The sequence below is a fragment of the Opisthocomus hoazin genome, chromosome 1, assembly GCF_030867145.1.
Source record: "Opisthocomus hoazin isolate bOpiHoa1 chromosome 1, bOpiHoa1.hap1, whole genome shotgun sequence".
NCBI classification, from domain to species: Eukaryota; Metazoa; Chordata; class Aves; order Opisthocomiformes; family Opisthocomidae; genus Opisthocomus; species Opisthocomus hoazin.
In genome coordinates, this window is record NC_134414.1 from 58,760,727 (window position 1) to 58,904,905 (window position 144,179).

The following is a 144,179-nucleotide window of genomic DNA, read 5'->3' on the forward strand; positions in this document are numbered from 1 at the left end:
ACTATGAGCTGGTCACCTCACTGAACTATTTTAATGACTTTACAGTTCAGATTTATGACTGTAGGCTTTGATTATGGAACTACTCTGCCAAAAATTGGCAGCTAAAACCATCAGCCAGGTTCAGTTTGAAAACAATGGCAAGATTTCCCATCCAAAAACATAAGAAAAATAAACCAAATTTTCTTCAATCATAACCATGAGCTGAACATCCAGAAGTTTGGTCTAAATTTCCCATGTTTTGTGTAGGAACTCCAGTGTCTTACAGAAAACAAACACAAATAAGGTGATGTAACAAGTCACTGTACAATATCTAAATGTCAAAAATACAACTACAGTTAGCTTCCTTTTCCCCAAAATGAGGTAACTTCTAGGTTAGTTGGGAACTTTGTCTTGTTGCAATAAATCAATTATAATAATTCAAAAAAACCCATCCAGTATATCAAAGCTTGATCTTAGCAAACAAATGACCTTGTGAGATCGATTGGTTCTACCGAATTGTGCCACAAATTGTTTCTTTCTGCTTCTTTCTGCTGACCATCCTTTCAAGCTTTGTCATGTTCCTTGCAATTTTTTTTTCTGCCTCTTGCTGTTTCTGTTGACAGTTCCATGCTCTGTTTTCCACTCACACAAAGAGCTGCTCATACTGCTCTCTGTTCTGGTTGACTACAGGAGCACTGCTAAGGTCCAGCATGTTGCTTACAAATGAGGTTGTCTCTAATACTGACAGTTGACTCCATCCTACAGTGAATGGGGGATTCTCAAACGGTTTCTTCGGTCTCCCAGTTGATAAAAAAATCTTAAACAGCTTCTTCTACCTCATTCCCTACACAAAGTCTACCGCCTTCTTCCTTTCCTTTCTAGGTGTTATGGTCTGGCTGTAGCCAGCAACAAAAGCACCACTTGGCCACCCCTTCCCCCACCGGGGTGCGGAGGAGAATGGGAAGAAACAGGCAGAAACTGGTGGGTCGGAATAAGGGCAGTTTAACAGAACAGCAAACAAAGGGAACAGGAACAACAACGATAAAGTTAAGGGGAATACACAAAACAAACCAGTAGAACACAGATAGCCGCTCTCCCGGACCGCCGCCGCCTCGTGCTCCCGAGCCGCAAGTGAGTTCCTGCCCCTCAGTTTCCCCCCACAGGAACCCAGCATGACAGCCCATGGTATGGAAAACCCTGCTCTGTTTGGCCAGGTGGGGTCAGCTCACCCGGCTGTGCCCCTTCCTGGATTCTGGTGAAAATTAACCCTGTCCTGGCCGAACCCAGGACACCAGGCTGTAATTTGTGCTAATCCTGGAAGCTTGAGGATTACTTTACAATGAGTACTTACCCTAGGGATGGTTATTTCTAGCTTGCTAGTCTAGAAGCTATGGTAAATTAGAAAGTTTTTCAGTTTATAACAAGATTATCTTCTAGCAAAACTGCCTCTCATACATAATAAAAAATCAGTATAATTTTTTTTATTTATTTAGTTCCCCTTGCTTCCACTTTATGTTAACAGGATACTCTCATTTCTTGGAGGTCCTTCCCCTTTGGATACCCTTGGAGAGGAGGAATCTTAGGGTTTTATTTTCACTTTATTTATTACATACCAAGTGTATGGATGCTTAATGGATCTTGTTCAGCAGGGTCCTTGATTTAAAATGTTGCAGAAAGAAAGATTACTCACAAGAATCTGTTTGGCCTGTGTGAGATGTCCGTACTCCTAACCAGGTCATATATAAGTCCCTTAAGTTTGTGTGTGCATGTAAAATATGGAGAACTTTTATGATTTATAAGATTTTGTACTTAATACTACAGGGAAAAAAAAACAACAAACCTTTGATCAGTTATGTTTCTGTGAAGAAATCTGGATTTTTTTACTCAACAGAAGAGCAATAGCATAAGATTCCCAGCTGTTCAATATAAAAATGATGTCGGTTAAATTACTTTTCCTTTTAAATTAAAAATATGTTTTAAAGATTTCCCATATCTTTTCAATAAAATATAACAAGACTCACAATGAAACAGGTCAGACAATTCCATTATGAAACTTTGAGATTTCTTGCTTTTTTTTATTTCTAAGTAGAATAGCAAATACCACTAAAATTGGAATTTTTTTGATGTATTCTTTACTTTGTATATACTTTTTTCTATTGAGAAAAAAGAACCATAGTATCACTGTGGAACAAACAGATCATACATAAGTATGTGAAGAGAGATGTGCATAAAATTTTAAAAAAGGGCTTGTAAGAAGCTACTTCACCTATGATAAAATTAAGATACATTATTTTGAAACATTTCAAATAGTAATTTCACAATGAAAATGTAAAGCATATTAATTTTCCATTTTTTATTCAGACCTTAAAAAAATTCTCCTTTGCAATTAGATTATAGCTGGCTACCACCAAGACAAAGCAATTTTTAAGGGTGAAGTCTTAAAGGCATTGAAGTAATGATTTATCAGGAAACTTGGAGGCAACCTTAATCACAGAGATCACTAATATCCATAACGATGACACTATAATATAGGAAAAATTTGCTGTCTCATATTTATTACAAAATTTTTGTTGGGGCAATGTATTTCTCTCAAGGAAATATAAAGTCGTTGCATCAGCAGCATGATTTTTCTGTAACGCTTTAGATATGAACATGTTATAAGACACTTCTAATTGAAGAAGACTTGCTTAATTATTATATATGTCAAAAATATACTTTGAAGACAACCCTTAGTATTTCCAGATAAGAATATGATCTCAAATTACTATAATCTGCTCTGAGAAGCAGGAGTTAAAACATTCACTTTCCTTGTGTAGATGGTTAAGAGATGAGTATTTGTAGACTGTGTGATGTGGTATTATAATGATATACTGGTTACAATATCTCAGTAAAGATGTATCTTGGTATCTGATATTGTTCTATTTTCTCTTCAGCTCTGCCTAACTCTTCAGTATAACATTTTTATGCTACTGCTCTTTTTTAGTGGTTATCATGCTCTTCTCTGTCAACACTATTAAAAATATTTTCTCATGTTTCTCCCATTAAGAGCAATGGTATCTCTCTCTTCACATATCCATTAATATGTACAGATTTTTTTTTTCCAGATATAGAAAGTAAATACTTAATACTAAAGGAACTCGCATTTTATCCCTTGACAAGGCTATGATTTATCTTTCTTCCACTTAGTAAGGTGATGAACACACTACAGAAGCTTATTTTCAGACATTTTGTCCTCAAAACGGTTGCAATGCCATCTCACTCACTAAAAAATTCTCTTCAAGCTTCCACACAGCAAACTGCTTTCTGAAAGTCCTCTATTTTTCCATTATTCTAGCTTCAATATTTCTGTCCCGGTGATGCTCCCTCCTCTTCTCTCCATGCCATGGTTACATATTGTCTCCTGTCAACAGGGGCAGGGCTGCCCCATGAGGAGGCCAGAGTGTGAGGTGCTGTTGAGCCCCTGAAACTTCTAGTAAGGGGCAAGCCAGGGCTACAACCTGGTTAGGGGGGGGTCCTAACAGAAGCAGCCAGAGATATGGGCAGAAATAGACCTGGAGATAGGGTCAGCAACTGAAGACAAGGCTATGGCTCACACCTGAGGCCCATCAAGGAGTCAGGGCTCACATACTGTTTCACTGACCTTTGTGTCAGCAGGGATGTTTTTCACAGTTTCTTTCCTCCCTCCTCTCTCTCTCGCAACATTTTGCCCTTTTTTAAATAAATTTTCCCCAAGCTGCCACCATCGGGGCTGAGGGAGTCAGCTGTGCCCTGCAGTGGGTCTGTTAAACCTGACTGAAACTGTGTCTGACAAGGAGCAGCCCCTGGGCTGTCCTCAGAGAGGACACCCTGCAGCCTCTCACTGCCAAAACCAAGCCTTGCCTTCTGCACCCAGTACACAAGTACACCAAAAACCTGCCTCAGGCAAGGACTGGGTGTGCAGAGTTGAGCTGAAACAGGGCTCGTGGGCCTGTGGATGGAGGGAAGCCCCATGTGAGACTAGTCAGAGTCAGTAAGACCCAGTGTTGTCCTCAGGGACCTGGCATTTCCAAGGAAGGTGCCTAGGACAGTATTTGCTCTTTGTCTGTGACTGGCCATGTCTCTGCAGGTGCTGCATAGCATTTTGATGAGACATTTGTTCAGAAGGCAGCTCACTGTACAGTATCTCCTATCTTCCTATGTGTTTTGGTTTTTTTTACAAGGATGCTTTGGGATGTAGCTAGGGCACCTGCACTGCTAAGGGATTTACAAGTAGTCTTCTCCAACAGATCTGGCAGTCTCTCTCTACCCTGGGAATCAATGCCAAGTCTAATCTTTATCACTTCTATGTTCCAAAGAATTTTATATTCCAGTTCTGCTATAACTGGAATTTTGGACTGCCTCAGGCCCTTTATCATTCACAAAAAGATCACATGTTGTCATTTAGGTTCCCATTTCATTCCTGAACCTTAGTCTTTTGACTATCTCTAATAAAGAGATGTTAGTTTATAGAGTAAGCATAAGTAAGAGGAGCATGTCTGCTCCTTTAAGGGTGTCTGGTCAAAAGAGCCACAAACCAGAACACACAGAGACAAACCTGAGAGACACATGATAAGGGAGGTCAGGATGAGAATAAATGTGGTCAGTGGCAAGAACTGGTAAGAGTATGTGGGATGTGAGAATGCTGTTTTTTCAGTTGAGAGGATAAGGAAAGGGAGGGAGACAAACAGACAGAGACAGAAAACCCGACCAATGAAAGTTAACAAACATTAACCAGAAACAAACCTGGTTAGTCCCACTAATAGATGGGCTATCAAGAAACTGCAGACAAAAAGGCACTTTGCAATGGATGAGGTTGCAAATATGGGGTTACAGGGTGTTGAAGGGGGTCAATGGGACTGTACCAAATTAAGAGGCAATGTGCATGGGGAGGAGGAGAGAAGGGCTCCATGCTGGTGATTGGAGCAGAATTATAGGTCACAGTCGGTGTGCCTGGTGCTGGTTGCAGGAGGGGTGTTAATATTTGTGTCTTCCTCAATCCCAGTATGCATGGTGCTTGTGTGTATATTTAGTAGCAAAATTCAAGATGGAGTCACCAGTGAGCAGGGGGCCTTGTGTCCAGGCAGGGGTGTCAGGCAAGAGGGCGTCTATGCTGGTATTCGGAGGGACCTGTGGGGTGCCTGTGAGATGAGCGTGTGAGTGCTGTGTGTTTGTAGCGAGCACCAAGGTAGACCAGTCGGTGAGTAGAGAACCTGTGGGGCCCATAAGAGGGGATGGGATCTGAGCAGGGGTGCCAGGTGGGCAGAGAGACTGTGCCAGTGCTCAAGGGATCCAGAGATGTACACGTGCTTGTGAATCTGGAGAGTGTTGTTTGTGTGCTGCACTGCTGACCTGCCTCTGCCAGCCCAGGAGAAGGAGGGGAGTTGGTAGCCATCTTAACATCCCTTAACATATTCTATAATGCCTTCTATCATAAGCTAGTGCACACAACATAAGCGATCACTTTCAGGCTGTAAAAACCACACTTTGGTGACTGACTGTAACATAATCTTCAAATTATTTCAGATACTTAGAACCAAAGAAAAAATAAAATAAAATAAAACAAAATAAAATAAAAAATAAAATAAAAATAATTATATCTTAGAGCTATAGGGATGCCAACGTGAGCCTAAATATTCCCAGTACCAAGTGTTAGATACATTGGACATGACCAGTCTACTGTAGCAGAATCTAGCCATAAGCATTACAGATGCAAATGGCTTTACATCTGTGGTGGGTTGACCTTGGCCCCTAGGGGCCAAAAAGTTTTCCCATGGGACTGATTAGTTTTGCAAGGAGAGATAGTCCATGAGTCTTCCATGACAAAGTTATTAATCTTCATATATTTCAATTATGTTTAAATTTCTGTTTTCTACTGCCTTTTATTGCCAGCTCTCTCTTTTCTCTTGCTAATAAGTACTAGCAATACTGCAATAAGCATCAACAACCTATGTATCAGTATTCTTTATACGTATATGTTTGTCTGCATCCAGCCATCCTAGAAGTGTTTTCCCGCTACCCTTTCGTTTTCTCTTCCTTTTTCACTATTTTGTTTCCTTATTACAGGACATAAAGTTAGCAGTTTCTGTCTCCCCTTGAATTTAACAGAGCATATCAAACCTGTTGATTCTGAAGCACAAAGAGGATAAATATCACGTCTAATATGGAAAAGTGAGAGAATGAGGAAAAAAATATTTAGGCTATTATTTCTGTCTTCCTATGTATTACTCACTGGATAGAACTACTTCTCTGTGAAATATTAATACTATCTAAAGCTTTTTTTTTTTTTTTTAAATAATTGTAAAGGCATAAGATAATGTAGTTAAACATATAACTTAAAAAAACTCAAACTTGCATTTTCAATTAATTTATTGTGAAAAAAATTGCTTTGATTTATCAACACATTATCATAGCATTAGGGCTTGACTCAATTGAAAAACATCTCATTTATATCAGTGCAATCAGTTCAGGTATCTAGGGATTAAAATGTAAACACCTGTATTTATTTTAAAATATGCTACTTGTAAAATAAGTATGAAGATAATTTTTTTTTTCTACTCTCTCAGGATGAGATTTTTGATTCAGTGTTAATTTATTTGGCTTCTTTATTTGCTCTTATTCAAAAAATTTTCTTTCAATGTATTTCAGCTATAATGTTCAGAACATTGCAGAAATCAGTGACGGGAATCAAAAGAGATGAAGGACAAATGTGCATATTTGAAGCTCGATTCACAACATCTACCTACCTTCTATTTTTCAAGATTTGCAAAAGAAAATGATTGTCACTGAGATTTCATTCTCCTAAAAAATTGTATACATGTATATACAGAGATATATGTGTTTGAAATCTGTAAAAGATTCAAAAGAGTTTGCTGTAAGATGTACACAAACATTCATCATATCAGTCTTCTTTTTTCCCATAACTTGGTACTTTAGTTTCTCTCTCTTCTACCCTAAATGTTACATTTAAGAGATTACACCAAAGTAATAATAATAATTGTGACTGTTTGAGCCTTCATACACTCTGTCCAATTTGGCTAAAATTGGCCAAATAATTCAAACTCTTATGAGAAAAAAACAAACACTCATACACTGGGATTCATATGATCTAATGCAGGTATTTACACACTAGTGGTTACTCTAAGATGCTGTGTATCTGTTTTAGTCAATGAGGACAAATACACTGGACAAATACTGTCTAACGCATTTCCTATACTGCTGTTTTCAGTGTGTCAAAAAATCACAATGAAATCCATTGCAAAATTTCCAGTAAACTTACTACAGTAATATTTTGTACACTGTGCATATTCCAGTAATCTAGCACCTGAATAATTTTCTCAGATAATTGTTTTTTCATTTGTCCATTTTGTCCTTCAAATACTATTCAGTTTAGAATGTATGTTTGCACTAAAGCAGTTTTACAACATGAAAATAACATTTGCAAAGACAAAAACCTAGCTATTTCAGTTGAATAGTGATTCTTCTGTGTATGCATATGTGTGTCTCCGAGTAGGTAAGAGACAACATCTTATATTCAAATCCAAATGCAATTTTATATATGCTCAGTGTAAATCTGAAAAAAGAAAACTTTTATGTCAGAAAAGTAGACATCTTGCTTAAGCAGCTTTGTAACGTTGATGATTATTTGTGAAGTATTTGTAGCAGGTTGGAGAAACACTACTATCCTTTGTATTTATAAATTACTTTTCTCTGTTAGATGAGGTTCCAGATTGGCTGCCTGCCTCCAGCTACTCCACTTTGATAACAAAATTAATCGTACATACGTCAGCAGATGTGGCAAATTAGCATAGTAGACAGCAGTAAAAAATCTGAACTATCTTAACAGAGACCATTATTTTTTTTCCTTTATTTCTTATATTGCTGTGTTCCATTCTCACCAGTTTCATACACAAGCTTAGAGGTAAACCTTAATTTTTTGACCAAATATTTAGATTTATAAATGCAATATTTCTGATGTAACATCCAGGAACAGTTACAATTCTGAAAATTGTATACATTTCATGACCAATTATTACCTCTAACATTTCTTATTTTGTACCTCAGCTATGCTGATATTAACGAGCTATGATATGTTGTCCTGACACATCATCTAGCAATTAATAATCCTTCTATATTGACTAGGTTTCTAGACACTACAGTCAACCAACAAGAGACAGACAGATTCACCTCAGTTGTATACATGGCTATCTCAGAATGGGAAGGAAGCACGCTATGAAGAATTTTCTTCCAATGACTGTGAAAGAAGTTTTGATACATACAAAAAATTTTTGCATACACAAATGAAATTTATCTCTAAAAATTATTTCCAGTTCTTTCCATGATCAAAAAATTTCATCTTGCACTTTAATTTACTTATCACTTTTCATATAGGCCCCTCAAATATCACATTTTCATAGGCCCCATCACTAGAAACAGGTTGGACGGGGCTTTGAGCAACCTGGTCTACTTGAAGATGTCTCTGCTCATTGTAGGAGGTTTGGGCTAGGTGACCTCTAAAGGTCCCTTGCACTCCAAAGCATTCTATGATTCTATCATTCCTTGATTCTATGATTGTATGATATCTTGCAGTGTAGCAGGATCAAGTCCACAATAGTTGAAATAACAACTTTGGTGCCTAATCAGTTAGAAGAAAAAAAGAGATACTACAATAGAAATTATTAAAAACTTGATTTTTTTTTTTCCTTAGACTACAAAACTCTTTACCAAAATGTTTGAGACTTTAAAAAGTCAAGAATAAGTATTTTCCCTCAAATCAAAATCCTACCATCTCCACCAGTGGGACAGCTACCAGCAGGACAGCTCACAAAATGAAGTGTTACTTGACTGATGATGCAGACTTCTAGACAGTCTTCAATTTTCAAATGGTGACACAGAGTAGCCCCAAACAGACTAAATTACAGGAACCTGACTACACTGGTAAAGGCAGGAATACATGAAGCAAGACCTATTTCTGAATTAAAAGTTTATAATCTCTTTAACAAGCAGAGATGAAAACAATCATTGTTTGACACAGTCACTACAAACCCCCTAAAAAAAAAGGAGGTTTACAAACAACGGTTTCAATAAAAATAACCTATTATCAAGAGTGACCTAATTTTGCATACTCAATTTTTTTTCAGCTACTGGATTAATTTGTAATTTCAATGTGTGTGTGGGGGGGGGGGGTTTCTTTCTTTTCCCTGCTGTAAAGATACAAGACTCATACTAATTGCATTCAGAGGGAATACGTGTTTGTTTTTCCTGGATATAGTTTTAGAACAAACTATTGATTGCAAAATATCTTATTCCAATAGCAAGCTGTAATAAACCAAAGAATATAAGATTTGTTCTCAAACCGGTTGGAAGGTGAAGGAGCCCCCCCCCCCCCCCCCTTCCCTCTTACCTTGGTATTTGCTGTATTGTTAATGTGCAACGCTTCCATAACCACTTCCTTAATCATTGTAAAAAGAATAAAGCAGGGATTTCTATGTACTGGGTCAACATGACCAAATAAGGAAAGGAACTGATCCACAACGCGAAGGAAGACTACGGCCTTCATCCTCACGACCACCAGAGGGACGAGAGCGACCCCCTAACAACAGCATGCGCAGCCACAGAAGGAAACCAGGATGTGCTACGTGGAACCGGAACTACAGAACTATAAAAAGGGACTCTGGGGGAGGTGGGGTGCGGATCGTTGGCGGTGCTAGATACTCCCCGGCCACCCAGCGCTGTTTTGCCTGCTTCATCACTTACTTAAAAAAATTCTATTGCTAATAAATTCACACTTGATTAATTAACAATTGGCTCCTCAATTTGGATTCGTCACGGGAGGAAAGCATCTATAACAAAGCTATCACAGCATCAGCACATCAAGACAAAATTCTCTTTTCTTATTGCTTAGTTTGTAAAATATGCTGTGCAAAACAAGGAAATTAATGAAAACAGATGTACTCTGTCAGCCAAAGGGGAAATATCCGGATAACAAGTTAACCCAAGAGAGGTTTACGTTAGCATAGAAATGCAATTGTTTATGTACATTATCACCTTTCATCACTCTGTTCTCTGCTTAATGTTTTTGCTGTCAACTTCTAAAATCCTGTGTACTGCTAGCATTGGCATGTACCATTTATAGAACATATGACACTTCAAATACTTCATGGATCATCAGAATAAGAGAGATAAGGGAACGGATATATGCTTCTAGAAGTAGATCCTTACACCAAGGATTTGCCCACCATGATGTGGACGCACATCTGGAGCAGCATATGCAGACGTAGAAGTCAGCTTTAATCTCTTGAGCAGAGTTACAAGTGAGGACAAGGCAGCTACCCAATAAATTGCTTTGGATGCTCATGTGCTGCTGGAAACAGTAAACCAAATTCAAGAGAACCACAGAGGACAACTCCATCCAGTCAGCATAGACAACTGGTGCAAATCAGGTGCCTAACATTTCAGATGCAAATATATCTCATAAAGGAAAAAATTATGGGTTTTGATATGCCATAAAGAGGTAATGATTTGTTAAACTGACCAAGAGAATGGTCATCTCAAGATGTATGGTGTGATTGACACACTGGAGAGAAGCGATTCCATCCAGAGGGACCTTGACAGGCTCAAGAGGAGGGCCTGTGCAAACCTCATGAAGTTCAACAAAGCCAAGTGCAAGGTCCTGCATCTGATTTGGGGCAATCCCAAGCCCAAATATAGGCTGAGCGGAGAACGGATTGAGAGCAGCCCTGCCGAGAAGAACTTGGGGGTACTGGTGGATGAAAAGGTGGACATGAGACAACAGTGTGCTCTCACAGACCACAAGGTCAGCTGCATCCTGGGCTACATCAAAAGAAGCATGGCCAGCAGGTAAAGGGAGGTGAATCTGTCTCTACCTTGCTCTGCTGAGACCCCACCTGGAGTCTTGCGTCCAGCTCTGGAGTCCTCAGCAAAGAAAAGACATGGACCTGTTGGAACAGGTGCAGAGGAGGGCTACAAAGATGATCATCAGGATGGAACACCTCTCCTATGAGGTAAGGCTGAGAGAGTTGGCGCTGTTCAGCCTGCAGCAGAGAAGGCTTTTGGGAGAAGTTATAGCAGCCTTGCAGTAACTGAAGGGGACATACAAGTAAGCTGGAGAGGGACTTTTTACTAGGGCATGCAGTCATACGACAAAGGGGAATGTCTTTAAGCTAAAACAGGGTAGATTTTAATCAGAGTTAAAGAAGAAATTCTTTATGAGGTTTGTGAGACACTGGAAAGTGTTGCCTAAACAAGTTGTGGATGTCCCCTCCCTGGAAGTGTTCAAGCCCATGTTGCATGGGTCTTTGAGCAACCTGGTCTAGTGGAAGATGTCCCTGTCCATGGCAGGCAAGGTGGAAATAGATGATCCAGTTTGGGGGACTTCAACCACCCTGACATCAGCTGGGAAGAGCATACAGCTAGGCAGGCGCAATCCAGGAGGTTCCTACAGAGCATCAATGATAATTTTCTGATGCAAGTGGTGGAGGAACCAACAAGGAAAGGAGCTCTGCTGGACCTTGTATTAACAAACAAGGAGGGACTGGTGGAGGATGTGAAGGTCGGAGGTAGACTCGGCTGCAGTGACCATGAAATAGTCGAGTTCAGGATCCAGCGTGGAGGCAGCAGGGTGATAAGCAGGATCAAAACCTTGGACCTCAGGAGGGCAAACTTTGGCCTCTTCAAGGAGCTACTGGCAGGAATCCCATGGGCCAAGACTCTCGAAGGCAGGGGGGTCCAAGAGTGCTGGTCGCTGTTGAAATATCACTTCCTCCGTGCTAAGGAGCAGAGCATCCCCCTGAAAAACAAATCTAGCAAAGGAGGCAGGAGACGTGCATGGTTGAACAAGGAGCTTCAAGCAGAGATCAGGTGGAAGAGAAAGGTCCATGGAATGTGGAAAGAGGGACAGGCCACTTGGGAAGAATACAGGAATGTGGCCAGAGCATGCAGGGATGCCACGAGGAAGGCCAAGGCCCACCTGGAATTGAAGCTGGCAAGGGATGTCAAAAACAACAAGAAGGACTTCTTCAACTACATCAGCAGCAAAAGGAAGGCTAGGGACCATATGGGGCCACTGCTTAATGAGGTGGGTGTCCTGGTGACAGAGTATGCAGAGAAGGCAGAGCTATTCAATGCCTTCTTTGCTTCAGTCTTCAGTGCTAAGACTGGCCCTCAGCAATCTCACGCCCTGGAGGTAAGCGAAGAAGCCTACAAAGAGGACGACTTTCCCTTTGTCGAGGAGGACTGTGTGAGGGATCGCTTAAGCAATCTGGACGTCCACAAATCCATGGGCCCTGATGGAAAGCACCCACGAGTGATGAGAGAGCTAGCGGATGTCATTGCTGAGCCACTCTCCATCATCTTTGAGAGGTCCTGGAGGACAGGAGAGGTGCCCGAGGACTGGAGAAAGGCCAATGTCACTCCAATCTTCAAAAGGGCAAGAAGGAGGACCCAGGGAACTACAGGCCGGTCAGCCTCACCTCCATCCCGGGAAAGGTGATGGAGCACCTTATCGTGGAGGTCATCAACAAGCAAGTGGAGGAAAAGAAGGTTATCAACAGTAGTCATCATGGATTCACCAAGGGGAAATCATGCCTGACCAATCTGATAGCTTTCTATGATGACATGACTGTCTGGGTAAATAAGGGGAGAGCTGTGGATGTTGTCTACCTTGACTTCAGCAAGGCTTTCGACACTGTCTGCCATAACATCCTCCTAGGGAAGCTCAGGAAGTATGGGCTGGATGAGTGGTCGGTGAGGCGGATTGAGAACTGGCTGAATGGCAGAACTCAGAGGGTTGTCGTCAGCAGCATTGCGTCTAGCTGGAGGTCGGTAACTAGTGGTGTCCCTCAGGGGTCTGTACTGGGCCCAGTCTTGTTTAACTTCTTCATCAACGACCTGGATGAAGAGTTAGAAAGTATCCTCAGCAAGTTTGCTGATGACACCTAACTGGGAGGAGTGGTAGATACACCAGAAGGCTGTGCTGCCATTCAGCGTGACCTGGATAGGCTGGAAAGTTGGGCAGAGAGGAACCTGATGAAGTTCAAGAAAGGCAAATGCAGGGTCCTGCACCTGGGGAGGAACAACCCCATGCATCAGTACAGCCTTGGGGCGGAGCTGCTTGAAAGCAGCTCTGTGGAGAGGGACCTGGGCATCCTGGTGGATGACAGGTTAACCATGCTCCAGCAGTGTGCCCTGGCTGCCAAGAAGGTCAATGGGATCCTGGGGTGCATTAAGAGGAGTGTGGCCAGCAGGTCGAGGGAGGATCTCCTCCCCCTCTACACTGCCCTAGTGAGGCCTCATCTGAAGTAGTCTGTCCAGTTCTGGGCTCCCCACTTCAAGAAATATGAGGAGCTACTGGAGAGAGTCCAGAGGATGGCTACGAGGATGATGAGGGGACTGGAACATCTCTCCTACGAGGAGAGGCTGAGGGAGCTGGGCTTGTTCAGCCTGAAGAAGAGAAGGCTGCGAGGGGACCTTATAAATGCTTATAAATTTCTGAAGGGTGGGTGTCAGGAGGATGGGGACAAAATATTTTAAGTAGTGCCCAGCTATAGGGAGATGGTGGAGTCTCGTTCTCTGGAGATATTCAAGAAGCGCCTGGACAAGTTCCTCTGCAGCCTACTGTAGGTGACCCTGCTTCGGCAGGAGGCTTGGACTAGATGACCCACAGAGTTCCCTTCCAACTCCTAAAGTTCTGTGATTCTGTGATTCTGTGATCTTTCAGGTCCCTTCTAACCCAAACCTTTCTAGGTTTTTATGGTAGTGTGATTCTCTCTCTCTCTCTCCCTCCTCCTCCCCATTACCTCTGCCTCACCCACTGCTTCTCCATTTTCCCTTCCCCCCTCCCTGGAATTATAAAATTAAGAGTTCATCTGATCAAGTGCAAAAATGAGGCTAAGACTTTCTAGACTGTAAAGGCTTTAACATAAAATTCTCTTTTCATGAGGCTGCAGAGAACAGTCAAAGCAAAATGTAATAGTTGAAGTTTAATTAAATTATTCACGTGTTTTACCATAGATGAGAAGGAAAGGGGAGGGAAAGGAAGGCGAGTGATAGAGAAAATGAAAAGGAAGCAATATTACTGAAGTTATGTGGCTCAATTTTCCTCAGGAAAGAAGCATTCCTTCTTATGAAGGAAGTGGTTGAGTGACCTGCGGTTGCTTAGCGTGGAGAAAATGAGCCTGAGAGGAGACCTTATCGCTCTCTACAGCTACCTGAAAAGAGATTGTAGTAACGTGGATGTCAGTCTCTTCTCCCAGTGAAAAAGTGATAAGACCAGAGGAAACTGCCTCAAGTTGCTCCTGGGAAGGTTTAGGCTGGATATTAGGAAAAATTTCTTCAGTGAACAATTTATCAAGAACTGGAACAGGCTGCCCAGGGAAGTGGTTGAGTCACCTCTGGAGACATTTAGAAGACATGTAGGTGTTGCACTTAGGGACACAGATTAGTGGTGGACTTGGCAGTGTTAGGTTAATGGTTGGACTTGGTGATCTTAAGGGTCGTTTCCACTCTAAATGATTCTACGAATCTATGAATTCCAAAGCAGCAAGAAATTTTCATTAAAATTGTAAAATCAAGAAGAAATGGAATTTTGAGGAAAACCTGCTCTTGAATATTTGAATCACAATATGAATAGAAGCTTAAAAAATAAGTAATTTTCTTGACTTTTTTTTCTAAAACATGTGTAATGAGAGAGAAACAGTGAGTAAAATAACAAAATTCAGTTATCTTAACTGATACTAATGAGCCCAGTGATGAGATGACAGGAACATAGTTTGATTGTAAACACAAAGCTTAGAAAGCCACAGTTCATTCAGTTTTAATTTGGTGATTTTACCTGAGACAATAATAATTTTTAAGAACAGATAGTGTTATCAATAATTTTATTTTAACAAGCTAAATTCCTGTGGTTATAAGGGATACAGTTTGTGTTGATGTCAGAACAAATCCAGTGAAAGATTACACAGAATCACAGAATCACAGAATGGCAGGGTTTGGAAGGGACCTCAGTGGATCATCTAGTCCAACACCCCTGCCAAAGCAGGGTCTCCTACAGCAGGCTGCACAGGACCTTGTCCAGGCGGGTCTTGAATATCTCCAGAGAAGGAGACTCCACAGCCTCTCTGGGCAAAATATTCCAGTGTTCCGTCACCTTCAAACTGAAGAAGTTCTTCCTCCTGTTCAGATGGAACTTCCTATGCTTCAGTTTGTGCCCGTTGCCCCTTGTCCTGTTGCTGGGCACCACTGAAAAGAGTTTAGCCCCATCCTCCTGACCCCCACCCTTCAGATATTTAGAAGCATTTATAAGGTCCCTTTTCAGCCTTCTCCAGGTTAAACAAGCCCAGCTCCCGCAGCTTCTCCTCATAGGAGAGATGCTCCTCGTAGACCTCCACTGGACTCTCTCCAGTAGCTCCTCATGACGTGCGGAAAGCAGACTCCACAATCTGTAAGACTGTAAAGTAAGTATGTTTATTCGGTGCTGGGCGGCACGGGGGGTAGTCTCACCAAAGTCGTGCGCGCCGAGCAACGTGTCTCTTCAATTTATACAATCAAATATTACATATACTTTAGATTTCCCAATACACCTATACATATGCATCTATCCTCATTGCATATCAAAATCAGTTCCGAGAAATAATTTCCATATTATAATTAGTTCCAAGAAGTAATTTCCATAGACTCCTCCCAGTTGCACTTGCGCAGTGCCTCCTAGTGGTGGTCGTCTGGGGTCCCAAGATGAAGGCCCATCCTCTTCATCATGGTGTCCGCTGATTGACCTTTGTTTCTGTGCAAACTCAGTTCTCTCCTGGCTCCCATCCATAAAGCAGGGTCGGTCTTGACCGGTTCTAGGCGACTCCCAGCCCCTATCAGGAACTAACCCCTTTGTATGGAGATGCAAGACTCTCTGCTTCAGTTAATTTAGACAATAGATAAGCACTATCAGTTTTTTAGATACACAGCAACTATTAGGTAATGCCACTTCTATTAAAATCCCTTTTAACCCCTTCCTTCACTCATCTTGCTTGAACTGGGGAACCCAGAACTGGACACAGTACTCCAGATGGGCCTCACTAGGGCAGAGTAGAGGGGAAGGAGAACCTCTCTCGACCTACTGGCCACACTCTTCTTAGTGCACCCCAGGAGACCATTGGCCTTCTTGGCAACAAGGCCACTCTGCTGGTACATGGTTAACCTGTCATCCACCAGGACACCCAGGTCCCTCTCTGCAGAGCTGCTCTCCAGCAGGTCTGCCCTAAGCCTGTACTGGTGTACGGGGTTGTTCCTCCCCAGGTGCAGGACCCTGCACTAGCCCTTTTTGAACCTTATTGAATCACGTTCCTCTGCATCCAACTCTCCATCCTGTCCAGGTCTCACTGAATGACAGCACAGCCTTCCGATGTATGCAATGAGAATTCCAAGAGAACACAGGAGTATTATCATAAAATATAATGCAAATGAAGATTTACTCTAAGCATGAAGCAGAACGTCAGGTTAAAGGTATCCTTAGCAATACAAATATTTTTTAACTGTACTTCTATACTTGTAAATGTTAAGTTGCTTAATCTTGGTATGTGAATCTGGAAAAACACCGAAAGTTCATACAACTAATTCACAAATTACAAGTGACAATCATAATAAAATACAATTGAAGTAAAACAAATGCAAATTTAAATACACTGCCAAGGAGGAATTGTTTGTGGACTAAACAGAAAGCATCATAAAGTCCTTCAGGGAATAATTTATGTAGAACTTACAAAAACATTGGAGAAACACTGAGAAATAGTTGTCTGGTTTGTTCCATTCCTATGTGAAAATGAGAGTTCTTAGAAATGCATAATGAAAGTCTGTGTGGCCAAAACTACTGAAAGAGAACAAGTGGTCTGTTGCGTAGGTTCCAACTGCAGAATTTTGAAAGAAAAACAAAATAAAATCTGTGGAGAAATTGTATTGGGTTTTCATGGCAATGTTTTGGTAGCAGGAAGGCTACAGGAGTAGCTAAAAAAAAAACAAAAACAGTTGAAGATTAAACAACAGCAATTTCAAAAAGTATACAGAGCGCATAATGGATTTTGGACTTTTTTGTGCTTCTTATGAAAGGTAACAAATAGCAAAAATTACCTTAGTTATCCATCTTAATTGGAAAATATTCCTTTACAGCAGGTTGTGGTGATTTTAAGGATCTAATTAACTGCATTTTCATTTTCTCATTTTATTGAATGTATAAGCTTATATTTTTAAGCAGCTCTGTATCAATGTTGTGATTGCTTGCTATGTGTTTTCTTTATAATAAACAGCCAAAATTTGTATTTGAATGTAAAATAGTAGTTGCTATAGGTATGCATAGGATCATCTTGTCTTAAATGCTATAGACTAATAGTCAGCTACTGTCTTGTATGTGGCTGTCTGTTTCTTCCAACATGTTTTGGAAGACATGTTAGAGGATTCACAAAGCAGATAATGCACAGTTCTTCTTCTCTTCCCATCGCCTCTTAACTGCTAACCTTGTCATAGGAGAATTGGTGGGAGACTTAACATACTAAATTATATGATTTCCCTAATATTTCAATTTCTGCCAGTATTTCCATCACCTTCTCTTCTGGTGTCCCTTCCAGGAGACTTCTTTACTCCCTCTAAAATGCCTAGTATGTCTCCACCTATGGATCCCCTACCACATTGGGATTTCCTGGTACCGTCTGTACATCCTGTCTCACAGCTATCCCTCTTCTCCAGGTACAACTGTTGTTAACCATTTTTAGCAAATGTTTCAGCCTTGACTAGTTTCCACAAATTTTTATCATATTGAGTCTTTTGCTCGTTTCAGTCCCAGTTTTGAAGCTAACACCCACAGCTTCATTCAGGTTGTGTAGATGCATCCCTTATTTGGAGAACCTGAATCAGAACTCCAGATGTTCTGGGATCTCTCTGTAATGACAGGGAAAAATGTACATATAGCCTACATGAAATGTGAATCACCTTCTGTTTTCTGATGCCTCTGCAGTGAGGGAAATGTGGCAACATTTTTATCACAATGAATGGAGATTAATGTTTTAATTTGCACGGGAAGATCAAGGTGCTTTGTACATTTTATCTGGTGATTCGATTTAGTAAATTAACAGAATTGAACTCAGGGTATTAAAGATTGATTCTTATTGTGCTTTACAAAAATAACCTTTGAAATCTGAAAGTCATGAAGACAGAATACACCCAGTGATCAACATGTAATTAAGATGATTACTTAGCCTAATACTAGAGAATTATTTCAAAGAAAGAAGTGATTGTGTGCATTTAGCTAATCTTAGCTGCAGTATGAGTTTATTAAACACTAATAAAAAACCCATCAATAGCAGTATAATTTTCTTTGTACTATTCTGCCTGATTTTTCCTCACAGAAGTCTTAATCCAATGACAATTAATTTTAGTAGAAATGTTCCTTTGACTTCAAAGGAGACTGGCGTAAAGTCAGACCGAAAAGCCAAATGAAAATTGTGTGAACAAAAGAGCATTACCTTCTCAACACGACTAGCATGAATAACAGCATGTCACGAGAAAGACACTGAATAACTTATAATTCACTGAAAGCAAGAAGAGAAGACTTTGAACTCCAGTAATTGTGTCTTGTATAAGTTTGCACTTAGCAGCTGTTAAACTTGCAATTGCTGATTTACCTTTAGGTGTTATTAGACGTGTAAATATTCACTATGCTTTAAATAACAGAAAAAATGCTGAAAGGTATTAATACATCACACTAGAATAGTTAAGTTATGCAGATTTTTCTAACACATTATACTGAAGAAGATGTGTAGAAAAGCAGTATTGTGAAATAAGTTATTGTAATTGAATGGGTGGAAAAAAAATTGCAAAAGTTACTTATAGATTTCTCAGAAGATCTTCAAGATCATAAAGGGCTAGAAATAATTTTGACCATTATACACTCCTTTTCAGTTTTTCAGTAGAGTAAAATAAGCCAAAAATGTCCTTCTGCCTTTGAAAATAAATAAATCAGGAAAAGAAAGTATGGAAAATCATATGCAAATATGGCAGATATCTGCTTTGAATGACAGAACTTTTGTTACAAGCTTAAGCTTGATATTTACATCTACTCCATTTTTTTAATCTCAATACTACTAATATAAATTATAAAGTTCTTTCCTCAGTTCTATAAATATATTTAACAATATAATATCATAACAATGCTCACATAAACTTAGACTCTTCTGGAATGTAAGACTGGTAAAATGAGATAAATATTTCTAAAAAATGAAAATGCTGTTTCTTATAAGAGTACATATTTGACTGTTTCCTTTAAAAAACATTTTTATATTCTTTTTTGGTTAAAAAAAAAGATAAAGTATCCTCTGTGCAAGCCAAGTTTTTTTTTTCTTCCATTAAAGCTACTTACCTGTATTTATAAAAAAGAAAAAAACAAAAAACAAAAAAATAAATCAAGGAAACTTTTTGCTCAAGAGACAATGAGGGTGGAATAGGAGAAGGAACAGAGAAAAAGGAAAAGAAGAAATGAAGGGGAAGTGGAAGGAAAATAAAAATACGTCTAAATTGACAGACCTCTCAGGAACATGAAGGGAGTACTTCTTTACTTCAGAGATGTTCTTACTGGAAATTTTTAATACTAAGACCTTCATCATAGACGTTTCTGTTTAGTTACCTCCTAGGTCTGGATCCCCATCAGCTCTCTAAGGTAGTAACTGTCAGCTTGGAAAACAGTCTGTTTAGAAGTTGGCATACAAATAAGCACATTTTGCTTTTTATGTGTGCAGGCCTAGGACACTTGGGTTTTCTTTTTCTGCCACACATAGTAGATGTTTTATGTACAATGTGAATCTCTGCATCATATGCCTTATGCTGTGTGTAAAATGCCCACTGGTATCACTGCTAAGAGCTCTGTATATAAAATGAATAAAGAATATTCAGCTGAGCACCTGAAAGTTGAATAGCAACATTTTTACCGCTAACTTCTAGACACACAGTTGTAATAAACACTCCCTTAAGGTAGTTATCAAAATCTGTCAAAACTTTTTTTACTCACACTCACTTCACATGTGCATTTGCTATTTTATCCCACCTTATTTCATGCTTACTTTATAACTTCTCCCTTCCATTTTGGTGTGAAATTGAAACCATTTGAATGTCTTATGGAAATTAATGAAAAAATAAATAGCTATTTTGTTTGTATATTCACAGTTGGTCAGAATACATCTATTATTGTGCTGGTCTTTTGAAATTTTAGGTAAATACAGCTTTGATGTAACAATGCTTGCAGGTGTCTGACTTTCAGACAAAACACGAAAACTGAGAATGTGTTATGTAGGTGACTCTGTCTCATAACAACTCTTATGATGAGCAGGACACAGCCTAGAAACACTGGGAAAAAAAATACTGCCTACAAACTCTGTCTTACTCTGTCAGAGGAAGAGCCAATCTCATTCAGTATCCTGTCTCCAACTGCTGTTAAAAATGATGCTGAGAGAAGAGAATAAACTTCGATAGCAAGACCTGAGTTTTGTTTTATAGAAGAGTTACTTTACTGATGATTTGAACTTTAAGGATTAGTGTCATCATGACTGGACTAGTAATAATGCATGATTAGACTTTTAAGACTTTATTTAGACTAAAAATATTTCTTAGCTTTCTATGTAAGTTGTGTCTTTGAACCAGATAAAATACATATTGTTGTAGTGTGACAAACTAATGGAGAATTTATTGCTGTGTAACTGCAACAAATTGGCGATGTGCTAAAGATGGACACTAACTGTAACAACTGTGTTCTAAACAAATAACTGCTTTTTCAGACCTAGCTGAACCTCAGTGTCTAAAGACAATGTATTACTCAGAGATCATTAGGAGACAAAGTCACACTTCTTTACAGATGGAACAGTGAAAGGAGCTGACCTTTTCACTGGACAAAGTTTAGTACCTCTCACATGCACAGACTGCTAAGGGAACTTTCAGAATAAAATGTGGGTCAGCTGTCCAAAGATTAGGTGGTTACTAGCAGAGTTACATGCAACATAGTCCTGGATTTCAGCACATGGACTCTGCTGATGTCCTGATTTAGATGCTTCAGGTGAGATTGAGAAATCTGATGAGACCTGAACAGACTTTAGATGTTCAAGTCTCAGAAAGCAATTAAGAACAAATGTCTTCTTGATGTAGCTCTTAACCCAAATTTTAATCAGAGCCTAGCTTTTGGCCTTGAATGTCTCGGGCAAGGGTAGCCAGTATTTCTCAATAAAATCCCAATCTGGGCATGCAGACACCTTTTTCCTGCTGAATCATCACTGTGATTCAGATGATGCAGAGAGGTGTCTGGACTCTATCAACAAAATTAAGACAAAATCTTACACCCAGTCATAACCCTTTTTTGCTCTGTAGGCCCCACCGTAAGTTCCCCTATGCCAAGATTTAGCTGCCTGTGCACCAGAGCCACAAGGCTCAGCTCTCATTCAGCTCTGCTGTAACTGGGGCTTGGGCTGCTGAGAAAGAGAGGTAGACAGTGTTCATGGAGATGAGGAAGATACAGAAACAATCGCTGGAGAGACTGGTGACACGAGACCCTTAGTAGCTCAGGTATTCATGAGGAAAAATGTCGGAAGAAAAGGTATAGAAGTCTAAAAGACAAAAGCCTGTCTAAAAGACAGGCAGCAGGGTCAGTCCCATTCGGGACTGGTCAGGGATCACCAGGTCAGGCTGGGCCATTGGCATCTACAGTGTTTACGAAGTTGGGGAAGATGGCAGTAAGACAACACTGAGGACTACTGCACAGAGCCATGGGGGCCACCCCATCCCCTCCTGGCTGTCACCTGCCAGCCAACAAAGGCACCTTGTTGAGGTGGTGAGCATACTGGTCCTCAGCCTGACAGCTCATAAAATTTTTGCTGTCTTTTGTGTGTGGTAGCCAATGAATGACTGCTGTGTATTTGTAAATTGTGTATATGTTACTTGCTTGCAGGTCCCTGCGCTCTGCTAAGAATGCCCAAACTGATTTACCCAAAAGAGGGACAGTAATACTGTCCAAAAAAGTGGTTAGGTATGATACAATGTAATTTTGTGGTGTTAATCTATTTCTGAACTAGCGACCCTCAAGTATATGAGATTCAGTAGAGAATAATAGACACTTCAAATAACAGAAAATCATGGAATCACAGGATGGTTGAGGTTGGAAGGCACTTCTGAAGACCTTCCAGTTCAACCCTCCTGCTAAAGCAGGGTCAGCTAGAGCAGGTCATTTTGGACCATGTCCATTCAGGTTTTAAATATTTCCAAGGAAAAAGACTTCATAACAACTCTGGGAAACCTGTTCCTCTGTTTGACCAGTCTCTCAGTAAAAGTTTTTTCTTACATGCAGGCAGAATTTCGTGTGTTTCAGTTTGTGCCCGTTGCTTCTTATCTGTCACTGGGCACCACTGAGGAAAGTCTGGCTCCATCTTCTTCATCCCCTCCCATTCCCACCTACCTCCTCACAGCTATTTGTACACTTGGGTAAGATCCCACATGAGCTTTCTCTTCTCCAGGCTGAACAGTCCCAGCTCATTTAGCTTCTCCAGGTATGTCAGGTGTTCCAACACTCTTATCATATTCAGGGCCCTCCCTTGTATTTGTCCCTGTATGCCCATGTCTCTTCTCGTACTGGGGAACACAGAGCTGGAAACAGCACTCTTGATGCAGTCTTTCTGGTGTTGGCTAATTTAAAAATGAGCTGCAGAATGAGACAAACTGTGGTGTAAAAGTGCCTATTCATGCTGCTTATAAAGAAGACTTGATTCACAAGCAGCATGATAGATACCTGAATCTTGTCCACATTCACTCATTTTTGTCATCCCTAAATAACCATCTGCAGCTATTTCCATATAAAAACAAGGGAGGTCATGTTGTCACCCACTTTTTTAGCAAGAGATGGTAGCTAAATATTTCCTAGAAGCTTGACATAACAGCTAAGATACTAAAAAATAATAAGAAAGAAGGGCAAAGTTAAGAAAGGATCAGAAATGGATGATCTCTATAATCTTGAAAATGGATCACTGTGCAACAAGGAAACGAGCAGTATTACCACAGAAAAAAAACCCAGCATGTACAAACTTGAAACTGTAACCTCGTGGCCATGTAATTTGGAAAAGACATTTTGCTGCTACAGTATTCTCAATGGTCTTTCTGATTTCTCAAATGACCATCCAGTGTGTAACACAAAAGTAGCCATGAGAGTAGTATCCCAAGCTTATGACTGCTGTCTTAAAAGTGAAATTGTAGGGTTAAGCTTTTGTTGCTTGTTTTTTCTCTTGCTCTTGTAAATCTCATATTGGCAGCATTGAGAGCAGCCTCAAAGCAAATGGCAAACCTTTCCCCTTTTAATGGTTTATGCAATTTCCGAGGAAATGAGCTGCATGAATCTGAATCCCTTCAAAGCAGCATGAAAGTTGAAGCCAGTTATCTCATTTTCTGGATGAGTGCTTTAGCCTCAGACTTCTACGTAAAAGTCAATCAATGCAATCTGTACCTTAAAAAGGGAGCCATCCTGATTTAAACATCACCTTTAAGAAGCAGACTACATATTTTATATCCTAGTGGACAGATATACTTGTACAGCTGAGGTCAGGAGCTCTGAGCTCAAGAGAAATAAAGACATTCATAGTATGTTTAGGCTTTCTGTCAGCTAGATAGAAGCTAACTATGTAGTCTAAGATTCCCTGCTTATAGATGATAACACGGAAATTTTTTTCCAAAACATCACAATATAACTACAGGACCTCAGAGCATGGCCCACTTCTCAGATTTGGACATAAGTCACAGTTACATTTTAATTTCATACTGGATTTAGATGGAGAGGAAATCAGTTTTTCCTGTCCCTAGTGTTCTGGGAAATTTGGACAGTGACTCAAAAGGAAACATGTTTGATTTAATAGACAGACTGTTAAAAATTTTATCCTCACACGAGTGGGTTACACTAGGTTTTGCTTTATTCACAACTCAGAGTTGGGCCATCACCACTGTGGGTGGCAAAGCTCAACTCGTTAGACCAGTTTATATACATTTATTAAACCAATTACATCAAGTCTAGAATTTTCATGAGTCTATAAGCAACTCAGTGAGTGGCCCAACTCCGAGTTGTGAATAAAGCAATACCTAGTGTAACCCACTCGTGTGAGGATAAAATTTTTAACACAGACAGAAGTTAATGTTACACAAGCTGATCCTATAAATACTGAGTTCAGGAAATAAACTCTCACTTTAATTTGATATTATAGCCTTTACTGCAAAAACATTTAGACTTGCAGTCAGAAACATTTCACTTCTCCCAGTGAGTTTAAGTTAAGATCATGGCTAAGCCTGTGAAAGAATGAAACTATCCAGAAATCCTGCCCACATTTCTAATGTGATTCTTGGCACAATACTTCTGCATGCACTGAAGTTCTTTCTTTTTTAATATTTGATTATATGGAAAATAATTTTGAAATAAATATACCAGCAATGCTTCCAGTTCTTCCTTTGTTAACTTGTTATTAACAGTGTTGGATAAATCTGATGTCTAAAACTCAAATCAAGGATGCAGTACTAATTTTTTTTGGAATGAAGCAAGGTGAAAATTAACAGCATGGATATTTGACATTTTTCATGTGCATAACCTCCACTGTCATTTCCTTTTCTTCCCATCTCCAGAACTTACAAAAAATACAGATTTATGTTTTGAGACATGCAGAGAAATTTTAAATTCTAGATTTAATGTTTGTGCTACTGTTATTCAGCAATGGAAAAAACAATGTTCTTGACTGCCTGGAGATATTGCACACAACTTGGAGAGTCTGGAATAACACATATGCTTGTGTCCTGTGCTGATCAAGAAGCAGGCTCATACAGATCCCTTAAGAGCATGAACACAACTGTCTTTGTCTTCTGCGGAGTAGGTAGGTAGGAAATGTATTATCAGAGTCATTGCTTTGAGACCACTTTCTCCTCACCTTCTATGATAAACTGCAAGCCTTGAAAAAGTACAATGACAGTTCTCAACATACTTTGAGTACACTAATGCAATTTAATTCACTAGTTTTTGTAAATCTACTGAAGTTTTGAGAGTCATGGAAGGGAGAGAGAATTGTCTTGTTAAAAGGCTCTAAGAGATTAAAAAGGTGGTCAGGTCAGAAAGAATGGTATTGTCTGAGATAGGGAAGTAACAGTTGAACACTGTAGAAGATTTATGTTTGACAGAATTAAGTAGACCATTATATAAATTCAACTGTATGAGACTTCAGTATTACATGCTCACTTTGGATTGAATGCGATTGAAAGTATTATGGAAATGATGTTCTACCTGTCTATTTATTTTGTCTAGTAAATGAAGAACAAATTTTCTTTCCACTATTTCACTTGCTCTATCTGGAAGTTGTTATTATAGAGAGTATTTATGAAAATGCCACACCAGTAATATAACTAACTGCCATAGCTGGAGGCAGTAAAGGGCTTATCTAATTTTCTCCTGTTACCTAACTCACCACTTAGGCTGAACTGTAAGTACTTTCAGACAATCCTTTTATATGTAATATTAGTTTACAGTTCTATGATTTAGCACATGCAAATATGTGGAAACATACTATATTAACGAAGGTCATGATGTCCTTGAGAGTTTCTGAACAAGACTAAAATAAGGACTTTATCACTTGCAACAAAGGACTTTGGCAGAACGCCTGGAGCAAGTGAAGTTACACAGTTAAGCTAGCCAATTGAATGTTTAGGATAGGCATGTGAACAATGTATGTTAACCAATAAGCATTTGGGCTGGAGTGCGTGGACAGCTTTGTAAGGGTATAAAACGCAGCTTTCTGATAAATAAAGGGTCTTCGATTTGGATATCGGAGTCCGTGTCATCAGTCTACTCAAATGGTAACCCCAACGTGATCCAGGACGAGTTCAGGACGCTATCCAGGACCCAGGGATGGATTAATGGATTGATAAAGCGCACTCCAGAGTAGCAGCGTCTGGAGGAGACGTCTCACTGAACGATCATCTTGCCAGATGGACCGAGCGGACCTAGACCCTGGGGCGATACAGTCACCTTTTCCACTAACACCGTAATCAGGATCAGGTGAGCAGCTGAGAAAAGCAATGGGAGTGAGTATGTCAGCTGAGGAGAAAGGGACTGTTAAGATGTTTAAGCAAATTTTAAGGAACAGAGGGATTAAATATGAAGAACGGACTTTAGAGCTGTTGTTAGCCTGTCTCAGAAGTAAAGGAGTACCCGCAGAATCACCGTGTGTTTTTGATGTTTTAACTTAGAAGGAAGCAGGAGAATTACTTTTTGAACATGCTTCAAGGGGAGATGAGAATGTGAGTCGTGTTTTAACAACCTGGCCTTTAGTTTATGAAGCGTTAAAAGATGCGCGAGAGGAGAAAAAAGTAGCCAGCGCCATTCAGAAAAATTTTGTTGATGCAAAAGTACCATCTGAGGAATGCTTGCCAGGGGTTGTTTATGATGATCCGCCTACACAGATATCTGTGAGAAGCGTTGTGTCAACAGGCACTCAGACAGATAATAGCGATGATGACCACAAGGAGTTGCAATCTGGTAAAGAATCTGAAGGTGAGACTGTGATTTCAGGACAAAGTAGCAAATCATTAAGATTGAGAAAGAAACATATTAAGCGCTTTTTACGAAAAATGGATAGTGATAGCAGCAGTGAATAGGAATCAATTCAAAGGGCTGGAAAAACGGGACGCAAGAAGAGGGAGTCTATTAGGAAGAGATGGAGAAAAATAAGAATGGATGGCTTAAAGAATGGAGAGAAGATAGATGTGAAGTTTCCAGTTACTTTTAGACCAAACCAGCTGCCTCAATATCAAGCTTTTGACTGGCAATTGATAAAGGAAGCAAGGAAGGCTGTTGTGCAAAATGGATTACAATGTCCATTCTCACAGGCGTTATTGGAGAATGTGCTGTGTGGACAATTATTTGCTCCATATGATTGTCAGCAATTGGCTTCATTGATTTTAACACCAACACAAAAGCTATTATGGAAAGACAAATTTGTTGAGTATTGTGAAATAAAGGCAATGGAGAACCTGGGACAAGGAAATCCCTTGTTAGGAGTTGGCGTGAATCATTATGCTGGTGCAGGACAATTTGCAGACCCTGAATTGCAATTCAGAATATTGCCGGAGGTTTTAAGAGAGTCAGCTCGGATGGTTTTACGGGCATTTTTAACCTTACCTGAAGCCGGCAAAAAACCAATGTCATTTACCTCTATCAAACAAGGGGTTTCTGAACCTTATATGACTTTTATAGACAGGCTGTGCGATGTGGTAGAAAAGCAAATTGAACATCCAGAAACCAGAGAATCATTATTAATAAAATTTGCCTTAAAAAATGCAAACGCCGATTGTAAAAAGATATTGATCACCCTACCACAAAATGCCACCTTATTAGAAATGGTAGAAGCAGCTAATCGTGTAGGAACTTTGGAACAATAAGCTACAATGTTAGCGGGAGCTTTTGCAGCCGTGATGAAGCCCTTAGAATCAAGAAGGTCTTATACCTGTGGACAGCAAGGACATTTGAGTTATCAATGTAATAAAGGTCAAGGAAGGTGGTAAAGTGGACCTCAAGGAGGTTGTATGCTAGGAATGTGCCCACGTTGCCACAAAGGACGTCATTATGCCAATCAGTGTCGAACACGCTTTGATAAAGATGGCAATCCCGTTAATTAGCAGCAGAGAGAATTCCAGCGTAAAGCTGTGCAGTCCCTCCGACACAGCACAGCCTGCAGTGCCAGCAGCCACCACACCAGACGGGTCAGCAAACCTTACACCTGGCAGGGCACACGGACCCCCCGGCAACCGGCGGTGCGTTGCAGCCTCCCCCCCCCCCCCCCCCCCCCCCCCGCTCCCAGTGCGCCGGCCCAGCCAGGACCAACATAGAAGCAGCGCAGTGAGAACCGTTTTGCTGACATTCAAGGCCTTGGCTGCAAAAAGTGTATAATTCAATTACTGCAGTAGAACTCCTGGTGGACAAACAGCTGGACTTTATTATCTTTCCAGGGTTCAGATGACCTTTCTAGATGATGTTGTTCACTCTGTTGAAAGGTGAAAATATTGGCATCACGACTGAAGAGTTGTCCCTCTATTTACATTGTTAAAAAGGACTCAGATTTGTTATTTTCCTGAAGGTTGACGCCAGAAGCAAAAACTGTCTTACGAAAAGTTTCGCATAAAATTGCAGTTGCCTGTACCTCCAGAATTAATGTCAATTTGGCAACAAATTTGTATATACTTTATGGGGTTTTATTTTATTTTTTTTCCCAGCCTTATGCTCTTTTAGTTCAGTGGTGTGTTTAACGTGCAGGAGTTGAAGACTCTGAAATGGATCTTTTTGTCTCATACACCCATGAAAACATTAACCACAAATGTAGACATGATAGTGTCCTTAATAGCACAAGATTGGAATTGTTGTTAGCCATTGACAGGACATGATCCTGATACTATTTACCTGCCCCTGTCTAAAGGTGACTTTGTGGTATTGAGTGACGCCCATCCCAGAATTTGGAAAATTAAAATATGTACGTGTATCTCTTGATATGTACTCAGTGGCGGTTTGTATGACAGCATTGAGTGGTGAAACATCTCGACATCTACGCAATCGTTTTAGACATGCTTTTGTGACGTTAGGCATCTCTGAAAAGATAAAAAAAGATAACGGCCCGGCGTATGTTTCACAACCAACGGGACAATTTTTTAGAAAATGGGGAGTACAACATGTTACTGGCATTCCACACTCTCCGACAGGCCAGGCAATTATAGAACGCATACACTAAACATTAAAACGTTATTTGCAGAAACAAAAACAGAGGGAATCTGGGGAGACACCTGTAAACAGATTAATGAAAGTACAATATGTGATGAACTTTTTACGATTGGCAGGGGAAGATGTTATTCCTCCTATCGTGAAACATATGCAAGCTATGTCAACAGGAATGTTAACGTATAAAGAGAGACTTAAAGTGCTAGTGAAAAACAAGGGAAGGAAAACGGGAAGAACCGTTTCAATTAGTAACATGGGGAAGAGGCTATGCTTGTGTCATTACAGATAGTGGACCTATGTGGATCCCAGCAAAATGGGTAAAACCGGTGGTAGAAAAGGGGACATTGTTGGATGAATCATCTTTGAAGCAGTGATCATCACGACAACAGCAGCAGGACCATGGACCATCCAAACAAGGCAAAACTTATGGGTGCCTTTTGCAAACCTAACAGGGCAAGACTCATTGTGCTTGTCATCAGCCACACCAGGAAATCCATTTAGAACGTGTCTTATTGGAAAGGCAGTGAATGATTTTAGAGATCTTACGGCGTATGAGCATGTCACTGACATTTTAAAAACTTAGAGGTAGATAAGTGGGGTGAAGCAACGAGAGTATTGGTAGCTATGTTTTCTCCACATGTAGGTGTAGGTAAAGCTTCAGTAGTATAAATAGGTTGTCATGTTGTGTGGCAAAGTAAGTGAATTTAATGTCAGCTTTAATATCGGAATTAGCGATAGATGTAGATTCAGTGAGGCACACAACATTTCAGAAAAGAGCAGTCATAGGTTTCTTATTGTTAGCTCGGGGACACGGAGGTGAGAATTTTGAAGGAATGATGATTTTGATTGTTGTTATGATATTATCTTGTTTCTTGCAGTGTATTCAGAGAACGATTCAAAGACAATATCAATGACTACATGCCTTGGTCATTGAAAAAAAAAAGGAGGAATTGTGTGAACATACTATATTAACAAAGGTCATGATGTCCTTAAGAGTTTCAGAATAAGACTAAAATAAGGACTTTATCACTTGCAACAGAAGACTTTGGCAGAACGCCTGGAGTAAACGAAGAAGAAATCATACAAAGTTCAGCTAGCCAATTGAATGTTTAGGATAGGCGCCTGAACAATGTAAGTTAACCAATAAGGATTTGGGCTGGAGCACGTGAACAGCTTTGTAAGGGTATAAAACGCAGCTTTCTGATAAAGGGTCTTCGATTTTAATATCGGAGTCCGTGTCATCAATCTCCTCACAAATATACTGTTTCTAGATATGAAACACCATTACTCTGCTGTATCTTTACAGTGTTCTCCAAAATATGTTAATTTGAAACAGAAGAAAACCTGTAAATCAAACTAAATATAGAGAAGATAGAAATTTGAATAAATGTAATAATCTTCCATCATTTTAGAGGTAAACTATATACAATTCAATATGTGCAACCACTTCAAATCTCATCTGAGGTTTTGTTGCTTTTCTTTTTATATTGCATTCAAAGCTAGATAATTTTGGCTCTTCTCAGCATGATTCAAATGAAACATACTCCTAGAAAACAAGGTAGACTTCCATTGTTTATATGGTTTATGACTCAATAAAGCAGGAGGATGCTTTTTTAACTGGAAGTCAATGGATGGGGGTAATTGGTCCAATTACTGAACAAGATAAATCACTTGATGAAAAAGAATGAGTTTAGGTACTTCTCAGGTTCTATTTCTGGACTAAGACCTTTGTTTTCCCTGTTTGAAAAAGCTCACTAGCTTGTTTCTTTCCTTGATGATGGTAGGATATATAAATTAACATCTAATTAACATTTAAGTTACTTTTACCTAACTAGGGAACTTTTCTTATAGGAAGTACCGAAAGTCTGTTAAAAGTCAACTGAGAGAACTGTGCTCTCCAAAGGCAGCAACCCATCCCCTTCAGGATCATACTAAGGACAGCTCAACAGTTTTTCTGAAACTCTGTGAAAGAATCCTTTCAGGAATATTTGAGAAAAGCAAATTAATTAAATCTAGATGAACTGCTGAGAAGAAATAGTAGAATTATTATATAAAAAAAAAAATATTACACCACCTAGTCCATTTCTATCTGATATTATTAAATACATCTAGAGACAAAAAAGGTCTGTCTGGTTTATTATGATCATTATCTTGTGATAGAAAAAGAATAATAGCAAGGCTACTTTTGTCAGGATTCTGATTTTTTAGTAAAAACACTTGGTTTAAATTGCTTTTATGAAGTTATAAAAGCATTTATATATTCAGTCCCAAATCCATTGTGTTAAATGTTATATGAACTTAGTTGATACATTCAGTCATATATAAAAATAATAGTTAAAATACCCAAACACTTGGGAAACATTGTATCTTGGACATTATTGGCATATTGTGTTCTTCAGTAAAGAAGCAATGAATAGCATACAATCATATATTAAGTAATCAAAAGCAGGAACATATATAAGATTTATAATTTAGAAACAGTCTAATTTAAATATGCTCGGATGCCAGTGGCATAGATGAAGCATGTTATTCTATCCATTTGAGACAACATCAGAACAGTCTAGTGATTGTTAACCTTTATCTTGTGGGGGTTGGCTATGCAAATAAAATGGTAATTTACTTTAAAAGGGAAGGTTCCATCTGCAATGCTTTATAGCATTTCAAGCAACTTAGCTTTACAATTTCATTAATTACCAAGAATAAGTCTTTTTCACTCTCTGTTCACCTGTTATCCTTGGAAGAGATAATTTACTGAGGCGGAAGTCAAGAAGAAAAAGCATAAATTAAGAAAAAAGGAATTAATTGGTATGCAGATAATGAATCAAGGCCCAATAATGCATTTCGTAGATAAGCGCAATAAAATAAATTGTGTCTGATAGCAGAAAACCATAATGAAAATATTGAATAAATGTCTTACTCATTTGTAAAGATTTATTTTAACCATGTAAAACAGAAACCTATGTAATTCAGCTCTGTTAAGTCTTAATTCAGATTCAGTTTTAATGTCTTTCTGCTTTATCAGCACGCAATTTAGCATGCACATCTTAATAATTCCCCTGAAGATGTTTTGAGACGAATATAGATCAAAAATCAAAGCTAAAAATTTAAGGTTTTCTTTGACATATTCTATTTATTGATTTTTATTTATTGCTTGTTGGCAATGTCATCAGCATCAGAGCTTCACTTTAAGCTGTCTTGGTATTTCTGAGAGTGATTCAGCTGACCAGTTTTTGACATCTACATTAAGATGAAAGTATTGCTTATTAAAATTATCTTTCTTACCCATACAATGGCTAACTCCTTTGTACTTAAAATTAGGCAAATATAATTAAAGCTCAGATGAGGTACTATATTAAGGGTAAATTTAATTAACTCTTATTTATTGACTTCCTTGTTTATTTTTTAAAATAATTTTCTCAGCTTAGAACAGTCTTTTAATGTCAAGAAAATATGGGTTTTAAAAGCAAAAAGAAAAAGAGGAAGCTATGAAAATGGAAGGAGAAGTAAAAAGAGTTAGAGGGATATTCACACTGTAGTGAGAGGGAAAATAAAGAGGTTATTAAAAGGGGGTTTGACTTTAAAAATACAGTAAAAGTAATCCACAAAGGACTTAACTACCTGAATTTCTATGCCCACCTGTTTATGCTCTTAATTACTTAAAGTCCTTGTTCAGATGTTGCCCTAAGAGAAAACCTTAATTGTCTACTTAATTTTCACCTAAATTCTCACCTTAATTTTCTACTTTTCTTGTCACATAAATTTTTGCCAAGTACACACTGCTTACCAACTTTATTCTGCTTTATGTCTGAGCCAGTCATTCTAGACCTCTTTATAATTGATGGAAAGAATAGATACTTCCAGAATTTAAATTTCTCATCCTAAAATTGGCAAGTAAAATAGATCAACATAATCTGGAATATGATTATAAACTAATTAAGAAGTCTACAGTAAGATGAAATAATTTCCCTGAACATTTATTTGTTTATTTTTCTTTGGCTTTACAAGGCAAGTAACATGAACAGTTCCACAATATATATAAAATAGTTAATTTTTAAATTTAGATGAGATAAATTTAACCTATATTCTTAAATGTCTGCTTTTGGAGATGCCCACAGGCATCCAAGTGTTCACAGTACTGGAGCCTACTTTGCAGATAAACTGCCGTCATTTTCCTGTCTATCTCCAGATCTAACACAGTGCTGTATTTTCCTCCTGACTGGGTTCCTATAACATACTGCCAGAGAAGGAAAAAATGAACAACAAAGAGGACCATGCAGTATCAATGAATTCATACAGTGAAGAAACACAGAAATGTAGTTTCCATTGTCCTCTGTTAGGCTGTCTTTGATGACACATCAAAGAAATATTTTTAGAGATTCTGTAGGTCAAATGGTGCAAACAACAAAAATGAGGACAAGTCCTTTTGCTAACAGTATACGTAAATATGAATAGTTAATTGAAATTTATGTAGCACATATCAATGCACAAATAACACTGCATGAATACTTGAGATTCTTATTGCTTAGGTGCAGCTGAACCTGATAGACCTTTATCTGTCTTCTTTCTCTGGCTATTAGCATGTTAGAGCTGGCTGATTTTAAAAATCCTTGAAATGCTGTCTCTTCTCTTTATACTTTCACCACAAATTTCAGCATGTTCTTTCAAACATTTGGAAGAATTAGACCTTGTTTCCTGGGGTCAGTACCACAAGGGATAAAGTCTTAGGCAGTCTAAACATACCTTCTTTTGCAGATTATTCTCAGTTACACATTCACTTTTTCACTTCATTGAAGAAACCTTATGTCAGTGAAATTCACTGAGAAAATTCCACAGTCACTGGTAATTTTTTTCTTATTGAAATTTAAACTCCTGTTACTTCTCCTATGGTCTAAGTCAATATTATTCATAATCTGACTTTAAAACTGAATGTTCAGTTTCTGTCTGTGAAGAGGAATATATCAATGTACAACAGTGAACATACAAAAAAGATGAAAAAAAAAGATAGTATAATATCCATATAATAGATCTTTTAAATATATGCTTATTCCAATTATTCATTTTTCATTTCCTAGTTCTTTTAAAGTGCTTATAGATATTATTTCTTTCCCAGGCTTAGAGCTAGTGCAGTTTATATCGTTACCAGTCCTATGGAAACAGATTCACACCTGTGATTCTTAAAGGTTCTTTTTCATCTGCTGGTGTTTATTTCTGAGAAATGTTTTCTGAAAAAGGCCTGAGACAACCTCAGCTGCTGAATGTAGCCCTGCATATTTGCTTACTTTTATATTTTGTTTTATTTAATATGACAGGTTTTCCTCACACTAAAGGCACTACTATGCAAAGCCATTATATGTTTTAGACTAGACTCAGATGACTTGAGGCAGGGTTTTGACTTGCAAAAGCCATCTAGGTCACATAGGCAAGGAAGCTGAGCACTTGCCTTCAGGGGGAACTGTGAGACCACCAAGACACACCCCCCCCAATGCCCTCTGACTCATTTTCAAGAAATTTTGGGAAGGTATGAGACAGCTATCCAAAGGGTATAAAGGGAGAGGGTACCAGCCCCTTGCTGTGTGCACCCACCATCAGAAGACCCAGACAACCAGGTGTGCACCTACCACTGGAGGATCCTGACCACCAGCTCAGAGACCGCTGCTGGTTCCAAGGGTAGTGAGAACTGTTCTTTTATTTATTCCCTTGCTTTCATCTCTTTCTCTGTCTCTGACTTTTTTGGCACATACAGGTAATGTTGGTAGAAGTTTGTCAATCTACTATATTTTGTGGTTTAGTGAAATCAGACATTGTGTTGTTGCAACCTTTGCCAAGTCAATACGCGTTTCCAACCCCATTGCACCAAAAGTGATGTTCAAAGTTGTCATCTTTTGTAATTCCACTGCCTTCCGAGTAAAGCCTCTTTGGTCATTGTTCATTGCTCACTGACTCTCAGTACTGCACAGAGACTTCAAAAGTTCACCTTCCCCTTTTCCCGCTGAACGGGACGGAACACCAAAGCAGAGCAGAGTGGCAGAATCACCTCTCTTGACCTGTTGGCCATGCTTCTTTTGATGCAGCCCAGGATACAATCGTCTTTCTGGGCTGCGAGCACAGACAGCCAGGTCGAGTTTCTCATCAACTAACACCACCAGGTCCTTCTCCTCAGGGTTGCTTTCTGTACATTCTCTGCCCAGCCTGTATTTGGGCTTGGGATTGCCCTGACCCCTGTGGAGGACCTTGCACTTGGCCTTGATGAAATTCATGAGGTTCACACAAGTCCACCTCTCTAGCCTGTCATGTTCCCTCTGAATGGCATTCCTTCTCTCCAACATGAAGACTGCACCAGCTTGGTGTTGTCAGCAGACTTGCTGAGGGTGCACTCTATCCCACTGTCCATGTCACCAACAAAGACGCTAAACAGCACCCATCCCAGTACTGACCCCTGAGGAACACCAGGAAGGTGGGAAGGAAGGAAGGAAGGAAGGAAGGAAGGAAGGAAGGAAGGAAGGAAGGAAGGAAGGAAGGAAGGAAGGAAGGAAGGAAGGAAGGAAGGAGGGAAGGAGGGAAGGAAGGAAGGAAGGAAGGAAGGAAGGAAGGAAGGAAGGAAGGAAGGAAGGAAGGAAGGAAGGAAGGAAGGAAGGAAGGAAGGAAGGAAGGAAGGAAGGAAGGAAGGAAGGAAGGAAGGAAGGAAAGAAGGAAGGGAGGAAGGGAGGAAGGGAGGAAGGGAGGAAGGAAGGAAGGAAGGAAGGAAGGAAGGAAGGAAGGAAGGAAGGAAGGAAGGAAGGAAGGAAGGAAGGAAGGAAGGAAGGAAGGAAGGAAGGAAGGAAGGAAGGAAGGAAGGAAGGAAGGAACATTACACCCCAATAACTCTATGGAGACGTTTATATCTACCAGCAAGTTCATTTCATTTTACCGCAAAGTTTTTCACCTATTTGCTTTTTGCTGAAGTAAAAGCTGTGCTTCCTTTAACACTGTAAATTTAAATTTTACATAGAATTGTAGAATCACAGAATAGCTTGGGTTTGAATGGACCTTTAAAGTTCATCTAGTCCACCCCTCCTGAAATCAGCAGGGATTTCTTCAACATGATCAGGTTCCTCAGAGCCCCGTCCAACATGATCTTGAATATTTCTAGGGATGGGGCATCTACCACCTCTCTGGGCAACTAGTTCCAGCATTCTACCACCCTCATTGTGCAAAATTTCTTCCTTATATCCAGTCTAAATCTATGTTCTAGTTTAAAAACCGTTACCCCTTGTCCTATCAAAACAGGGTCTACTAAAAAAAGTTTGTCCCCATCTTTCTTATAAGCCCCCTTTAACTACTGAAAGATTACACTAAGGTGTCCTCACAGCCTTCTCTTCTCCAGGCTGAACAACTCCAGCTCCCTCAGCCTTTCCTCCTAGGAGAGATGTTCCATCCCTTGATCATTTTTGCTGTTCTCCTCTGGACCCATTCCAATAAGTCCATGTCTTTCCTGTGCTGGTGGCCCCAGAGACAGATGCAGTAATCCAGGTGGGGTCTCACCAGAGCAGAGTAGAGTGGCAGAATCTCTTCCCTTGACCTGCTGGCTGTGTTTCTTTGATGCACCCCAGACATACATGTGTTTGCATCACACAGTTTTAGTTCATTTTTAACTAATCATTTGCATGATTTCACGAGCAGGGTCCAACTACTTTGAGAACTTCTTAGCTGTAACTTGTAAGGGTTTCAGGCTCATCTTATATCTAATTTATGAATCAGACTATTTTCAGTAAAAAGTCATAAAGTTTTCATAGCTAGTCTTTTAAGATTCTGTTGTCATTTCTTTAATCTCTCAGATGACTGCACTAATCACGCAACACTGCGAAAGCCAAATTGAGCTCTTCACAATTTCTCTTGCAGTGCTACTGTGTCTGAAAAAATTAATTATTAACTGATATAGAAATTTGGACCTGGCTCTTCTGCTTTCAATAATACAGCTTATCTACTAGTCAGGCAAAGCAAATTTTAGTTTTTCTCACTTCCTTTGACTCAATTAATCATTAAATAAAACTGAAAGTTCTTCAGGAGTTGTTGAACTTGCTATGACCATGGTGTTTAAAAAGATTGTATCATATTAATTAATATTTAAAGTACAACAGCTTCTCTTTTTCTCTTCAAGAAGGCATGATCAGCCACTGAAGCTACAAGAGATCATCGCTGGCTTCCTAACTGCTCTCCTTCACTGCTTGGAGACGGTCATATGCATACAGTCCACCAGCAATTTATAAAAAACAGGAGTAGTGTACTGCCACCTACACCCACTAATACACCCTCAGCTAACTAACTTGTATTGTCTATCTTGTAAAGCATATTACACTCTCTGTCATGGTTTAACCCAGCAGCTGGCAACTAAGCACTAGACAGCCACTCACTCACCCCTCCCCTTTCCCCCTCAGTGGGATGGGGAGGAGAAATGGACAAAAGGCAAAACTCATGGTTGAAGTAAAGACAATTTAATAAGATGACAAAATAAATACTAAAGCTACTAATAATAATTCTATTAATAATGATAGTAATGAATATGCAAAATAAATTATATACAATAAAATTTTCTCAGCACCCAATGACCAATTAGAAGACAGTCTCCAAGCAGCAATCACAGAAACCAGAAATCACGGATTTCGCAAATTTTGCGAAACTCCCGAAAGAGATGGATCTCCTGGGAAAGTCCAGACTCCTGGACAAAAGAGGATTCAGATTCATGGAAAAAAGAAGGAGAAAATTCCTGCCCCCTAGCTAACTCCACTTGATAAACTGAGCATGACACCCATGGTATGTAATATTTCCATTGACCAGCTTGGGTTAGATGCCTGGCTATGCTCCCTTCCAGCTCCTGCACACCTGCTCATTAGCTGAATATGGGAGACAGGAAAAAGTCCTTGGTTTTCTTAGAAACATCTGAAAACATCTTAGTTATCAACATTCTTCTCATACTAAATCCAAATCACAACAGCTACTGAGAGGAAAATGATCCCATTTGAAACCAGGACTTTCTTAAGGCTAGCATATAGAGTTCCTAGAGTGGGGTATGAAGGTCTGTCTTAATCTTGCATAAAAATTCTTTTTTAAACTAAATATATGCTTTCATTAAAAAACAACGAACAAACAAACATGTTGTTTTAGGAAACAACAATGTCCATTATGATCCAATCAACTGTGAACTGATATACTCTCTGAAAACTTCAGTTTCTGGGAGAAAAACATTAGGTGGAAATGAGCTGATTATATCAGAGTACTCTGCCACGACAGTAAAAATCAGTAGTACTGTTATTATAGGATGACATTCTTCCATGATTAGTTATATGTCATTTTAAGCAAAACACAAGTATTAAACATGACTGGCCGGGGTTTTGCAAACTTTAGAAGACAAATGAATAACAAAGAAAATAGCTGACAGTGGATTTCTAGAAATATCTGGGCCTTGGGTCCAGAGATAGTAAAATAATAGCTCAGTTTGATGCCCCAGCTGTCTGGGACAGTATAACACACTCACGAGCAGGTCAAATTAATGACATTTAATGAATAGTGAATGTATTTAGTGTTAATGCTTCTATATGCTCTATATATGATCTCTTTCACTTCTCAGTTATTGTTTGCTACCTCATTTGTGTTTTATCCTTTGTCAAGGTATCGTGCATATAAACTGCACAGTTATATTTTTAACATCACATTAAAACTGCTTCACAATGTATGCATAATAATTTCCTTTTATTTTCTTCAAAAAGATGTACCTTTTATCCCTCAAATTGCTAAGGGCAAGGAGAAGATACAACAGGGAATTCAACTTCTGAAAGTCCCATTAGACAGGCCAGAAGTAGACTGATCTGCAAAAGACAGCAAGGGTGGAACATAAGAAGAAATTGCACTGAATCACAGAAAATAATGAATAGCAAGAATAAAAATGAGAAAATGGGGAACTCTAAGGAGGGTTAAATGATTCTTTATTTGAAAGAAATGGAGGGGGGGGAGTGCTCTTTAAAGACAGTTATAGTAAGTTTATAATGCGTAGAACAACCTCTAAAGAGATTTTAGATTCAATTTGAAAATGAGATCCTGTTCCAGTTGATCAGTTAAGTGTATTACACCTGTCACAGTTACAAAAAGAGAAATTGTCACCTTCCTTGTTCAAAAAGGAATCGTATCAGTAATAACATTTGTGTGTCAAGTTGCTTGATTGATTTTCTATATTTACAAAAGGAATCGTATCAGTAATAACATTTGTGTGTCAAGTTGCTTGATTGATTTTCTATATTTACAAAGAGGTAATTATAAACTAAGTAAGAATTTTTTGCACAGTTCTAATGTATTTTGCATTCTTGCCACCAGGAAGACTATTTAAAAATTCCTGTTAATGAATTTTGTGTCAATGGTCAAGTTCACAAACATGAAATTAACAAAGAAATGAGACATACTTTCAAAAAATTCAATTTTGAGCCTAAAAATAGCTAACTTTAGACTTCATTCAATATAACATTTGCTACAGCTTTAAAAATTATGTGATATTTTATTTGAAATATAGTATATAACAGAGAATAATTTATCTGAAATTAAGAACCTTTATAAAACTAAACCTGCTACATAAACAAATGACAATCTGTTATGTACTAGACCCTTCAAAAGTTCTAGATGAACTGAGACTTAATGATATGTATAATTATGTTAGAATCTTTTACTTTTTTTATTAATATTACTTTTTTTTAACACTGCTTTTCTGGTCAAAAACATCACAGACTAGTGAATTTCTCCTGGGTTCAGCTGGGACAAGGTTAATTTTCACAAGATGTCAGAAAGGGACACAGTCGGGATGGCTGACCCAAACCAGCCCAACCAATGGGGTATTTGATACCATGTGATATCATGGACAGCTTTGAGTGGGGAAGCAGGCTGGTGGAGAGGTTAATCTCTGCTGAGGAGTGCACTGGGCATTGAACAGAGAGACAGAGTTCCTCTGTGTATTCCTTCTTTTTGTATATTCCTCTTATCAGTATTATTGTTGTTACTGCTCGCTTCCTTTGTGGTTCTGTTAAACTGTCCTTATTCCAACCCACAAGCTTTGCCTTTTTCTTCCCATTATCCTCCCTACCTCATCAGGGGGAGAGGTGATACAGTGGCCACGTGGTTCTTTGTTTCCGAATGGGGCTAAACCATGACAGTGTTTCCAGGCGCTCAACATGGGTCACAAAGGGTTGAGATAATGTCAGGGCTGACAGGAACATGCTAAACCAACTTAGTCATAGTTTGGTATATGTATTTATTATATTAGTTAAACAGTCACTGGTCACAATGTTGCTTTGCTTGGTCACTTGGTTGTGGTATGTAAATCCTTACTTGCTGTATGTGTTCCTGCAGTGAAGATTATCACCTCTGGCAAAGGATCAGGATTATCATTTTTCTGTACTGTATAATATTGACTTATGATATGATAGCATCGCTGGCCATGAGGTTAGGCTTCTATATGTGTGCAGCATTGCTGTCATTTCCATACCTCAGGTGCTATCTCTGAGAGTTTATTAATAATTGAAACCAATCTATGAGGAAAAAAAGAGGGGATACTTTCCCCCACTCCTTCACCCCTCCTCTCTATTTCAGGCTGGTTGTAAGAGTTTTTGAGAATTTCAAGTATTCGTGCGATGCTCAGACCAGCACGCTCCTATTGTGCTGTCTCCTGAATGGGTTTCTGATCTTGTTTAGGGTTAAACAAGCAGTTAAAAACATCGTACCGAGATCTGCCCCGAGGCTGGATAGCTATGAGTGGCAGGGTGTGTGTGGAATAGCATGGGCAAATGCCTAGGATGGTGGGCACTGCAGGTGTTTTGGAACTTCACCCCTGAACAAATGCAGAATCCTGACAAACTAGTAGAATATTTGTAAAAAGTGTGCTGCCACCCTGGGAATTCAAGGGAGACACAAATTATTGCAGTGTGCTGGGGCCTGACCCACACCTATGGAGCCCTGTTCAGCATTATTCAGTGCTCTCAAGTGGAAGGACGGGAAAACAAGCCAACAGGCACTGCGGCTGGGCCACAAAACTAACCTGTCCTGGCATCAGTCGCTCAGTAAGACAGGACGATGAACCAGGTCCATCACGAGAGCAGGAAGAAGAGGCACGGCCAGAGACAGTGACCCAATCCCTATCCCTGAGTGAGCTGCAAGAGATGCAGAAAGATTTCAGCCACCATTCAGGCAAACACATTGTCACCTGGTCGTTCCAGTGCTGGGATAATGGGGACGGTACCTTGGAATTAAAGGGCAGGGAAGCCAAGCAGCTGGGATCCCTGGCCAGGGAAGCTGGCATCGACAAGGCACCTGGAAAAAGACACAAGCTCTCAGCTTCTGGAGGCGACTTCTGTTAGGTCTGAAGGAAAGGTACCCCTTCATTGAAGGTGATGTATGTTATCCAAGCAAGTGGACCACCATGGAGAGAGGTATCCAGTACTTGAAGGAATTAGCCATGTGGGAGCTGGTTTATTCTGACCTGGAAAAAGTGCAGTTACCCAGACACTCGGATGAAGTCAAATACATATGACCCATGTGGCGGAAGTTTGTATGGAAGGCACCATCCTCATATGCCACCTCGTTGGTAGTAACGGACTGGAAAGGTGAAAAGGCACCAACAGTGGAAAAAGTGGCTGTCCGACTCCAGCAATATGAAGAAAGCCTCTCCTCCTCTGTTGTCTCAGCAGTGGAGAAATAGTCCTGGGAGGCCCAGACAATCAAAGAGAATATGTCCTGCTCCCCACCTATATGGGCCAATATCTCAGCTATTAGGAGTAATCGCTTCTCTGCTCAGGAGAGAGCATATAGAGGCTACACATCGCGGGGCACCCTGTGGTTTTACCTGCTTGACCACAGAAAGGACAAGTGGAAGTGGGATGGAAAACCTACCTCAACACCAGAGGCACGAGTGCATGAGTTGCGAGGTAAAACAAGCACAAAAGTGGATTCTGCTAGGAAAAACGCCTCTCCAGTTTCCAACAAGCAGTTCTCCAGACAGTGTAGAAAGCCTGATCTTGCTTCTGATTCTCTGGAAGAGACTTGTAAGGCATTTCTACAGCAGGTGAGTAACAAATTCTCTGACCAGGATTAGAGGGGCCCTGCCTCCAGCCAGGTGGAGGAAAGGGACAACAGCGTTTATTGAACGGTGTGGATTCAGTGGCCTGGCATGTCAGATCCATAAGAGTATAAATCCCTAGTGGACACTGGTGCACAGTGTACTTTAATGCCATCAGATTTCAAAGGGTCAGAGTCCATTTGCATTTCGGGAGTGACAGGGGGGTCCCAAGAGCTGAGTGTATTGGAGGCTGAAGTGAGCCTCATTGGGCAGGAGTGACAGAAGCACCCCATTGTGACTGGCCCCAAGGCTCCATGCATCCTTGGCATAGACTGTCTCAGGAGAGGGTATTTCAAGAACCCAAGGGGGTATCGGTGGGCTTTTGGCATAGCTGCTTTGGAGACGGAAGAAATTATACAGCTGTCCATTTTGCCTCTTGTTTCGGAGGATCCTTCTGTTATGGGGTTGCTGAGGGTTGAAGAACAACAGGTGCCATTTGCTACCACAACAGTGCTTCGATGACAATATCTTACTAACTGAGACTCCCTTATCCCCGTTCATCAGCTGATCCACCAGCTGGAGAGTCAAGGAGTGATCAGCAAAACTCACTCACCCTTTAATAGTCCCACATGCCCAGTGAGAAAGTAGTCTGGGGAGAGGAGACTAAGAGTAGACTAGCATGGCCTGAATGAAGTCACGCCACCGATGAGCGCTGCCGTGCCAGACATGTTAGAATTTCAATATCAGCTGGAGTCAAAGGCAGCCAAGTGGTATGCCACCTCTGACATTGCTGATGCATTCTTCTCCATGCCTTTGGCATCAGAGTGCAGGCCACAGTTTGCTTTCACCTGGAGGGGCATCCAGTACACCTGGAATAGACTGCCCCAGGGGTGGAATCACTATCCCATCATTTGCCATGGACTAATTCAGACTACACTGGAAAAAGGTGAAGCTCCAGAACATCTACAGTGCATCGATGACATCATTGCATGGGGTGACATAGCGGAGGAAGTTTGAGACAAAGGGAAGAACGTAGTTCAGATCCTTCTGAAAGCCGGTTTCGCCATTAAGCGAAGTAAAGTCAAGGGACCTGCTCAAGAGATCCAGTTTGTAGGAGTAAAATGGCAAGATGGGCGCCGTCAAATCCCAATGGATGTCATCAACAAAATAGCAGCTATGTCTCCACCAACCAGCAAAAAGGAAGCACAAGCCTTCCTGGGTGTTGTGGGTTTTTGGAGGATGCACATCCCAAATTACAGCCAGATTGTAAGGCCTCTGTACCACGTGACCCGGAAGAAGAATGATTTTGAATGGCGTCCTAAGCAACAACAGGCATTTGAACAAATTAAACGGGAGATAGTTCATGCCGTAGCCCTTGGTCCAGTCCGGTCAGGGCAAGATGTTAAAAACGTGCTGTACACCGCAGCCGGGGCGAATAGCCAAACCTGGAGTCTCTGGCAGAAAGCACCAGGGGAGACTAGAGGTCGACCCCTGGGGTTTTGGAGTCAGGGATACGGAGGATCTGAGGCCCGCTATACTCCCACTGAAAACGAGACTCTGGCAGCATACGAAGGCGTTCGAGCTGCTTCAGAAGTGGTCGGCACTGAAGCACAGCTCCTCCTATCACCACGACTGCCGGTCCTGGGCTGGATGTTCAAAGAGAGGGTCCCCTCTACGCATCATGCCACTGATGCTACATGGAGTAAGTGGGTCGCGCTGATCAGACAGCGGGCCTGAATGGGAAACCCCGATGACACAGGAATTCTGGAATTGATCACAGAGTGGCCAGAAGGCAAAGATTTTGGAATAGCACCAGAGGAGGAGGTGACACACGCTGAAGAGGCCCCACTGTATAATAAACAGCCAGAAGATAAGAAACAGTATGCCCTGTTCACGGATGTGTCCTGTCGCATTGTGGGGAAGCAGCAGAGATGGAAGGCTGCTGTATGGAGCTCTACACGATGACTTGCTGAAGTGCTGAAGAAGAAGGTGAGTGGAGCCAGTCTGCAGAGGCGAAAGCCATCCAGCTGGCTTTAGACATTGCCAGTCAAGAAAGTACTCTATCTTTACACCGACTCATGGATGGTGGCCAAAGCCTTGTGGGGGGTGGCTACAAGAACAGAAAAAGAGCAACTGACAGCACAGCAGCAAACTCATCTGAGCTGCCCCATTGTGGCAAGATATTGCTGCCCAGGTGAAGAAGCTGGTTGTAAGAGTGGGTCACATGGATGCCCACATCCCTAAGAGTCGGGCGACTGAGAATCATCAAAACAACCACCAGGTGGATCAGGCTGCTAAGACTGAAGTGGCTCAGGTCGATTTGGACTAGCAACATAAGGGTGAACTCTTTATAGCTTAGTGAGCCCATGACACCTCAGGCCATCAAGGAAGAGATGCAATTTATAGATGGCCTCGTGACCAAGGGGTGGACTTGACCATGGACACCATCGCACAGGTTATCCATGAATGTGAAACGTGTGCTGCAATCAAGCAAGTCAAGCAGGTAAAGCCTCAGTCGTATGGAGGATGATGTCTGAAATATAAATCATAGAATCATAGAATGCTTTGGGTTGGAGGGGACCTTTAGAGGTCATCTAACCGAACCCAACCCCCCCTCAGGTGATCAGGGACACCTTCAACTAGACCACGTTGCTCAGAACCCCATCCAATCTGGCCTTGAATGTTTCCAGGGTTGGGGCCTCCACTACTTCTCTGGGCAATCTGTTTGAGTGTTTCACCACCCTTGTCATAAAAAATTTCTTCCTCATGTTTAGTCTAAATCTATACTTCCTTAGTTTAAAACCATTATTCCTTGTCCTATCGCAACAAGCCCTGCTGAAAATATTTTCCCCATCTATAATTCAGTGACGTCACTATTCTATTTTCTACACTATAGTAGATCTTACTGTAATTTCCTAGTAACTGCAAGTGTAAATATATGTGTGAAAAAGGCAAAAAAATTTCAAAAATCAAGTTCTGGTTTCCATTAAATCGGTGATCACATGTTGAGTGATGAATACAATGATTTCAATCCGTTTGTATTACTGAAAGATGTAGTTATTTCCAAATACAAATATATTGAAATAAATAGCTAGAAGCGTTGAACAAATTCTCATATCATGGTCTATTCAATATCAGTAAGACTTCTATACTGGATTTTTTTTAATAACTGTGTACTTTTTAAACCAGTTCTGGTAGTATATCCTGATATTTGTAGACTTAGAAATGTAAATAGTTAATAATATAAAATAGAGATATCCTTGTTTATATGAAGATACTGATCTTTGTGAAGACTAGGACAGGCCATCAATATGTTGATCACCTACTCCAAATATCTTGCACCCTTCAGAAATTAATCAGAGAACTAACTTTGTAGAGTTGAAATTTGGAGACATGAGTTTCACTATAGTACAAAACCTGACACTAAAAATGTTTCAAGTGCATGTTTTCTGTTTTAATGTCTACTGGAAAGTTTCCATGGTTATTGTCAGATTTTTCTACCTATGCAGTCATCTCTCCATCTGGACAAACCCTTTGAAAAGGAGGCCTACTCTTGTATCCTCTAGAGACATTGGAGGAGAGACTAGGAAGCTGAGGTGAGTCAGCTATGGTCCTACCTTTTATTTCTCTACTTACTTTAAAAGTCATACTTCACCCAAGCTAGAGTAAGATACAATAGGAATAAAACTACCTAGTCAAAATAGCTAATTCAGACATGATTGTAAAAAACTGCATACATAAAGCGTGAAAAAAAGAAACTAGTTAGCACAAAACTTCATCAGAAATAACTCTCTGCTTTATTCAGTTAACTTTCTGTCATCTGTAGTAAGGTGGTTGACAGGTTTTTGTTTTTTTGCATCACTTATCATAGAATCGCAGAATCATAGAATCATTAAGTTTAGAAAAGACCTCTAAGATCACCAAGTCCAACCGTTAACCCATCACCACCATGCATCAGTTTACAATTATTCTAAAGAGCTTATTTGAGAGCCTCAATTAGAGAGAGTTTAACTTTGAAAGCTTATTTTAAAGAAATTTTTTATGTATAACTCTTCAAGGACACCCTTAGTGCCACCTCAGTGACATTAGTTCTCCCAATCAATTTACCTTCTGAAAACTTTGAAAGTATCCAGACACTTAAATTTTCATTCAGGAGCTCATACTTCTTCTCCTTGTTTAAGAGACAATTGAATCATTTTTAGTTAAGTATTATGTCTCTTATTTCCATGTGTAAATGAATTTTTAGACAGGATGTCAATCTCCTGTCCTAGCTTGCAAACAGCTCCTTAATGAGAAGCAGTATAAATGCCCTACTTTCTCCTTTTCTGACAAATTGCCATGTTTCAGTAAAAAACATTTCCAACTTCAGCCTGTTTTAACATTCTTGACATAAACATCTCAAAAGCCTAACTTTGTGTAGCTCATTCTTAGCTGTTGACTGAAACCAGGAAAAACAACAATAGGCAATTTTTTTGATTGACTGAAAAGCTGCTCAGTTTCTTAACTACAAAAAAAAAAAAAAAATTGATACAGTCATATGAGACACGTGTTCAGTGTATGTTTTTAATATTCATACACATTCATTATTTTAAAATACTCAGACTGAAGCAGAACAACATGTCCTGACATGTTTTTATATTAGGTATTTTTGTACTTATAAAGACAAGAACAGGATTGTGTAATTGTCGTTATTGTTGTTGCTTTTTAAGTGGGAAGGCAAAGAATTGTTCTTGTCAAGGGACTAGATATTAATCTGGTTTGTTTTTCTTTAACTAAGAAAAAAAAAATTATTTCAGACACTGAGTAATTGTTTCTTTATTGAGTCATGTATGGCTATTCAACTTTCTGTGACTTGTTTGGCAAGATTATGATTTCACTGAAGTTTATGTTTTCTGATGAGATGATTCATGTTCTATTTTTCCTTTGTCGGACAACCCAAATAATATAGATTTCCTATCCTTTTCATAGTCTCAGACTAAGTTGATGTAATAACGGCTTAGCCATGCTTCACTGAACATCAACAGTCTTCATACTTCCGTAAGAATGCATGACAGCCAGGCTAAGGAGTATGCCAGGTAAAGAGCAGGAGGGGATTCAGCCTGTTATTTTCCTTGGGCAAAATATATACACAACAAAATCCAGTATTTACTTTCAAGAAAAATAGCTTAAAAAGGGTTTAGCTTTAATGTGTGAGAGAATGAGGCATTAGAGAGTTCTGCAAGTGAAGAAATGGTCGATCAAACTGATTTGTGATAGATATCAGGAACCTTACTTTTCATAGACTCAATGCCTTCCTGATGTTCATAGACCAAAAGGAGTTTGTTTTATGAAGTACGTGTTGAAAACTAATTTGACTGGACAAAATGAATGGACTCTTAACAGATGTTGTATTAAAAAGCATTTGGTTTTCAGTAGTAATAAGAAATAGGTCTGTAATCTACATTCTTCACTACCCCAGAAACAGTGTATTTTCATTCTTTAATTCAAAAGTACTTGTGGCTACTTTTAGCAGACTTGCCTGGCACACGCTTTTCAGATTATGAATTTGGGTTGTCAGTGTTTGAGACGTGTGTTTTACAGGTCAAGGCATGAGGTCCTTGCTTAATGAAAAAAACAAGGTAAAATTTCTGGAAGACTTACGTCCTGACTGGAACATTCTCCAGAATTAGGACAAACAGTTATCCTTAGTTATTCTGTATATTGTGGAAAATATGTAACATTTTGCTGGCCCCAGTTAAGTGCCTGACACATGAGAGGTTATGAACTGTTATGCTTTTTCCAGCCATGAATGTTTAGGTGACCATTAAATCCATACCAATGCCTGATGTTCTCTTACCATGTACCCTAGCTAATTAAAGGGAATGTAAGATTAGAAAGGATGCCCTAGGACATTAAATTGCCTAGAGTTGCAAGAAGTCAAGTTTCTTTTTTTTTTTTTTTTTAATAACTGGATTCATCTCCTTTTTTTGGGGGGGGGGTGTTTTTTGGGTTTTTTTTTTCAATGTTCAATGATTTTCCCTCACTACTCTGATTGCAAGTCTACTGCTGTACCTTCATGGTCAGATGCTTAAAATCTTATGCTAATTTATAGTCTAAATGACTGAAGACCAGTTTATAAGCACTAGGTTTTGAGCCAATATTGTCTTTATTAGCTAGCTATTATCTATCTGTGCTACTTTCCACGATGTGTTTATAGAGAGGTCATGTTTCTTCTCAGTCTTCATTTTGCCAGGTTAAACCACCCAAGTTCTGTCATTCTCCCTCTTCAGACTCTTAATTGTCCAAGTAGCCCTTCTCTGTTTTTTCCCTGGTTTGATTTGATCTTATTTGAACTTTGGTGCACAGAACAGCAAATAACTTTATGAAATAGTTTTAGTATCTCCTTGCCTTTTCTAGTTATCCTGTTCTGGTAAAATTCCATTCACATTGGTGTATCGTAGTAATAACATGATTATTTAGTGTATTTATTTTCATAAAAAATTGGTCCCATATTATTGTAAGTCTCTAGATAGAATTCTGTTCAACTTTAAAACTGTTGCAAATCTGAGCCATAGAAAGTTTCATAGGTGCTGAGTACTCTATGAAAATGACATTGAGAAGACAAAATTTAATTGTGAGGTAAGCCACAATCAGCTCTACATTGCAGAACCCTTACTATTGGGGTTTTTTGTTCCCATTCCTAATCATGTCTTTTTTTCATTTATCCTATTTTCAGTAAATTGTTGTTTAGTTATTTATATATTACTGGGCAAGACTGCAGTGTTTCAAAGGAGAGACTGTCTCAAATTATTTTATTAGACAGATGGTCAAACATTCCTTATTTTAAAACATTGCACAAAAGCTCTATTTGAAGCCTTCTGAATGAAAAGTTATATTTAACCATTTTTTTGTAAAATAAATTATTTCTTGAAGAATATAACTGTACCCTAAGTTCCAATAATTTAACTGACAAGCAGAGCAATTAAGAAAAATCCCAATGCTTACTAAAAAATGTATACAAAGTAACACTAACATTGCAATTTAAAATATTTTAAGAAGTAAATCTCAATTAACTAGTCTTGAATTAGAAGAAAATTCCCCAGTAACAGTGGATAGAATATAATCCTCCAAAGAAGTGGTTCAGAAAAGTTACATGGAGCTTGTTCCAAGAAAATATTTTCACAGCATGCCCTAAAACCACAGTATTAATATTAATTTAACATTGACTGACTTGATTGATTTGACATTGATTTGACATTTATTGACTTGACATTTTATTTAATAAGAATAGCAAACTCCAGTTATTTTAAATACTTGGAGTGGAACACATTTGGCTGAGATTCTCACAGAGATGGATTTCTTATGGCCTTTTCACAGATTTCAGAACCAATTTGTTGCAGTACTTTGCAGCAGTTGATATGTTGTATTCATGCACATTTTGTTTAAGGATTTTATGATGGTACTGATGCACTTGCCACTTGCATTTATTCTGTGAAATGAAAGCTATTCAAAGAGAATCACATTTGAAGAGTTTATTCATGGGGGGGATGTCTTTGCATAATCATATCAAGGTAGATTGCATGAGCACGTAGTCTTTGAATGCTACAGATTTTTCAAACATGCAGAAGGCAAATAGTTCTGTGAAAGAAAACTGGTGTTGCATGTATTTGTGTTTATGAATCAAGCATCCTAAGCAAATGAATCACAGTTGTACGATGAGAGAACCCCATTAACTGCACAACTTGACAAGTCATCATCCACAGATATGTTTTTAAGGTAAGCACCTCAAAGAGAGAACTATTGAGGAAATAATGTGATACAGTAGAAGTCAAGCACCTCCAAGAAAAAAATACTTAAAATGCTGACTGCTTATGGTATGAGTGAACACCTGAATACCAAGTCAAAGCAGCCTGCTTTCCAATTATTTGTCTTTCTTCTCTTCTCTTCTCTTCTCTTCTCTTCTCTTCTCTTCTCTTCTCTTCTCTTCTCTTCTCTTCTCTTCTCTTCTCTTCTCTTCTCTTCTCTTCTCTTCTCTTCTCTTCTCTTCTCTTCTCTTCTCTTCTCTTCTCTTCTCTTCTCTTCTCTTCTCTTCTCTTCTCTTCTCTTCTCTTCTCTTCTCTTCTCTTCTCTTCTCTTCTCTTCTCTTCTCTTCTCTTCTCTTCTCTTCTCTTCTCTTCTCTTCTCTTCTCTTCTCCTCTCTTCTTTATAATAGGCAGGACAGAAACAGCAGCCAGCCAAGAACAAGTAATGGTATTACCTTGATGGCATATTTGTGGATCAGTTAAACTGCTAACTAAACTTACAACATAGCCCTTAGCCTCCTGGGAAATGGATTAGAGGCAAGTACTTTTCTGTGACTTGATTACTCAAGCAGGCCTTGAAAGATGACAGGTACCACAAATCATGCCTCATATAAGCTGCAATCCTGTCTCAAAATTATCTAACATTAGCCAGCACATACAATACTTCAGAATGAGGGACATAAACTGAATTATTGATGAGGGTTTTTCTTTACATCAGAATCTAAACATTGCCTTTTGATTTTGATATTCTAGCGTGCACAAGAATACTTCTCTTGCTTTTCTTTTCAGTGCACCAGAATGCTGGTGTGTTTTAGTGTCATACCAAGTCTCTTCTCGATATGAACTTGCACTGTGTTTATGCTTGATGTCTTGAGCTTGATGGGCTTGAAAATGTTTCCCTCATGGTGGAACAAAGATTGAAGTTGTGCATTAAATCACCCTCTGGAGTGACTTACTTTCAATAATGGTGTAAGGTTAACCAGTAGTTAGGTCCCTACTTACATGTGTGGTGCCCACCTAGGACTAGCAACATACAAGATATTCATTGCTGGCTGACATGTGGTGTGGACATGTGTTCCTGGGCCTGAAATGAATTGCTGCAGATTTAACTCTGATCTTTCCATTTTTGCATTAAACACCACCTTTGAGTCACATATGCAAGGATACTTAGTCTGACAGTAAGATGTCTTTATATGATAACTTCTCAGGATGGGAGTTTGAGCTGTGTATCTATTCAGCAGCTTCTGTCATGGCTTACAATCCTGTGATGATGCAATACTACAGCATTTGCTCACTACCTCATCAGTGTCTGCAACACGCAAATTGCCACAGAAAAAAGGCTGGGAGCATCAACATTAAGGTTAATTTTTATAAAGAAAATCTATTCCCAGGGACTATAGGTGAAAGTCAAAACTGAAAAGGTTACTAGATACCTTTAATAGGAATAGTTTTTTCTTTTCACACAAAGTTAGAATATTGATTAATATTTCTAAGTGAATGTTAAGTAGATTTATTCTCTTCTGTATAAACAAATGAAAACAAATTTATTTTAGAACAGAAGAAAGTGTTATGAAAATTTATAAATATATAACATGATACATTTCAGTTTCAGTGCTTTCGATTTTTAGATACAGTCACAGAATCACAGAATGGTTGAGGTTGGAAAAGACCTCTGGAGGTCATCTGTTCTAATCCCCCTGCTGAAGACGGGCCACCTTGGGCCATTTGCCCAGGACCATGTCCGGACAGCTTTTAAATATCTCCAAGGATGAGGACTCTATCATCTCTCTGAGTAACCTATTCCAGTTCTCAGTGACCCTCACAGTAAAAAAGTGTTTCCTGATGTTCAGAGGGAACATACTACGCTTCAGTTTCTGCCTATTGCCTCTTGTCCTAACACTTGGCACCACTAAAAACAGCCTGGCTCCATCCTCTTTGCAAGCTTCCTCTAAGTATTTCTATACTTAAATATACTTAAAAATACAAGGGTGATGCTTGCTTTCTTTCAGTCCTTAAGCTCTTCTCTCAGTCATCATGACTGTCAAGAATGGTCTCACAATGATATTTGCCAGCTCCCTCAGCACTCATGTGCGCATCCCATCAGGGCCCATGGACCTCTGTATGTCCTATTTGCCTAAGTATTCCGTGACCTCTTTGACCACAGCTATGTCTCACTTGCTCCAGCCTTTCTCCCTGGTCTCTGGGACCTGTGATTCCTGAAGGCCAGAACTGGTAGTAAAGACTGAGGCAAAGAAGGCAATCAGTACTTCCATTTTTTCTGTATCCTGTGTAACCAAGTCCTTTGTCTCACTGAGCAATGGACCCCCATTTTCCCTAGCAGGTCTTTCTTTTTGTAACCTATGTACTTGTAGATGCCCTTCTTGATGTTTTCAACATCCTTGGCCAAATTCAATTCCATTTGGGCTTTGGCTTTCCTGACTTCATCCCTGCATGCCTGGACAATGCTTGTGTATTTCTCCTATGTTACCCATCTTTGATTCCAACCACCATTCACTTTTTTTTTTTTGTCTGAGTTTGACTGGGAGGTCCTTGTTGATCCTCGCAGGCCTCATCGCATTTTTGCCTGGTTTCTTATTTGTTGGGGTAGAGCTTTCTTGAGCTTAGAGGAGAAGATCCTTAAACGTTAATCAGCTTTCATGGGCCCCTCATCTGCCTAGGGCTTTATCCCATGGGACTTTTCCAAGCAGATCTTTGAAGGGGTCAAAGCCTGGGGTCTGAATTCCAGCATTCTGAGCATGCTTTTCACTCTCCTCCCTGACCTCAGGATCATGAACACCATCTCATGGCCAGTGTACCCAAGGCTACCTTTGATCTTCACATCCCCAGTGAGCCCCTCCATGTTGGTGAGTATGAGGTCCAACACTACACCTTTTTTCATTGGCTCCTCTGTCACCTAGAGGAGGAAGCTATCACCAATGCACACCAGGAACCTCCTGGATTGCTGTGTTCTTCCTCTAGCCGATATCACAAATAATATTTTAACACATACCAGAAATAATATGTTTAGTTATGTGAATTTTTGCAGGCTTGCTCAAAATCTAGAAATTCATATCTGAATACTTACTGTTATCTGCAAGTAGAACACGTAGACCACATTTTTCATAGTATTTAGTGGCATGTAATAACCAATTACTTGTCCGTGTTATATTTTTAGCTGTTACAGGTTCTAAGAATCACAAGTGCTTATAAATGAATCACTTCTGAAATTTCCATTATGCCTTTTTCAGCTTCTAAAGATAACTTGTATTTGAGTACCTATTTTCACTAGTCCTCGGGTATCTGCTTTAAAGTGTTCTGAAGATTTTTAGTCACAGTCCTTTTTACTTTTTGAAGAGACTTGTGAGAGAATAATTTTCTCTGGAATAAGGAATCCCTTTAAGGATCTACAATTTCAGAAAAATTGAAATCACAAGCTAGCATTTATTACCTAACCTCCTCAACTATGACAGCATTAATATGGCATGCAGTATGAGGGTCTGGAAAAAATACTGCGTCTTCACGATGATATAAGGAATAAGAATATTTAGAACAGATACTTGGAAAAAGTGTAACTATTAATGTAATAAATTATGATACAATTCATATAAACTCTAATCTTCTGTACTTTGTTGCTTCCATTAAAAAAAAAAAAGACCTTGAGATAAAAGAAGTCTGACATTGATAAGCATACCCTTTGAAGAATAAAAAATCACAGACTCCCTGGCTTTTACAAACAACAACACATTGTTTCTGAAAGAATAATTATGATGTCATAAGCTTTTTTATGCTACAGAAACATATACCTACACCATATTTTACATGTGGAAAGAGATTGAACAGTACCAAAAATTAGGGATATTGTAAATACAGATTTCTATATGTTCCAGATAATAATGAATCTAGGTGAAAATTTTCAGTCTGCCTGAATTTCAGAAACATGGACTGTGATATAATATGGATCTTTAATATGAAATAATATTAAGAATTAGATACAAATCCTGAGATTCTTGGGGATGAACTAAGTTTATACACAATGTATATGAAAGATAACAGCCTGAAGCTCTTCTAAGATGCATTAGAGTGTTGTGGGGTTGTTTGTACTACAAGTGAATGCACAGTAGTAAGATTGCTAAAATCATTAAAAGGCAGTGGCAGTAGAGATAAAAATTTCCCTTAAGTATGTATACATATATATATACAATGTATTTCTTGCTAATGATGTAGTTTTTCTCTTTAATCTGCATGTCTAAGGTCTTGTTCTTGTCCCTCTCTTGCCCTCATCTTTCTTCCTCTAAGATGTTTTACTGAAAATTTAAACATTGATCACCACACATAAGGATGACATCCTTCTTCAAATCACATCTCATAGGTTTCTTTGTCTTTTGATGTGTGTTAACTGCTGTCCACACAATTAGCTTCTTATTTGTTGCTAAAACAGCTGGAATATACATTTACTAGCCGAAATATCATCATTAACTTCTTTACGTACTTACTAATTTTTTTTGAAGTAATGTAAATCCTGATTGTCTTTTTACTTTACTGAGCTTTGTATATATGACCCTACGAATTTCAGCAGTTATTCTTACCATTTTAAGAAGTGGGATAGAAAATGATACCTTTTGTTTGCTGTCAACAAACAAAATCATGATATTATTATTGCTCTTAATTTTGACTGCTTCTTGAATGCTGATTTTCCTATAAGCTGTTTCACTTTCAGTAAAGCACTGTTTTGTGTTAAAAATCACTCACTAGAGAACTCCAAATAAGCTTCACAGATGTCAGTTATTGTAGCTGAAACTGTCCTTCTCAATCTTAAGACCAGTATTAACTGATTTTTTTAAACAACTTTTATTTATTGAAATGGTAACAAATGCATCCGTGGAATTGTATAACTCACTTTTATTTTCTTCTGAGAATATAAACACATACGCTATTATTTAATTGCAGTGCAGAGAATGAAACAATCAAACCAGTTATGTCTGAGATACTTTAATGTGTTATTCCTGATACATGTTATGTTATTCCTCTTGGTTACTTGAATCAAAGGGGGAAGAAATTAAACAGAGAATTAAACAATCAGGAAATATGACATGAATAAGTAATTTGTTGCATTCTATGAAACCAAAATGACCTTAAATGGCATACTGCACTGCTGTCTCTAACTCTTTTCTTCCTGCTTTGTCCTTCACTATTCTTTCGGCAATTATGGAAAATTCTCACATTTGCTAATCAACAGAGTGATGATAATTTCACACTTTACCCTTGATTTTCTGATAGCTATGCTCCTATATTTTTTGAGATTCAGTAACGATATTGAAAATTCTTCTTCATATAAGAATTATATTTTGAAGATGTCCTGACAACTGAAAAATGTGCTCAAACATTCCATAATCTTGTTAACACTGAGGTGAAGTGCTGAATATGGTATGTTCATGATGTACCAAACCAAAATAAACATTTTTGCCAGGTATTCATTATATTTTCAGCCACGGGCTTTGTATCAGACTGAGACTTTCTGAAACAAATCAGGATTCAAAACTTATTAACATCATGAATTTTAGAAAGATTGTGCTTTTTTTTTTTCTTTTTCTTAACTTAAATAAGGGTATTCAAATATCACACAAGCTGAAAGTGAATATCAGTTCATGTATGTGTGTGATTATTCTCTCCTGGCCAACACATTTTTCATACTCAGCCATACTCTAGTTGCTCATCACTGCCAGTCTTGTCCCACCATACCTCGTATGTGAAATCTGAAGCACAGGTATGTCTCCACAACACCTTTCCATCCAAACGAGCTATGAAAACTCTAGGTTTTTGATTGTTTAAAGTAATCTGGCTCTTTTTTTTTGCTCTGAGAGATTAGGGACTGTTCTTATAATCAGATAACACTGTGGTTTCAGGATACATATTCAGTCAATGTTTGCTTTTTTTGGCATTTCTCCTCTTTCACCACCTGTTCGCACTTCTGTGCCATGCATGGAGTACTCTAATGATGTGTTGGCATCAGTACTTCTGATAAGTTGTGAAGCAGACAGAAGATTCAATCCAGTTATAACACACAAAAGATTTTTGTTAGTACCTTAAAATAGTTGTGCAAACCCTGTGGACTATAAAGGACAGGCGAGACTGAGAAATGAAATAACAATGGAAGAGGAAACAAGAAAAATATATTCATGTCACCTATGTAAATAAGAATTATACTATGTCATCTCATCAGAGAAAAAGAATTTTAGAGAAAATGTTAATGTAACCAGAGTACATCCTTCATCCAGTAAATACAGTGATCTTTCTGTTACAGTTCCATTGTAAATGAAAAAAACGAATTATCAAACCCAAATAATGAACAAAAATGGATGTAAATACCTAAGTAAAGCAAAAACAAAGCTTAAGAAACTGAATCTCTTCTTTCAGCTGCAAAACCCACATTAAACAATGTAGTATAAATGATATACCCTATTGTCAGTTTTACCTTTCACAGTTGCTGGTGCATTTGGTATTTATAGAGAGTTTGTGATGTTTAATAGCAAATAAAAGACTTTTTTTCAGGAACGGAATAAGGAAATCATATATATAATGTATATAAATGTGTATATATATGTATGTGTATAGATATGTATATATATGTGTATATATATATACATGTATATAATGTGTATACATAATGTATATTCCCCACATACAAAACGGAAAGAGAATAAACTTTAAGAACTGGGCTTTACATTTGATGCATGCTGAGGTATGGCAAGTGAGGCAACCAGAAATAAAAAAGTTGTGTATGTGTAAGCATAGACATTAAGTTTCACAGAATAATAGAATATCTTAAGTTGAAAGGGACCTACAAGGATCTTCGAGTCCAACTCTCTGCTCCTTGCAGGACTACCTAAAATTAAACCATATGACTAAGAGCATCTTCTGGAGCCTCCCTGGAATGTGACAGGCTTGCTGCCATGACCACTTCCGTGGGGAGCCTGTTCCAGTGACTGACCACAATCTCAGTGAAGAGCCTTTCCTTAATATCCAGTCTGAATTTCTCCTGATACAGCTTCATACCATTTCCGCGTGTCCTATCACCAGTCACCAGAGAGAGATCAGGATTTCCCCCTCCATTGCACCTCTCGAGGAAGTTGTAGACAGTGATGAGGTCACCCCTCAGCCTTCCCTTCTCCAAGCTGGACAAGCCAAGTGAGCTCAGCTGCTCCTCCTAAGTCTTGCCCTCAAGACCTTTCACCACCTTGTCTCCTCTGGAGTCACTCAAATAGTTTGATATCCTTCTTATGTTGAGGTGCCCAAAACTGCATTCAGTACTAGAGGTGGGGATGCACCAATGCACTGCGGAGTGGGACTATCACCTCTGGCTAGCTATGCTGTGCTTGATGCATCCCAAGATACAGCTGGCCCTTCTGGGTGCCAGGGCACACTGCTGACTCATATTCAACTTGCCATCAACACAAACCCCCAGATGTCTTTCCAGGAGGCTGTTGTCCAGCCTCTCATCCCCCAGTCTGTACATATAACCAGGATTGCCCCATCCCAGGTGGAGAATCTGGCACTTGCTCTTGTTAAATTTCTCTTTCACTGTATTTAAAGTTTCGTTGTATCTAAACTGAAACAGGCTTTCAGGTCTGCTGACCAGATGCTAAGGGGCTATCTAAGGAAAAACAAGAAAGAAAAAAAAAATTGAAAGGATATATGGCAGACCTTGGTCCATTTCTTTTCTGCTAATGTCTTGGAACCGCTGTGAATGTTGTTCTCTCTCTTTTCTTGATACCTCTTTGCTAATTTCCTGCATACACCTGCAACATCATATATCTATCTTATCTTTCTCATTAGCAACTAAGTCAGTAGATTAATTGGAGTCTCATAACCAGGAATTTTTTTTTTCCTTTTACAGCTCTGTGTCTCTTTTGCGCTCTATTCCATTTCCCAATAAATATTCATTCAATAATCGAAATATATAATTAAAATATGTTCAGACTGTGTTTTGCTTGAAATTTTTAAGAACATGGCAACCATTTTATGAATAATACTCCTGTTAGGATTAAGATTTGTATTCAGACGTATAAACCTAGGTGTCAGTGACAGAGGTATCTAACCTATGTCACAGGTTAGATTCTAGTTTAGGATCCAGTTTTCATCAAAGGACATGTGGTCGGTATTATAAGTTCAGTCTAGAGAACTGCGCTGCTGACTGTTACATTGTTGTCGAAAAATACGTTTAAAACAAAATGGTCTGTGTTGACTAATGGCTGCGTTCAGCTTGCCTGCAGAAAGCCTATAGCCATTTGAGGTGACTAAGTGTCAGTGAAGAGGGCTGGAATATCAGACAAAGGACCTGTAGGAGACTTTACCTACAGGAGGATGGTTCATCTAGCTCAGAGGTGTCACCAAGGTTAAGTTGGCCTATATCCTGAATCAAAACCGATCTATCAAGAAAAAAAGACAGGTCATTGTCATAGGAGACTCCTTTTTGAAGGGAACAGAAAGCCCAATACACAGATCAGATTCACTTCTTGGGAATTGTGCTGCCTCCCTGGGGCCCTGGTTAAAGATGTGAAGAGAAAGCTTCCTATCCAGGTATGACCCTCAGACTATTGTCCATTACTGATTTTCCAGGTAGGCAGCAGCAAAGTGGCAACTAGAAATCAGAGGGCCATCAAGAGAGGCTTCAGGGCCTTAGGGCAACTGGTTTCAGGATCAGGAGCACAGGTAGTGTTCTCCTCCATCCTTCCAGTTGCAGGGAACAACGAGGGAAGAAACAGGAAGAGCCAGCAGATCAACACCTGGCTCTGAGCCTGGTGTCACTGGTGGGATTTTGGGTTCTTTGATCATGGCTTGGTTTACACAACACCAGGCCTGCTGGCAACAGACAGGGTAAATGTGTCACAAAAGCGAAAAAGGATCCTTGTAGAGGAGTTAGCAGGGCTGGTGGAAAGAGTTTTAAACTAGATTTGAAGCGAGAAAGGGACAATAACAGGCTCACTAGAGATAAGCCTGGGGGCTGCACACCAACACGCGAGGGCCAGTGTGTTCATGAGGTCCTGCAGTGGTCTACCATCTCATTGAAGGCAGGGGATGGAGAGCCATGTGGCAGCAAAGGCGCAAGCGTCATTGAGGTGTTAGAAACCACAGAAGAGCCTGAGAATGGTCACATAGGAATTGAAGCGTCTGCCCCCACAAAGAGAACGGGATCAATAACCCAGCTGAAGTGCATCTTTATCAATGCACACAGCATGGGCAATAAACAGGAGGAACTGTAAGCCATCATGCAGCATGAAAACTATGATATAGTGGCCATCTCAGAAACATGGTGGGACGACTCGCACAACTGGAGTGCTGCAATGGATGGCTATAAACTCTTCAGAAGGGATAGGCAAGGAAGGAGAGGCAGTGGGGTAGTCCTGTATGTTGGGGAGTGTTTTGGTTGTCTAGAGCTTGATGACGGCGACCATAGGATTGAGTGTTTAGGGGTAAGAATCAGGGGGAAGCCCAACAAAGCAGATACCATGGTGAGAGTCTGTTACAGACCACCCAGCCAGGATGAAGAGATAGATGAAATATTCTATAAGCAACAAGGGGAAGTCTCACAATCGCTGACCCTTGTTCTTGTGGGGGACTTCAACTTGCCAGATGTCTGCTGGAAATACAATACAGCGGATAGGAAGCAGTCCAGGAGGTTCCTGGAATGTGTGGAAGATAACTTCCTGACACAGCTGGTGAGTGAGCCAAAGAGAGAAAGTGTGGCAGCACGCCACAATAAGTTACGGCAGTCACAAAGCAAGCAAAAGCAAGCAGAAGCAGAAGCAGCAGCAGAAGCACTTTAATGGTTAATCATAACATTTTTATATCCCCTTGTCCCCCACCCCCAGAGTCTCATTGGTGAGGGTCTTTTGGCATGCAGCTCTTTTGTTCTTCTGATTGGTCATCATGCGTCCGTTCACACTTATCAAAGTGTTGGATTTTCCCATCCTGTTTCTTCGTTCCTTTGCTCCTGTTTTTCAACCACAGGTGCACAAAATAATTAGCTCAAAGATATGGCTCTAATCCATCAAAATCATCAAGGCCGCCTGCGGCCCAGCCGATTCCGACAAGAAGGTGCCCTGCTGGACCTGTTGTTTGCAAAGAGGGAAGGACTTGTGGGTTATGTCACTGCTGGAGGCCGTCTAGGGCACAGCGAATAGGAAATCATAGAGTTTTCAATTCTCAGAGAAGTTAGGAGGAGGTTAGCAGAACTGCCATCTTGGACTTCCGGAGAGCAGACTTTGGCTTGATTAGAAGCCTGGTTAACAGATTCTCTTGAGAGGCAGTCCTGAAGGGCAAAGGAGTCCAGGAAGGCTGGGCACTCTTCAAGGAGGAAGTATTAAAGGCACAGCAGAAGGATGTCCTCATGTGCTGAAAGACAAGCCAGCGGGTAAGAAGACCGGCTGAACAAGCCCAGCTCCTCCAGCCTTTCCTCATAGGAGAGATGCTCCAGTCCCCGCATCATCCTTGTAGCCCTCCAATGGACTCTCTCCAGCAGTTCTTCATCTTTCTTGAACTGGGGAGCCCAGAACTGGACACTGGACTCCAGATGGGGCCCCACTAGGGCAGAGTAGAGGGGGAGGAGAACATTCCTCGACCCGCTGGCCACACTCTTATTAATGTACCCCAGGAGACCATTGGCCTTCTTGGCAGCCAGGGCACACTGCTGGCTCATGGTCAATCTGTCGTCCACCAGGAAACACAGGTACCTCTCTGCAGAGCTGCTCTCCATCAGACCCTCCCCTAGCCTGTAATGGTACATGGGGTTGTTCCTCCCCAGGTGCAGGACCCTGCACTTGCCGTTGTTGAACCTCATCAGGTTCCTCTCTGCCCGGTTCTCCAGCCTGTCCAGGTCTCTCTGAATGGCAGCACAGCCTTCTGGTGTATCCACCATTCCTCCCAATTTTGTGTCATCAGCAAAGTTGCTGAGAGTACACACTCTGCCCCCTCATCCAGGTTGTTGATGAGTAAGTTGAGTAAGACTAGGTCAAGTGCTGACCCCTTGGGGACACCGCTAGTTACAGGCCTCCAACTAGACTCAGCGCCGCTGATGACAACACTCTGAGCTCTGCCATTCAGCCAGTTCTTAATCTACCTCATTGACTACTCATCTAGCCCACAAGTCCTGAGCTTATCTATGAGGAAGTAATGGGAGACAGCATCTAAAGCCTTGCTTAAGTTGAGGTAGACAACATCCACTGCCCTCCCCTCATTTACCCAGACAGTCATGTCATCATAGAAAGCTATCAGATTAGTCAGGCATGATTTCCCCTTGTTGAATCCATGTTGACTACTCCTGATAACCTTCTTTTCCTTCACTTGCTTGATGATGACTTCTAGAATGAGTTGTTCCATCATTTTTCCTGGACTGGAGGTGAGGCTGACTGGCCTGTAGTTCCTCGGGTCCTCATTCTTCCCCTTTTTGAAGACTGGAGTGACATTGGCCTTTCTCCAGTCCTCAGGCACCTCTCCTGTCCTCCAGGACCTTTCAGAGATGATGGAGAGTGGCTCAGCAATGGCATTTGCCAGCTCCCTCAGCACTCATGGGTGCATTCCATCGGGGCCCATGGATTTTGTGGGCGTCCAAATTGTTTAAATGATTGCTCACACAGTCCTCTTCAACCAAGTGAAGTCTTCCTCTCTTTCCTCCAGGGCATGGGATTCCCGAGGACTGGCCTTAGCACTAAAGGCTGTAGCAAAGCAGGCACTCGGGAAATCTGACTTCTCTGCATCCTTCGTCATTGGGACACCCACCTCATTCAGCAGTGGCCCCACATTGTCCCTACTCTTCCATTTGCTGCTGATGTACTTGAAGAAGCTTTTCTTGTTGTCCTTGACATCCCTTTCCAGATTCAATTCCAGGTGGGCTTTGGCCTTCCTTGTTGCATCCCTGCATGCTTTGACAACATTCCTGTACTCCTCCCAAGTGGCCTGTCCCTCTTTCCACATTCCATAGACCTTTCTCTTCCATCTGAGTTCCACTAGGAGCTCCTTGCTCATCCATGCGGGTTCCCTGCCTCCTTTGCTAGACTTTTTTCTCAGGGGGATGGACCGATCATGAACATGGAGGAAGTGATGTTTAAACAGAGACCAGCTCTCTTGGAATGCAGGCATGTATGACATGACATGCAAATTTCCATTGACCATGACGGGAATTTAGAAACCTGGCTCTTACATATGCACCTACTTGTATACCTTTACTCGCGTGTCCAAGACCTGGTGCTGAATCCTGTCCTTGCTGATGTTGTATACAAATAAACCAATAAAACCCTTGAAGACACACAAACAAACAAACTGCAGTCAAGTCATTAAAAAACAATAAAATCCCTGAAATTGTGTGAATCATCTTTAAACCTTTTTTCTATTAATACAGCTAGAATTACCGAAGTCTTGTTACATCTTTTTTGTGACTGCAATTACAGAGCCTAAACAAAACATTTTCATGTGAGAACCACAGAAAGAGTTTCTGAGTTTCCTGATATCAATGCAGTTTCTCTTCGGTAGTGTAACTAATTTTCTCAAGAGGGTATCTGCAATTTGCTAACATACTGATTTTTTTTTTCCTAAGGGAAGGCTCCAGATTTCAGTTCTGGTAGTTTTTCACCTAGCCACTACAAGAATAACACCTATAAATTTGCTCTGAGACCTGGTAAGTCTAAGCACAGAAAAGTAACTTAGCAATCATAACTTATACTCAGAGGAGCTGCTATCTGAAAAAGTGCTACAGTTACCTCTCTAACATACCCTGCTAACGACTCTCTGTAATGGTTGCACAGCATGTGAACAAAACTGCTCCTAAATACCACATACTTGTAACAATACAATGCTGCTGAATGTCACCTGCAGTGTTTTCCCTTTTATTTTGCAGAAATCCAAAAGTTCCAGCTGGCTTGTCTCATTTCAGAGAAGAAAGAGGCCTGGGAGTTTGTGAAATTCTATCTAAGGAAATGTCACTATTGTGATGTTTGTAGTAACAGGTGCTAAAATAGAACACATCTTCTCAATATTGGTGTTCATCTCCTTCTTCACAAATTATTACCCTTTAAAAATAAAAGTAAAAACTCTGAAGTATCTGCACTGAAAGTAATTTTATGAATCTGCACTCCAAGCTGGCTTTTTTTTTTGCTGACTTTTGCTTTAAAGTAGACAGATGATGATCCTAATAATAAAAATGAAAGTTCTGTTCTTTTTAGCACTGATTGTTTCCTGATAAAATTAGCAAAATGGCAAGTGTGATGATTTCAGTTCTTTTTGGATTTCATTTGTAAGTAGGGAAGTTGATGGGAAAGGACTGAAGAAATGTATTTCTGCTTGTGGTCTGTTGACCCCAGCCAGCAGCCAAATACCCATACAAAAACTCCCTTCCTCCTTCCTTGCCACACCCCAAAAATCTGGGGGGACAAAAAAGGAAGTAAAAAAAGTGATAAAGTACATGGGTTGAGAAAAAGACGGTTTAATAGATGAAGGTAGAATCAACAAGCAAAGTGAAAGAAATTGATTATCCCCTCCCGCCAACAGACCAATGCCCAATCTCTGTCCAAATAATGCCCATCTTGGAAGATGACTCACATTCCTTGATTCTTCTTCCTTTGCTCCAGCTTTTATTGCTGATAATGATGTTGTATGGCATAAAATATCCCTTTGGTCAGCTTAAGTCAGCTGTCCCTGCTGTGTACTCTCCAGCCCCATGCCCCTCTCCGCCAGCCTTATCACTGTGAGGGTAGAGTGGGAAAAAAGATAAAGTCTTGATGCTGTGCAAGCACTGTTCAGCAACAGGTAAAACGTTGGTGTGTTATCAAGTCTATTTTAGGCACAAATCCAAAGTACAGCATGATATGAGCTGCTATGCAGAAAATGATCTCCATCCCAGCCAGACCCAGTAAGTGGCTTAGTATTTAAAATTGTCTAAAGCCACCACCACACTTACTGTTTTCACCTCATCTTGAATCCTTCCTCTCTCTTCTACGTACACCCTTCTTATTACCTCTTTAAAAAAACTATTAACAATTCACCTTTACCTAAATTCATAAACCAACCTTAACTTTCCTCATTTTCCTCCCTAAGACGTCGTCCTTTATTATTTTCAGTATTGCCTGCACCATCTTAGGGAAACATAATTAATTCACTATCTTGAGAATCCCTAAAACACATTCCAGATTTCAAAGATGTATTTTCTGGAGCAGTAGATTTCCTACTGTTTCACAGATTCATTTGAATGTTACTGCCTGCTACTGGGACAGAAAGAGCAATTCTTATTTATACAAGAGCACAATTTGACATCCCTTTTAGGCCAGAAGTCCACAAAGGCAGCTAGCAGTATTGCAGCCTCCAAATGTGGGAAATTGTACTGGAAAAGTGAAAATTATTATGAAAGAATAACGAATGGTAGACTATGTGTGTGTAAACATGAAAAAGATAAAAAAACCTGGACAGAAGGACTATAAAAGTAGAATCACAGAATCAGAGAACCAGAGGCTGGAAAAGATGTCTAAGATCATCAAGTCCAACCATCACACCAACATCACCATGCCTACTAAACCATATCCCGAAGTGCCACATCTACACATTTTCTGAACACTTCCAGGGAAGAGGACTCCACCACCTCCTGTGCAGCCTATTCCAAAGTCTGACCACTCTTTCAGTAAAGAAATTTTTCCTAATATCCAATATAAAGCTCCCCTGAAGCAACTTGAGGCTATTTCCACTCATCCTATTGATAGTTAGTTGGGAGAAGAGACCGACACCAGCCTCACTACAACCTCTTTTCAGGTAGAGAGCAATAAGGTCTCCCCTCAGCCTCCTCTTCTCCAGACTAAACAACCCCAGGTCCCTCAGCCACTCCCCATAAGAATTGTTCTCTAGACCCTTCACCAGCTTAGTTACCCTTCTCTGGACACGCTCCAGCACCTCAATGTCTTTCTTGTAGTGAGGGGCCCAAAACGGAACACAATACTCCAGGTGCGGCCTCACCGGTGCCGAGTACAGGGGCACGATCACCACCCTCCTCCTGCTAGCCACACTATTCCTGATAGAAGCCAGAATACTGTTGGCCTTCTTGGCCACCTGGGCACCACTGCTGGCTCATGTTCAGCCAGCTGTCGACCAGCACCCCTAGATCTTTATCTTCTGGGCATCTTTCCAGTCACTCCTCCTCAAGCCTGTAGCATTGCCTGGGGTTATTGTGACTGAAGTGCAGGACCTGGCATTTGGCCTTGTTGAATCTCACACGACTGACCTCAGTGCATCTATCCAGCCTGGCCAGATCCCTCTGCAGAGGCAATATTCCCTCTTACATCCAATAAGGGATTGAGACTCTTGGCCCTCTTCTTGTTGTTGATATATTTGTAAAAACTTTTTTTGTTGTTCCTTACAACAGTGGCCAGCCTGAGTTCTAGCTAGGCTTTTGCCTTTCTAATTTCCTCTCTGCACAACCTAACGAGACCCCTGTACTCCTCTTGAGTAGCCTGCCCTTTCTTTCATAGGTGGTAAACCCTCCTTTTTTTCCTGAGTCCCAGCAAGATCTCCCTTTTCAGCTAGGCTAGTCATCTTCCCCGCTGGTTCTTCTTGTGGCACATGGGGACAGCCTGTTCCTGTGCCTTTAAGGCTTCCTTATTAAAGAATGTGCAGCCTGCCTGGATCCCTTTGCCCTTCAGGGCTCTCTCCCAGGGAACCTTCTCAACCAGTGTTCTGAATAGGCCAATGTCTGCCCTCTGATGGTCCTTGGTGGTGGTTTTGCTGGCCCCCCTCTTTACCTCACTATGAATTGGGAAGTCTATCGTTTCATGGTAGTTAAGCCGAAGACAGCCTTCATCCACCATATCTCCCAACAGTCCTGCTCTGTTAGTAAACAGAAGGTCTAGCGAGGCACCTCCCCTGCTATGCTCACTTACCAGCTGCTTCAGGGAAGTCATCTTCCACACACTCCAGGAACCTCCTAGACTGTTTCCTCTCTGCTGTGTTGTATTTCCAGCAGATGTCCAGTAAGTTAAAGTCCCCCATGAAAACAAGGGCTAGCAATTGTGAGACTTCTGCCAGCGTCTTGTAGCAAACTTCATCTGCCTCTTCATCCTGGTTGGGTGGTCTATAACAGACTCCCAGCAGGATGTCTGTCTTGTTGGCATTCCGCATCATCTTTACCCATAAGCATTTGACCTTGTCATCACAATCGTCGACCTCTATACAATCGAAGCAGTCCCTAAAATACAGAGCCACCCTACTGTCTCTCCTTCCTCACTTATCCCTTCTGAAGAGCTTATGGCCATTCATTGCAGCGTTCCAGTCATGACAGTCATCCCACCGTGTTTCTGTGATGGCAACCAAGTCATAGCTGTCTCTTCTGGGTTTGGCCAGGACAGGGTTAATTTTCACCGGAATCCAGAAAGGGACACAGCCCGGCAGGCTGACCCCACCTGGCCAAACAGAGCAGGGTATTCCATACCATGTGCCGTCATGCTGGTTTCTGGTTGGGGGGAGCTGGGGAGTGGGAACTCATTCGCGGCTGGGGAGCGCGCAGCAGCGGTGGTTGGTGAGAGTTGCTCTCTGCATTCTGCTGTTTGTGTTCTGTATTCTCTTTATCTGTGTCGTTGTTGTTATTGTTCCCTTTGTTTGCTGTTCTGTTAAACTGCCCTTATCCCGACCCACCAGTTTCTGCCTGTTTCTTTCCATTCTCCTCTGCACACCAGCGGGGGGAGGGGCAGACGAGTGGCACTTTTGTTGCCGGCTGCAGCTAAACTATAGCACTGTCCTGCTGTACAATGACTTCCAGCTCTTCCTGTTTATTGCCCATGCTGCGTGCATTGGTGTAGATGCATTTGAGCTAGGCTATCCATCTCACGCCCAACCTCAGCGGCATGCCACACCTGGGCTCATCTCTAGTAAGCCTGGTTATATTCCCTTCCCCCTCTGAACTTAATTTAAAGACCTCTTTATGAGCCCTGCCAGCTCGATGGAAAGAATTCTTTTTCTCCTTTGAGACAGCTGGAGTCCATCTGTCACCAGCACGCCTGGTGCTATGTAAACCTCCCCATAATTCCACCAAAATTCCACCGATGGCACCAGTCTCTGTGCCACCTGTTAATCATATGAGTTTTCCTGTCCCTTTTGGTGTTCTTCCCTTCCACTGATGGGATAGAGGAAAACACCACCTGTGCAAGTAGGACATGTTTTGATTCCCTGTGTAGCATGTCATCCAGATCACAGCATTTACCCATGTGCAACTTCTCAGAACACACAGACTGAATGATGAAGGACAGTAAGTAAATCTTGATGGCTCACAAAAGTGAGTCAGGGTGGAGGGACTGATTACTATCAGCTCCTGAAAGCTACAAAAAGCGATATTCACAATCTGTATATTGTCACCATGTTGGTGTCTGCTTCTCACTGTACCAATGCAAAAAAATCCTGGACAAGGGTGCACAGATGCAGATGTCCTCTCATCTGCAAGCTGGACAAGTCACCTCAATCAGTGGGTCTTGGGGTTAACAGATATGTGAGTATGTGTGAAACTGTGTGTGAATGTTGTGAAATAAAATCTTCTTCCCCTCCTATACCTCTTACACTCAGCTTTGCTACACTTTTGCAAAATTATATCCTACCCAGAGACTGGAAACGCTTTAGACAAAATTACAGTGTTCAACATCAATGGATCCTGGTCTCCAAAATTGCATGCATAGAACTAGGCAGGGTCGGAAATACTCTGTTGCAAAAGGTTTCCAAAATAGCCGTCCTTTTTATGAAACTGATAACCTGTGTAAGTCATCAGATTAAAAATATGGAACAGATATTATTCTATATCTCAAGATCAAAAAGTAATTAAAATATTTATAATATTCCCCAAATTATCCTGGGAGTGCCAAAGTGACACTTGTCCATTGTCTTCACCTTCATAACAAGTATCATTTTGATGCTTCTCTCTTGGGCAGAAGGTGAAATTGCATTTGCAGAATTCCTGTTCAAGAAACCAGGCAGTTATTCCACAAGGGATTTTCTCCTTCTTGTAAAACGAACATCTTCAATTTTTGTCCAAACCTGTGGAGTAAAGATTATTTCCAATAACATTATTTTCAATAAGTAAACGTTTAGTTTTTTCATTTTAGCTCTAATCACAATGTTGTCAGCAGGGCTGAATAGCAATGGTTCCAAAGTCACCTGTGCCTTCAGCTGCTTGTACGAATACAACCGTAATAAATGTAACCAAAACAGTTTCTCCCAGTCAGTTCCTAGACTGTTCAGAAAACAAATGTTTATCCACACTCAGTGGAAGTCTGGAAGAATTACTTCACATTTTGAAAATCAGCAAGAGAAGACGGACTGACATGATCAGAGCTGGAAAAGAATCCTGAGGTTATGAAATTTCTGCTTTGATACTGTAGAAGACCGCTACAAACTGGTTTTGTCTCGACATTGCTATTGCCATCTCTTGCTGGCCTCTGGAAGGAAGCCGCCACAACGACCTGCAGGAAAGCGCTTGCGCACAGAGTAGCCCGTGGATGGGCAAAAACGGACTTGTCTAAGCGGGCAGCACGCATGGCAGGAACTGCACTTATGCAGACATGATCTGCGCATGCGCAAATGTCCCTATAAAACGGCAGCACATGCTCCTCGCCGCTCTCTTGCTCTCCTCCTCACTGCCCTCTTGCTCTCCTCCTCACCGCCTGGCTGCTGGGCTCTACTCTCGCTGGGGCTCCACGCCTGCACAGAGACTGAGCCGACAGGACATTGCTGGACATCGTGGAATCCGTGTTGGTGGCAACTGATCCTCTCCCCCCGCACTTCTTTTCCTCGTCCGTTGGGGTTTTTCCGACTTTACCCTTTTTTTTTTCCTGTCTCGTCTTCTGCTCCCCCCCCCCCCACTGCCGTCCCCACCAGACTTCCGATTCCCGGTCCACCGAAAATAAAGTTTACAAGGTTGCACGGCATATGACTGTGTTTGCATCTTAATCTCTTCTCCTGGGATCTCATCGAAACCTCCCCGATATCGGATCGGGACAGATACAAATGTTCTATGTCCTAGCAGAAGTAGTAGATATAAATTCTTGGTGTAGCATTTATGCAACTCAAAAAAAACACTTGAAGTAAAAGAATGTAAAAATTATTCACCGTGGTCCTGTAGAACTTTCAGTTGTTGAATTTACTCCCAAAGTTTTCTGTATGGCCACTATAGAGTGATACATGGTGCTAAAAGGTACACCAGAAAGCTCATGCAGTGTCTAGAGCTACAAAAAGCTATGCAGTAAAAAACACTGAGCATGAGATTGTGTTAGTGCAAGTAACTCTGAAGTGTAACTCTCTACACAAAAAGAAAAGGATTCAGTTATAGAGTCCAAACAATTCTGTTAAGTATTTAAATAGCTGTGTGTGCATAATAGATGTCACTGTTTAGAGGAGGGCAGCAATAAACTGAGTGGCAGGTGCTCTCTATTAACCCCCGCCCTTCCCATGACGGGAAGGGAAAGAGGAGGAAAAGGGAGAGAGAGTTACAAGTTGAATATTAAAACGGCTTTACTACTAATAATAGTAATGTTAATAATAAGAGAAATAAAACAAAATATGCAAAATCGACACTGAGTTTCCCGGAGTTGGGTGCCAGGGTGCTGCCACGCAGCACCAGGAAGTCCCAGACTGGCCTCGGCAGTAGACAGGAATTGGACTCAGGAATGCAGGGATCAGAATCTGGATCAGGATTGCAGGCAGGACGAGGAGAAGGGTCCTCTTCAGAAGCTGGCCATGGACAAAGACAGCAAGACTCTTGTGATTCCCCAGCTTTAAACTGACTATGACATGTATGGTGTGGAATACCTCGCTGGTCAGTATTGCATCACCTGTTCTGTATGCCCTTCCCTGAAAGTACAACCCTTTATGACTCCTCATTCGCAGGATTTAAAAGGTCTACCAGTGACCTTGCATGCTATAGTAATAATTATAAATAGGGGCATTTTTCTGCATTCCGTTACTACCATTAGCTCAGTGTAACTATAAACTTTAGGTGTTATCAGCTTTGGAGTGGACAGTGTCTGCAAACATATGCAGCCAGCTTCAGAAGAATGCAGTTGATTAGAAGAACTTCGCTGTAAGGAAGATTCACTAAAAGCGAATCAGTTCTGCATTAACCCAAACCAGGATGCTAGGTGGGGCTCAGTTTTAACACACAGATATTTAGTGCCATTTGAGGTGCCATAGTGTATCCATCCTGATCTCTGACAGATGTTACAGAGGAGTATGTGTTTTCTTTAGGTGCTGTGTCTTATCTTTTAATCCCATACACATCTTACACATATTACATATGTTTTAACTGTTACTAGACATTAATGCATGCAATTGAGCTCTGTAAGTTTAAGCTTTTCTTATAGATAGTGAAGACCTACTCAACACATTTTGTGGGCTGTATATTTGTTCCCTTTTCAAACTTCACTGTTGCTCAGAAAAGTTGTGAGTCTCCTTTGAGTTCTCTGATGTACGTGCTGATTTAAAGAGAATAGTCTGAACACTTACAATCACAGAATCACAGAATAGTAGTGGTTGGAAGGGTTTTCTGGGGATCATGTAGTCCAACCCCTCTGACACGCAGATACACCGAGAGCACGCTGCACAAGACCTCGTCCAGGTGGGTTTTGGATATTTCCAGAGAAGGAGATTCTACAACCTATCCGGGCAGGCTGTTCCAGTGCTCAGTCACCCTCAGAGTGAAGAAATTCTTCCTCACGTTCAGGTGTAACTTCCTGTGTTTCATTTTGTACCCCTTGTCCCTTGTCCTGTTGCTGGGCACCACTGACAAGAGTCTGGCCCCATCCTTTTGACACCCACCCTTCAGATATTTGTAAGCATTTATAAGATCCCCTCTCAGTGTTCTCCTCTTCAGGCTAAACAAGCACAGCTCCTCCAGCCTTTCCTCATAGGAGAGATACTCCAGTCCCTAAACATCTTCGTAACCCTCTGCTGGACTCCAGTAGTTCCTCTCTTTTCTTGAACAGGGGAGACAAGAAATGAACACAGTACTCTACAGGGGGCCCCACTAGAGCAGAGTAGAGGGGAAGGAGAACATCCCTCGACCTGCTGGCCACACTCCTCCTAATGCACCCCAGGATCCCATTGGCCTTCTTGGCAGCCAGGGCACACTGCTGGCTCATGGTCAAACTGTCCTCCACTAGGAAACCCAGGTACCTCTCTGCAGAGCTGCTGTCCAGCAGGTCCGCCCCAAGGCTGTACTGGTGCATGGGGTTATTTCTCCCCACGTGCAGGACCCTGCACTTGCCTTTGTTGAATTTCATCAGGTTCCTCTCTGCCCGGTTCTCCAGCCTGTCCAGGACTCGCTGAATGGCAGCACAGCCTTCTGGTGTATCCACCACTCCTCTCAGTTTTGTGTCATCAGCAAACTTGCTGAGGGTACACTCTATCTCTTCATCCAGGTTTCTGATGAGTAAGTTGAGTAAGACTGGGTCAAGTACTGACCCCTTGGGGACACCACTAGTTACAGACCTCTAACTAGACTCAGTGCCGCTGATGACAACCCTCTGAGCTCTGCCATTCAGCCAGTTCTCAATCCACCTCACCGACCACTGATCCAGCCCACACTTCCTCAGCTTCCCTAGGAGGATGTTATGGCAGACAGTGTTGAAAGCCTTGCTTAAGTAGAGGTAGACAACATCCACTGCTCTCCCCTCATCTACTCAGCCACTCATGCCATTGTAGAAAGCTATCAGATTGGTCAAGCATGATTACCCCTTGTTGAATCCATGTTGACTACTCCTGATAACCTTCTTTTCCTCCACTTGTTTAATGACATCCAGAATGAGCTGTTCCATCACCTTTCCTGGGATGGATGTGAGGCTGACCGGTCTGTAGTTCCCTGGGTCTTTATTCTTGTCCTTTTTGAAGACTGGAGTGACACTGGCTTTTCTCCAGTTCTCAGGCACCTCTTCTGTCCTCCAGGAGCTTTCAAAGAAGATGGAGAGTGGCTCAGCAATGGCATTTGCCAGCTCCCTCAGCACTCGTGAGTCAATTCCATTTGGCCCCATGGGTTTGTGCGTGTCCAGTTTGCTGAAATGATCCCTCACACAATCCTCCTCGGCCAAGAGAAGGTCATCCTTTCTCTAGGCTTCCTCTCTTACCTCCAGGGACTGAGATGTCTGACAGCCAGCCTGAGCAGTGAAGAATGAGGCAAAGAAGGCATTCAGTATTTCAGCCTTCTCTATATCTTCTGTCCTTCTAGGTATGTTGTATAGCTAGAAGTTAAGAAAGGATATACTGAGATGCTTACAACAGAGATAGGCTTCTATTTTTAGTTATATATCTGACTCAACACTGTGTTGAGCTGAAACTCACTGCAGATATTTTCATTCACTCATGATCCTCAGCATTAGTCTTCTCTTGAATTCAAGTACTTACCTGAACAGAATTTACTGACACACCAGAAGGACAGGATGCAATCCAGCGGGACCTGGACAAGGTGGAGAGGTGGACCTGTATGAACCTCATGAGGTTCAAAAAGGCCAAGTGCAAGGTACTGCATCTTGTTCGGGGCAATCTCTGCTATCAATACAGGCTGGGGGATGAAGGGGTTGAGAGCAGCCCTGCCAAGAAGGACTTGGGGGTACTGATGGATGAAAAACTGGACTTGAGCCACCAGTGTGCGCTCACAGCCCAGAAGGCCAACCATTTCCTGGGCTGCATCAAAAACAGCATGGCCAGCAGGTCGAGGAAGGTAATTCTGCCCCTCTGCTCTGCTCTGCTGTGACCCCACCTGGAGTCCTGCATCCAGCTCTGGAGCCCTCTGCACAAGAAGGACATGAACTTGTTGCAGTGGATCCAGAGGAGGGCCACGAAGATGAATTGAGTGTTGGAGCACCTCTCCTACATGTAAAGGCTGAGAGAGTTTGGGCTGTTCAGCTCAGAGAAGAGAAAGCTGCAGCGAGGCCTTAGTGAGGCCTTTCATTACGCAAAAGGGGCTATAGGAAAGATGGCGACAATCCTTTTAGCAAGGCCTGCTGTGACAGAACAAGGAGCAATGGCTTTAAACTAAAGGAGGGTAGACTTAGACTGAATATAAGCAAGAAATTTTTTACAGTGAGGGTGCTGAAACACTGGAATGGGTTTCCCAGACACATAGTGGAGGCCCTATCCTCAGACACATTTAAGGTCAGGTTGGACAGGGCTCTAAGCAACCTAGTCTAATTGAAGGTGTTCCTACTTACTGCAGGGGGTTTGGACTAGATGACCTCTAAATGACCCTTCCAGCCCACAGCAGTTTACGATTCTATCGTTTGATGATTCTACACTAAGATTATGCCTAGACGGAGAAATCTACTTTCCTTGCAGTATAATGTATTGGTGCTGATGACACTTACCAAGGAAACTGAAAATGTGAACTTAAGTTCTGTTTCATTGTGAGGAAATCCAGAGTGTACTTTGCCGTAGAGAGCTTTAACAGCTAGGTCATGAAACAGTTCAGGTATCACAAAACTACAGAATCACAGATTGTTAGGAGTTGGAAGGGACTTCTGTGGGTTATCTAATCCAACCCTCCTGACAAAGCAGGGTCACCTACAGCAGGCCGCAGAGGAACTTGTCCAGGCGGGTCTTGAATATCTCCAGAGAAGGAGACTCCGCAACCTCCCTGGGTAGTCTCTTCCAGGGCTCCGTCAGCCTCAGAGGGAAGAAGTTCTTCCTCATATTCAGACAGAAATTCCTAGGCTTCAGTTTGTGCCCGTTGCCCCTTGTCCTGTTGCTGGGCACCACTGAAAAAAGTTTGGCCCCATCCTGCTGACACCCACCCTTCAGATATTTGTAAGTATATATTAGGTCCCCTTGCAGCCTTCTCTTCTTCCGGCTGAACAAGCCCAGCTACCTCAGCTGTTCCTCGTAGGAGAGATGTTCCAGTCCCCTCATCATCCTTGTAGCCCTCCACTGGACTCTCTGCAGTAACTCCTCATCTTTCTTGAAGTGGGGAGCCCAGAACTGGACACAGTACTCCAGATGAGGCCTCACTAGGGCAGTGTAGAGGGGAAGGAGAAACTCCCTCGACCTGCTGGCCACACTCCTCCTAATGCACCCCAGGATCCCATAGACCTTCTTGGTAGCCAGGGCACACTGCTGGCTCATGGTCAAACTGTCCTCCACTAGGAAACCCAGGTCCCTCTCCTCAGAGCTGCTCTCCAGCAGGTCCACCCCAAGCCTGTACTGATGCATGGGGTTGTTCCTCCCCAGGTGCAGGACCCTGCATTTGCCTTTGTTGAACCTCTTCAGGTTCCTCTCTGCCCAACTTTCCAGCCTGTCGAGGTCACGCTGAATGGCAGCACAGCCTTCTGGTGTATCTACCACTCCTCCCAGTTAGGTGTCATCAGCAAACTTGCTGAGGGTACATTCTAACTCTTCATCCAGATCATTGATGAAGAAGTTGAACAAGACTGGGCCCAGTACTGACCCCTGGGGGACACCACTAGTTACCAGCCTTGAACTAGACTCAGCGCCGCTGACGACAACACTCTGAGCTCTGCCATTCAGCCAGTTCTCAATCCACCTCACCGACCACTCATCCAGCCCACACTTCCTCAGCTTCCCTAGGAGGATATTATGGGAGACTGTGTCGAAAGCCTTGCTTAAGTCAAGGTAGACAACATCCACTGCTCTCCCCTCATTTACCCAGACAGTCATGCCATCGTAGAAATCTATCAGATTGGTCAGGCATGATTTCCCCTTGGTGAATCCATGCTGACTACTTCTGATAACCTTCTTTTCCTCCACTTACTTGTTGATGACCTCCAGGATAAGCTGCTCCATGACATTTCCTGGGATGGAGGTGAGGCTGACCGGCCTGTAGTTCCCTGGGTCCTCCTTCTTGCCCTTTTTGAAGATTGGAGTGACATTGGCCTTTCTTCAGTCCTCGGGCACCTCTCCTGTCCTCCAGGACCTCTCAGAGATAACGGAGTCTCTCAGCAATGACATCCTCCAGCTCCCTCAGCACTCGTGGGTGCATTCCATCAGGGCCCATGGATTTGTGGGCATCCAGATCACTTAAGCAATCTCTCACACAGTCCTCCTCCACCAAGGGAAAGTCATCCTCTCTATAGATTTCTTCTCTTACCTCCGGGGCCTGGGATTCCTGAGGGCCTGCCTTGGCACTAAAGACTGAAGCAAAGGCGGCATTCAGTAGCTCTACCTTCTCTGCATCCTTCATCACCAGGACACTCACCTCATTCAGCAGCGGCCCCACATTGTCCCTAGCCTTCCTTTTTCTGCTGATGTAGTTGAAGAAGCCCTTCTTGTTGTTTTTTGACATCCCTTGCCAGCTTCAATTCCAGGTGGGCTTTGGCCTTTCTCATCACATCCCCGCACGGTCTGACCACATTCCTGTATTCTTCCCAAGTGGCCTGTCCCTCTTTCCACATTCCATGGACCTTTCTTTTCCACCTGATCTCTGCTTGAAGCTCCTTGTTCAACCATGCAGGTCTCCTGCCTCCTTTGCTCAATTTCTTTCTCAGGGGGATGTACCACTCCTGAGCATGGAGGAAGTGACGTTTAAACAGTGACCAGCACTCTTGGTCCCCCCTGCCTTCCAGAGCCCTGGCCCATGTGATTCCTCCCAGTAGCTCCTTACTGTAAAACTCCCTGTAAAACAGAAGAGGGGAATAACGAATTCATCCTGAGGAAGCTGTATGCCAGGAACGCTGAAGTCTTGGACACCTAATTCATTTTACATTAAAAAATAATGAATTGAATAATGAAAAGCTCTTTGAGAGGAAAACACTTTAGAAGGCTTCCCCTTTCTAATCTTGCACTGCAACTTACATATGCAATATTCCCCTAGTTTTCTCTCACTTCGACTTGTTTGTCTTCTGTGTCTTATGGTGTCATGTTTGTGCAAAGACAAGTATTTCTCCCGTTTACCTGTACTTCAATAGTTTTTACACTCTCCTGAAATGCATTTCTGTTTCAGAATCCTCATATGCAGAAGACAGTACTGAGCCTATATTCAGCACATCATGGATGAACACATCAACTCACGCAATATTTTCTGAAAAATATTGGAGGCACTGAAATTCTCCTTTGACCACCTATTTGAATGAAAATCATCATGGCTGCTGTGCTTTGAGCCAATTCCACGTTGACAAGCCATACTCAGAATTTAGGTAGTTCTATCTTTCATTCCTGAAAGAACATGGACCAAGTTGTACCTAACTAAATGTCCATAGAGCAAATTTAAGGTAACCTAGGATCTCTTTTAGTCTTATTTGATATTAACAAAATATTTATAAAAAATCAGATAATTAAAATATTAATTAAAATAATCATTATTTACCTGATGGTCTCTTAGGGAATACCTGGAACAGATTGGCAGACGGTTCATGAAGCATAAAGATAACACTTCAAACTGAATTCTCAAATTGAAGAAGACACCTTCTGCAAATGCCACAGTGTTTGTGATTTACCAAAGATAACTCCTCACACATATGGTAAGTTTTTTGAAGAGAGTCCACCTGTCTTATATCAGAGAGGTAGAGGGATTTCTGGTTTATGAAATATGGTGAAAATCTTTCCATAGAAATAGATAGTGCGACTATCTTCAGTTCTGGTACTTACCTTACCCTGTCTCATATCAGCCAGAAACCAGGATTTAAGGAAAATTCACCTTGCCACTCAGGACAGTAATGTGATTAGTACCCATAAGCAGGGTTCATAAGCAATTCTATCATTCATGGAAGCTATAAATTGGTACACATAATAAATTTGTAGAAAATTTGCCTATAGTGTTGACTATTTATTTTGTCTCAGGACCATCGTCCTTGTTATATTCAAAAGTTCTATGAAAACGCAAAATGACCAAAACAGAGAACACCACTTCTATGAAATCAAGAATTTGTTGTTATCCTAAATATAATATTAGCAATCTAAGCAAAATATATTTTATTATTCCTCTAGCTGCACTAACACTTCACCTCTAACTAACACAAAAAAATCACATTAATAATATGTTTAAAATGCATACACAAGAAAATGTACTAGTAGCTACATCTTTACTTCAGTCTTATTTTCACCCTTCCAGTGTCCTCTGGGTCATAAGGCTGATGGAGTCAGTGTCCTCAAGCAGAAAGGCGGTGGGTTCTGTGTGTTATCAGTGTGCTAAGTCTACAGTAGAAGGAGATTGATTTCTGGAGATGAGGGTCCCTTCAACCTCATTCTTTGAGTCTGATTGGGACTATTTTTATACATTTTCTTACTTTAGCCTGCTTGCTGGTCATTAGTTTCCAGGTAAAGTTCAAACATTGCCCAGTAGCATCCCCCATCCTCAGTTGACATCAATTGCTTGCTACACTGTGACCATTTTGCTTGGTCAGATCTTTGTTCTATGTGGTATTCACAGAATTGAAGCTGAAGCAGGGCATAAAACTGTTACTTCAGTAGTAGATAGTTGTTATAGCAAGGTAAAGTACACATTGGCCAAAGCAACCTTGGACTAGTCCTGAGACCTTTCATTGTAAAATCAATATGAAACCTATCTTCTTGTGCCAGCAATAAAAAATAATCATATTTAATGAGCTATTAAACTATGCACAATAGGATAGATATTTCTTCATTCCTGGATTCAAATCTGAAATGAGAACAGTAGTTTTCATGTCAGAGAACCCTGACCTGGAGCAGAGCACAGGTTGGCTTAGGACCTCCAATGCGCTGACTACAAGAATGCTAATCAATCTGAACTACTTGGTTTGGCGACCGTTAGTCCTTGATCCATTCAGTGTACACATTGTGTCTATGACATGAAAAGCATCTCAAAAACCATAACCCCGCTAGATTTGAGCAGATATTGTAGGAGAAGAAAAAGGTATATTTTTAACACAAAAACTGTTTCTTTTAAAAAGTCAAGTCCTTTCCTTCATTACATGTAAGAACTAAAGTAACTATAATATGGGAACATCAGAATAAACAAGCAAAAAGAGGAAACCCCATTCCTTTCAACATTAGTGCCAAAAAAGGCTAAATAATTTGGTAGACAATGATAATAATTAAAAAATATGTATTAATGTCATCATCTGGATAGGATCATAGTTAAATTCTAACAAATTTATGACCTAAACAACTGAAAAAAGAACCTTTAAATAAGGAAACTCAGAGTAATATTAAGACTCAGAAATATATGTATTTTTTCCTGGTGTTAAAGTACAAAACCTCATACTTTCTCCGTCAGAGTATATCAAGATCCTTTGATGGTTTTATGGGCTTAGATGCCTGGTATCCCTTTTTGGTAATCACTGTAACAGATGTTGGATTTGAGGAAGCAATTTGTTAAATTCTGAGTAGCAAATTACAGTCATACCGTACAGCTTGATAAATGATTAGTGTATAATCATATACTTAGGTATTTCATTTTTGGAACAGCTGAAATGTTTTGAAGGTGTATTTTAACAAGGACATTAACAAAGCTGTAACATACTATGTCATCATAATGAACAGATCAAAACTCTTTTCAAATGATTATTAATAAATTCATTTCCTGGTCAACATGATCACGCTCACATTTCAGTATTTTACAGCAAAATTACTGAAGAACAAGTATTTATTGCAGGCTTAACAAAGTTTCAAGTCCTGCACTACTAATCAGAATTTCACCAGCATATTCAGAAACAGGAGACTTTGCGAACCTTCTTTACATCACTATCTTCCCAAATTTTTGTCTTCACAGCCTGTACTGAAAGTCCACAGAGAGCTTGTGCACCTACACTATAGAAAAATTCTAAAAAACAACATCTAATTACTAGATGCAAGGTTAATTTTAAACAAAAAATTGTTTACCTCATTCTAGACTTATACTTCTCATAAGTTTATGGATAAAGCACACTCAGCTTTCACAGAAACACCGAACAAAAACTCCTTCCTAAAATCCCTTAGAATCATAGAATCATAGAAAGTTTTGGGTCAGAAGGGACCCCTAGAGGTCATCTAGTCCAACCTCCCTGCAGTGAGCAGGGACACCACTAACTAGATCAGGTTGCTCAGAGCCCTGTCCAAACTGGTCTTGAATGTTTCCAGGGATGGGGCCTCCACTACCTCTCTGGGCAAACCGTTCCAGTGTTTCACCACCCTCATTGCAAAGAATTTCTTCCTTATATCTAGCCTAAACCTACCCTGTTTTAGTTTAAAACCATTACTCCTCGTCCTGTCACTGTTGTCTCTACTAAAAAGATTGTCCCCATCTTTCCTATAGGCTCCCTTTAAGTACTGAAAGGCTGCAATCAGGTCTCCCCACAGCCTTCTCTTCTCCAGGCTGAACAAGCCCAACTCTCTCAGCCTGTCCACGTAGGTGAGGTGCTCCAACCCTCGCATCATTTTTGTAGCCCTTCTTTGGACCCGCTCCAACAGTTCCATGTCCTTCTTGTGCTGAGGGCTCCAGAGCTGAACGCAGTACTCCAGGTGAGGTCTCACCAAAGCAGAGTAGAGGGGTAGAATCACCTCTGTCGACCTGCTGGTCATGCTTCTCTTGATGCAGCCCAGGACATGGTTGGCCCTCTGGGCTGCCAGCGCACATTGCCGGCTCATGTCCAGCCTTTTGTCTATCAGTACCCCCAAGTCCCTCTCGGCAGGGCAGCTCTCGATCCTTTCATCCCCCAGCCTGTATTGATACAGGGGATTACCCCGACCCAGGTGTAGGACCTTGCACTTGGCCTTGTTGAACCTCATGAGGTTCACACAGGCCCACCTCTCCATCTTGTCCAGGTCCCTCTGGATGGCATCCCGTCCTTCTGGTGTCTCGACCGTACCACTCAGCTTGGTGTCATCTGCAAACTTGCTGAGGGTACACTTGATGTCGTTGTCCATGTCATTGATAAATATATTGAACAGCACCGGTCCCAGTAAGGACCCCTGAGGGACTCCACTCGTCACTGGTCTCCATCCGGACATTGAGCCGTTGACCACTACCCTTTGGCTGCAACCATCCAACCAATTCCTTATCCACTGAACGGTCCACCCATCAAACCCATGGCTCTCCAATTTAGAGAGATCGATGTTGCGGGGAACAGTGTCAAAGGCTTTACAAAAATCCAGATAGATGACGTCCATTGGTTTTCCCTTGTCCACTCTTGCTGTTACATCATCATAGAAAGCCACTAGGTTGGTGAGGCAGGACTTGCCCTTGGTGAAGCTATGCTGGCTGTCTCGAATCACCTCCCTGGCCTCCATGTGCCTTAGCATATCTTCTAGGAAGATCTGTTCCATGATCTTCCCAGGCACAGAGGTGAGGCTGACAGGTAGGTAGTTCCCAGGGTCTGCCTTCCTGCCCTTTCTGAAAAGGGGCACAATGTTTCCCTTTTTCCAGTCACTGGGAACTTCCCCTGACTGCCATGACTTTTCAAATATCATGGAGAGTTGCTTGACAACTACATCAGCCTGTTCCTTCAGGACTCTAGGATGCATCTCATCAGGTCCCATGGACTTCTGTACGTTTAGGTTCTTCAGGAGGTCCTGAACCTGGTCTTCACTTACAGCTGGAGGGATTTTACCCTCCTGGTCTCCTTCATGCCATCCATCGACTCGGGAGGGGTGAGGAGAGAGGTTGCCAGTGAAGACTGAGGCAAAAAGTTGTTGAGTACTTCAGCTTTCTCCTCACCTACTGTTGCCTGTTTGCGGTCTCGCTCATGAGCTGGGGTACGCTTTCTTTGACCATCTTTTTCCGGCTGTCATACCTGTAGAAGCCCTTCTTGTTATTTTTTGCATCCCTTGCCAAGTTCAGCTCCAGCTGTGCCTTGGCCTTCCTGACCCCATCCCTACACAACCGGGCAGCTTCCCTATACTTTTCCCAGGAAGCCAGTCCCTGCTTCCACTGCCTGTGCAGTTCCCTTTTCTTCCTTAGTGTGACCAGAATCTCTTGTCTCAGCCATGCCAGTCTCTTCCCTTCTCTGCTCGACTTCTTACACTGGGGATCGAGAGCTCTTGCGCTCTCTGGAATACATCCTTAAAGACCTGCCACCTCAGTTCTGTTCCCCTGTCCTGGAGGACTCTTTCCCAGGGAGTCCTTCTGACTATCTCCTTGAAGAGCTGGAAATTTGCCCTCCTAAATTTCAGGGTCCTGACTATGCTCTTCGTTATTCCCATTTCCCTTAGTAGCGTTAGTTCCACCAGCACGTGGTCACTGCAGCCCTGGTTACCTCCGGTCTTGACATCCCCAAGGAGCTCACTCGCACTGGTGACCACCAGGTCTAGTATCTCATCCCCTAGGGTAGGGGTGCTTATTACCTAGCTTAAAAAGTTGTCCTCAATGCATTCTAGGAACCTGCTGGATTGCCTACAGCTTGCTGTGTTGCTTTTCCAGCAGATGTTGGGGTGGTTGAAGTCCCCCAGTAGGACGAGAGCCTGCGAGCGTGAAGCCTCCTGGAGTTGGAGGAAGAATGCTTTGTCTATCAGCTCCTCTTCATCTGGCGGCCTGTAGTAGACACCAACCACTAGGTTCCCTTTGTTGCCTCTCTCTCTGATTCTTACCCATAAGCTTTCGACCTTCTATCATCTGTTCTAGAAACTTCTAAATTTTTCAAAATTTTTGGTTCTGTTTTGCTATTATATGTTATATAAGCAACAGATAGCTTTGTTATTATGTTTGTATTGAAACTCTCTTCTGGAAAAATGACAGGCTACACTTTGGCAGAATCAACAAATCCTTGTTTGATTCTTTTCCCAAAAGAGAAAAATCTGATTAAGGGGATTTTTACTATTGTCTTCACATCCTGAATATGTCATGATTGCCAAAGACATGTAGGCTATTTACTTTATATTTCATATTATACAGCACAAATAATTTATCCAAATGTTTAAATAAAGACTGAAGCTAAATTAGCAGGCCTGTTCTGTTACATTCAGTTAAGTCCTTAGACTGTGCTAGTGTTCTTGCAGGAGCTAATTTGCCTAAACTCATTAGACCTTTATTTCAAATTTTGTTTTTCTTTTTCTGATATTTAAACCTCACCTTCTACACTTCCTTCCATTATGAAATAATATTTTCTTTATTTCCAGAAGTCATATTTATTCTTACCTAGTTGAATACAAGCCACTATGGTGTTCAGAAATTACAAGCTTTTAAACAAGCTTAGAGAAGAGCAATAAGGGAACAGTCAATCCAGAGACAAACCATAGGAATGGAAAATACTAATACGCCATTTTTGGCATACTAATAAATCAGAAAACTGTGGGAGCTATAAAAGAGACAAAAAGAGATAATCTATCAGTAATTGTATATTTAATCTTTCTCTATGTTTATTTGAAATCTATACGTAAATGAATGTGAAAAAAAAGAGAAAAATATGTAAAAGTATTGCCAGTAATATGTAACAGTGGTTAAAAACCATCAGGAATTATCTGTATCTACTCATCAAGGAAGAATCCAAAAGCATTATACAGAAAATAGGCTCTTGTTTTTGAAAAACTCTGACTTTCTTTGGGAAAAATACTGGATTGTCAGACAAATGAACTTGCAGATGTTTTTATCTCAGTTGTTTGGAATTTTGATGATCAAATTCTCAAACTTATATGAAGTTGTAGATATGGCTTATTATGGAAAATATTTCATTCCATGACTATAACATGAAAGTCATAACAGGTGTTTTTACAAAGAGTTTATTCTTTTCAATATTTCACTTTGCTTAGGAAAATATTGAAAAGCCTTTCAAAACACAAATAAGAAAATCCACATAAAATGTACAATTATGCAAAAAGCTCTTAGACCATTGACTGAGGTGCCTCATCTCTTAGAAACGTCTCATTGACATGAACCTTATAACTAAAAGTAGTTAAAATGAACCACAATTAGTCAATATTTTCCATCTCATTTGGATGATCATGAACATATTGTGCACCACAAACAAATGTATCTATAGAGTGAATTCACCTTTGGTTTACAAAGGATTTGCCATTTTATGATCAAAACCATTAGATTTCTTTGTATTGCTGTTGATGTGTAACAAAGCTTTTTATATAACTGATAAACTACAGATAGATGAAAGGGCCACTTCCTCATTTCACTGTATGTCATCCTTTTCCTCCCCTGTCATTCTCAGTTCTCCTCATCAGATTGGCCAGCTGGCTGGCAAAGATGCTTTTGTCCCCCTTAGTCAGGTGGAGCTCATCTTTTCCAAGCAGTCCTTGATTCTCAAAGAGAGTCCCCTTGACCATAGAAACTCCAGCCCTACTGCTGGCACCAGCTGCACAAATAGTTGTTGACCCACAGGATCCTTCTTCTTAAGGCCTTTCATCTCACTGGCAGGATTGAGGAGAAAAACATCTAGTCCACCAGGATCTTGCCCCCAGACACATTCAGTCATGTGTGATAGTTTTCAGGTGTCGTCTGAAAGTATCGCTGGTGTGCACATGGTAGATCAGCAGATTTTAATAGTCTGAGGGCCAGAGACACCTCAACAATCTTTCCGTAACATAGTGGATCTGAGTGCTCATCATGCAACAAACCTCCGTAGAAACAGGTCTGGTCAGCAGATCGGGCCTTTCCGCACAGCAGGGTGTCACACACTGCTATCAGTTGCCACTTCATCCTGGTTGCTGTTGCAGCACTCAGACTCAGCCAGCTCAGATGCTTCACTGGACACAGCTCCCAAACCTTTGCCTGCAGTCAGGGTAATAAATCTCTTCAGTACTTGCAGATCTGCAAGCAGATCAAGATCTTTCCTCCTAGTGCCAGAAGCCACAAGCTTCCAGCCTTTGTAGGAGCCTCTACTTCCCACACCAAAGGGCATAGACTTTGCCTGCCCTTCCTTTGGTACAGCTATGGGTTTAGGCTCCTGAAGCTGCAGTGTCTTGCAGATGATGTGGTTATCTCTTTGTGGTGATCTCTGCTGCTGCGGAAACTGCTGACCTCCTTTTTCAGTTTTTTCTCTTGGTAACACAGACCGTCCACTCCCACCCAACTCTTGCAGGCAAGGAATCCACCCCCTGCTGTCCCAGGTTCAGCAAGTGGTTCCAGGTTTCCCAGAAGCCAAGGACCTGGACAGCTGCATTTTCCTTGGGTCTGGACTGAGGCCTCTGATATTACAAGGATAATTGCTTCAACACATGTTGGAGAGCAGTTCTGGCAGTGCACCACCACCACTGCAGAACATATGCACTGTTCTCGGCAGAGTTACTGGCCCCCTTCTCTTTGCCCTTCTCTGCAAACTTCTGTGCAAAATGCTACACCTATGGGCTCCCTCTATTATCTACACTCATATACTGGTAACATCTCAGTAAGTTTTACAAAAACCTGTTACTTTCTTATTCACCTCTATTACATTATAATATAGTACAATATGGATTAAGATATATCCGTGATAATACAAGGCAAGGTCATGAATGGTGTCCATAATTTATACATGTATTAATGTAAGAAAAAAAAATTTAAACACCTTTCTGTATTTGCTGTAATCTCAATATTAATTTCCTTCTTGTATACCTGTTAGACTTTTTTGTTAGCTCAATTTGATGAGAAGACTGGAATTGCAGATCAAGAAATTCATGTCAATTGTCAGAAATTTCCTCCTTGCTTAACAGGTTATTATTTCTTTTGCGATTAAATGTTTATAAACTTTTTTGGTATTCTTATCTATCTTCTTCTCTATGAATTCGTAGTTCAGCTCTTTTCCTTTTCCCATCATCTGTTTAAGATTTCTTCCAATTCTATATTCTCTCTCTCTCTCCATTTCCTTGCTTTGCTCCTTCTTTTGAGTTTTTAAATTCACACCTTACAGTCCAAGAAAAAAGAGGAGGGTAACATCTGAGTGCATGTCAAATGCTCTATTTAGTGGCAGTAACAGAAAGAAAAATACATGTTTCTAAAGGTGCTGCAGATCTCCACTTTATTTCCCATGCACAAAGATGCCTGTGTTTCAAGTGAATATCCTTCAGAGAACAGCAAAAGCCACAGACACTTAGTTTATACAGGTTCAGTGCAATTGTACTAATTAATGTAAAAAATCATAAAGGGTTATTGAACTCAAATTTACAATAACTGGCTCAAATGAAAAAAAAAAAGAATAGTCTCTATGACTACTGAAAATTGGGAGAATTTAAGAGATTGTATGTTGAGAAAATATTATGTGCTCCATTTTCATTTCCTTCACTTAGTTTGTACTGCCAGTTGCTCTTCAAAATAGGTTGCCAGTTGACCTAGATGCAGGGCAGTCATTCACACATTCTCAAATTGCCAGAAATGTCATGAAAATGTAACCAGTATTCCAAACTATTTGGAACAGAAGCAGCTATTTCAGTGTTCACCCTACTATGATCTTTCGGAAACCTCTTCCTTTGGCTACAAAGTAGGACTTACTGTTTCAGCTGTGAGTAAAATCTGTGGCTTATAAGAAAGTATTATATGATTAAAGCACCCACTGAATGAAAGAAGAAGGTGCTGGTACAGGGGAGATAAAAGAGATTTGGAAAAGCCATGCTAAGTTTATACTTTGTGTATTCCTTACTGTTTTTCTAAGTGATTAGGATTGACCTTGATCACCTGAAAACCTACCAGATATAATATTAATAATGCTGATCTTCTTTGCTATTAAAAGCTGCAGTTTAAAAATTCCATTTTTCAGAATATTCAAAATCTCTAAACTTACTATACTGCAAAAATTTATACAAGGAAAGAAATTTTCTGCTTATATGGTCCTCTTCATCTCTAAGAATTTAGACTCAGATATTTTGTACTGAGTTAAACATGCTATGAATTTTGTGAGGCTATTGTAATAAAATGAATATGGTTTTATAACAGAACTAAACAGAAAAATTCTTTATGGGCTTATAGAATGCTATGTGGAGAATTAAGGTCCTTTTTCTACCCAAATCACCCAGACACATGCTATTCTCAGGATACTCCTGCTTATCAGCGACCTGAAAGTTACCATCAACAACTTTAGCAGAGAGGCAGATACTACCCCTAGATAATTTGATAGTTTACTACCAAGGTAAGGATAACATTTCCCATTTCCACAGTGCAGTTCCATAACTAATCTCCCACACAGAAAAATAATACTCTCCTAGCAATCAATTTTCATGAATTTGTCCATTCAAGAAAAGGTGAGAATCCCAAGCATCAGATCTTGAAAGCGAGGCAAGATTCGTGGGGCAGCTGATATGGGCCTACCACAGCTGTTTTGGCCAGCCCAGAGCTTGACATGGACACTCATGGAAGTGACTGTTGTGTCTATTACAGAAATTACATATGCCAGCCACCATAACAGGGTTCAACTCTAGGTTTCTGCTGATTCAACAAGCTGAACAGACTCTTCTATAATGTCCTTTTTATTAGCAGTGTTATTGCTCAAGCTGGGTGCCTCCAAAGAAGAATCTTAAACAAAAAAATCCTTGGGCAATTATATCCTTACAATCTAAATTCTCCACCCCTCATGCGACAATTCAGACCAATAGTAATATTAGGGTCTGGGGTCTTCCCATTCTTCATTGGATCCTTTCTCTTTCTCTAGGTGGGCCATTTCTTCTCTGATGTCTAAGGTTGCAGCTTCTGTTAATGAATGTAGCTTCCTAATCCTCTGACTTGAACCAGCTCTGGGCCCTTCTTTTACTTGACTAGGCATAAGTTCAATGTATCTAAGTGAAAATTCACAACTTGCAGTCTAAAGCTTCAGCAAATTTAGCTACTGATGCTAAGCAAGTTATGCTAAACAAGTTCTATATAAGTAGTATACCAAATCACGCAGCACTCAATGGTGTGGTGACTGGGACAGGTCTTAGCTAAATATAACTGTGCATGTGTGTGTGCATGTGCATGTGTTCATAAAATTTTCCTTGACACAGCTTCTCACTTGCTTGGTCCACTTCATAAATTGAGTTTAGTAGTATCATGTTATTTGGTGTTCTTTTTCCCTCATGACAGCATAACCTATTACTTCTATTCCTATTGCCCTGCCTTCAGCTTCTGGGAGTTAATGTACACTATGCTGATATATAAACCAGCAATTCAGTTAATTTAATATGAAATCAGAACTCCTAGTGAAATATTGTCCTATTATTAATTTCATTTAAGGTTTAGAAACAGTTGTACACCTGCCATATAAATATGAGTTACACAAATCCTTGTGTTTCTCCGCGTAGTTTGAAGTAAGGTATATTTTCCATTATTTCAATATCATTCAAGTAAAGCTAAGAGTGAAGGCTCCATTTGTTTAGACTTCACTTTGCTGTGCAATCAGAGAAAATTAAGAGTTAACAGACATTTCCCACAGACACCTTTTGTTTTTAATATCAGATGCAAATGGAGCAGAAAACTGGACCTGATCACCCTCAGATAACAATTGTAAGTCCTCAACACTCCGTAAATGAGAAGAATATAAGTTTACACATGATAGGATCAACAGGGTGTAATCGATGGCCTTGCTGGACTTGTCAAGTCCAGCAAGACAAAAGACAAACGGACTGAGGGAGTCAAGAGCCGAAGAGCTAACAAAGGAAGTAAATAACTGGTGCTTATCTTATCAAACAAAAGTAAGGGGGGATAGCCCATCACTGTAAACTCAGTGATCTGTGGGGCGCCGCGGAGGCTGCGCAGCAAGAGATTGCTTCAGAGATTGCTTTGGACAAAGCACAGATGGCCCCCGAATACGCATACCAAGATGCCCGCTCTGAAGGCGTGTCACACTGCTGAGTCCCGCTTCCGACGACACGACATTCCATGCCAAGAGCCAGTCGATACACAATAATTGACTTAGTCCCACCTCGCAAAAAGATTTCCAAACATATAAAAATTGGCACTTGAAAACTCTCTTTGGGAGGAGGAGTCAAGCGAGAACTTCACCTGACAGACGGGTCGACGGGCCTGAACCTCTCTTCCCCCCCCAAGAAGGGACGCCTTTTTGGTAAGAGTCGCGCCTCTGACTTTGTCAGACATATCCCCGGGAACACATTGTTAGCTAAAGCGCTAAACTATTACTTTGAGCTCAACTTTTGTAGACAGTGAATTTATCAACGGCAATTCCGAATCTGTGATAACTGTCGCTTGAATAAATTACCTATTGTTTCAACTTTGCGAAACTGTTTCAGGGAAAGTCCTTGGAAGGGCTCTGGCAGGCTAGTTGAATATCAGACTCCCCTTACCCCCTCCTTTAACGCGACAGTAAAAAAATTGGCGTAGTCGGCAGGATTGCCATGGATAAACTGCTACAAAAATACAAGTGTGCACCTTCACAAGCAGGAATTGAATGGGCCCAGAAATTCTGGAAAGATGAGGATAAAGTGGTAGAACGTATAAAACAGTGTTTAAGTGAGCAAAAGAGCAAAGGCACTAAAGGCAAAAAATTTATTTGTGCTGTATTAGGGGCTTGCCTATCTTGCGCGCAGAAAGAAATTGAAGAGTCCCCACCACCTGAAAAAATTGCAGATGTAGAATATGCTGCACTAAAATCAGAAAATGAAGTGTTGAAAACTTCACTGACTTTTGAAAAGGAAAGTGGAAAGAAATTTGAGACACAAATCGACACCCTAAAAGGTGAAATCGGTTACCTTAAATCGCAATTGTTTTGGGCCAATAGGCGAGAAAAACATTTAGAAGAAAAATTAAATCTCTCATTAAACCCGATACCGTCCTCGGTCTCAGCTAAACAAGTCCGCAAATTAACACAGTATGCGGATCCCGAGACGGGGGAAGGAGACATCTGGGACAGGGATGATAATGATGAACTGGAGGAAAATTCTGATTACGATTTGGCCCCAGAACCTATACCTATTCGACCATTGATTAAAACAGAAACCACCGATGAGGGTGGAGAACAGGCTCGTACTACTGTACGAACCATTCCATGGTCTCCTGCTGAATTGGCAAAATTTCAGGAAAAATATTCCAGGCGTCCGGAGGAATCCGAGATGGAATATGTGTGTCGAGTCTCCCTTACCGGGGGAGATCGAATCCTCTTAAACGAGGAAGAAGCAGGAGGCTACTGGGGTCCTGGAGTATTTCTAACTACCACTCCAGGTAATCATAATTATTCATTAACTATGCGAGCTGCTTATTGGGCTGGTGGCATAGACCCACATGACAGAGGAGAACCTTCTGTTATAAAAACCTCAGGGTTCTCTGATTTGGTGACATCTGTGCAAAAGGCTGCCTGCATACAAGCAATGCATGAGCGGGATGTGTTAATAAGATCCCCAATGTTAGCCCCTATAGATCCGGCAAGATTAACTCCACTGATCCGAGGCCTCCCAGACAGTTAAAACATATGTGGCCAACATACAAGATCGACTTCAAGTCGCTCGCCCCAGACAAGGCCGACGCCCACGTCGAGGGCAGGATCAGGATCAGGATCAGGACCAAGCTCAAAATCAAGTAATCACTTGGAGTGAATTTGTACAAGATATAGTAAACTACGGGCGCAGGATGGGATGGATCAGATCCCCACAGTTATCTGATCCGCCACCTCGGCGACTTCACCAGATTCACAGCCCTAAGGCTAAGCCCGAATGCAAATTGAAATTTGATACGGAGCGTAACGAGCTCTGGCGTAAAGCTCGAGCTATTGGGGTGCCACGGCATCTACTGATTGGTATATTCACGACTGACCTAAAAATTCTCGTACAGTCGTTAAGCCATAAGCTTAATTCAGCAAAGACAGGTCAGCCGGCAGAAAACAAAGCCACTTTTAACACTGCACCCTCCGCCCCACAGCAGGAGCTAATTGATCTGACAGACCCTCAGGCAAAAAACACCTATCCGCAGGGAGGGCTGTGAGCCTCCTTCCTCGGCGGGTACTAGCTATACAGTGGCTCTCCGATACGCCTCCCGAACCTCTCATTGCCATCCTGGTGGGACCAAAGAAAGTTTTTGTAAATTTTCTCATTGATACTGGTGCTTAAATTTCGGTAATCACCAAGGAGACTGCAACATGCTTAAATGTAAAACCTGGTCGCCGTAAAGTAAAATTTACAGGCATCGATGGAGACATAAGGAAATGCCCTACAGCAAAAATTACCCTGTGGCTCCCGGGCGAACAAAGATTAACCCGCACTGAAGTATTGGTCGGTGTTGCTAACACTAATATTTTGGGATTTGATTTGTTGTATGGCAGAGTGAGGAAACTCCCTGATGGTTCAGTTTGGAGTTTTGCTGGGCGAGAAATTAAACAGAATGAGCCTAAAAAAAATTAATTTATTAGAAATGTCCATATCTTTACCACCATCAAAAATTACTAACACAAAAGAGTACACCTTACCAGCAGCTGCGCAATCGGGTATTGACGGGTTGGTAAAAGACTTAGAAAACCGAGGCATCATCACTCGTACACACTCACCCTATAATTCCCCTGTCTGGCCAGTAAAAAAACCAAACGGGCAGTGGACACTCACGATTGATTACAGGCGATTAAATGCCAACACTGCACCTTTAACTGCAGCTGTACCGAGCATTGCAGAATTAGTAACTCAGATACAGGGAGCATCTCACACATGGATGGCAACTTTAGATGTAAAAGATATGTTTTTTATGGTTCCACTCCAGGAACATGATAAAGCCCAATTTGCTTTTACCTGGAAAGGGATACAATACACCTTTAACAGGCTGCCTCAGGGATATAAACATTCCCCCACGATTGCTCACAATGCTTTAGCTAAAACACTGACTGGAATTCCTATTCCATCAGACGTTACTATATATCAATATATAGATGATCTTTTGATTGGAGGGGAACAATTTGACACTGTTAAACAGGCTATGGATAATGTGACATTGCAATTCCCCCATCCAAGTGTCAGGGACCCGCACAGGAAGTTAAATTCCTAGGGGTCTGGTGGATCAAAGGAGCCTTCTCTATGCCTCCTGACACACTGGAGAAAATAGAACAGGGACAGGATGCCTCTAATGTTAACTTTAGTCCCTGGATTTTCTATCATTGCTCGACCCCTTTACAATTTACTGCAAAAAAAGAAATCATGGGAGTGGACAAACACAAACATTATACTTACCCAGTACAAGCTGAATGGTGTATTGAATTTCCCTCAAACTATGGATCTAAGTGTAGTCCACAATCTAATGACGTACCTTGTATGTGGACTATTGCTGATCATAGAACTCGTTTTACACAATGGAGAGAAAAGCCTCCAATTACCATGCTGCTAGGGCCAGTCCAATTATGGAATTGTACTAACAAGATAACTTGTTCTAATATTGATGACTACCCATGGGTATGGATGGTTGTAGACCTTTACCATGCTTTAAGAAGTGTATGTTTATGTCATAATTATAGTGCTCCAATCCCTAAGACAAGGTCAGAGTGTATGATAAAAGTGGATCCCAAACAGGTTAACACATGGGCATATCGTATAGTTTCTAGCAACAATGCTGAGCCACAGGCCAAAAGATGCCGAGTTCCTTTCCAGCATTATCTAAATGGACATAATAACCTCGATGAACTTGAAAATAGTACGTGTAGCACTTTAATGCTGCCTGCACCACCTGAAACTGTATGGGTGTGTTCTAATGGACAAATATCAGACTACATTCAACCCTACTGGGATGGATTAGAATGTACTCTAGGTATTCCAAGTTTGTGTCCTACTATAGCTTTTAATTTCATTCAATCCTTAACAAAATCACGAGGACATAGAGCTAAAAGACAGTCACAAATGTGGAACTCTATGCAAGAAAATGGTAATCTTTTTGCCTGGCCAAGCTATTATACACCAGCAATGAGAATAAACTTGGGAATGAAAGCTTTTTGGGGTTATTGGACAGTAATTACCAATAACCGATTATATATAGAAAATTTGACATGGCAAGTAGAATCCCTAGCAAACTGGACAAAAACAGTAATTAATGCAGTTGACTTGTAGCTGCAAGCTACATCCAAAATGACGCTACAAAATAGGTTAGCCTTAGATATGATTTTGTTAAAAGAAAGTGGTGTTTGTGGATGGCTAAATGCCTCTTATCATGATGAAACCTGTTGTGTTTCTATCCCAAATGTATCCGTCACTTTACATCAAGCCATGGATGAAATGCATAATATTGCGGAACAGTCTCGAAAACTCCGTGAAAATATGAAGCAGAAGCCCTGGGAATGGACGGGGTGGATCTCGAAAGTTTTTAATGGACTTGGACTAAACATTAGTGGATGGATACAAAGTTTGATTCAATATGTACTGATGTTTATTGTACTCCTTATTGTTATTTGTGTGGGTTTATCATGTGTACAATCTTCATTAGCTAAAACTTTTAGTATGCATATTAGAATGCTTAAAGTTCATAACCCTGATTATGTTCCTTTAATTCCTTCTCCTATTAGGGAGGAAGATGAGCCCCTCAACCCGTCTGAACATAAATTCATCTAATATTCCTTTTTGATGAGATGTGACTAAAGTCACGGGGTGGATAATGTTATCGATGGCCTTGCTGGACTTGTCGAATGCAAGACAAAAGACAAACGGACTGAGGTTGTCAAGAGCTGAAGAGCTAACAAAGGAAGTAAATAACTGGTGCTTATCTTATCAAACAAAAGTAAGGGGGGATAGCCCATCACTGTAAACTCAGTGATCTGTGGGGCGCCGCGGAGGCTGCGCAGCCAGAGATTGCTTCAGAGATTGCTTTGGACAAAGCACAGATGGCCCCCAAATACACATACCAAGATGCCCGCTCTGAAGGCGTGTCACACTGCTGAGTCCCGCTTCTGACGACACGACATTCCATGCCAAGAGCCAATTGATACACAATAATTGACTTAGTCCCACCTCGCAAAAAGATTTCCAAGCATATAAAAATTGGCACTTGAAAACTCTCTTTGGGAGGAGGAGCCAAGCGAGAACTTCACCTGACAGACGGGTCGACGGGCCTGAACCTCTCTTCCCCCCCCAAGAAGGGACGCCTTTTTGGTAAGAGTCGCGCCTCTGACTTTGTCAGACATATCCCCGGGAACACATTGTTAACTAAAGCGCTAAACTATTACTTTGAGCTCAACTTTTGTAGACAGTGAATTTATCAACGGCAATTCCGAATCTGTGATAACTGTCGCTTGAATAAATTACCTATTGTTTCAACTTTGCGAAACTGTTTCAGGGAAAGTCCTTGGAAGGGCTCTGGCAGGCTAGTTGAATATCAGACTCCCCTTACCCCCCCCTTTAACGCGACACAGGGCACTCTTGATCAGATACTCTGACCTACTGTATGAATTAGGCCACAATATTTCTCTTAATTAATACCAGTGTCACACCTAATAACTGTGGATGAACTGCATTCTTGTCAATCATTGGAGTTACTGGTGGTCTAGGAAGATGTTTGACAATGAGAAAAGGAGACCTCATGATCATTTTCAAGGAGGGGAAGGAGGATTTGGATAACTACTGATTGGTCAGTTTCACTTAAATGAAGAGATTATTCTGGAAACTATGTCCAGACACTTCAATGACAAGCTGGTGTTTGGGAGAAGCCAACACGGGTTTGCCAAACGCAGATCATGCCAGACCAACCTGATTGCCTTCTATGATGAAATGAAAGTTTCAGTGGAGAAGGAAAGAGAAGTGGATACTGTTTACTTTGACTTTAGCCAGACTTCTGAGCTGAACATCCATCTTGCATTATCCCTGGTGCCACACCAAAGAGGTATGGCTTGGACAGGTGGATTACGGAGTGTGAAGTTGGCTGAACTTCTGAGTTGATAGAATTATGATTAGTAGTATAGAATCCTACTGATGGCCAGTTGTCAACCATCCTCAGGGGTTGATACTGGGGCCAACACTGTTTAAAATTTTTATTCATGACTCAGACAATAGAACAGAGTGCACTCTCAGCAAATTTATGGATCATGCTATAGGGTGGGAGTATTGTATATGTCACAGTCTTTACCCCTGAGGATTACCCATTCTGCGGATGTGTAAAGCTTGTGACTGTGGGTTTTCAGGATTCCATAGTACACAAGGACTTGGAAGTTGCATTTCTGTGAAATTCTTTATTACATATTACTGTTAGTAAAGCAAGTGTGTGTATACACATATATCTATATAAAGAAGTTTACTACAAAATGACCGCTAGTAAGGTAGGTGTGTGTGTATGTATATGTAGATCAAGCCAGTACAGAATTACCACCAGTAAAGTATATACTTACGATCATTCATCTATATGTATGCTTATATGTATTATGAGAGGTGTTAATAGTGCAACACTCATCAAACCACTCCCAAGAGGGGGCTACTTGAGAACAGAAGTCTGTCTTCATTGACGATCTGCATCATGGAGCCAGCGGTCAGCCAGGAGTCCCCAGCAAGGGTCTGATCTGTCCAAATTTTGTGCAGACAAGCTCCTGTGAAGAAACTAATTTTGGGTAGATAGTGAGCTATTTTTTATACCTTTTTGGTGTAGATACGTAAATGGGCACAGGATACCAGTTATCTGAATAGTAGTTACTGTTTCCTTTTTTCCTGGAAGGTCAGTTTGTTATCACAAACATGAATTTCTTAGTTCTGTGCCCATCGAGGTTTCATTGCTCGAACAGCTACACCTCATCAAGGAGCTTATCAGGGATGTCTTGGGGCTCCAGGCTAAGTAGTTATTCCTCTTTGTCAGTGTGTTTATTGGGTTGCCTTTGTGTCAGGTTTTAGGCAGAGGGTAGACAGTATGCTGAAGGGAAGGGCTGCTGTTAAATGGACTTTGACAGGGCAGGGAAAGGGTCTGACAGATACCTCATGGAGTTCCAGGGATTCCTACACATGGGCAGAAATAACCCTAGGCATCAGCACAGGCTGGGGCTGATGATTTGCTACAAAACAGCTTTGTAGAAGAGCACATAGGGATTCTGGTGGACAACAAGTTGAATATAAGCCAGCAATGCATTCTCATGTGAAGAAGGGCAACAGCCTCCCATGCTACATTAAGAAGAGTGTTGCCAGCTGGTCCAGAGAAGTGATCCTTCCCTGATATTAGCTTTCATGATGTTGCATGTGGAGCACTTCATCCACTTTTGGCCCACATATTACAAGAGAAAGATTGACAAATTTTAACGAGTTTAGCAGGAAGACACCAAGCTAGGTGGAGGCGAAGCAGAGGAAGTTGAGTTGAGGAAGTCGAGTTTCGTTTGATTTGAGGGAAGATCTTACTACTGTCTTCAACTACGTGATGGGAGGTACTCTCCCTGGAGGTGCACAGGGAATGGACTAGAAGCAACAAACTCAAGTTGCAGTAAAGGAAATTCTATTTAGATAGGAGAGGAAAAATATCATATGAAAGGTGGTCATATATTGCCCAGGGAGGCTGCAAAAATTCTTCCTCTGGAAATTCTTTCCATGAAAATCCTTTAAATTTTACCTTAATCAACCTGGTATGACTTCAAAGCCACCTCTGCTTTGATCAGAGTATCAGAGTGTTGTACCAGACGACCTGCAGACTCTTTTATTGACCTAAATTATTGTATGATTCTGTGATTTATTGTATAAAACAATTGGGGGGGGGCTAGGGTGGGAAGTTGCTTTAATATTTCAAGTATTATAAATCTACTACAATCCCTGGTAAATTACAGTACTGAAAAAACTGGCCTTTCTTGTAACTTCAGATTTTGTAGATTTCTCTTCTTGCTTTCACTGCTAACAGAAACCGAACTGTAGTAAAATTTCTGCTCTCCATCAACATACAAACTGTGTTAAGACTTTTCTTTCAAAAGCAAAGTGAAGGTATCTTCTTGTATTTGTCACTAACAATCTATTTTCCTTTGGAGTACTATTTGTTATGGTTTGGCTGTGGCCGACAACAAAAGTGCCATGCGGCCACACCCCCCCCTCCGGGGTGCGGAGGAGAATGGAAAGAAACAGGCAGAAACTGGTGGGTCGGGATAAGGGCAGTTTAACAGAACAGCAAACAAAGGGAACAGGAACAACAATGATACAGTTAAGGGCAATACACAAAACAAAACAGACCGCACAACAGAGCCGCTCTCCACGACTGCCACCGCAGCACGCTCCCAAGCCGGGAGCACGAGTGAGTTCCTGCCGCCCCGCTCCCCCCCACCGGAACCCAGCATGACGGCACATGGTATGGAATACCCTCCTCTGTTTGGCCAGGTGGAGTCAGCCCGCCAGGCTGTGTCCCTTCTTGGATTCTGGTGAAAATTAACCCTGTCCTGGCCAAACCCAGGACACTATTCTAGTGTTTTTTTTTCTGAATCCTTATTAGAATTTTGGAGTGGAGGCACAAAACACAGGCAAAACACTTCAATGAAAATTGTGCCACAGGCAAATAAAATGTTAATACTTTCCTTTTGTTGTAGTTTTTCTATAATAAAGAATAAAACAAGAACACAATTACTTTCAGTGAGGACTCTTCCCTGGTAGGTGGAGAAATATTAGTTACAATATTTGTCTCAAGATCTTTTGACATATTTTAATCCGTTCTCAATGTAGTTTGATATACACTCACTAAAACTGTTGTGTATTTCCTCTACTCAACAAAGCAAGTTATCAATTTGCTACAGAAACACACTCAGTATTGCTCTCATCCTACTATTAGTATTTAAGCATGAGGAGAAAGAACATTTCCTTTTTTTTGTAGCAGCTGTTTACTGCTGCAGCAGATTCAGTTTGAAGCCTGAGGCCAAAAAGAATTTTAAACTAAGGCCCAATTGAATTTAACCGTGACTCACTTATTCATTCTATAGCTCTCTTTTGACTTCTTTTTAAACAAAATAATGAGGGTTTCGATATGCTAGGATAGTACTGGGACACATGATAGGGAATATTCATGGGATGGGAGAAGACCAACAGTATCTCTGTTTTCTGAGGCATTGAAAGGTAAGGTGAATGGGTATGGGATTTCCCGCAGATGACTCTAAATTCCTGGATGTGGGTTATTTGATTTGAAATGATCTGTTTGGTAGTTGCAACACAATACAGGTATTTTTTCTAAGTATTAAAAAGTGCTAAACATTAATGGTTGCTCAAAGGCTGCCTAAAATTCACACATGATTTCTAATTTTCGCCGTGTGCTGGTTTTGACTGGGGCAGAGTTAGTCTTCTTCATAGTAGCTAGTATGGGGCTATGTTTTGGACTTGTGATGAAAACAGTGTTAATAATATATGGATATTTGGGTTATTGCTGATCAGTGCTTATACAGAGTCAAAGCCTTTTCTGCTTCTCACACCACCCCACCAGTGAGTAGGCTGGGGATGCACAAGAAGTCGAGAGAGTACACAGACAGAACAGCACACCCCAACTGACCAAAGGGATGTTCCATGCCATATGATGTCACACTAAGCAATAAAAGCTCGTGGAAGAAGAAAGAAGGGGGGGAACATTTGGAGTGACAGCATTTGTTGTTCCAAGTAACAGTTATGCACGACGGAGCCCTGCTTTCCTGGAAGTGGCTGAACACCTGCCTACTGATGGGAAAGTGTGAAGTAATCCCTTGTTTTGCCTTTGACTGTGTGTGCAGCTTTTGCTTTCACTGTTAAACTGTCTTTATCTCAACCCACAAGTTTTCTCACTTCTACCTTTCTGATTCTGTCCCCCATCCCACCTGAGGGGAGTGAGTGAGTGGCTGCATGGCACTGAGTTGCCCGCTGGGGGGGTTAAACCACAACACAGAGTTGTGAGCAATAAGTGAAATTACTGAAATTTGAGAAAACTATAGAGAACTAAAATCAGAAGACTAGTAAAAAAAGTGTCTCATCTACTAAAAAATAAGAAAATTTTTAAGTAGTTCTTAAAATCGATTTGTGTATTTAAATGCTGGAGTTTGGCTCAGCTCTGTATTGAGGTAATATTGTAAAATAGGGTGCATGATGTGATGTACGGGGGGGTACATGATGTGCAGGGGGGTTACTTGATGCATAAGAATGGTAGGGAATTCCACAAGGATTAATCAGAAAACAAAGGATTGACTATCAGAGGCCTCAGACAAGAAAGTAACCAGCACATCTTGAAGCGGTGCAGATAAACCAGCCAACACCAAGATGCGAAGGAATCCACAAACTTCTCAGTGAGTCAACTCATGACCATATATGGGAGGAAAGACTCGGAATTCATGGAAAGGACACTAGGAAGTACCACCTCTACAGCTACCAGGGACCACCAGAGACCATCGAGGACCCTATGGGAGCCCCACAGAGACCCAGGCCGCATGCGTACTGACTATGCATATACGATAATTAGTTCCAGGAAACCAAATAAGTATGTATGAACATTCTGAGAAAATTAATGCACATGTATGTAACAGGGTTGAGGCAACTTATGGCATGAATGTTAGGCGGAGCGATCCCCCATGCATCTGGCGCCATAATAAAGAACACCTGATTTGTAATGATACATTGGTGTTAAGAAGTTTTACTCCTGATTTCAGTGACAACATTACTGATAATTTTCTAGTTTTGTTAACCTAGAGTCACAGGCTATATGCCTACCAGTCTAAGTTTTTTCAAGTTAATAGGAATTTTATGATTTCTTTCATAGGTCTTTACATCATATTAAATAATTATGATTTTAAAAAAGTATAAATAAAAGCTAAATTTTGTCTGATGGGTCAACAACACAGTGCTAATTTCAGCTTTCAGCTTCTCTGAACACACTGATGATTTTAAATATTTCTGTACCCCTGAAACCACTTACATTTTTAAAACTATCAGTGTTTTTCCTCTGAGCTCCTGGATATTCCACTCAAATGTCAAACAGCTAGCCAAGCTTTCTTAGCAGGATGAAGTGTTTGGTCCCACATTATTATTCCTGGAGCTGCTGCCTTCTTCCAGAAGTAGCATCATTTGAAATGTGCAATCAGTACTGATTAATCTCCTTTTTTAAGTCATTGTTAATATCTTCACTTTAGAGCGGCCATTGTCTGATGAATCAACAACATTTAGCTAAGCTTTGAAAGACTGCTTTACACAGGTGTGTGTGATTTCCACAGTGTGAAAAAGCAAGGAAAAACAAAGGGGAAGAAATGACATTGCTCAGGGTGAGAGGGAGAGAGAGGCAAAGCTAGGAATAAAGCACTAGATTCATGATTTTCAGTTCCAGTTGAATTTCTCAGACCCCTTTCTCCCACACTGATAGCGTCAGAGGTGTTGTACTAGACCAAGGGAGAAGATACTTTTTGAAATGATAATCATTACTGCCAAGACATGACACCATCCTAGAGATAAAAAGAATCAGAAATACTCTTTAGCAAAATACCCACTGTATCCCTACTGGTCCTTCAGATGACGCAACTTTACAAAGTCTCAAAAAACTACCAGGATTATATCAGGCAACAAGCAGAACGCTTTTTACAGAAACTTTTCTCTAGGTCTACAAGACTACTTCTTATGTTTTTTTCATGTCACTGCTCATCCTTTTTCTCCCCTGTCATCTTCTGTGCATTCCATCAGTCAGCTAAACTCTCTTCCACTATCCACAGGGTTTTTTTAAATATTTTTTTTACTGCTTTATATCAAGGAGTTCTGGGAAGTAATAACTGAAAATAACGCTATCTTCTAGAATGTTATTCTGCAGCCTTACTATGATTTGGCAAGACGGCATGTTTCAGTGTTTCTTATAGTGATCCATCAAAGTGGATATTGCAGACATCTTGAACTTTTCAAGAATCCTAGCTTCCCACTTGTCACATATTTTCACATGCAGAACCTGTTTCTAAGATCTGTGTGAGAGCACACACATGTCTGTACATCTTTTCTAAGCTGTATCTTCAGGTCTACAGAAAGGTTTTGCATATATTTATTTATGTAATGCTGCATAGTCAAGCTATTATTGCAGGCTTATAAAGTGGATAACGTGAATGTGTTCAGAATATTTTTTCAAGATATTTTGTCAAAAGTGAGTTCTTTTACTGACAGTAATAAGCTCTTACAACTGTTCAGGAGTGCAATTCCACATCTTACTAGTGTTTTTTCAGAATTTAAGACTCAAGTACTGAATTACAGGGTCTTATGGTAACGTTCAAAACTTTTTCCCCTCTTGTCAGTTCAGATTAATTTACAATTATTTGTAGAACAGTGATGCTTTAATTAGATTTTAGGATGTGTCAGTTAACACAATATTATTTTTAATTAAACAGATGTCATTTCAGCATTGTGTCTTATTTTTCTGTCTAAAATATTTTCTAGTACCAGATTTAGTATCTGCTCACAAGACACTGAAACTGATGCTGAATTTCATGCATGATTTTCATGCTGAAATTACTCATGTCTCCTTTTCAATGGTCTTTAGGAAGACTGACCATGATTTGATGAAGTGTCAAAGATTAATTCAAAGACTGATGACTTTGACACTCATCTGAGTTCCTGGAGCATGCCTGAAATGGCTACACAGCTGGACTGTTTTGACTCACGAATTTAAGTGTAATTGTAGGTATCTTGGTGTGACTATATAAACACGTATATAGGCCTGAAGTGAGCAGCCACAAAGGTGACCTGGTTATAAGCGAAAAATTACTGAACAGAAGAAAATGTCTGCTGAAATATTGACAGGGCAAATGTCTACCAGCCTGGATACTGCTATCCTGGGAAATGAGGGATATGAGAAAGGCGAGGAGTATAGTCAGGACCCTAAATTTTAGGAAAGCAAACTTCCAGCTCTTCAAGAAGTCAGTCGGAAGGACCCCCTGGGAAACGGTGCTCAGGGACAGGGGAGCAGAACAGAGCTGACAGACCTTTAAGGATACTTATCATAGAGTGCAAGAGCTTTCTAGCCCCAGATGTAAGAAATGAGGCAACGAAGGAAAGAGACTGGTGTGGCTGAGATGAGACCTGCTGGTCAAACTAAAGAGCAAGAGGGAACTGCACAGGCAGTGGAAGCAGGGACAAGTATCTTGGGAAGAGTTTAGGGATGCTGCCCGGTTGTGTAGGGATGAGGTCAGGAGGGTCAAGGTGCAGCTGGAGATGAACTTAGCAAAGGATGCTAAGAATAACAAGAAGCGCTTCTTCAGCTATGTCAACCAGAACAGGAAGGTTAATGAAAGCATACCCTTACACACCCTGATGAATCAGACTGGCCACCTAGTATCAACAGACGAGGAGAAGGCTGAGGTACTCAACAACATTTTTGCCTCAGTCTTCACTGGTAACCTCCTTCCTCACCCCTCCCCAGTCGAAGGACCACAAGATGGGAACCAGGGGGGTAAAGTTCCTCCTGCTGTAAGAGATCAGGTTTAAGACCACCTGAGGAACCTGAAGATAGATAAGTCTATGGGACCTGATGAGATGCATCCCAGAGACCTGAGGGAATTGACGGATGTCATTGCCAAACCACTCTCCATTAAACTTGAAAGGCCATGGCAGTCAAAGTTCCTGGTGACTGGAAGAAGGGAAACATTGTGCCTGTTTTTAAAAAGGGTAGAAAGGAGGACCCTGGGAACTACCAACCTGTCAGGCTCACCTCTGTGCCTGGGAGGATCATGGAACAGATCCTCCTAGAAGCTATGCTAAGGCCCATGGAGGACAGGGAAGAAATTCAAGACAGCCAGCATGGCTTCACCAAGGGCAAGTCCTGCCTGACCAATCCAGTGGCCTTCTATGGTGGAGTGACTACATCAGTGGACAAGGGAAAAGCAACTGATGTGATCTATCTGGACTTCTGTAAAGCCTTTGACATGGTCCCCCATAACATCCTTCTCTCTAAATTGGGGAGATACGGATTTGATGGGTGGACTGTTCGGTGGATGAGGAATTGATTGGATGGTCATATCCAGAGGATAGTGGTCAAAGGCTTGATATCCAAATGGACACCAGTGACAAGTGGGGTTCTGCTGGGGTCCATACTGGGACCAGTGATGTTGAATATTTTTATCAATCTGGAAAAATAAAAATTGATCTGAAAGCGTATAAAACATCATCATCTATTGTATGTTCCAGGTCAAAACCACAAAGTAACATCATCTACTCTCTGCTCAAGGTGGTGAGGTCCTACACTCTCTTATGTCTCTGAGATATAAAAATTACTTCATTTTTATCCAAAATTGATATTCTTTCCCTGAGGACTTCCTGTGCTGCATGTACTTTTCCCATTCTTAATTGGGAATGCATGAACTTTCTACAAAAATTTGGACTCTCTCTGGGGATGCCTGGCTGACTCCAGACTCTGTGGTGCATATAATCTTGGAAGTAAGATTCTGTCTGTCATTTTATTGGTCCCTCTCTAGGCCCATTTCTGGGGTGGGCTTGGTCTGTCCTCCTACTTCTAGGATGGTTGTCCTCCCTTTGATCTCTATACACTAGCAGGCCAGGTAACCCTTTAGGTCATGACAAGGCCAGGTTAACATCAGCAAAGCACTGTAATTAACCCATGACAGAGCAGTGGTGGATGATTCACTGCATGACTTCTGAAATCTGTCATCACAGTCATCATGTTGAAAACTCACATATAAATTCAGTAGGTATAATAGGTTCTGATTTCCACTGGAACTAGGACATGGAAGCTGGAGGAGCTGAAGGAAAGTTGAAGGCAGAAAAGCAGTATTTACTGATTCTAAGACCTATTCTTTTTTTTTTCTAAAATATATAAAGAAAGTTACTGCAATTTTTAACTATCATTTAATTTCAAAATCTTTAGTGGAGAATTCTGTCACAATTTTTTACACTAAATAGCTAATAGACAACATCTAGCATCAACCAAGACAGTGGTTTCTTTTTTCTTCTGAAAGTTTTTAAAATTAAAAATTTGTCAGTGTCACACTGATGTGGCTAGCTGCCTCTCTCATTTTCAGATTTGTAGGTTTACCACTATAATACAACACTCAGGAACCCAGTTCGGTTTACTGACCAAAGTGTATAAGAAGCAGGATCCAAACACTGTGAAAGTAGAACTCTAGTGTACTCTAACTGGGTACCAATCAGGAGAAGCAGAAGATCAGGACTCCAAAGCAAGCTGGATGAAACCAGAAGCACAGCCAGAGTGACCCAACTATTCAATTCTGCTGATCGAACTTATGCCTTTACCCTCCTCTAAAAGTAGTATCTCAGCACGGTTCCCTGATTCTACTGTTCTTTAACCAAGACTTCGAGATGTTACTTCTGGGGGGCAAAGTTTCAGACAGGACCGCTGTGTTTTATCGCTTGCTTTTTTCTCCATTTGTAAACCTGTGGACAGCACTAGTGATCAGCAGTGTGCGTATTGCTTTAGGTGTTTTAGAAAACCTAGCTGACTACTTGCATTAGGAAACACGAAATGCCCAAATGAGTTCTATGGCATGATTAAAGTTTTAATTTTTTTAGTTGTCACTCTGTCTTGGCTGAGGGTGTGAAATTACTCAGAGCAGAAACCACCCTAGTTTTTGTAAATTATACCTACATCGTAATGCTATACAGTAAGCACCAATATGCCATCTGTTTATGTTGATTTCCTGTCATTTAGACTTGATTTTAAGGAAGTAAGGTGAAGTCAGCCATGTGGATGTAATCATCGTGGTTCATCATGACAAAAAGAATAATACGAAAATATAGCACCCTGAAAGAAATCCATCTCTGTATAGATAAGACCTGGGTTTGAAACATGACTCTCTATATCTAAAATCCATTCTTCATTCTCTGTTGTCATTGTTTAAGTAAACATTCGATATTTGCAATTTTTTGTGCCATAGTCACAAGTTATGAAGTCTGTATTTTACGATCATTGGCATTACAGATATTGCTCCTAGGATTTGTGATTTTTTTACTGTTGGCTTCACTGATGTCAAGATCTGTGCCACAAAGAGATGTTTGTTTCTGTACGCACAAGAGTAAAACCTTTTTACATGATACTAATTTTTTTTCTTTGTTAGATCATCATGACCTTATGCCAGAGTAGTTTATTGGAATGCCAGTATCTATTCAGAAAAATAATATCCCCTCTCATCTATTTTTTTCTAATAAATTTTCTTTGTTCTGGCATTCTTTTGTTGTTCATTATAACTTCGAAATGTGTGAGTTTATGAACAACATGGGGGTTTTTCATTAGTTAAGTCCATTTCAATTAACATTTTAACTCACAATCGTTCAAGAACAGTGAGGTGGAAGAGGAAAGGGAGAAATAGATAGCAGGGGATAAGAAATAACAGAACCTTGAATTTATTTTTTTTAACTTTTAGCTTTTTACCACATCAGACTCCTAGAAATGTGGATATTAATATAGTCTTTCTTCTATTACTGCATTTCTGAGTAAAATCTACCATCCAAAAATGAAGAAACCTTTTTTTTTTATTATGAACCCACAGAGTTTATGTTGAGACTTAATTAATTCTAATTGTTTCAGAAGTTTGTTCATCTGTAAAAGTCAATTTTTGAAAAATATAAACACAACAGCAAAGAAATAAAACCAATGTGGCAAAAAGTTCCAGTGATTCTTCACAAAGAATTTGGATTGTATTTTCTCTTTCAAATTCTATGAACTTCAAAAAAAATCACACCCCCCCCATAAAAAAAACCCCAAACCACCAGAAAGAAAAACAGGTAAAGAAATTTTTGTTACACTGGTTAATCATGTAATTTGGTTTCTGAAACATCACTTACTCACATCTTAGGAAACGGTGAAATGAGAAAAGGAGAGGGAAATCTGATTTAAGATTAAGGTTTACTGCTTGTCTCTCATAAGTATCCAAAGCACACTTCTCCACTTCTTTCCATTTCTTTCCTCAAATGTTGATAACACATACAGAAGCTCTGGAAGGCTCAGATCCAAACTGTGGTTCAGGTCTATGTTTGTATTTCCATTACCAGTGTTATGAAAACCTCCGTGTTTGTTTTAAATAAGAAAAAGACACTCCACACTATAGAAAGTATTAAATTTATTAAAATATGGTTGCCCCTAAAAACATACCATCCAAAATAATGATTGCATAAGTATTTGTGACTTATAGGAATTCTACACGGTATGGAAATATTTGATTCTATTCTGAACTGTTATTGTTATGTCTTTGAATAATAGTTGGTCATTAACAGAAAACTGTTTCCTTTCTGCAAGGAATATATTATTAATAATGTTGAAGATTTCTTTATTTACACATAGTGTTAGAAAAAGCTGTCATAGTTACCAACATCGTACTTAGGCTGCACCATCTGGTACACAACAGGAATGTTCAAATCCGAATTTATCCTATCCGCTTGTATTCTCTTTATATGATTACTAACTCAGTTAAATCTATTTAAATGCTTTATTTATTAGCCAGAACATTTTAACTTAAACTTAAACTGAAAGAATTGGAAGTTTCTTGAATCTGAAAGAATTCAAGTGGTTTTTTAGTGCTTTCCATTGTTGAAACTAATGCAATGTCTGTAACAAAGTACCGTACACACATTGCACATTTGTACAATACAACATAGAAAATTTAAAGTGTAGATATTTGTCTGTAATATGATATTATACTATTCTTATATTCATAAGGATAGACGTCTGAAAGCTCAGTGTAACTGTACAAAATTGTGGAAAAGAAATAGATGGTTTAATTTGCAGTTTAAGTAAAGTTCTTTGTTTTAAAATGGAACTATAAAGTAAATATTTTCCACTTTTTCCAATTGAATTGGAGGAAACCTCTCTGACATGTATAGAAAAATGTATAATTCTTGCTGTGAAAGACTGAGTCTGAAAGTGTTCCCTTGTTGTTTGCCACAAAGTACCACAGTAAAATGTGATTTTCTTAAGAGCTGGCAAGCATTCACACAGAATTTATGTTCAGTCAGCAAACAAAATACTGTAGTGATAACCTAATGAGGTTCTGGATATTTATACATCAATGAAAATATCCACTTACTGACGAATATTTAGCAGATTCTGCAGGAAACAATGGCAATCAGTACTCCTCAGTCTTCTCCATATTCTCTGAAGTTCCATTCTAAAGCATACTTAGAGAACATTTGTCTCCTTTCTCCGTTAGGTACTCTTCCAGTTTGGCAGTGGCTGGCAACAAAGGGCCACATGATTACTCTGTTGCCTCTCCCCCTGCTGCGGTGGGGAGGAGAAAGGAAAGTAAAAGGCAAAAAACTCGTGGATCTGGATAAGGGCAGATTAAACAGCAAACAAAGTGAACAGTAACAACAATAATACTGATAAGAAGAATATACAAAACAAACAGCGGAAATGCACAGAGCAATTCTCACCACCCAATGCCCCACCCGCTCCCCAGCCATGACTGACTTGCCCCCCTGGCCAGGTACCCCAGCTGGATCCCAGCATGATGGCACATAGTAAGAATGCCCTGTTTTGTATGGTCATTTTGGGTCAGCCTGCCAGGCTGTGTGCCCTCCTGGCTTCTGGTGAAAATTAACCCTGTCCTGGCCGAACCCAGGACAGGTACTTGTTTCAAGAGCAGACGGGAAAAAGACCATGTCCCTAAACATACCCATTTACTACCAGTTTAGATATACTAGAATATCATAAGCTGTAGTTTTACTAGCAAGTAAGACAGTGTAATAGAAAAGGCTCTGCTGAGTAACATCAAGCCCACTCAGCACGGGTTTATAAAAGGTAGGTCCAGCTTGACTAACCTGATCTCCTTCTATGACAAGGTGATTTGCTTAATGGATGAAGGAAACGCTGTGGATATTATTTACCTAGACTTTAGTAAGACTTTGACACCTTTTCCCACAGCCTTCTCCTGAAGAACCTGTCTGCTCATGCCTTGGGTGGATATACTCTGCACTGGGTAAAAAACAGGCTGGGTGGCCAGGCCCAAAGTGTGGTGGTGAATGGAGTTATATCCCATTGGCGGGATTCCCCAGGTGTTCCCCAGGGGTCAATATTGAGGCCAGTTCTATTCAATACCTTTACCCATGATCTGGATGGAGGGATCAAGTGGACCCTCAGTAAGATGTAGACGACACCAAGATAGGTGGGAATGTTGATCTTTCTGAGGGTAGAAACGCTTTGCAGAGGGATCTGCACAGGCTGGATCGATGGGCCAAGGCAAACTGAATGAGGTTCAACAAGTCTAAGAGCCAGATCCTGCGCCTGGAGCAGGGAAGTGATCATCCCTCTGTACTCAGCACTGGTGAGGCCACACCTGGAGTACTGTGTTCAGTTTTGGGCCCCTCACTACAAGAAGGACACTGAGTTGCTGGAGTGCATCCAAAGAAGGGAAATGAGACTGGTGAGGGGTCTAGGGAGCAAGTCTTTCGAAGAGAAGCTGAGAGAACTGGAATTTTTCAGTTTGGAAAAGAGGCGTCTGAGGGGAGACCTTATCGCTCTCTACAGCTACCTGAAAGGACGCTGTAGCAAGGTGGGTGTCAGTCTCTTCTTCCAAGTAACAAGTGATAGGACAAGGGGCGATGGCCTCAAGTTGTATCAGGGGAGGTTTGGATTGGATGTTAGGAAAAATCTCCTCACTGAAAGGGTTATCAAGAACTGGAACACACTGCCTAGGGAAGTGGATGAGTCACCATCCCTGAAGATACTTAAAAGATGTGCAGTAGTGGACTTGGTAGTGTTAGGTTAATGTTTGAACTCGATGATCTTAAGGGTCTTTTCCAATGTAAATGATTCTGTAATTCTACGAGTAAAACAGTACTGAGAACCTGACTTTTACACTCTAAGCTTCTCAGGGGACTGACTTACTGAAGTCTAAGTCTTTCCAAGGAAAACATCTCAACAGGACTGACTGGTACGAGCAACAAAAATAACAGCAGACACAACCCCTTCTGGGACAGCCCCTGAATGTCATGTAAGATACCCTAAAATACACTTGTTTAGCACCTGAATCACATCCCCAAAATCTTTGAAATTTATTTTATAGGTCAGTAAATCGCACAAATTTCTCTTTTCCGTTGATAGATATAGTCATCAAAAGGGAATCTCATAGAACATTCTCTTTTTCAGTTTTGTCACTGGGTCATCTTTGTAGTCCTACAGCTTATATACGGATGAGATAAAGATGTGTACAGGGAGATATAGAGGTATATGCAAGGTTATTTGTCCTTGTTTTCTTGTTTCTCTTTTTCTGTATGTGCCTTGTGCTGACACTGAAACTACGTTTTAATCCCAGCCCACAGGCTGCATTTTCTGCAAGTGTCAATGTTGAAAATGTATTTCAGACTGTATTATCAAAAAAAGTTATTTGAAAATATTTTCTCAAACAGCTGCAGTAAGGAAATCAGCTGATCGTTTTGTAGCTGCTGTCCTTAGCAACTATCTTAAAAAATTCATGCTTACTACTTGTCTCCTCTTGATGAGGATTCTTCTTGCCACCTCTTGATGAGGATTCTTATATGCGTTCATGTCATGCCTTTTCACACAGTGCTGTTTTTACTGTTCATTCTGAAGCTTTTTTTAATATCTTTGGGAAATTTGGAAGGCTAAAAATATTCCTTAAACACAAAATTTCCAAACCCCTTAAGCTTTCACAGAATCATAGAATCATAGAATGGTTAGAGTTGGAAGGCACCTTAAATATCATCTAGTTCCAATCCCCCTGCCATTGGCAGGGACACCTTCCACTAGACCAGGTTGCTCAAAGCCCAGTCCAATCTGGCCTTGAACACTTCCAGGGAGGTGACAACCACAAAACCTCTGGTCAACCCGCTCCAGTGCCTCACCATTAGAGTTTTTTTCTTATATCTAATCCAAATCTACCCTCTTTTATTTTAAAATCATTACTCCTTTTCCTATCACTACACAGCCTTGTGAAAAGTCCCTCTCCAGCTTTCTTATAAGCCCTCTTCAGGTACAGGAACGCTGCTATAAACTTCCTTCTTTGTTTTTGTCTTATTATGTAGTTCTTTTCTCTTTATATTTTTTTTTATTTTTCACACTGGGATGTGTCCAGAGTCTCATTCTTGTTGGTGCTCCATGAGCAAAAAGTAAATTACAGAGTTTTTTCATAAGACCCAAGATGGGATTACTCTGACCAAAGGCCTACATGCATGCTAGATCTTTTAACTTCAGCTTTGTAGATAACACAGAATAAAGAGAATCACAGTTTATCTGATCATGAGACAAATTTAAAAGTAGGTCAGACTAATTTAACAAATTTATTTCTTTCTACTGAATATAAACAGGATCTAAACTGAGAATCTTAAACTACTTGTCAATATCGTTTTGGTAAAATACAGTTAACGTGGAAAAGTACACTAAGAAATGCTGGTTTCTGAAAATGAGAGTGAAAAATCATAGTAGAGAAAGTGGAGAGCAAGGCATTTTTTTATGGGTTTCACTCCTCGGTGTTACTTCTAAATTACATATTTTATCATGATGGCAAATCTAAAAAAGTAAGTAAATCTAAAAAAGGGACCCCAAATAACCCAAAAGGCCAGAAAATAGGTCATGTTGGATTTCCTAGGACATATATGAACATTTCTCATGACACACACATATAAACTAAAAACTGATTGCCTTTTAGTGTTTTTAATTACCTTTGAAAATTCCAGTAGAGAGATTGATGGTTGTACAAAGTTAATTTCTTTTTTTAACAACAGCCCTTTTCTTGGAAGGAATTCTTATTTTGTTAATTTTTTCTGAGTCCCAATGAACTGATAAAAACTCTTTTTAATTTAGCAAAAAAAACAAGATGAAATAAACATATAGATTGTTGTTCGTGTAGGCACATTAAGTGTCTAAGCTTCTGGGGGAGAAGCATAAGTTACTCAGCATTTTAATATGGCTTTTGCTTATTATATTACCATAGAATCATAGAATCATGGATAGTTTGGGTGGAAGGAACCTTTAAAGGTCGTCTAGTCCAACATCCTCTGCAATGAACATGGACAGCTTGAGCTAGATCAGGTTGCTCAAAGCCCTGTCCAACATGACCTTGAATGTTTCCAGGTGTCCTGGGTTTGGCCGGGGGGGGGGGGGGGGGGGGGGAGGGGGGTGCGGGCTGACCCCACCTGGCCAAACAGAGCAGGGTATTCCATACCATGTGCCGTCATGCTGGGTTCTGGTGGGGGGGAGCTGGGGGGCGGGATCTCACTTGCAGCACAGCGGTGGTTTGATCCGAGAGAGCGGTTCTGTTCTGCTGGTTTGTTTTGTGTATTCCCCTTTTCTGTATCTTTGTTGTTCCTGTTCCCTTTGTTTGCTGTTATGTTAAACTGCCGTTATCCAGACCCACCAGTTTCTGCCTGTTTCTTTCCATTCTCCTCCGCACCTCGGCAGGGGGACGGGCGGCCGCGTGACGCTTTTGTTGCCGGCTGCAGCCGAAACCAGAACACCAGGGATGGGACATCTGCCACCTCTCTGGGCAACCTGTTCCAGTGTTTCACCACCCTCATCATAAAAAAAATTTCTTCCTCATGCACTTGGAAACTTGCCTCTAAATTGTTTGGAACTTTGACCCAAGAATAAGTGAACAGTGTGCGATGATAACTTTATTGCAGAGTTTTTGCCTTATATTTTGTCACAACACAACATGAACAAAAATGTATTTCCCATTATGAGAGTCACTATCAATCTTACCAATAACCTTCTTCACAAGAATATCTTGGCAAACAGTAGTGAATTAAAAATTTGTGGAAATTATTTTAGTGCTAGAGTTAGCAAATAGTTCTTTGACATGAGTTTTCCATGCTCATCGTTTCTTTACTGGTTAATAAAATTAAATTTTTCTTCATCTTTATGGGAATACACAAAGCAAAACCAGACTAAAATGCAGAAACCACTGTAGCAAAGCTACCCATACTATGAGTCCTGATTCTGAATAAAAATTTGTTACTGGTCAGAAATTGAATGTTCAAGAAATATGCTGGAAGTGCAAATCAAGCCTGAAGCAACGAAGATTTCACATTTTGATAAAACTATTATGTTTTTGAATGCAGAGATGAATTAATACATAAGTGCCTTATAGAGTCAATTTTTCTACTAATTTCAGTAGTAGCAGGATGTGGGTCTATACGCAAAAAATATTCTGAAAACATTAGGTCAAGTCCATGGTTCATTATATGCTGTGATTCCACAGCGGCAACTAACACCCTCAAATTGCTACTGTCGTACACTCTCTACTTGATGTTTTCTTTTGTTCCATGTTAGTACAATTGAAAGGCCAAGACGGTCTTAGTGAATGACAAGGGTGCCTACATGATATAACTGACTAAGAATAGTAAAATTCTAATCTCATTTCCAAATAATGTGAAGGCCTAATGAAGGCTACCATTTAAAAATCTTGCCATTATTTTCACAGCGTAATGGTACATTTTTACACAAAAATTATTCTGTCCTTGTATGTTACTATAAACAGGTAGGATACTGCTGGCTATTTTTTATATAGTGCTCTTCATAATTTTGTTATCTCACCAAGGTAAAATAATTTCTCTTAAATGTTACTTCAAACTAAATCTTTTTGAAAGCCTTGTTGCACAAGATAAAGAGTTACTACAGTTGACAAACTTTTAGCTATTTTCTTATGGCTAAGAAGAGATTAGCTTCTTTAGACACTCTCAGCATCAGAGGGTTTGAAGTATTTCTGAGTTTTCAGGTTTTCAGATATAAAAGGCAAAGGAAGAAGTTGCACAAGTAACTGTTGTGTAATGCTTCAGGTAGTTTGCAAACTTCTCGCTGTGCAGGGCAGAGAGGATGTTTACCTGTTACAAACATCAACTTCAAGCTACTGACATTTTATTTTTTCTGAACAAGATGGCAGCTGTCATAATAATCCATTGTATAAATCTGTTGCCTGAATTGCTGTGAAAAGAATGTTCTCCACAACTTGTCAATGCTCCTCATAGTAAGGAATAAATCTCAATGTTGGTCTTATTAGGGAGCTTGGTTTAAGATTCATAAACCTTATTTGACATACAACATGGTAATCAGACTGCTAGTACATTAAAAAATTCTCAATAAAAAAATAATAGTATGAGAAATCTCATTTTATACATTATACTGATTATTTCTTTAAACTGAAAAATAAGTCTCAGCAGGAGATGGAAATTTATTATGTCCTCCCAAACTGAGGGAGTATAGTAAAGTTTTCAAAAAGTTCAAAACACTCTTAAGCAGTAAATGCCCATGAATTCTGACATGCATTTTGCTATGTGTTATGAAAATAAGCTGCTACATCATGTTTTAACTATTTTAAATTTATTATTCATCCCCACTACTTATGAAGGTGAAAATAATTAATAATCATTCATGCTATCTTATGTATATGAATATATATGTATATTACTATATATGCACATTCAAATTAACTAGTGGGGAAAGGATATCTCTACATTTTGAATAAAAACCTGCAGTTTTAGATGGATGGAAAGAAAGTGATCCAAATTCCCAACTGAATTCACATACTTAACAAAACCTTACTAAACACTGAAAGTGCAGTACATCCTATATTCGTGTCAAGTGTAAATTTTTCCAGAGATCATAATAAAATAGAGTTTTCAGGGAATAGATTTTTCCAAAGATCATAACAAAATAGAGTTTTCAGGGAATCAGACTAATTTCTTTATGTTCATCTCCCCAAAGAAGACTAAAGGCTTTTAAAGCTGGTGTCGGGGTGCAGTTTGGAGGTATCTTTTAGAATATCAACAAATCTATTTCACTTTTTAAATATTTAAAACTCAAATAATATAAATGAAAATAGGATGAATTAGATTGTATTTGTAAACAGCTCTCCCACTGTCCTTACAAACAGGTTGTTGCTGTCAGGCAGTTCAGTAGTTTTCTACTTCTCAGTAAGGTCTGTGTGGTCCCATATGATCCCTTAAGTTTATTTGGGAGTGCTCTCAGTCCTGGCTGCTTGATTCTGTGGGACCAATCAACGAGTAGTGTAACAGGGCCCTGAGGAGATGGGCAAGGGCAATGTGTGCATGAAGCTCAGGGAAGGATGTAGGGAACAACTGACCACAGCTGCTGCAGAGAAAGCTGAACTTACCTGCTACAGTCCAGGAAGACCCGAGCTGTAGAGATTCGTTGTTATTCCTAGAGTGAGATTAAGACACAAACAAGGTCAAATGATGCCAATCAAACAAATTTATTGATCACTTATTCAAACAAAGTCACGAGGAAACAGCAACAGGAAAGAGAGGAAAAGACAGGAAAGAAAGAAACCTAGCAAGCTGTCGAGATAGAGTCACAAGAGATAGTCACCACCATGGATCCAGCTGTGTCCCGTTAGTCTGTAGTTTCGTGTGTGTCAGTGGTGAGGGTCCCCTTATTGTTTGGTTGCATTGCCTTTTATAAGGTATTCAGGAAGATTGTTCCCTAGACAATGGCATGTACCCTACTTTCCCCCAGTCGCGTGCATATTTTTTTTTCTCAGTCCTGGCTCTGGCAGGTCGGGGAGGGGGGCGGTGTCTAGACACATTTTCCACAATGACGTAGCCATCCTCTAACTCCCTTGGAGGCTGGTTTTGAGTGGTTGTTTATTCCTTGTCTGGTTTGTATTTGGCTGACCCACCAGGGGTCCTGCAGTGAGTTAAGTTGCAAACAAGTTTTGCAGGCCTACTAGGAGGTCCTGCAGCGAGCTCAGCTGGGTTGCAAACAAGCTTTGAGGAAATTGTCTTGAGGTATGGTCTCCAACATCACCTCAACACAAAGGAGACTGGAGGGTGGCCTTTGGTCTGCCTAAACAGCTGTAGCAAATGAGTAGGTCAGTTGGCTAGATCAGTTGAGCAAATCAACCATTTGTATTGGTTGAGTGAATAAAGCAACTGTGTAACTTCTTTTCTCATAGTTAATCAAAAAAGTGAAAATGTCTTCCTGAGTCAGCCAGACCAACATGTGAGGAGGTAGTGTACATGTGAGTCATCCCAATATAGAGTATGAGAACTGAATATCCAGCAAAAGTAACTTTGAAGGGAGCAATGGGTTTGCGCAGGTTTGAACCCACGCCTTCTTTACTGGCTAATGGGGACACCCAGTGCTGTGACAATAGCCATATGTACAGATAGGCAGTGAGTATAAAGTTTGTGTTGTGGTTCAACAATATATGGCCATTGCTTCACTCTGCTAAATGTAGCTTGTAGCATTGCTGCATTTCTCTGCTGAATCAAAAATTCATGTAACTTCAAAGAGCTGCCAGTAAGTAAATTTTGTGTTATGTAGTAAGCACTCCACATGTGGAACATCGGAAAGAACCTGGTGACATGCTGTCACCTTGCTCTTCTCCACAGCCTTTCTCTGTCTTTCCCTCTTCACAAACTATAGGCTTCCAGCACACACTGTGACTCTCATCCAGGCCATATGACTTCTGTTTAACGTAACAGCAAACAAAATATACAGTCTGTTACAGACTGTAAGATACAATATGCCTCCTTTTGGAACTTTTTAAAATCTATTATGCTGTAAGCAGTCTATCTGAGGTGAGTTAAGATATAGTCAATATAAACTCCAATCTATATTTATTTCCATAAACTTCAGAAGAAAATTGTCAGTCTGTACACAACCTTTGATTGCAACTGATTGTAAATGTGGTTGGAATATATTCCATTATATTTCCAAAAGTAAAAACAATAATGATAATTGCATATTTTTTGAATGCATACCTGTTTTCCTACACAGAAGACTGAACTGTTAAATCTAATAATTCTCATCTACTGCTATGTACTTTGCAAGAAATAAAATAATTATTATAAATGCTAAGAAGTCTGCATTTTTCAGTAATGAGGAGAAAAGAGTGAAACTTTTTTTCATCAAGAAAAGAAATATATAATTTATGTCAGCACGATTATATAGCTTTGATATTCTAAAAAAAAAGGAATAATTTCTTATATATTAAAAATGTAGCAAGTTTGTTGGGGGAGTGGTGGAAAAAGTGAGAAAAATCTTTCTTATTTAAGTACATTGCACAAAATGTGACTGAGATGCTTTCTTGCCATGCTGATGTAAGAAGACGAGTGGCCTATTTCATAGCAATTTAGCTCACCTTACATCTTGCCAAGAGTGAAGATGGAATTCATCCCACTTAACGTTAGCTATATAGAGGTAGAATATCTCACAGAAACTAATCATATAGTCTCCTTCTATAATCAGTGGCAACAGTCACACCACAGGGTGAGTTATTCTTCCAACTTCTTTCATTCCCCTGCCTCTTTTAACTATCTGTGACTAACTGAAATGCCACGGTTAAATTCCAGAAAAATAGAAATGGATGAGATGATTCCAGCCCTCAAAAACCTCTCTATCTGTATGTTCACCAAAGTTGCAATTGTGCTATGATCTCAAAACCACACACCACTTTTATACCGTATTTTTCTGTTGATTCTCAGCACCATTAAGGTTAAAAATTGTTACAGATCTAGTTAATGGTGGTACCATCTTTGAAGTATTAGTAAAGGCAGTAGGTCAAATGTGCTGCAAAGCGTGAGAGATTAGTGCTTCCAGAAGAAGATTGTTTCATAGCCTGTGGTTATCCTTAGCAGTCATATGGACTTCTGAAAAGGCTGAAGCAGAAATCACTGAGCAATCCAGATTATCCGAAAAGCAGTAGCTACCTTCCTAGAGGCATCCTTGGTTAATCAGTATTTGTATACATAGAAGAAGAGTAATTATGAAACTACCCCCACAATTTTGACCTACTGCAACTTCATACATATTAATGTTTAATTATAGACATTGAAAAGTACTGTACCCTACTTCTGAGGACATTTTAGTGGTTTGAATCCTTTACAAACTGTTTGTATTTAAGAGTGCACCTTTAATCCATATTACCTTACTACTTAAATACTTTAAGAATAGAATTAATAAAAAGATAACCATTACAGATGATAGAGTTCTGTTAAAAATTCTTCATTGTACAAGTTCTTATGTTATCATGTTTTATGGGACAATGTGATGTCCTACGAAATCCCTCTTTTTTTTTTTGGACTTTGGAAGTCAAGAGTCTGTCTGCTTTCACCGTAAATGTCAAAGATGTAATGATTATTTTTTGGTTGCTATGTATCTGGACTAAGTACCATTATATATCTTCTCAGATCAGTTTTGACTAATTTGCCCAATATACACTGATATGAATTATGCTGACTTCTACAGCCCAGGATATCTCTTTATAGTCCATTACATATTTGGTATAAACAATGCTAGTGGAATATCAGATTTGTAAATGCAAGCTATAATAGAATTTACAAAAATATATTAAAATAAAAAACATTAGAAAAGATAATACAAGAGCTCATTAGTCATTTTAATACTCTATCCCTCTTCAGAAAAGCTATACTTGAAGCCCATTACATGAGGAAAACTTGAGCAAACGTGAAATATTCATGTGCATAATATGACAAAATTTCTTTCTGACTTCAGTAAGAGAACAGTTTATCGCTTGTAAGGTAAATACTAATAATCCTTATAATATATCCTCTTTTTCAATATGCAGTGATGTTAATTTGTGTACAAGACCCAGGATGAGGAAATCTGATGAAATGGGTAGGCCAGCAAAATATATTATTGAGCTTATGTACAAAGAAACCAAAAAGAAAAGCAAGCCAATCATAAGTGAAAAGCAAGATAATATTTTGAAATAATTTAACACTACAGATGAAAATCACATATCTTCAAGTTTGCTGGCACTCATTGGCAACATGGGATAATAGTCTGAAGGAATGACAGGATGAACTTCTTACAATGAACAAATGGGCTGCTATGTGCAAAGCCCCATAATCTGTTTAATTTCAGAAGTAAATTAGAAATCAAATGTAATAACTCTTTTTGTCTATTGTGCCTCCTAAATAACTCTTCAATCTCTTGGTCAGTTACAGCTAAAGTAGTAGGATTCAAAATGGTAAAAGATTTCATGATGCCACAACATGTGTTGCTATATGGTCATAGAAATAGATAAAAGAAATGTGTGAAAAAATAAATATTTCATAACAAAAGAGAAAGGGCACTGAATATGGAAGAAAGAAATAAGAAGTATGTGACAAAGTTTGCATAAGATCAAGATTTATCGCTGCCATTTGTTCTGGTTTTGGCTGGGATACAGTAAATTTTCTTCCCAGTAGCTGCGGTGTTTTGGATTTAGTATGAGAAGAATGTTGTTAATACGCTGATGGTTTTAGTTGTTTCTGAGAAATCAAGGACTTTTTCCAGTTTCCCATGTTTGGCTAATGAGCAGGTGTATAAGAGCTGGGAGGGAGCATAGCCAGGCAGCTAGCCCAAAATAGTCAATGGAAATATTCCATACCATGGACATCATGCTCAGTTTATAAATGCGGGTTGGCCACGGGGCAGGTATCCATGAGATCCATGAATTCCAGGAGTTCCACGGGTTCTGCAATCACTGCTTGGGGATGGGCTGTGCAATTGGTCATCGGGTGGAGGAAAAATTTTGTTGTGTATCACTTTTTTTACACATTATTACTACTCCTACTACTACTATTCCTTCCTTGTTTTCTTATTAAACTGTCTTTAACGTGAACCTTACTTTTCATCCATTCTACTTTCTATCCCACCGGGGCTGGGGGAAGGAGTGAGCGAGCAGCTGTCTAGTTCTAGTTATAACCAGTAATTAGTTCTAGCTGTCTAGTTATTGGCTACTGGGTTAAACCACAACATCATTATTCAGGTTTTACTAGTCCCATTATTTACAGAGTAACTTGCTTGTATTACACTCAAATAAGAGCATCTTTGTGTATATGAGGTCTTATTCTTTCTTCTCTAAGGTCAAACTATATTTGCCATTTCTTATGTGGGACTCTGCCCGTCTGATATCCAATATTTTTAAGTCTCCTTTTCTTTCTCAGATAAAGGGAAAAAAAAGATATTTTAATTTATTTCCATTTTCTCTCACTTTGCTTACTGACTTACCACAAAGTAATATTGTTATCTCTAAGAAATATGTTTAATTTTTTCTTTTGTAGTTTTAGTTTTGCTGAAATTCTAGATTGCATATCCTTCTTTGTACAAGATAATATTAAGACATGTTAAGAAACAGTCTTGTTTATCCCTTGTCATGGTGGGAGAAGGAACATGAAACAACATGACAGTGTAAAGCTTGATTTATGAAATGGGACAAGTGGGAGATTTTCTGTGTCAGAAAAGCTTTGCACATGCACTGTCACACACACATGCACACACGCATAACACATTCCAGTTAAATGACACCTTCCCTGTAACCACACCAGTAAGTCAGCACAGCACAGTCTGGAGAAACACAACATCCACTCCCCTCAGTGTCCATGTCAGAACCTGGGCAGGGCTTGGTGCTGAATCCTCAAGACTTCTGTTTCTGTAAGTTTGGACAGCTGTGTTACAATGTTCCCCCAGTCTCTGTGACTGTGTGGGTTTACATCCACATGTTGGCATAACCTGTCAGCCAAACCAGTTCACAGTGATATCACGATGTATCTTTCCTTCCAAGTAAGGTCCTGATGCTTCCAGGATAAGTCTGTAGTAAAGATGTCATAATTCAAAGAAGATACCATAGCTATAGCTCAGTGATAGTTCGAGAAATTCACGCTGTAGAAATTCTAGAAATCATTCTAGAAACAATTTTATCTCTCCAAACTGAAGTCAAGATTAACACAGGTATCCTCACTTGGTTTTGCACTAAGCTATTAAGCCCACACACTCGGCATTGATGAAGGTTCATTTTCACATTATTATTTTAGTCATACCTTCGATAAAAGTTTTGCAGAACTACCTACTGACATAGCTATATTTGTTTTAAGATTCTGCAGAAAACATCTAGATTTTATACTTTAATCATGGATACGTTGACATCTTGTGGCAAGCTAATACAGATAATCTTTACACTATTATATCACAACTTGAATATTTTAGGGATATATGTTTATACAGCTTTTATTTATTTATTTTTATTCAGATCATACTGTCAATTATCTCACAGAAGAGCTATAGAAGCATAGCTTTGAATCAATGGTATTTTTTCCTTCTGCTTCTACCACACTGAAGTTTGGATACCTCACTTTGATACCAATACTGACATATTTAAAATGAAAAAAGCCCGAAAACTACAAGGAATTTTTTTTTTCTTACAGGATAGAAATCTTACAGAAGTTGTGATGTGTCCTCGCAGATATTGTTAAGGAAACAAAACACATTTTTTAACAATTTTTTATTTCTATATATTTTTTTTTCAATTTTTATCCCTAAGGATGGAAATAATGAGCCAAGAGAAAAACTCAGAAGTAATTCCCTTAGAGCGGTTGTCTGTTTGACCAGAATAAATACTTCGATATCTAAACTGAGTAGCTCTTTAACAAGGGAAATTAAAAAAACCCAACACACCACTTAATTATTCAAGACAGAAGGAATGGGACTGAGCTCAGTTAAAAATAGACATCTATATCTGAGCTAGCCTCTCTGTGCAGTATTCTGTTGCCTTAACATAAATATTTATTGTCATTTTTAACTCTCTGCAATATTTCGCCTCGCTTCCATTATAACTTCAGCTGATCTCTTTCAGAGATACCTGTGACACCTATGAAGGTATTTGAGGTGCCCCAAGCATCTATACTGGCAATGAACTCCAAAGCTAAGAAGCATCCTGACACCTATTTTATTTTGATAGCCACCAGAAAGTAATGTGCGTTTTAGAGTGATAATTCTGATCTGTTTTAGATATTTGCTTGAAAAGGATAGAAATTTGTCACTAGGAATGCCTATTTCTCTTCACTGATTTTAAGTCTAACAGCTAACTCACATGTAAATGTTCATGTTAGAGCTCTCTCAGGTAGGATTCAATCTGATATCAAGATTTCTTGATTTAGGCATCTATTTGCAAATTAAGCCTCTAAACTCCTGATATAGTTAACAGAGATTTAACCAACTTAATAAACAAACTAGAGAGATATTCAATTTATTATCTACTAAGGGCTTTTTTTTCTTTGACTGACCATATGTGTCTAGTGCCATTTGCCTGGCCTGCAATTATCAGTCCAGCTGTCTGTGACCTGTGCTATATAGAATTTCTCAATGAAAATGTCTCAGTGTCTCATATAAAACCAGACATCCACACCAATACAACAGAGTTGAGTCAAAGTCAAGTTTGGGAGTCTTCCCTGAAGCTGTACTGTGTAATGGTACCTAACCAGCTGGTATTGTTCTCCGTTTTACTATTAAAAGAAGTAAGTTCTGCCAGGGTGCTCATCTGAAGAGGAAGAAATTGCGGTGTCCATTTCTTACCTATAGAGGAAGAAGCAGCACTGAAGGCCATCCTCTGCTATCTGACAGTGCAAATCACTACTGTCTTTCTGGTTGGCCTTCTCAGCTTGAATCTGGAACTCCTCTGTGAACATCATCCCAGAGGGAAAACTGACATTAATGTGAAGAAAAGACTATACCTTGATCCAGGCACCTGTATTGCCTTGTGCTTTGGAAAATTACCCTGGCAAGGTTGATAAGGAAGTTCACATGAAGAGGAAATGCAAGCATACTGGAGAGCAGCACTTGGCTTTAAAAAATACCAAATTTTTTCATTCACTATATGATATCTATTGAAAAAAAAAAACTTGTGGTAGGAGGAATTTATAATGTTTTCTGACTATTTTTCTCCTAGTATTCCAGTGGTCAGGATTTGTAGAGAAAAAAACAGTGCCTTAAAAATGTGCAGGTAATGTACCTGTATCCTGGTAGAAGAATATAAATGTGGTATCCTGGTAGAGGAATATAATTGTATAATTGTATAATTGGTATCCTGGTAGAAGAATATAATTGTAATGAAATGACAATGGTCTTTCTAGTTGCTGACATCAGGACAAATGAGTCCCCCAAGTTCTGGTACTCAAACCTACACCCATTGCACTCCCCTACATGAACACCACCACCTCCATCCCCCCCATCTCTCCTGTAGCTGGCCCAGACCTGTGGTCTCCCCAGTAGCTGATTCTTACACCTCTGGTCTTTCCAGCACTCTCTAGAAGCTAATTCCTAGACTTCTTATCCTACTCACCAGTTACTTTCTGACTGCTCTGACTTGAAGTTTGCTAGTGAATAGCTCATAACTACATGTATACAAAGAAGACTCATGTTTCCGAGGGAAATATATACACAGCCTGGTGTATGCAGCTGCTGGTACCCAGACTTAAGGCCCTTTGTGGCCAATGGTCTGTCCTTCAGTTGCTGGCACACACATATGTGCAGAGAATATAAAGCCCCATCCCCTTGTGACCAATGGTCTCTCCTTCAGTTGCTGGCACACACATATGTGCAGAGAATATAAAGCCCCATCACCCAGGAAAATAATTGGAAATGGAGTTTAATAAGAAGACATTATAAACTGCAGGGGAAAGAAGCTACATAGTTGTTCCAAGGAGAAAAAGTTTTCAAAATTTGATTTCTTCTGGGACAGGACACCTGAAAATCTTAAAAATTAATTCCCCAATCATTCATGCCCCAAAATAAAAAAGTACTTTTTATAGTAATCTCTCTACTAGAGTGATAAACACCCAAGTTCTTTTGCATGCTACAGCATGCCATATTGATATGACTAAACAACAGGTTATCCAAGGCTGATACAATTCCCTCTAAAGTCAATGAAAAATCCATCATCAACTTAAGGTATTCTGGATCAATGTTTAATTAAATCAGTTACCTTTTCCAACTGAAAATAAATTAGATTGTCTGATGAATTTAAAATTTGAACTGATACGTGATTGGAAAGGGTTTCATTGCAATTGAAAAATAAAAAGATAATGCAAGTTTTCTTCAGGCTGAGTGACTTGTCAGGATCTTATTTCATTTGGATATTGGATTTTGACATGAATCTATCCCAAAACTTATTTCAAAATGACTGAATGATTTATTTGTTAATCCTATTAATGTTAATGCTATTGAATTATCATTGTTTGAAGACTAACATGGCCATTTATTTTTTTGCATCAAATACACAATAATACTAATATGACTAATATTTTGTCAAATATACATAATACAAACTGTCACAAACAGTGACGATAAATATCAACAGAAGCAACACAAATCAAACATTTGGGTATATCAATGAGGTACTGTTCGCTGAAATTGTTTGCATTTCATTGTTTAATTCACAAAATCAACCACACTTTACAAAGCAGTTCAAATGAGGTAATTCAATATTTTATTTTAAACAGTTTAAGATGCATCTTAAAATTTTCAGAAAGGGATGTGCTATAGGCTATTGCATCAGTACAGGCTTGGGGAGGACCTGCTGGAGAGCAGCTCTGTGGAGAGGGACCTGGGTGTCCTGGTGGACGACAGGTTGACCATGAGCCAACAGTGTGCCCTGGCTGCCAAGAAGGCCAATGGCATTCTGGGGTGCATTAGGAGGAGTGTGGCCAGCAGGTCGAGGGAGGATCTCCTCCCCCTCTACACTGCGGTGGTGAGGCCTCATCTGGAGTACTGTGTCCAGTTCTGGGCTCCCCACTTCAAGAAAGATGAAGAACTACTGGAGAGAGTTCAGCGGAGGGCTACAAGGATGGTGAGGGGACTGGAACATCTCTCCTACGAGGAGAGTCTGAGGGAGCTGGGCTTGTTCAGCCTGAAGAATACAAGGCTGCAAGGGGACCTAATGTATACTTACAAATATCTGAAGGGTGGGTGTCAGGAGGATGGGCCCAAGCTCTTTTCAGTGGTGCCCAGTGACAGGACAAGGGGCAATGGGCACAAACTGAAGCCTAGGAATTTCTGTCTGAACATAAGGAAGAATTTCTTCAGTTTGAAGGTGACGGAGCACTGGAACAGGTTGCCCAGGGAGGTTGTGGACTCTCCTTCTCTGGAGATATTCAAGACCCACTTGGACAAGGTCCTCTGCAGCCTACTGTAGGTGACCCTGCTTTGTCAGGAGGGTTGGACTAGATGACCCACAGAGTTCTCTTCCAAACCCTACCATTCTGTGTTTCTGTGATTCTGTGTTTCTGTGATACTGTGATTCTGTGATTCTGTGATTCTTTCTTCTTCAGCTCCTCTTCAGCCAGAAGACACAATACAAAATAATGTGTCTGAATTATCTAAAAAGCAGATGCAAATTTATGAAGAAGAAAAGCAGAAATGGGATACAGGTATAATAGAAGGTAGTATTTGTTAAGGGAAGGGAAGAGAGAGGAGAGGAGAGGAGAGGAGAGGAGAGGAGAGGAGAGGAGAGGAGAGGAGAGGAGAGGAGAGGAGAGGAGAGGAGAGGAGAGGAGAGGAGAGGAGAGGAGAGGAGAGGAGAGGAGAGGGGAGGGGAGGGGAGGGGAGGGGAGGGGAGGGGAGGGGAGGGGAGGGGAGGGGAGGAGGGGGGAGGGAAGGGGAGGGGAGGGGAGGGGAGGAGGGAGGTGAGGAGAGGGGGGAGGTGAGGAGAGGGAAGGAAAAAGGGAGAATGGAAAAAGGAAAAGAAAAAGGAGAAAAATGTACCTTCCTCTTAAGACTATGAGCTGCAGTTGTGGTTTATTTCTGATCCCCTGGAAGATTACCCAGGTCATGTGACATCTTAAAAGCCGTCCTTTGACCAATATAGCTGTAGTTTTTATTTTCTTTTCTTAAGCATACACAAAAAAGAAATCCAGAATTCACTTCTGTCAACTCCCAAGTAAAAACTGCATCTGTCGTATCTTTAAAAGAATTTCATGTCAACTTAGTTTTAGCAATAATATTAGAAGGATATATATTACATGTGGTGAAAGCTAATAATGAGCAATTGTAATCTAAAGCCTTCTTGCAGAAGTGTGTTATTTCTAAGCTCTGACAAGGAACCTGAGGCTGTTAAAAGTCTGTTCTTTGATCTGTTATCTTTATTTAAGTATAGTTACGAAAAATAATTTGGGAATGTTCCAAAAACCAAGTATAGTTATTACAAGAATTTTATTAATCACATATCTCTAAAACAGGTGTTATTTCTTTCCACTAACAGTCAGAGCACAAAGATTTTAAAAGTAGATGTTACTTCCTCAATAACTGTTTCCCTACTTCAACAATTGTATTGAATAACAACTCTGTTATTCTAAAATTGGAAAATTATCACTAAGGGCATTTAAAAAATGATATTATTTTCATATTTCATCTAAGTTTAGGTTTCTTTTTCTGTTTGTCAGAGATGTAGTTTGATTATTATTATTATACAATTTCTCACTTAAAACTTTTCTCCCTGGAAATAAAGACTGGTCTCTAAGTCCTTGAAAAATAAATATATTAACAACAATTAAGCATGAATGAATAAGAAAATAAGAAGCTTATTCCACTGTCAAACAATAGAAGAATTGTTACCTGTAATTACTATTTCAGATGATGTCTGCAACTTTTCACATAATTTCCTTAAAGCTGCCCTAAATTATTTTCTTCCTTAATCTTTCACAGCAACTGAATCTCTTTGATATTAATGCTATCCACAAAAATGTCTAAATTTCTCTCTGTAACTTTGTGAATTCTGTGCTTATCAATCTTTTTATTAAGAAGATAAGTTAAAAAATAATCTTAAACTCATTTAAAAATCTTCTCAATATTTCCCATCTTCCTTCCATACATTTTTCTGAATAATGGCTTAGTCTAAGTAAAAAATCTTCATTCAAACCATTTAACAGCAGAGAGAGTTAACATGTTAAGAATTTGATGTCATACTCTACATGCTATTTAAATTTCAAAAGGTTCTCAGACACATACAGGATGATTGGAAGATCCGGTAGGAAAAACCTAACAGTAGAATGTATACTGTTAAGCAGGTATTCTTTATTGCAGCGCCAGGCACACGGGGGATTTCTCCTCCAAACGTGTACACCAGACACCCTGTTGCTTCAGGTTAAATACAATCACTCATGTAAATATTCATTATATTTCTAGGAACTAATTGGCATATGTAAATATAATTCATGCATGTCTGTTAGCTTCTTTGGGTGGTCTTCGGGGGTCCCAAGATGAAGGTCCATCCTCTTCATCACGCTGTTCACTGATTGACATTTGTTTCTGCGCAAACTCAGTTCCAGGATCACGTATATCATGTCTTTCAGGTTTTTTGGCTCTAGTCTTGTTGCTTTCTTGGTGCCTCCTTATCTCTGTAGCTTGGCCCATTTGCCCTCCCAAGGCCAAGCTGTCTGGAGTAGAATTATTTAGGAGTCTCTTTTATCCCACAATTATCCCAATTATTTGCTGAGAACCAAGACCACTTTTGTTTCACTTAATTATTTTGTCTAATGACTAAGTGATAGCTTGTGTCGATGTCCTTCCACCACATTCCTTAATGAGAAAATGGGGATTAGTGTTACATCATTAGATTACTATGCATGCAGAAATACAAGTTACAGTACTAAAGACTACTAAAACCTAAAAATATTAAGGCTTTTTTGTTATAGTTTCAGGTTTCACAGAATCACACAGAATCACAGAATAGTAGGGGTTGGAAGGGACCTCTGTGGGTCATCTAGTCCAACCCCCCTGCCGAAGCAGGGTCACCTACAGTAGGCTGCACAGGATCTTGTCCAGGCGGGTCTTGAATATCTCCAGAGAAGGAGAGTCCACAACCTCCCTGGGCAGCCTGTTCCAGTGCTCCGTCACCCTCAGAGGGAAGAAGTTCTTCCTCATGTTCACACGGAACTTCCTGTGCCTCAGTTTGTGCCCATTGCCCCTTGTCCTGTCACTGGGCACCACTGAAAAGAGCTTGGCCCCATCCTCCTGACACCCACCCTTCAGATATTTGTAGGCATTTATAAGGTCCCCTCGCAGCCTTCTCTTCTTCAGGCTGAACAAGCCCAGTTCCCTCAACCTCTCCTCGTAGGGGAGATGCTCCAGTCCCCTCACCATCCTTGTAACCCTCTGCTGGACTCTCTCCAGTAGCTCTTAGTAGATTTCTTACAATCCTCTCTATCATAAGAAAGTCAAGTAATATTTTTTCTGTCACTTTGCTGCAATAGCCCAGGGAGTAAAATCTTGGTCCAGATGAAAGCATTTATCAAACAAAAATGACATTGTCTTTTACCTCAGGGAAAAAAGGTAAAAGATAAGCTAGTTTTTCCCATCAGTGATGATAATGCAGCAGAATTCATGAATCTAGTTAGAGGATTGTCATTATAAAAGACAATCCTTTATTATGGCAATAAAGTGTTAAAAATTTTGGATGTTCTTTTTAAGGAAGATCAGGGTTAAAAGCATGGCAAATAAGCTTGAATAAAAAGTAATAATAGATCAAATCCAAGTGACAGTTATACAACAGTTTTTATTTCAAGATCTTGGTAATCTTATTGATAATATTCACAGCTTCCTCGCTGATAGAGTTTGAAAGGGAATGCATAATCCACTTAGCTTAAGGAAGGTATGGATGGCCTGTGTCCAGCATTCAGATTTCTGTGCATATTGCTACTTTAACTGAGAAACAATGATTATACACATTAAAGTGGTACAATTTTCTTCCCACATTCAAATTTGTACATGCATAACATTCACAAAAAATGTGATTTTTTTGTTTTTTAGGGTTATGTCTTTCCATAGCTGGGGTAGGGTTTTTTATTTTCTTCTTTTATATCATTATTTTTTAGTCATTCAAAAAAACCTGAGAAGTATATATTAAAAATGACAAAGGGAGATCAGATGACAGGAACTCTTTATTACCTGCCTCTCCTCAGCTTTTACCTATATCTCTCTCTTTTATCTTTAAAATAAATTTCTTTAACAGTAGCCTTCTCTAATAAAAAAGACATATTTTGACAGATCTATTGCTTTCTTCTACTCCTGAGCAGGCTTTTCTTGTTCCTGCTTAACACTTGTTCTTAGACAGAAGTGTAAGTAACTCCCTGGTACTTCAGGTTCTATTACTGAAAGAGGCACAGAAAGAGGAGGAGACACAAAGAGAAAGAGCGTGCCATCTCTCTAATCCCCTAACCATCTCTTGCTTTTCCATCCCTCTCAGGAAATGTGTATTTCCCAAATCAGAACAGAGAAAGTACAGTATTCAGGTCTACGGTTCCACCTTCTCTAGTGCTACGCTTGCACAGTACAATGGACAACATAACAAACAAGCCACACCAAACTCAGAAACTTCTGTGTGGGAAATGATTTTTATAGAATTTCTCAGTTCACATGAAATCTAATAAAGTTTTTATTGTCAGTAGAAATTAGTATCTGAACTATCCTTTTCCTTTCTTTTGTGCTTTGTCTCTGACCAAGATTTTATTCATTGATTGACTTCTCATCAATCACAGTCTGCTCTAGATTGAATGCTACTGAAAATACCAAAGAAATCTCCATCAGTCATGAGATATGAGGTTAAGAAATCATTACATTTGCTAATTAACTGACCAGATTGTTATCCTTGTAGTCCTTGTATAGTTAAGATGGGGGAAGGGAGAATTCTACAGTAAATTTACCATTCTTACATTGCTACTGCTACCATTTTCAGTCTGGTCAATGTTTTATTTCTCTGCAAAAATTGTTCTTGTTGTTTCTTGTTATATGTTTGGCAAAGGCTCTGCTTGACTTTACAGTTTTTCAGTTAATTTTAGTGGAAGTAGGAAAGAACATGATTGTTATCTATGTCAAAAAGGGACAGTCCAAGCAAGGACAGTGACCTTGTGCTGACCAAATTGGATTTGGTGGTTGGACCAGACCTGGAGAGAAGCGTTCTTGAAAGGATTGCATTTGTAGGTGTTTAATCCATTTGACTATTAACTGGAAAAGGTTAGCCATTTGTAGAAAAGAAGGAAATGTATGGAGCAGCAGCCTAGTTACCCAGTGTTCGTCGGAAAAAAAAGCTCAATGTGCCACTTTATGTGTTTTATTCTATGCAGAAATATCTTCATCCTTGTCTGTTTTTAAGAATCAATGTCTACTAACAGGAGTATTAAGTTTTTTATATATATGATCTATGTTTTTATTAGCATATCTAAAGAGTCTTCCTTTTTCTGTAACTGAAGTATAGACTTGTTATCTAAGATATTTGAGCTGTTCCAACTTTGGTGTGACAGAATTAGGATCCCTGATTACATTCTTTTTTAGCTATTATGGAACAGAGACATTTTGACAAACGATGATAGCAAGGGTCATAAGTACATTACACAGCAATGTAGCATTGAAATATTATAACAAAGGGAAAAGCAGACAGCTTGATCAAATCAAACTCAATCATGTACCTCAGTACTCATACATCTCTCAGATAGTGATAGGCATACCACAAAAATAGATTCTTTAACATTCTATCACACAGCTTCTACATGTTCCATTTATAACTCATCTTAATAGATACTAATTAACATTTACCACAGTAGTAATAAGGGAAAAAATTAAATACAGCATTTATGCTTTGAATATGAGACTTGCCTGATTTTTAAATTTAAAAAGTTGCATGTTTTCTTTTTTTTGTGTAGGTGTGTACCTTAAGGAGAAAATATTGCCTTCTTCAATAAAAAGTATCAAATCCGGTACAAAATCAAAGGTGGCATAGTTGCTAGTAGTTGGAAAAAATGATGGCTGATAAAAGATATTCCTTTAGCACAGGCAAACTACTTGGTCTCAAAATCTAGCATGTGGCATCTATCACTTCACAATCAAGGCAATTAAAAACAAGCAAAAGTCCTGAAAGAATTAGTTCTGAATTTTTTTGTCTTCATGAATTATAGGATTAGCAGCCAGTTTAATGAGTTTACGGCTACTTTTCTCTGAGGTAACAGCAGCATCCAGTGGCCAGTTAGACTCATCCTAGCTGTGCTGCCTGTGGACTGGTGAAGTACAATAGTACTTTTATGTATTGTCAGCATTTATCCAATTGTGAAAGAAGCAGACAGTATTTAAGGAGGCAATATCAGCACCCTGCAGATTTGGTGTGTCTCTGAATAAATTCTATATAGATTTTAGGTTTTGCGTTCCTCTGTTGTATGTGAAATATTGAAGGAGGTAGAAGAAGTCATTCTGGACATCTTTGTGATTTTCAGGTTTGCTTCATGAAGTGTCTGTTTATTGACACAAGCGCAAGTGAGCCGTAGGTTATTCAGAACATTGTTTGATATACATAACCTGTAGGGCCTTTATGCTGAATAATAACGTAAGTGTTGTATAAGATGCAGCCTTAATCTATTAGAGAACTGCCAGATGAGCTGGAAATGCTACTTGGGGATTATCAATATTTCTGTAGATAGAATTGGAACAGTTTCCACAAAACTTATATGACTTGAAGCCCTATTGTGTTTGGTGCTTTATGTCTGTTTCCAGGGTGGGGAGAAAGTTCCTTCTTCCACATGTTTCACAAGAACTGCACAGAAAAAATATGAACGTTATCTGTGTGCAAGACAGTATGGGATTGAAGAACTTAGTTTGTGTTCCATAATGTTGTATTAAGAAGATTCCTCAAGGCAAATGGGAGTAGCTTAGAAAATATATGATGGCTTTTATTTGCCCTAGCAGCATTTTATTTCCAGAATTTGTTTTTTCAGCTTTATACATATAGCAACTATGAGATGCATAACTTCTCTGCAAAATGTAGCTATCCATAGTATAATTTTGGAGATGTCTTGGAAAAATTGTCTTCACAATTCAAAGACACAGCTTTTGCAGAGTGTGTTTGATTCATTGGGATAAGCACTATGGCAGTAATAGTGTATGTATTTTATGCTTATGAAAGTAGAATTCTTCCACACACAGAAGAAGGATATGCTAAGTAAGAATTATAGTGCAAGAAAGAAACAACGTGAAATAAAAACTCTGTGATCATTTAGTAACGATATTGTGCATACATTCCTGTCTATGGACTGCGATAATTGTAATTCTTTGCATAGTATTCAAAAAAGAAACAGTTTAGTGAAGGGCCATGAGAGTTGAGAGGCCTGTGTACTCTACTAAGCATGCCTGAAATGTGGGAACTGTCATAGTGGTCAATGTAGGCAAATAACTTCAGTCATCTCAAGTGTCAGTACGTGTTCTGATAGCAGTTATGTGCATGATGCTGTGTAGAACCAACCCAAGAATAAAGCCAAAGCATTTTGGAATATTACTCTTGCAAAAATAATAATATGCAAATGTAAATATACACATACAAACATACCAAATTGATAGTGAGATTTTACCTTTGTCTTTTCCCGTAATAGCTATTGCCTCTTTTCTTCCTTTAAGAACTTTCCTCCCACTCCTATTTATATTTCTCTCTCGTCATGTGAAGGACTTGGTAAAAAAATTATGTACCAGTGCCTAAAGAGTTAAGCATTTTTTTGGAGACTAAAAGTAAGTGGCGCACTGCTGTGTGCAATTAAGATTTATAGAGAGTAGGATTAATAGGCAGCAATCAAGGACAATGGGAGGCTGTTTTGGAAAAGAACTAAGTAGAGGAAAGAGATAGATTCGTTCTAAGGGTACTTGTTTCAAATTGTCTGAATTATTTGTGCAAAGGTTGAGTTTGAAAAGTTATTTGTTCTTTAAAAGCATCTTTTAAATATTAAAATACAAAATACCTTGTTCTTGTGTTCTTTCATTCCCTGTATTTTCATGCACTCAACTTGGTAGCAAGTTTGAGAAGTTTATAGCTATTTTGATTTCTTGAAATACTTTGAGAGGATTGGTTTGTTGCATGGAGACACAGTGGCTCTGCAGCCTTTACAAGACACAGATCAGTCTGCCTACAATAAGCGGCATTTAGTTTGAATGAGTCAAATAGTAAAGACCAAATGCTAAATTTGTGGATAAATTGGAACATACTAAGGGAGAGATTAGATAGAAGGTTTTATTCAATTATTATGACTCTGTGTACTAATAGTGATTGAAATATATTGGGTTTTTTTTCTCTTTAGCTTTAGGTTACTTTAGTTTTGACTTTCCAAGATGACTAATTGTGTCCCTGCCTTGGAAATTTTTCCATGCCAAGTGCATGTTACATTTCTTACATCTCATCAGTATCAGTGAAAAGAGGAAATGAGCTAGCAAATCTGTATAAGAATTCACATGTGAAGAAGACAAGATGAGGAAAGTTTAAATTACATTCACATCACAAAATAATTTTCACAAATTTGCCAACATCTATTTTAAAAGACAAGTATTCTTACAGAAACTTCTCGAGAGAAAATTCCTCCTCTGTTTAGAGCTGTATCATTTTCAGCTTAAATTTATTAATGGACACTATATATACTTTTTTTCCTAAGAACGATTTCCTCTTAATTTAAAAAGCCTTTTCTTAAACAAAAAAGCTTTTCCAGAGACTTTCCAAAGGATTTCCACAGACAGAAGGACAGTCTGTAAGTTCTCTCTGACATCAGTTTCCTTGGTTAAATTTAACACTGTTTTGCATCCTGAACACAGCAGTAGCTCTCCTGCATCTGTTCATATCCATGTTTTCTGAAAAAAGTTGATCAAACCCATATTCTTTTCTGAATAGCTCATGGCTGCATAGTAATCGTATTCCCAAATTTTCTATTGACTAGTGTATTATTATAAAAATATATATGTTTATGATGAGCAAATAATTAATTGATTTGATGTCATTTTTAACCAAATGTTACTCTACTTTGGAACAGAACTTACTATTATTTATTCATGTATCTATTTTTATTTCATGGCTTTGGGGGTGGTTTTTAGGTTTTTTTTGGTTTAGCTTTTCGGGTGTTTTTTTTCTATTTTTTAAGAGTCCATATTCTTAAAAGGAAGAAAAACTTTATCAAAACCATGATTTTTACTTCGGTAATTTTATTTATTCATTCATGTTATAAGTTTATTGTCTTTTGCTTATAAGACAAACTCTCTCAGGTATGTTTTCTTTAAAAACAAAAGTCCTTTCAACTCCAGTACCTCTGTATTTATATGAAAGTGAAGTTGCTTTGATTTTCTTTTGCTAAGTACTATATATATTAATTTATTTCAGTGCAAAATGGATTTGAAATTCTACTAAATCAGAATGTTAATGTATTATACCATTTATGCCATTAATTTTCTCTTTAAGTGACTCCATAAGGTACAAGATACAATTCAGACACAGTCTCTTTATCTTCTTAAGGAAATCATCTCAAGCTCGATTTTTGCTTGACTGCTACAGGGATATCTCAAAATAAAGATGCTGTACTACAAATCTGTAATCTTTTAATGCAGAAGAATGTCTAATTACAAAAATTGTCTCATTAACAACTTCTCTGTCACTAGTGACCTCATTGCATGTGACAGAAATCACACTAGTATTGTAATTGGAAAAATTAAAATCAATATTAAAAATAAAAGTTTAAGCCAATTTTATCTATCTTTTAATGGAATTAGTAACTAGAACTAAAAAGGAAATAAGAGAGTATCTAGCTACCTACAGATGAAGGAACAACTTCACAGATTTTTCTCCTAAAGAAAGAATTCTTTATAAGAATGTGTGTTAGAAATCCATTGTCTATAGGTACTTGTTTTTCTTATGGCAATCTGTTAAAGCTGGCGGATCCTTTGAATTATTGTGTTTCATTTTAGTCACAGGTCTTCTTTTCAATGACTGTAAGTATTAGCCTTAGTGCTGTAGAACTGAGATTAAGCATTTAAAAGCTGCGATAGTTTTACACACTCTGTAGTCACTTAATCTGTACTGCAAAATATGCTGAAATCTACAGCAAAGCTGCAGAGGGAAGAAAACTTGCAGTATCAGCAGGAATACAAAACTCCCACTCATGGGAGTAGTCTATGTTTCCTGCTTGACCAACGTGAAACAGCACGGACCTTGCATATCTTGGGCGTACTGGCAAAAAGAAGTTCTGATGTTTCTTACATGTTCAACAGGAAGTACAGTGTGCTGCAAAAATGGAGAGTGAATACCAAGTTACAAGGAATTATTATTGCTAACATCACAGCTTCAGTAACCAAGATTGGTGCATCTATGAATAAGAAGTCTAGTATGCTGTGACAAAAAGCGTATTACCTAGAAAAAGAACTTAGGGTGACAAATATAAAATTTAACATTTATTTATAGTCATCAAAAGGTATGTGGTATAAACCTCTTGGTCATTGTAATTAATTCCTCTGTGAAACAGTTAAACCATGAGGGAAGCATTGTCTTTCATGTTTCACTAAACCCTGCAGACTAGTTAGAGAAAAAGTGAAATGAAAAAATAGTTTTATGTCAATAATCTCTCTATCTGGTTATTAGCTATGGTAAATTGTTTGTTCTATAGAGATGCATTGTGACAGTGTGGTTCTGCAATTTCTTGCCTGAGGGGAATCTGGGAATCTCTAGTCACTTAATTTATTTCAAGGGAATTGATTACATAAATAAATTCTAGAACTAATAAGGGCTACTTAATTTTATTCAAAATATCCACTTTTGGGTGTTGAAATCACGGAAGTTCTGTGTTCTTCTAGTGAGCAGCATTTTGCTATTCAAGCAAACTACTCTCGTCTTTAATTCTTTTTTCAATTGAAATACTATATTATTCAGCACAAGAGTCATTTATTAAAACTACTTTAATCGCAATAAGTGTGAACAAAACTGTGTTGTACAAGCTGTGATGACAAATCTGTATCTTCTCCACAAAGCAAAAGAATAAATCTATTAAAAATTCCCATGTTTCTTTTTAATTATATAGAGTCAGCTGTGACCCATGTCTTTTATTTTTTTGTGATAACAATTAGAAAAAGTAAATACTTATGAAGCTCCAATACATTTGAAGCAAGGGATTGTTTAATTTATTTCTAGAACATTTTACTAAATAATAATTTGTTGTGATTCAGTTCTCCATGCAGGATGGCTTCAGAATATTTAGTGAAAACTTAATTAAGAACTCTTTTATGTCAGTGGACATCCTCTTGTTTAGCTTGGTAGGCTTTATTTACATCACATTCCTATTGTCTATATTTATCCATGGACAAAAATGCAAGTTCAAAGCAAATATTTTGTGCTAAGTTAAGCCATTTTATATACAGTACTAAAAAGTAGGAAAAAAAAATCCCAAACAAAACCAACAAACCCAAAACACACAATCACAGAACATTTGAGATTGGAAGTAACTTCTGAGGATCAGCTTGTCCAGCCCCCAAGCTCAAAGCAGGGTCAGTTACAACAGGGTACCAAGCACCACATCCATTCAGGTACTTAGTATTTTCAATGATGAAGCCTTCTAATCCTCCATGCAAAAGATGCCCCAGTGCTTGACCACCCTCACAATGAAAAAGCTTTTTTTTATATTTAAACAGAATTTCTTGTATTTTAGTTTGTGCCCTTTGCCTCCTATCTTTTCTCGGGCTATCAATAAGAAGAGTCTGGCTCTGTCTTCTTAACTTCCCCTCACCAGGTATTTACACACACTGTTCCCCCAAGACTTCTCTATCCATAATGGACAGCTACTGTTTACTAGTATTTTCTGTCAATGAATATGAGGTTTTACACTTATATAAGTGGATTTTTCCATAAATTATCATATCATTAAAAGGAAATTTTTACCATATTGAAATCACATGAAATATGGATGAACTCAGAAATTTGCCATCAGATTTTTCTTTTGAAATTGAAAAACTGTAATTTGCCAAATAATAAAACAAAGGAGTGGGTGGCAATATAGCTTTTATCACTACCAGATACAGGCAAATGACAAACAATTGATCTAATGTGGCTGATATAAATCAAGGCAGTCCAGAAGTTGTTATTTTGGACATAAAAACAGTGACAGCCACTTTACAAAATAATACTTTTGAAGTGTGTGATAACATATATTTAATTACACAATTTTTCACAAAAAAACTTAGTTCAAGAGTTGTCAAAATATTTCTAAAGTTGCCTTTGTAGTGAATCTTCTGTTTAATTATGGAACATGTATTGCAACTGTAATTTTTCTGCTCCACTTACAATCTTCTTTGTTTCATTTTCTTACATATATCTTCTCAGTTTTGATAAAGTATGTACATTACATACACAATGCATCTTCCCTGCTTTCCAGCAGACAATAAAAATTTCCCCTATGTAATCACTGCAAAATTATTACTGTTTATTAAACCATTTAAATTATTTTCTATAATTACTCATATGTCCTTGTCTCCTTCCCAGAGTTCTATCTGCTGTACTCTGTTGAGCAACATTGGAAGACAGCCTGCAGTACCAGATTGTCTCCCACATAAGCAGGTTTTCATTTCACTAAAACTGACCCTTAGTCTAACCACGACAACCTTCTTGCATAATTAAAATTCCTGCACAATTAATCTTGCTGCTGCTTTTTCTTCTCTGGAAGATTTTGTAACTGACATTTCCTTGTCTTTTGTATTTTTTCAGGAATTCTTTGAATGCTTTCCCGTGTATTTCTTCTTCCTTCTTGTTACAGATTTTTGTTTCCACTTCTTCAGCACCATCATGTTTCATCCACATCATTCATACTTCCCTACAGATGATGCCACCAAGCGTCTTTCTTCTCATTCAGCTTGCTTCCTTTTCATTCATTTTCATAATTTTCAGATTCAGTAGTGTCTCCCCATGAACATTCTTTAGCTTCTCCAGGTAGGTAACCGGAGTTCTCATTAGGTAGCTACTCACATACAGTCTGAGAATTCACCCTATGGTTCATTCAGAAAAAATCAGTATTAACTTTTTATTTACTTCTTTGCATTCTGTACTTCAAAACAAGCACTCTGAAAATATTGGCATTTTACTTTCTGTAGTGGCTTAATTTCTGTGTCATTTATTCTCCATTCTCACCAAATTTTGTGTGAAATAGCACAAATGGATTTGCATTCAGAAGTGAAGAGCAACAATGCTGGGATTAATGTTCTTTTGTTCTGTACACTCACAAATCCCACAGCAGGGGAAGCCCTGGGAGCACCCTGCAGGAAAACAGCAGGGAAGACCCAGGCCTGTGAGATAGTCTACCCATGGTTTAGGCTTCAGTGGCTGCACATTTCTAAGGTGTTTTCCTAAAGTTAGATTGCGTTATCTCTGGCATAAGCATACAATGACTTGTCAGTGAAGTAATTTATGCATGTACCAAATATAAGCACTAAATATGGGTTAGCTTATACTTATTCCATACATCAGTGCATAGAAATATTATCTATCCTTTGTATGTTTGCTAAGCCCTCAAGCAGTGGAACATCCAGCTGCAAACATTTTGCTCGAGAACTGAGTGAATCGGTCAACATGATCTGCTCCTCACCATTCTTCTGTTACCATGAAAAGGACTCTGCATGGCTTCCATTGTAACTAGCTATTTCTTGTGACCTGTTTTTTGGAACCTATGAATAATCTAAGAAAAATAGGCCAGTTACTAACATGCTTTGATTCCCCGTCATCTACTTTTAATGCAGGATTTATAGTAACCCATATCTGGTTTTCTCTTAGTTACTGAACAAAGTGGTAATCAGTGATTTTGGACTGTCTGACTTTTTAGTAATTCAAAATTATTTCAGAATTATTTTATCTCAAACTTGAATAGCAAATGGATTCTTAAGTTCATACATTCCCTTCCAAGTGTGTTTTTATTGTCAGTGCAACATATGAGTAATAGGCCTATACTATAATTTTCTTAGTAATCTATCCTATACTCATTCCACGCCCATCATTCTAATTGAACTTCATTTTCATTTGGCTTGTGAGAGTATGTATCCTTTTTCAACTTTAAGAAAACCTGGATATTAAGCTACACTGTCTATTATGTTTGTCTCTAACTACAAAAGAAGCTAGCATATCCATAAAATGGTAACGTTTCATTTTTATCCACTGCTTCTGTTCTTACAGATACTAAGACATTCTGATGAGGAAGTATCCTTATATATGTATTTTGCAACTTTGTACTTCTGAAAAAAATATTCATTTATACTATTGTAAAATAAAATCTGAATTCAATGGAAAAAACCCATAAACATTATAACAGATCAAAGGTAACTAGAAGCTGTCTGAATATGTGCTACAGTTTTAGTTACAATTTTATTAGCCATTTTCAGAAATTGCCTGGAAATGCTAAAGAGCTTGTTCTGATGCTCATCTAGGATGTTATACTGTAAGGAACATCACTAAATTCAGTGCAGTATATATGTGGAAGAGTGTTCAATATCCATAACTGTATATGGAAGTATGGAAGATAACTAGTAGCAAAAATGATTACGAAATCTCTGAAAAATAATAAAAAACAATTATCTAGACATCACTTGGCTGAAAGACTGAAAACTACATAAGCAGGTCTGACTTTTAGTTCAGCTGTCCAATCAAATTTCTTTTAAAAATAGAATTAAGAGTACATATTTTTTTCTTCACTGAAATATAAATCATAGAATACCATTTTGTTGACAGGCAGTGATCTACTTCAGCCAAAATGTAATATAGTTTATACCTCCAGATTCCATTATGGAGTTTCTTTTACTGTTCTCGTTCTCCAATTAGCAAACTGTGCAGCACTCTTTTTACATCTTCAGTCACTCCCACCCACATTCTAGTACAAGGTTCTGCCTGTTGTATTCACAAAAGAACAAAAGAAAAGAAAGCATTAATCTTAAAAAAAGCAAGACAGTTTCCTATTGTTGTGGAATGGTATGGTGGTTACATAGCCACACAGGTTTTGCCAATGTTGCATGTGTAATTCCACTGATCTGAACTTCTATATACTAGCTGCTTACAGAAATATTTCTTGACTTTGTGTTTTACAGTTAGTGAATGAGAACTATTTATTAAAAAGTTCTTAATGATAGGTTTGAAAATCTTTTCAGTGCAAAGATTTCTAAAATTCCATCTCAGTAAACCCCAGTAAAGAGAACATCATCTTGTGATTTTCAGTGAGTTAGAGGAACATGATATGGAGCTGCTTGTTTAAAGTTCCATCAAAGCAGCAGTATTAACAGCTGAATATTAATTCCTATGAATACAGTAAGCTGTCATTAAAAACAGAAGCCTTGAATTATGGAACGCTTGCAACACCAAAAAAATTCAAAAATTTATAGCATGTGATTTTGCATTTTGTGGTCTTCAGTAGGAATCAGCTCTAACTTGAGATTTAACACTGAGCCTAGATTGATGTATCTAAAAGGCTGACTTCTGAATCTGATAAAGATATTCAAGGATGTTTTTATTGCAAAAAAAGGGAAATAGCTACTTATAGATAACGATTTATTTAGCCCATCTTGTATTGCTTGTCATAAATTTGAATTAATTTCCTTTTGAATGCATTTCTTTGTATCCACAGATTGTAATGAGGGTTCTGAGTGACTAGCTCAGACTTTGAGATCCAACCTGAAGGTACCTTATTTAAGGCAGATGAATCATACATCTTTTTAGTAGGAAAAAACCATATGAGCGGTTAAGATGCTCAGTACTTGTGAAAATCAGTGAGCTACTTATTTAGAGATGGAAAGTTACTACTGAGCTTCTATTTTTTGCAAATGCCCCAGTGTCAATTATCTAGGCCAAGATCTAGCTCAAATATTTTCATGCCTGGGTTTCACAATTGCACTCCTCTTTGTAGTACAGTATCAGAGATTTTGAAGCTACAGTCACTCAGGAAGGAAACATCTCCGATTTCTTGAGTATAGTACCCTAGCTATGAAACTTGGAGGTAAAAGGAAAGAAAAAACATATTATCCAGCTTTGCTTGATGTGCACTCTAAATGTTTAGACATAGACAAGGAAGTCAATTAAATAAAAACTATTCAAAAACAGAGAAGTAATATTTAATATACATATTCAGCAAGACATAAGTCTTTAATTCAGTAGCAACTAATTTCTGAAGGAAGGACCATAAGAAAAAATTTTGTTAATTAGTTGTTAGTAAAATAAATAAAAACCAAAACAAAACAAAAAAAGAAATAAGGTAGGATTCAGACTGAGATTGATACAGTTGAATTTCATTTTTTGTGAGTAGATACAGAAACTAGATTTCAGCTACCACATCTGCCATGCTCTTTTCCAGAAATAGCATTAGACATGAGAATTTTCTTTGTAATTAATGGAGATTTAGTTATTAGCCGTTTAGTGCCATTTTAGATGCCATAGAATACCAAAGACATCTTTTTTGGGAGCTGGTCAACTTTATACAAGACCAGAAGGAGACAACTCTCCTTCTGGATGCCTAAATGTAGCTTTATAATTCTTTCAATAAATCCTACATCAATTTATGAATCAATTGATTAAAATATTGTTTTTGTCTTGCTTAATTTTCCTGATCCTCTTGTTCCTTTTCAGGAGAGACCAAAAGTTCTTAGTTCATAAGATGGCTCCTGCACTTTCACTTTTCTTTACATCTGTGAACTCCTGCCCTATTTTGGTTAGGATTTACAAGACATTTAAAATAGACATCTTATGAATCTGATCCTGGCTTTTAACTAATATGTACCAGGGAACAGGTTGCACAGGACAAAATACAGACAGCTGTTACTTGACTAGAGGCGATTACCCTGAAAACAAGAAGGAAAGGGGAGGAATGTCCTTCATCCCCTTACTGTTCATAGATCAAATTTCCTGATTTAGTTCAGTCTAATTCAGAATCTATATGCTAGGCAGGGATTTTTTCCTGGGTGTCCACGTCTGGTCCTTTCTCTTTGTTGATATTTCCTGCTTTGCCCCATTTCCTCTTTCCTGAACCAGCTGATAATTTAAGACAGTTGAGCTTTAATAAGGCACCTATGATTTCAACGTGTCCCTAGAGCAATGCAAATACTGAAGTGGGTGGGGTTTTTATTTGGGTTTTCAGGTTTGTACTTCAGCACCCAAGTAGGAGAGAGTAGGTTTATATGTTTTGGGATTTCTCATGTAACTAGCTGAAAGTATTTCAAATGTGCACTCTAGTGCTTTAAAAATAACAAACATTGAGACCCCAATTCTTATAGAACTGATTTTTTTTTGCAGTGTTAGTTTAAACACGAAAACCATAAAAAAATTATGCTTGCCACCTACCATAATAAATATCAACAGTCTACTGACAACTTCACTGTACTTTATTGCTACTAATAAATTATTGCATTAGCCATTAACGAAAGGAATAGAGACATGTGTAAATGGACACCCAGAGATTACAAGGCTAAGGATTTATATATCCTCCCTAAATTTTTTAAATGCAGTGCAGGAAACCGGCATTCTTTAAAGACAGATTTGTTTCAAATAAATTATACTAGATTTTAGGGTGTAAAGAACGACACGGAAAACCAATTATTATCAATATTTTTGTAATTCATATGAGATTAATTTTTAACAGTACTCTTTAAGGACTGAACTTCAAATAGTGCTTGAAACTGTTAAAGGGAGCATTCTCATTCACCAGTCAGTGGATGTTACATCAGAATTAAAAAGCCTGCATATGAGATGCTTTCATTTCATCCAGAATTTGAGTTTATATCATACAATTTATAGGCATTTAAGGTGACATTCTTCTTAAGTAATCTGCAGTTATTAATCACTGTGTCTTTTTGTAGCTAATACAGAGACATTCCTCTGACCTGTTTAAGGAATAATCCTGTTTCTGATTTATATGTGATGATTTTGTTAATTTAATTACACCTTGCAGAAGAAAACAGTGGTCAGTTAAGATAATATCCTTGGTATAATTTCTTTAATATCCATATCCTTAGAATCGAGGAAGGGGGTCCTATTTTAAAAAGTTTTAAAAAGTTTAAAGTAAGTAAAAGAAATAGACACATACATAGAAAGAGAAGAAAATCAGTGCAAAAATTGGAAAGGGAAGAAATAAAGTGTAGAATTAAACTGTTTGGGACATATCTTTAGTGCGAGATTTTTTTCCCTAAGATATATAGTTTACTCTACAGTTAATTACAACACTTGCAAAGCAAGTTTGCCATTCAAAAGGTTTTGGAAAGAAGCAGAGTTTGTAAAAACATCACTGTGAAACTAAGGTGTTATATGCTTGCATTAAGAAAGATATCCCTTGACTGTCTGGCATTCCTGAACAACTGATGTACTGGAGGTGTTATTAGACAAAGCAGCAAGCATATCCTGAAAAGTATTGCTACAATTTTGTAACCCATAAAAATAATGAGTTCAGGACAACATGGTGATAATGTGAGCTGGGCAGGGCCAGCAAGGCCTGCAGAGGTCTGACAAAAATGTTCTAGGTCATTAAATCTGAGAAATAATCTCTGGAATTGCCTGATTATTTCTAGTTTTACAGGGACCATATTGCTCAACGGGGCATTTCCAATAGATTTCTGTACTGTTAGATGTGAATAATTCAGACATTCACAGTCAAATGGTGCTACTGAAACCAACCTAGAACAAAACAGGAGTTAGTATCACCTTTTGAAAGTCTCACTGACAACATTACATAAGTGAGAGGAAAAGACTGCTGTGGAAACAGAAGTAATTGAGAAAGGGAGTACGGGAGGGAGAGAAAAGAGGGAAAGCAGGAAAAGGAAAATCATGCACAAAGGCAATATTTTGTTGACCCTAGATTAATATGTGTTTCGATATGAGAAGATTTTGGGAATCATCACACTAACAAATTGAGTGCACTTCCTTTTCTAAACTCCAGTGAATTGTTTTTGGTTGTATGAACTCAAACCAAGTGCCACCTACAGTCCCTCATGCTTCAGTGTGTTGCTTTGAAATCCACACAAAGGTTTACATTAGCCGTTAGAAGTGCAGGCACTTAAAGGATTTGTGCTTGAACAAATACATCTTTGTTTATTTTAAAGACTCATCTGTCTGAGTAGTTGCTTTGGCTCCCTATCTCTAAGCCCAGGTTTGAACGCTCCTTTATGTTCAAAACAGCAACATGTCTTCTCTACTGTTTTTGATAATTCTTCTTAGAATCTTACCAGTTTTTAGCCACAAAATAAAGATGAGCAAAAATTTATCAGTAATTAACTGTGGAACTTCTCGTGAAAAATCATGCATTTATTGCTGCTATATCACTGTTTCTGAATCAGACTTTCACCTTTCTTAATGGTGCATTCTGGTCATCTGTCATGTGGTGTGACTAGCTTGATTCAAGTTATTTTACATAAATATATGCATATCAGAATACTGCAATAGCTTCTGCTGAGTTACTGTTCCTTTTTGCTAGATAGTTTCAGTCTTAAAAACAAATCCCGTCAAAGATTAAGCAAATACATACTGAACAGCTGACAAAACATCTTACTTTTGGGCCTTGAATTTTAGCTTTTTTAAAAGTTCACAGTTTTGAAAGGCATTAGACAAGCCTCATCTTCTCCCTTGATTCCAGTTCCACAAGTCAGTCTTCTCATGTAAAACGTTTATCATTAAAAAACAAAATCTGGAAACAAAAAATCAAAAGATGATAGGAGAGAAAATAAATTCAGGCAATTACAAAATCTTTTTTTCTTGTTTGCTTTTGGAAGTATCTGAACTCTTCAAAATTTTTCCACAGAAGTATAACTAACAATAGAAAACCAAATAAACAAAGAATTTTACAGATTTCTTTGATGTGTTGAGATACTTGAGATATAAACCATTAAATTTTGAATTAATTAAGAATAGTTGAAAACTAATGATGCCTTTTTAGCATTAATTTCATAAAACTTATCAAAACCATTCCTCTAAGAAAGCTGTCTCTTATTTTTTAATGTTCCTCTAATATCATTGTACAGATAATTCCTGTGGAAAAATGACATTTATTTATGTCATCTAACAAGAATTGATGCTAAATATAATTTATATATGTACATATACACACTTTTAAACACTCCCGAAGTGCAACTATGAAGTTTGGTTATAACTAATGTTGAACATACTAAGTATAATTTTTCCAAGAGTGATACAGCAGTGAAAGTATAAATACCATAAATAAAACATGACAGTGACTTCTCATCCAACAATACGATCTGGTTTTGATCTGAAGGACTGGTGTCACTGATGCTTTTAAAATTCCTACTTAAAGGCTATTCCTATGTGATTATGCAAGCCACAGATTCTCATTTACACTAAGAGCATTCTGCATTGTTTATGCTAGAATTTTATTAATGGCATAGCCAGAATAAAGACTACCTTTTAAAAGAGCAGAATAAAGTACTATATAAATATTCCTCTTCTACACTAATATAAAAAAAAAAAAAAAAAGAAAAATTTGTTATCTGGGTCTTTCTGGACTTTATATTTCTTGAATAATAACATCTACCTCAAAAAACAAAGCAAGCAAAACAATAATAATATGCCTTCTGTTTGTTTGGTTGAATTTTGTGGAGGTTTTTTCCTAGTAAAATAAATACGTAGTAGCATGTAATATAATCTTCTGTACAAACTTTCCTTCTGGAGAGCATTCAGTCTGGAAAGCTATTGCAAAAACTCTCTGCTATGGTCAGAATCTTTCTTAAATTTTCCAGCTTAACATTGCTTACAGAGAGTTCATATTACTTTTTCTTGTGCAAAAATTGTCATGTAACTGAAGTAACTCTTCTCTGTGTGTTTAGTCCCCTGATTTATTTATATACAAGCATTTTCATCCTTTGCTTTTTCCAAGAAGCTGCATGCTTCTGATGTGCTCCTCTTTGAAATGTTCACTTTATTTTTTTTTTTCTCTTCTTTGCATATGTAACAGAGGAACCCTTTTGGATTTCAGCTCCTGAATTGTAGGGGTTTGGTTTCGGGTTTTTAGGGGATTTTGGTGTTTTTGCCCAAGAATACATTAATTTTTGGCAATATATCCATGAAGAGGTGGTCTTTGTATAATACTAAAAATTTTTAGTATTATACTGGGTTGTACTGCATGAAAAGATGATAGTTCCAGACATGTGGCTCAGTGAAGTTCCATCATGTCAAATTCAGCAGAAGTTCAAATATTTCCCTCCTTTTAGATTTCTCTTTTTATTAAGAGAGCATATGCAGAATAAAAAATTAAGTACATGAGTAGTAAGAAATTTTTTTTCTGATTGCGTAATTGTATAATTGCATATTTTTTTCATAAACAGTATAATGGAATGCAGAATATAAACTCACTGTTTGTACTGGTTTTGGCTGGGACAGAGTTAATTTTCTTCATAGTACCTAGTATGGCACTCTGTTTTGGATTTGTGATAAAATCTGTGTTGATAATACAGGAATGTTTTTGTTATTGCTGACCAGTGCTTACACAGCATCAAAGTCTTTTCTGCTTCTCACACCACCCCAGCAGCGAGTAGGCTGAAGGTACACAAGAAGCTGGGAGGGTACACAGATAGGACAGCTGACCCCAACTGACCACGGGGGTGTCCCATATCATATGATGTCACGCTTAACAATAAAAGCTGGTGGAAGAAGGAGGAAGGTGTGGGGGGAGATGTTCCTAGTTAAGGAGTTTGTCTTCCCGAGTAACTGCTATGTGTGATGGAGCCCTACTTTCCTGGAGATTCCCAAACACCTGCCTGCCAATGGGAAGCAGTGAATTAATTTCCTATTTTGTTTTGCTTGTGCAGACAGCTTTTGCTTTCCCTAATAAATTGTATTTATCTGAATCCACAAGTTTTCCCACTTATATCCTTCTGATTCTCTCCCCCATCCCACCAGTGGGGAGTAAGCCAGCAATTCTATGGGGCTGAGCCACCTACCAGGGTTAAACTATGAGTGCTGTTCTACATGCTCATTTCACAGGTAGAATATTTCAAATCTGGATGAATATATATTTTCAGATAATTTCAAGAGATAGCTTTCATAATCTCTGTCTTCTTTCAGTCAGTAGAAAGTACCCACAGTTATTTACATATTTACTAAAACTCTAAGTAGGGGGACCCTCACATAAATTTATCATGGGAAGATTTACTGGTCTCCAACTTCAGGAAACTGAGGGTAAGATAGGACTCTGTGTCTCTCAAACACAACACTTACCTGTATTTACACAGAGTTATGATTTAAGTATCATCTCCTTTAACCCAGCATTCACTGTCAATGTCTCATATATCCTGAGTAGACCTCTGTAATGTAGATGTGCAGAGGCCCTACTGGATGCCATAAAATTTGGTGTAGAAAAAAATCAAAACACCCAAGATGCACTGTAAAATAGC